At 45.4% G+C, this 111,375-nt stretch overlaps 6 protein-coding genes and 10 non-coding genes across 16 annotated transcripts; 7 read left to right on the top strand and 9 right to left on the bottom strand.

Annotated features, from left to right (window-relative positions):
- Positions 1–4,770: 4,770 nt before the first annotated feature.
- On the bottom strand, positions 4,771–32,066 carry mmp17b (matrix metallopeptidase 17b). The gene is made up of 13 exons (XM_088919110.1): positions 31,978–32,066; positions 23,895–24,151; positions 16,502–16,701; positions 15,861–15,993; positions 14,793–14,967; positions 14,343–14,451; positions 13,850–14,027; positions 11,854–12,030; positions 11,228–11,318; positions 9,304–9,386; positions 7,236–7,388; positions 6,412–6,615; positions 4,771–5,691 (listed from the first exon to the last, which is right to left on the bottom strand). Exons 1-13 carry the CDS (start codon positions 32,064–32,066, stop codon positions 5,393–5,395), a joined length of 2,148 nt encoding a protein of 715 aa, XP_088775236.1. The 3' UTR covers positions 4,771–5,392.
- Positions 28,308–28,380, top strand: trnak-uuu (transfer RNA lysine (anticodon UUU)). Its single transcript has one exon. It is a non-coding gene; the product is annotated as a tRNA-Lys (tRNA).
- On the top strand, positions 28,624–28,695 carry trnaa-cgc (transfer RNA alanine (anticodon CGC)). Its single transcript has one exon. It is a non-coding gene; the product is annotated as a tRNA-Ala (tRNA).
- Positions 29,148–29,221, top strand: trnat-agu (transfer RNA threonine (anticodon AGU)). Its single transcript has one exon. It is a non-coding gene; the product is annotated as a tRNA-Thr (tRNA).
- Positions 30,703–30,775, bottom strand: trnak-uuu (transfer RNA lysine (anticodon UUU)). Its single transcript has one exon. It is a non-coding gene; the product is annotated as a tRNA-Lys (tRNA).
- trnal-aag (transfer RNA leucine (anticodon AAG)) lies at positions 31,509–31,590 on the top strand. Its single transcript has one exon. It is a non-coding gene; the product is annotated as a tRNA-Leu (tRNA).
- Positions 31,805–31,892, bottom strand: trnay-gua (transfer RNA tyrosine (anticodon GUA)). The gene is given in 2 exon segments: positions 31,805–31,840; positions 31,856–31,892. It is a non-coding gene; the product is annotated as a tRNA-Tyr (tRNA).
- Positions 32,067–34,210: 2,144 nt separating the features above from the next.
- trnak-uuu (transfer RNA lysine (anticodon UUU)) lies at positions 34,211–34,283 on the bottom strand. Its single transcript has one exon. It is a non-coding gene; the product is annotated as a tRNA-Lys (tRNA).
- A 632-nt stretch (positions 34,284–34,915) lies between these two features.
- trnal-aag (transfer RNA leucine (anticodon AAG)) lies at positions 34,916–34,997 on the bottom strand. The gene has a single exon. It is a non-coding gene; the product is annotated as a tRNA-Leu (tRNA).
- Positions 34,998–36,713: 1,716 nt separating this feature from the next.
- Positions 36,714–36,786, bottom strand: trnak-uuu (transfer RNA lysine (anticodon UUU)). The gene has a single exon. It is a non-coding gene; the product is annotated as a tRNA-Lys (tRNA).
- A 642-nt stretch (positions 36,787–37,428) lies between these two features.
- trnal-aag (transfer RNA leucine (anticodon AAG)) lies at positions 37,429–37,510 on the bottom strand. Its single transcript has one exon. It is a non-coding gene; the product is annotated as a tRNA-Leu (tRNA).
- Positions 37,511–40,314: 2,804 nt separating this feature from the next.
- LOC148832018 (erythroblast NAD(P)(+)--arginine ADP-ribosyltransferase-like) lies at positions 40,315–53,817 on the top strand. Its single transcript, XM_088919628.1, has 6 exons — positions 40,315–40,421; positions 40,838–41,520; positions 42,556–42,679; positions 42,755–43,558; positions 43,869–43,990; positions 53,691–53,817. The coding sequence occupies exons 1-3, from the start codon at positions 40,341–40,343 to the stop codon at positions 42,647–42,649; spliced, it is 858 nt and encodes a 285-aa protein (XP_088775754.1). The 5' UTR covers positions 40,315–40,340; the 3' UTR covers positions 42,650–42,679; positions 42,755–43,558; positions 43,869–43,990; positions 53,691–53,817.
- Positions 53,818–54,624: 807 nt separating this feature from the next.
- On the top strand, positions 54,625–55,511 carry LOC148832017 (uncharacterized). Its single transcript, XM_088919629.1, has one exon. It carries the CDS (start codon positions 54,625–54,627, stop codon positions 55,201–55,203), a length of 579 nt encoding a protein of 192 aa, XP_088775755.1. The 3' UTR covers positions 55,204–55,511.
- Positions 55,512–56,200: 689 nt separating this feature from the next.
- LOC148832016 (ribosomal protein S6 kinase beta-2-like) lies at positions 56,201–71,922 on the bottom strand. The gene is made up of 15 exons (XM_088919627.1): positions 71,243–71,922; positions 71,007–71,044; positions 70,241–70,355; positions 68,971–69,039; positions 67,757–67,904; positions 67,354–67,411; positions 66,091–66,191; positions 64,980–65,070; positions 63,949–64,039; positions 63,741–63,848; positions 63,331–63,393; positions 62,317–62,394; positions 61,746–61,853; positions 59,743–59,855; positions 56,201–58,851 (listed from the first exon to the last, which is right to left on the bottom strand). The coding sequence occupies exons 1-15, from the start codon at positions 71,303–71,305 to the stop codon at positions 58,662–58,664; spliced, it is 1,434 nt and encodes a 477-aa protein (XP_088775753.1). The 5' UTR covers positions 71,306–71,922; the 3' UTR covers positions 56,201–58,661.
- Positions 71,923–73,871: 1,949 nt separating this feature from the next.
- On the bottom strand, positions 73,872–87,988 carry coro1b (coronin, actin binding protein, 1B). Its single transcript, XM_088919287.1, has 11 exons — positions 87,874–87,988; positions 86,310–86,512; positions 85,099–85,221; positions 84,319–84,448; positions 82,318–82,499; positions 81,335–81,454; positions 80,420–80,524; positions 79,630–79,775; positions 79,047–79,104; positions 77,872–78,258; positions 73,872–76,848 (listed from the first exon to the last, which is right to left on the bottom strand). The coding sequence occupies exons 2-11, from the start codon at positions 86,508–86,510 to the stop codon at positions 76,720–76,722; spliced, it is 1,581 nt and encodes a 526-aa protein (XP_088775413.1). The 5' UTR covers positions 86,511–86,512; positions 87,874–87,988; the 3' UTR covers positions 73,872–76,719.
- Positions 87,989–95,527: 7,539 nt separating this feature from the next.
- Positions 95,528–101,037, top strand: LOC148832014 (lectin-like). Its single transcript, XM_088919097.1, has 6 exons — positions 95,528–95,596; positions 95,832–95,904; positions 97,745–97,872; positions 98,659–98,799; positions 100,445–100,556; positions 100,671–101,037. Exons 2-6 carry the CDS (start codon positions 95,853–95,855, stop codon positions 100,742–100,744), a joined length of 507 nt encoding a protein of 168 aa, XP_088775223.1. The 5' UTR covers positions 95,528–95,596; positions 95,832–95,852; the 3' UTR covers positions 100,745–101,037.
- Positions 101,038–111,375: the final 10,338 nt, after the last annotated feature.

Genomic DNA, 111,375 nt, shown 5'->3' with positions numbered 1-111,375 from the left:
GTGGTATAGCCTTAAATGCCCCACCCCCCACTCCCTCGACTTTGCCATGCACCTAACAATACTAAGCCTCCCTGGCTGTGCTCCCACCACCCCAGATACTGAAGAACCGTGTGGTGCAGCTCTGACTTGAGTTATCTGTACTGACAGTTACTGCCAATAACCGGCTACCGATCCAGTCTGGTTATGTTCGGTCAGTTAGTGACCGGTTTATTACCTGTATTGTACCGTGTGTGTATATACATAATGTGTTTGTGTGTGTATATATATAAATATATACCAATTTACATGAAAACCATGTTTTTGAGCAGATCACTTGTAACCGAAATCTCTTTTCGGATGTTTTATAATGATTTCTCCTGTCATGTTTTTCTTTCGCGATTTTGTTTTTCAACTCCTTAGATTTCATTTCCTATGATTTTATATATGCGCGGACTCCCACGATTCTTAACATTTCTGTGTGTCTTTTTGTTGTCTAGGTGTTTTGAGTTAGCGCAACATCAAGATGAATATACAGATTCTTGCCATTTTAGGTGTCTTAATGTCTTTTTTTATTGTTTTTTTTGGACTGAATTAAAGCTAGAAATTTCATGATGTGATGTTGTGTGTTCACGGAGTTTCTGCTGGCACCTCCCTTCTTATTTCATCGGTGTTAACAAAGGGCTTCCCGTTTTGCAGACTGAAGCAGTTTCTGCTGTCAGGCAGAGCTGTTGAGCCCTGGTTCTGCAGAACTGCAGTCCAGCAATTCTGAAATCAGCAACTTTCTATGACTTGGAGCACAAATGTTTGTGAGTTTGATAGCTTTAATGCAGTAATTAGCTCAATTAAGTGAGAATAGGCCAACTATAGTCCATTAATTCGATGGTATTGGAATTTGCTTTCTCGTCTTCCTCTGCATAATTGGCCAGATTGTGCTAATTCAGTCGAGCCGTGCTCAGGGGACAGACACCCTTGCTTCATATGTACAAGCAAAATGGGTTCATGGGTCTTAAGAAGACCCATTTTGTGACTTCAGGGTCACAGTTTAGGGGGAACCCTAAAACCTGCTGGACTGCAGCTGTGCGGGACCAGGGCAGGACTGCTTTTCTAAGCAAGTAACACCCCTGCAGCTCAACATGTGGCACAGAACTGAGCAGGTGAGCTCAGCAGTGCAGGTGTGTATTTCTTGTGTTGTCACAAAGTAGCAGGACAGGAAAGGACATCAAGTGGTAAGTTCTTTTATGTTCTGTCACACCTCTGGTGAAAGAGTAACGAAAAGGCTTCACTAAACAGATAAAATTGTAACAACTTAAATTTTAAATACCGAACCACACAAAACATTAGTTGCGCTATATTCAAAAATATCTGTGTCACAGGCCTATTTTCTACACACCCAGGAACTGAATGCTAGCCCTGTAACCTGAGACACTATACAATACCTTGACAAGCCAACAAGGGATGTCACCTGCAACCTAAACAAATAACACATGATCTAGTGCTAAATGTCCCTTTAACCTGGATGCCCGAAAGTGAATGGGAATCTCTCTATTCTAAAAACAAAACGACTAGGAGAGAACGCCTTTAGCCTGGGGATTCAACAATAAAGGAAAACAGAATTTCCTTGCAACAAATAGGTCGCCAAACTCCCTATAACAAGGTTCAGATTACTTAGCTGGAATCTGATCTCCAAGACCAATAAGGGCAAGGTCCTATCCTATGCATAGGTGTAGAGGAAGTGAAGTATAATGGTGTCTTCTCTCAGTTTCACTCCCGTCTTTATCCTGTGTTGGAGACTTCAAATGATTTATCAAGAAGTTAATGAACTAGAGTAAAACAGGAAATCCCCTTTCATAATTTGTGTGTATCTGTTTCTCAGTCCACCTCCCACCCCTCAGATGAAACCCATTGTTTTTTCAATATTATAGCAATCCCCGGATTGTGACAATCTATTTTTATTTGCCCAAAGTTTTTCCAGAGCAACATTCCATTTACTTGAAAAGCTGTGTATCTGTAGTTCAGGTGAAGACAGCAGTGGCTCAGCAGAGAGTGGAACCCCCACCCTTCCAGTTATAACCCCCTGACCACTGCTCCACCATGCTGCCCTCTCTGGTTCATGCAGGAACTGATGTAGATGCTTATGCAGCAGGTTGATATTTCTACCATGGATCATATGTCTTATAGGGAAGCATGACAATTCCAGGACCATGTTGATCAGTCATCTGTCCAGCTAACCCATGAGCCTGTCCAGCCCACAGCTTGCTGTGTTACTGTAAGGAAGGCCCGATGCAGGGAATGCCAAGCCCTGCTTCAGCCTGTGAGGTCCTGACTAGTTGGAACCCTTGAAAAGAAGGTGAGTCTGACAAATGTGTGCGTGTATCCTGTCTTGCACCTGTTGCCTGCTGGGCTATGTTCTGGCTCCTCCACAACCCTGTACTGGATAAAGTGGTTAGATTATAGATGGATGAGCATGCAAACTCCACACAGAAAGGTCTACATCTCTGAATCCTGCCCAGGACATGAGTCATGAGCTGCTCTGTTCTTTGTTACATGTTCACAAGTACTAAAAGATTGAATACCCCTGGTATGCTTGGTTGTGTTCCATATATCCTTGTTTTAACCCACAATATGAATTCTCCCTTTAAGGTAATCCATATTACACTCTGTCATTCACTGCACTTTCACAGCCTGACGTGAAAAACAGGTAAGAATTCGAACAGACTTCACGAAAACATAAAAACAAACATGATTGTGATGAATCCCCTGTGTGCTTCTCCTGGGCTCTGGCTACATCAGTGTTTGCAGCTCCCCCTTCTCAAGTCCCTGACCTCCCAGGATTCTGCAGTGGTCTTCAGAAACACAGGACGGCCATTATGACATTTTGGGTGGTGGTGATCTGTCTGGTTTACTTTCTACTTTATGTAATGCTCTATCTAAAGAAAAATCAAAGAAAATTCTTACTTAAGCAAAAAGCAATGTGCAGTTCCTATCCCGGTAAAAAGTAGAGGACTGGCTGGGCCTGATCAGTACCACATTGGAGTGGCAGAAGCAGCAGTAGCTCTAGTACAACTGAGATGCCATGTTGTTCCTGGTCCGTACTTCTGATGAACACGAGGTTGCTGATGTCGGTTGTGCTGCTGGTCCAGTAGGTGGTGATCTACAGTCATCGTGAGAATTTCCATTCTGTAATGCCAGGGACAGTGTGCTATAAGCTGTGTATTCCTTTAGATGAGACATCAGACTGAGGTTATTTGGTCAGTAAAGATCCCACTGACAGTAGGTGTGTTAACTGCTGTGTCCTGGCTGAACTCCACTCTGACCACAAGGGGGAATAAACATAGAAATAGAAGAAAATAGGGCTTTTATTACAGCCAACGTTACTGTATTTTCACAGCTCTGTGAGGTACTCAAAAAGTTGCCTAAATTTATTTTTTCTTTTTGGGGTGGGGGCCAAATTTTAAGGCTGAAATATAAGAGTAATTGGCATTTTTGCAAAGGCAGCAAACTCAGTATAGTATGCTAAATGTGATTTTTAAAGTATTTACCTAATATACAACCATGTGAAGGTAACTTAATACACCTAACACAAAGTGAATGTTTTTTTAAATCTAATTTTACTTTAGCGCAGCATTTTCAGCATGTGCATAAATGCCCTGGAGAAAGTTAACATGCATACAGAAGCGCTTTTCGGAACATAAGAGTTGTTACAAACAAGAGGGATCATTAGGCCATGTCTATCTTGTTTGCTTTAACTTTGATTTCTTGTAGGAAGCTAAGGTACTGGCTTCATCAACATGGGTGGATAACTTGTTCTACGCCCCCACAGCCCTTTGTGTAAAGAAGCTCCTCCTGTTCTCAGTTTTAAATGCACTTACATGTAGTTTCCACTTGTGTCCTCTGGGATGTGTTTCACTGTTCATACTGAAGAAATCCAATGTGATGACTTTATCAGTCTTTTAGCATTGTAAATACTTTTATCAGGTCCTCTTGTAGTCTTCTCTCTTCAGGATTAACGAGATTCAGTTCCTTTTGTTAGTGAAGTTCATTCCCTTAAGACTAAAGAGATTCAGTTCCTTCTGCCTGTCAGTGTAGTTCATTCTCTCAGGATCCAGACTGTATCTGACAGCTCTTCTCTGGACCGATTCCAGAGCATTCATATTTTTTTTCATTAACACCGTTAACAGAATTGTGAACAATATTCTAAATCAGGTCCTCCTCGTGCGTTATACAATTTTAACATTCCTTAATTCTACTTGTTTAACTTGTGTCTTTTTTAAACATACAGTAGCTTCTTCAAGCTCAGTGTTTGGTATTTTGTGTCAGTAATGCCTATAGCACACTATACAATTACAATAAATGATACCAACAATGTGATGTGTGATGTGTTGTCCAGTTCCTGAGTCTTATCTACACCTTTATGAATTATCCTTTTCAGCTTCTTCAGCACTTACAAAGACTCCTATTTTGGTATTGCAATCGACTGGTTTACTATTTCTTTACATGCTTATGTTTAGTCTTTTTCCAGTCAGTAGGTAGCCCCCTGTCCTCAGAGGCAGGTGAAAGTTTGGTTAGCCACCTGTAAATAAGACACATTAACTGAGGAAAAGTCCATTTCTAAGCATCAAAGTGCCCCGAGGGGGAAGTCTTCACATCCAGTATAGGTCCAGGTCTTTTAGGCTTTTGTGGGTGAAGTTCCAGAAACCTGCTCTGCAGAGGTGGAATGAAGGTCTTGCTTGACTGTCTATGGAGAATTTAAATCATTAGGAAACCCTGAATCGGCTGTAACATTGCTTTATTTAACATCCCCTGGTTAGATTGTACCTGTGCCCTGATCTGTTAAAGACCTTGCTGAGAAAAGCTTTTACACATGTACAATATTTACAGCACAGCGACGTTCACAGCAAGGCAAACCATACAGCAAATGCTATAGTAACCATAACTTTTAAATTAAGGCTTCTTCAGGTTAAAACCAGAAACAGTGTACACAGGACTTTCCTTCTAGCCCTATTTGTTTCCTCTCTCTGTATTTGATTAAACTGGATTTTGGTTGCAGTGCAGTTTATTGAGATTTACGTAACAGTATTGGAACGTTTACTGCTCTGCCTCTTTCTCTGTTGGTGCCATGCAGTCCTACAACACCACAGAACCCTGCCTGTGTCTCTCAATATTACTTTTTTCATAATAGTACCATCCTCAAACGCACTCTTCCTGTCTCAGAATGACACAGCTCTCAAACAGTCTTCCAGTCTCAGAATGGCACACTCTTCCTGTCTCAGAAAATGCACAGACCCCCAGCATGGTCTTCCTGTCTCAGAATGGCACAATCCTCCAACATGGACTTCCTGTCTCAGAATGCCATAGACTTCCTATTTGGTCTTTGTGTCTCAGAAAGGTATGGTCTTCCAACATGGCCTTCCTGTCAGAGAGACACTAAGGCCAAAATCAACAGTCCCAGGGAAGACAGTCCCAGGTGGGCAGTCACAGTGCCTCCCCTGGACTTGCTAATGCAGGGGCAGCCAAGTGGCCGTAGGCACTCGCGATATTCCTGCCTTCCCCTGGGGGGCGCCAGAGAGGAGGGGCCTATAGAAGGCTGGGTCAGGGAAGGATCCGGACAGTCCAGCCAATCATACGCTGTTGACCTTGGGTAGCCAGGCTCAGGGTTGGAGCCTGGAGAGGGGAACCTCCAATAGAGGTGACCCTTGAACACGTAGGTGTTGCCTAAGAGAAAGGGAGAGACAGGGCTTAATGCAGACACACTGGATAGGCAGACTAGAGCACTTCAAAAGAAACACGTGCACAAAGATTTGAAATCACACCCAACAAATCTCCCTCAGCTCTCTTTAAGCCTCTTTCCCTAACTTCTCTTGGTCTTCCCTCCAAAAAATGTTTTGTCTTGTTCTTGTACAACAAAAGGACATGAAAAGTTGGAAACACGCGCTAATGTGCTTGTTTGAAAACTAGTAGCTTAGGGTCCAGCTTCTACAGTATGTCTGTGGTCCAGACCACCACCTCTCCTTGTGTAGAGAAGTGTCTCCTTTGGTCCATCTTAAGTACAATTCCTCCACTTTTTCCCTCACATCCTTATGACAATGAGGACAATGGAAACTAAGTAATCCATTTGATATGCATTTTCTATTTTGTGATAACCTGTGTAAATTATTCATTCTACATATATACCAATTTCTGTTTGTCCAAGAAAAACTTGATTAATAGAACAGTGCATCTTTTCCTGACGTCACAGTGGGTTCTGATTGGAGGAAACATTTCTCTTCCTGACGTCACAGTGGTCACTCATTGGAGGAGCAGTGCAGGTCTTGGACTGCACTTTGTTCCTTGTTGCTCTGTCTAATCCTTGTTGCTATGCCACCAGTTATGGGGGATCTGTTAGAAGTTCGCATACACCTCTGACCCCTGCCCTGCTCCCTCTCTGTCTCTCACCGTCTCCGTCCGTGGTAATTCCATCGACACCTCCCTCGATTAGCTCTTTCCAGGAGGGGTCTCCCATGGCTTCTTCCCACTCCCCCCACACCACCCTGCCAGCCTGGGGGTCCCACTGCAAATCTCCCTGCACGCTGAGCTCAGACAAGGGCCTGGGAAACCCTTCGATCAGAGAGAGGTCCTTAAACAGCCAGTATTGAGACCCTAGGAGAAAGAAACAGAGGGAATTATTACAGTACAGATTGGACACTCCAGTACATTAACACTGCACTGAGAGAGAGGGGTTAATACAGTACAGACACACTGACTGGACACTCCAGTACATCAACACTGCACTGAGAGAGAGGGGTTAATACAGTACAGACACACTGACTGGACACTCCAGTACATTAACACTGCACTGAGAGAGAGGGGTTAATACAGTACACACACACTGACTGGAAACTCCAGTACATCAACACTGCACTGAGAGAGAGGGGTTAATACAGTACAGACACACTGACTGGACACTCCAGTACATCAACACTGCACTGAGAGAGAGGGGTTAATACAGTCCAGACACACTGACTGGACACTCCAGTACATTAACACTGCACTGAGAGAGAGGGGTTAATACAGTCCAGACACACTGACTGGACACTCCAGTACATTAACACTGCACTGAGAGAGAGGGGTTAATACAGTACAGACATACTGACTGTATTACAGTCAAGTAAGACTGCACTGATGTTGATTGAAGCAACAACATATTAAAAATGACTTTTCCACAGCACAGCAGATGCAGTGACAAAGTGACATGGAGGGACCCTTGTCCTCAGCCTCACCCGCGATGAAGATGATGCTGTGGTCGCTGGCTCTCTCGAGCACGGCGCTCACCGACTCCAGTCCGGCCGGCAGCCCCCTCCAGAACCTCTGCAGCAGAACCGGCCGCAGAGAGAGCAGGTGCCCCCCCTGACTCACGCGCCAGAAATAGCGCCCTGAAGAGAGCACAGAAAAGTGGCAGATTTACTTTCCCGGCTCTCGGAGGAGAAATGCTCTTCAGATGTGACCCATTCTGTTTCTTCTTTCTGCTGTTTGGCGTTGTGATTTTCCTGAAGCACTTGAAAAGGATCAGCCCCACGGGATTTCATTTATGTTTTATCATCTACATGGTAGTGCACGGTTACAGATATCGCATTTCCCAAGGTTCAAAGGTGGCAATTTTTTTTTCTTCCCTTTAAAAGAAGCTAGAGTTCATTAGTTCGGACAATTCCTAATGAAGATGGAGAAAAGGCGTGATTCGAACGGTGAGCTTTATTGGGGTAACTCACCTGTCTGAGGTGAACAACAACATGCTAGTCAAAACTCCTGAAGGTAATGAGAGAGAGCCCATAGTGTGGTAGCAGAATCCTCAAGCTCTGAACACTGAAGATATGAAGGTTCGGCTGGCATATTGGGAACCAACAAGTTTGATGGTAGCGTTTCTAAATCGATTAGAGAAAGGATGTTTGCGTTTGCTCCAGAGGGTACCGATTGTACACCTGGGACAGTGAAGCAGAATCTCTAATGGAAGAAAACGGGGAATGTCCTTAAAATGGATTGGCCCAAGTGGATCGAATCTAAACCCCTTAACTTCACAGAAGCAGCACCCATGGGACTAAACACGGAGATCTGGATTCCTGGAGGAGCGGTGAGGAACGATGCTGCGATCCAAGATGTGGGAAATTTATACGAAGGTAAGCAGAAGTGACCGAGATTAAAGTCTGACCTCCTCCCCACCTTTTATTTAAAACACCATGAATGCTACTGCTATAGGAGAGTGGTGTCTGTTTTGCATCTGGTGGGGAGTCATTTTCATTAACGACTACTATGAATTCTTCATATTCCAAGGAGTACAGTAGTCTGTGTTGTATACCGGCTCTAAGCATTTGAACATGTAGTAATACCAAGCACGCATGATGCAGGAAGTTAATGTGGCATCACCAGTTTCTCCTCTCTTGAATGAAGTCCTCAGAACTACATCACTTTCTTTGTAATAACCCAACAACAGTGGGTGCAGCTTCATTAAGATAACCACACTGCACTAGGGAGCAGAAAGTGCATAAACAATACAAATGCATAATAGTATTTTGTCTTGTTCTTCTTCTTGATGCACAGTCCACAGTCTGCACAAGCTTGCAGGTGTAGGACTATGCAGTACCTATAAATTGGAAAACGCCACCGTCACAGAAGATTTTCAGGGGAATTTGCGGAAATCTAGTCTTCAGCATTGGATGCACTGATGTCAGATTCCCATTCCTGTCATCTGAATTTCCCTGATAGCGCATAATGTCCTTTTATTCACATTAAATAATCATTTGCTTATTCATAGGCTGAAGTTCAGTTTGTGACACATGCCAACATAATACAGAACTGTGGCGCATTACAGTTTGACACAGAGGGAGCTCCTACACACAACTGGATTGAGACTGGCTACTACCTGGATGGCAGACCTCCTGGGAAAGCTACGGCTGCTGCTGGAAGAGGTGTTAGTGGGACCAGTAGGGGGCGCTCACCCTGCGGTCTGTGTGGGTCCTAATGCCCCAGTATAGTGACAGGGACACTACACCGTAAAAAGGTGCCGTCCTTTGGATATAAAATCAAGGTCCTGATTCTCTGTGGTCATTAAAACAAAGAGTAAGGGTGTTACCCCGGTATCCTGGCCAAGTCTTCCACTGGCCTTTCCAATCATGGCCTCCTTATAATCCCCATCTATGAACTGGCTTCAGCACTCTGTTCTCTTCCCCACTGATAGTTAATGTGAGGTGAGCAGACTGGTGCATCATCCAGGTGGGGGCTACATTGGTGGAGGGGAGTCCACCAATGTAGCGTGGAGTCTTTACCTGTAAAGAGCTTTGAGTGGATTGCACCCACCTTTGAAGAAGAACGTTTCTCCACGGATGCTGGCTACGGCATCAAATTCAGAGGAGCAGCGATCCGGCAGAGGACCAGGGGGTCTTGAGAGAGAAGGAAAGGGTTAACTCTGCAGTACCGCACAGGCACACTCACCAGCTGGACTCAGACATGGGGGTGACATGTAGAGGCTCTGGGAATAAGGCACAGCCATTACACAGTAGGGAACAGAAATTTGGGCTGGGCAAGAGCTCCCTGCAGCTCCTCTAGAGGTCTTGATCACGACCTGAATAAGATCTGTGGGGAAAAGATACAGCGGAAGACGCATAGAATCCTGCTGGTCCACAGCCCCCTAGAGGCAGAGACTTGAAGTGCAGCTGTATTACAACATCAACAGTGAGGAGTTAGTATGGACCAACTAGTAGGGAATAAGGAGGCACTAGTAGGTAATAGGTAATAGGGAACAGGGACTAGTGCATGATAGTATGGCATAGTTCATAGAGATCATTTACCAGGGAATAGGTTATAACTAATAGAGAACAGGCAGCAAGGATAGAAAATAATGAAGAAGGACTTTTTTAGGGAGCAGGAGATATGGGTATAGTGAGTAAACTAGTCATCATTACAGATAATTCAAAAACACAAGGATTGCCTCGCACTGAGGGCACAGCCAAAGAATTTCACAAAGAATTAGATGCAATGCAAGAATACAAAAAGACCTGGCAGAAGACGGTTACGGTAGACAAGTGCAGAATACAAAAAAAAAACTTTTTAAAATGGACCATAGAGAAGAAGGGGTCTCTGATAAAGCAGAAGTCTGGAGTATCTGGGAGATCTCTAGCCTATGACTTGAAAAATTGTACTTGACATTGTTTTAGTGTTAATGTCAAATGCAGCACATTCATATAATAATGTAAAGGAACAAGTAATTTGGTTTATTCCGTGCTGAAAAAAAGAAGAAAACACAATGTTTCGGCCGTGGAGCCTTCTTCAGGTGTGTCATAGGTGTGGAATAAACCTATTACTTGTTCCTTTGCAGCCTACGCATGCTGACGCAGCTCCCCACCTAAAGTACAGTAAATATTATTATGTGTTCAATACAAATGTGTACATGTGTTGCTTACAATGGTCTTATACGAATAAGTCCGAAAATAGTCCAGACTAATGTTTTAGGCGGAAAACTGACTTTGATCAAACTGTGCATTTTAACCATATTCCATTATAATTAAGATAGCTGTATTACCATACATGTAACTAGATATAACAAAGCTTGAACTATAATTGCAAAATAGTAAATGCTGAGCTAGAAGAGGCTACATATGAGAAAAAAAACTCAGGTGTTTATGTTGACTCATCATTTACATCTTCAACATAATGTAGGGAAGCAGTTGAAAAAGATGTTTGATGAAAAAAAATGTCCTTGTATATGAGGATGTTTTGTTAATATTGTGTAGGGCACTAGTAAGGCCTCATTTAATATATTGTGTACAATTTTGTTAATCACTTAATAGGTTTTATATTACTGCTCTGGAATCTGTCCAGAGAGGCCATAGAAGTCAAACAGATACACTTCAGAAATTAATGCACAATATACTGGCAGTATGAAGTAACATAACTCTTTAGTCTTAAGGGAGTGTCCCACACTGACAAGCTGAAGGAACTTAATCTCTTTAGTTTTAAGGGACTGTCCTACACTGACTGGCTGAAGGAACTGAATCTCTTTAGTCTTGAACTGAGAAGTTTGCAAGAGAACCTGATCCAGTGTGGAACATATTTCCCAGCCATATTTCTGAAGCTGATACCCTGGCTTCTTTCAAGAAATTGGTGGATGAGATTTTTTGATCAGTAACTATGCCCTCTTCTCTTACATCAACGTTCTTGTGATCTTATGAGTGGTTTAGGGGAGGAGGGATTGAAAGTAGGGAATCATGGAAAAAAATGTCACCTGGCTGTGTGCCGATGGAGAGGTGGGCGGGTCAGGGCTGTTGGGATCACCAGACTGGGAGACTCTGAGCTCAGGAGATGCTCCCTCTTTCCTGAGGCACACAGAGAGCACATGGCATTACCAAGATGGAAGAAACATGGGTACTTTGTGTGCCATCACTGCACTCTCTGTAATGTCTTTCAGTCAGTTTCTGTGTATATAGATAGGGTGCGCAAAAAGAGGTTAAGAATGTGTGGTGTTAGCCTAGATGCAGGCAGATGACTGTCCCCTAGGGTGAATGTGCTTTCTATGACTGGAGCCACTCTATTCCAGCAGAGTGGAATACTAGGAAGGGCTCTGGTCTTCTGACAGCTATGTTGGGGGTTGGAATTCCAAGTGGGTTACTGTCCCTGTACCCCCAGAGTATCTAAGTGTGTTTTCCTCAATAAGATTCCCCAAGGTCTGAATGGCTACAAATGTAACCCACTTTGGATAAATGCAACAGCTAAATTAATAATAAAAATCTCTACTCCGTCTTTACAGACAGTATGTGTTCCCTATGTCCAGTGTGCACTGGTGGAATGTGTCCACTATGTCCAGAGTTCACTGCACTGTATATAATGTATTCATTATATGATTTAATTTACCATATAGCCTTAAGATTTCTCTTCTGTCCTCCGGGCTCAACTGATATTGCAGTGGGTCACCAACCGGGCCTTGGTAGTATGGCCGCATGATTGACCGGCGTACAGACGAATGGGAGAGCCCAAGAGCGTGGCCAAACTCATGCACCGCCACGGTGAACAGGTCAGTCCCCTGAGATTCTGGGGAAACAAACTGTAACTAAATGTTTTTCCTCTGCATTGCAATGTTTTGCACTGTGTGCAATACGCACAGTATGAGCTATCTAGAATCTATCTATCTAGCTATCTATGCGCGAGGTGTCAGTAGGTATACCACCACAAGCACCACAGTGTCACAGACACAAGTGCGGCATCGCTTTTTAATTTTGATAATCTGATGCCGGACTACACTATTCTGTAAAACTGCCAGGTGGTGCGGTGAATCCTTAAAGTACCGCATCCTTATGTGGTTGTCAGAAAAATCTGTACACAATGTTTATTGACCCATAAGTGCTTTCCTGCACTTATTATACTGTATATATACTAGTGACAAACAATTACAATGATTACATCGTTGAGGCAGGAGGTGGTTACCACATTGCCACCACAACTCCAAATGAGATATGTTATGATACGATACAACAATAATAGAATTATTGTTTTTTTAACTACGCCCTGCATATAGTATTGATATAATTAAACGTAATTGTGTGTAAATAGCAATTTGAAAAAAATATCATTTTATTTTTCATTTTAAAAATATGTTATTCATAGTGGCTTTAAAAGCATAACATATTAAAAAGCAAAAAACATACAAAACAGAAAGTCAGATTACAATAAATGTTTTGAGTAATGATTTTGAATGACCTTGTTGTGTATTGTGTTGTAATGAAGGTCTGCACTATATTTACAACAATATATTTAAATTGTTAATATTGCAACTTGCTGTAAATACCACTGTTGCAAAGGTATGCACCACCTGAAATAATGTTTTTATCATGAATAAAAAAATATATAATAGACATTTAATTATCACTTGCAAAACAGTGGTGAAAATAAGTGCATCTAGATGAAGGCAGCCTGCAAGAACTGTGGTAATAGTTGATGAATGGATAATTGTGGATATCACTTAATGGAATTCTTAACTTGGTAAAATTTTGTATGTGTATATAACTTATAAAATCTGTTATATTTTCAAAAAAATGAATATTAAACTAAGAAAAAAACTGATTAAATGAATCTACTGTTTCAATAACATCTAATGCAACACAGCTGCCACCTAACAATCCTTTGTTCTGCAGGTGCAGCACTGAAAGCGGTATGCTGGAGAGGATTGTGGATTACTGCAGGGTACTTTCTGCCTGTGTAAGTTTTGATCTGCCTTCTAGGTGGCAGCATCTGTAGCTTAGTCTTCTGCACTGTCTCATATTTCTCTGGTCTATCAGAGAGTGGCTTTCTGGACTTACCAGTATCAGAGTGTCTTGCATCATGCTACAGGATTATTGCAGTGTAGCCATGTATTACAGGGTTGGTGTATGTTTGTATTACACCTGTTTAGGAAGTATTGACTGATCTCTCCTGTGTTTCTCCTCAGACAGTATTGCACTGAGCTAGGCAGGAGAGTACCAGAATTGAACTGTACATTTTTTACTTCTGATGACGATGATGATGATGATGATGATGAAGAAGAAGAGAGGTCCCAGTTGGCCAAGTCAGGATGCAGCCACACAAAATAACAATGTAGAAAAAGCTGACCTCTTCCAAAAGGACCATAGAAAGAAAATAAAAGCATGCAAACAAAAACAAGATACTGACGACGACGATCATGAAAAAAGCAATAATTGATACCAAAAGACAACTGCATTTAACAGCAGCACAGAAGAGAAGCAGCAGCTGGCAGTGCAAAGGTCCTCTGTCACCTGGACAGGATATGAGGCACAGGATTATATCCTACAGAGGTGTACATTACTGTGCTGTGCTCCACCAGTCTCTGTTGCGGGGCAGTGCTGTTTGCTCGTACCTGAAGCTCTGAAGGTCCAGTCCTCCTGAGAGTCTAGGTGCACTGTCCCTGCCCTCTGGGGGTCAGAGGGGAAGAAGGCGTGGCCAACTGCTCCCCCTGGCCCATCAAATGGGAAGCTGTCTCCATGGGAACCCTGCAGGAAGTCCACCTGGAGCTCCGCCTCCCCAGTCACACCCACCTCATTAACAAAAAGCAAGACTATTGGTACTATATAATACTCGATTACATTGATGTTACTTCTACAGCATCAGAAACTACTACTGCTGGCACTGCTGCTACTGATTTCTTTGTGATACTGTCACAAAAACTACTTTTATTACTTTGTCTATTACTGCTACTGACTCTACCCCAAATACTACACATTCAAATCCATTGACAGTTTATATGTTAAATGATAAATTAAAAATAAGTCCAGATATCATCCATGATGTTTGGCAGATGTTTCATTAACACTAGCTGAAATAAATCATGAGTATAATATAATGAATCAAACCTCGTGGAACTCCAGTGGGGTTGGCTCAGCCCACACCCTCAGGGCATAGAACAGCAGAGAGCGAATCATCTCACGGGACAGGGAAGAGTGGGAAGGGTATGATCGCACCCTGAGAAAGACAGAGGTAAGTACAGACACACTGACTGGACACTCCAGTACATTAACACTGCACTGAGAGAGAGGGGTTAATACAGTACAGACACACTGACTGGACACTACAGGACATTAACACTGCACTGAGAGAGAGGGGTTAATACAGTACAGACACACTGACTGGACACTACAGTACATTAACACTGCACTGAGAGAGAGGGGTTAATACAGCACAGACACACTGACTGGACATTACAGTACCTTAACACTGCACTGAGAGAGAGGGGTTAATACAGTACAGACACACTGGACACTCCAGTACATTAACATTGCACTGAGAGAGAAAGCACACAGTACCTCCAGGAGATGTTCTTGTGTGACTTTGTCCATTCTGCAGTGTCTCTCCTCCGTCTTTGAGGGGGCTGTTGCGCATGTTGGGAGAAAGTGGAAGATTGAGGGGTTGGCTGGGGCTCCCCTTGGTCATCAGGGAGAGAACAGCGAGGGGTGCTCATCAGGGTTAATGTTTCTTCATCTGCGAGTCAGAGAGAGGGACAGGAGAACTGGAGAGATTGTGACAGATGTGTGGTGGGATCAGACTTATAGACAAAAGGATATAAAGACAGAGAATCAGCTACAGAGCCCCTTTACAAACATTGATTCTAAAATATGTTTATGTAAAATATTGTTCTGGAAAACATTTATCAAGCCCCCTCTGAGTTATGAACAGAGAAGACTATGAGGAGAGATAACTCATTTAAAATCCTCAATAGCATTGACAAAGTCAACTCAGCAGATTTCTTAGGTATCAAGAGAGAAACACAGACCAGAGGACACAGGTGCAAATAACATTGAAGTATATTTCTAACTTAGAAAAAGAGACACTTTTCACAAAGTGATGTGGGAGTATGGAACAAGCTTCCCAACCATAGAATTTGATCTGATGCTTTGGACTTTAACAAACTGCTGGATTAGACCAATTAACTACCAAACGGATGAGATGGGCCCAATGGACACCTCCCTTCTATAACCTGTCTTATGTACTTATTTTATAATGAATTGTGAAATGTGCTATTTTTGTGTTGCAAAGAATTTTGAGAGCATTGATTTTGAAGGCATTATACAAAATATAACTCTTCTTCTTCTCGTTTCATCGTTCTGGTGGATACAAAAACGATACTCTTCGAATGATACAGGTTTTCAGGAAGATGCTCTACATTCTTAAATTAATATTGAAAAGGCAAAAAGATACTGTGTGATCATTTCTAAAACACAGCACTTTTCACACGGCACTGTGTGAACAGACTCCTAACTGCATGGGGCAGCTCCAGGGCACTAGTACGCATGGTATCCTTGCACAATCAGGTTCCTGTAGGAACCACACGGCAGCAGTGCCTGATGGGGGCTGTAGTTTTGTTGCACTCCTACCTATAACCCCAGTCTCTGGAAGGCCTGCAAATCGCTGCATGGCTTTGACTGCTTGAGTGACAGCTTCCCAGGTCTGCAGGTGGCCAGTAGCAGGGTCCGGGGGCGGGAGGTATCCATAAAGCGTCAGCCAATCCTGTGCAAGGAAGGGCAGAGCCATCAGTCAATTAACACACAGGAGAGCAACCCTGAGAAAGCTGAGCAAATAGAGAGTGCACAGAGCCACACAGATGGCTGTTTCTGACCCATGACCTCCAGATTTAGTGGTGACTACGAGATCAGACAGGTTTAGTAAATCCCCTCAACCTGGAGTTAAAAAATGAACATTACGTTTTGTTAAAATGATGTTGCTACCTGATTTCCACAAGCCCTGATTGTTTCAGAGGTATGTAGGTTTACAATAAATTAAACCTTTGTTGCAATCTAAGTTTGAGTCTCTTCATTAATCTCTTAATTCACCAAAACGCCTTCACTGCCCCTTGCTGGGATGAACAGGTGCTCAGGAAATCTAAAACAGCTATTCACGATGGATTTCAGTGTGGTTAAATGGCCAGGGTGCTTATTCTGACTGATGGCGACACCCCTGGGTGTGTTGGGACAGTATGGGCGACAGGCTCCCTGCCTCCCTCTTCTCGGAGACTCACCACCAGCGCTGTGCCCTCGTCGGCCACAGGGGGCGTCGGCGGGGCAGTGGGGGCCGCCTCCGACAGGCACCGGGCAGCGCAGACAGACAGGCAGACGGACAGCAGGCTGTGCGGACGGAGCCCGGCCCACCCCCACACCTCTCTCCGGGCCTGTGTGCGGACCCCTGGCGCTCCAGCTGCCGACCGGCGATTCTTCATTCCTGCAGAGCGGATGTCCAGTCTCACGGCTTGGGAACGCGGGAGTTGTGCTGGCCCTCTGGTGCTCTGATCCTCATGGGATCCCTCGGAGCCCAGCAGTACAGGTGTAAGTCAGTGCCGATTGATTGATTGATTGGTTGATTGGTTGGTTGATTGATTGGCTGCTATAAGAAGGTGCACTGAAACAGGTACTGTTCACCATATGTTAGTTTCATATGTGATCCTTTTAACCAACCCATCTCTCTTCCCTTTTCATCTGCCATTAATACATTTCTTTCTCTCTTTTAATCTTTCAAGGTTAGCAGCCAAGCAAGAGGTCCTCAGTTAAAAATAGTAGTTTCATCTTCTTCTTCACTGTGGGATTGATTTGTTGACTCTGTGAAACAATGGACATGGAATAAAGAGAGAGGGGTTAATAGAGTACAGACACACTGAATTTCTTGCAGTGCAGCAGTGCAGTTTCTGCTTGTTTCTGCTGGCAGAAGATGTGAGTGGGGTAGTGTTGCTCGGCTTGTGCTGTGGTTTGGTTGACTCTGTTTTGTGCTTTGTTGTCAGTGTGGTTCAAGGACCGGCTGGCTGAGGGGGCTCTTCTCTGGACTCAGTGCCTTGTCGTTCAGAGAGCCAGTGTGTCAGTCTATAGATCTTTGTGTCAGTCAGAGAGCCAGTGTGTCAGTCTTTACAACAGTGGGCTAGTCAGAGTGCCGCAGCAGCTGTCTATATGTCAGTGGGTCAATGTGTATGCTGCAGTATGTGTTGTACCTTGATATGTGTGTTTTTATGGTGTGTGTGTTATTACAGTGTGTGTTGATTGCGTCCAGTATGTGTGGTACTGCAGTGTGTGTTGATTGAAGACAGTATGTGTTGATAATCATAATTAATAATAATAACAATAATAATAATAATAACAAGTAATTCTTTACACTTATATAGCGCTTTTCCAGACACTCCACTCAAAGCGCTCTACAGGTAATGGGGACTCCGCTCCACCACCACCAGTGTGCAGCCCCACCTGGATGATGCAACATCAGCCATAGTGCACCAGTACGCTCACCACACACCAGTTATCAGTGGAGAACAGAATAATGAAGCCAATTTGCAGATGGGGATTATGCAGAGGCCATGATTGGTAAAAGCCAATAGGAACATTTGGCCAGGACGCAGGGGTAACATTCATACTTTTTTTTAGCAACGCCCTGTGTGTTGATTTAAGACAGCGTGTGTGTTACTGCAGTATGTGTTGATTGAAGACAGTGTGTGTGTTACTATAGTGTGTATTGATGGAAGACAGTCTGTGTGTTACTGCTGTGTGTGTTGATTGAAGACTGTGTGTTTGTGTTACTGCAGTATGTCTTGATTGAAGACTATGTGTATTGTATTGTATTGTATTGTATCTGTTACTGTAGTGTGTATTGATTAAAGACTATGTGTGTTACTGTAGTGTGTTGACTGAAGACAGTGTGTTTCTGTTACTGCAGTGTGTATTGATTAAAGACTATGTGTGTTACTGTAGTGTGTTGATTGAAGACAGTGTGTTTCTGTTACTGCAGTCTGTATTGATTAAAGACTGTGTGTTACTGTAGTGTGTTGATTGAAGACATTGTGTGTCTGTTACTGCAATATGTGTTGATTGAAGACAGTGTGTGTGTTACTGTAGTGTGTGTTGATTGAAAACAGTTTTTATCTGTTACTGCAGTGTGTGTTGATTGAAGGCAGTGTGTGTGTCACTGCAGTGTATGTTGATTGAATACAGTGTGTGTGTGTTACTGTAGTGTGTATTGATGGAAGACAGTGTGTGTGTTACTGCAGTGTGTGCTGATTGAAGGCAGTGTGTGTGTCACTGCAGTGTGTGTTGATTGAAGACAGTGTGTGTGTGTTACTGTAGTGTGTGTTGATTGAAGACAGTGTGTGTGTTACTGTAGTGTGTATTGATGGAAGACAGTGTGTGTGTTACTGCAGTGTGTGCTGATTGAAGACTGTGTGGGTGTGTTACAGCAGTGTGTGTTGATTGAAGGCAGTGTGTGTGTGTTACTGCAGTATGTGTTGATTGAAGACAGTGTGTGTGTTACTGTAGTGTGTATTGATGGAAGGCAGTGTGTGTGTTACTGCAGTGTGTGTTGATTGAAGACTGTGTGGGTGTGTTACAGCAGTATGTGTTGATTGAAGACTGTGTGTGTGTTACTGTAGTGTGTATTGATGAAAGACAGTGTGTGTGTTACTGTAGTGTGTATTGATGGAAGGCAGTGTGTGTGTTACTGCAGTGTGTGTTGATTGAAGACAGTGCTCCTGCTGTTGATCTGACCCGCTGGAGGAAGGAATTCATTATCTCTGACCCTGTAATCACATTACAGCGCAGCCCCCTTCCCTGTCCCTCTCCTCTCGGACGCCTTCTTCTTTCACTCCTCTGTCATTCTCTCGCCTGTCTTTCTTCAACACCCTCCCCCTCCATGTGTCCCCAAAGCTGATCACCACAAGTAATTCAATTACTTTACAGTACATTTCCCACTTCTCTCTCTTCCTCTGTCCTCGCCCTGAAGTCACCGACTTCCCTAATTCCATTATGGCAGCCCCCCTCTCTCCCTCCATATGTCTCTGCTTCAAGAACTGACCCCAGCTAATTTTACTAATGCACTCTGCCCGCCCCCATCCTCTCTCACCCTCCCTGTCCCTCATGTCACCCCAGCAAATTTCATTATTCAAAAAGCGCAACGACTCCCTCCTCCCACTCTCCCTCTCCCCCACTCCTTGTGAGGTTTCAGTCCAAGTTCTGGCTATTTCATCTTTCAGGATGTCTTCCCATGTGTCCCAGCGGCAGTGGGAATGTTTGTCTCATATAGAATATTCTCAATGGAATTCAATGGAACAACTCAATTGAACTTCAGCTACATCTTGTCTGCCTCCCTGCTCTGTGCCCACCACACAAATCAAAGGCAGCCAAACCACAGCACAAATCCAGCAACACAATCTCACCCACCGGGGCATACACACACACACAAAAACTTGAATGCTTCAGGAGCCTAATAAGACAATACACACTAGACCAGGGTAAGAGACAGCAAAGAGAAACAGGCTCTGATGAAACACAGGCTTACTGACCACAGCCTGGACACAGAAACTGGACACAGAGAGACCTGACTGTTCAGAGAGGACAGGCTTACTGACCGCAGCCTGGCCATAGAAACTGGACACAGAAATACCTGACGGTCCAGCGACAGGAGAATTTTAATAATTTAGGACATACAAACTCCACACAGATAGCAACCTAGGTCCAGAACTGAACCCAGTAATAATTAAAGTGAATACTGTCAGGCAGAGGCAGATTAGTACAAATAAATTAATTATTAATTAACAAGACAATGACACTAAACAAAATGACAAACCCCCCAAAAATCATCTACATCTATTACACACATATAACCTACTAAAGTCACTCTATGTACAGAACAAGGAGCCTTAGACAGCTACAATCCACAGACCTAAACAAACAAGACTGCTAACTTTATCATCTAAATTCCTAAACAAGCAAACAGGACAAGTACACTGCACTCAAAATAGACAGCATATAGGCCAGCAATAAACCTCCCTTCCTATAACCTGGACACCCAAAACCAAATCAGAATCTACAGTATCTCACTGTTCCAAAATCACATCACTAGGAGATAAAACTCTTTAGCCCCAGGATTCCATAATAAAGAAACGGGAATGTCCTCAAATAAAGGATGGCCAGCTCTCTATAACAAGGTTCAGATTACTCCTGGTCTTAAAGACCGAGGAGAACGAGGTCCTCTCACCTGGCAGACCTCATCTCTCTTCCTCCTGCTGCAGTCTGGGAATCCTGTGCTTTCAGTGCTGTGGTTTTGTGGGTTGATTTGTAGTGATTTACAAAGCAGTTTAAGAACTGGAGAGGTAACTAGAAGATGCTATTTGATCCTCTGGGTTTAGCAGCCTGTAACCTCAGCAGCAACAGAATAAACTTGAACTGCATGATTTCAAATCTGATGATACCTCTCCAGCCAAATTATTATTATTATAACTTAAATCCTTCAAATTAGACATACTACTCTGTGACAGTGTGCACTTATTAATATTATTATTATTATTATTATTATTACAGCACCAGAGAAGGTTGTATTGACACCCTGGCATGAACACCAACATACAGCACAACTAAAGATCACCAACACACAACTCACCAATACACAACCTACTGAGCCCAGCACATGCAACCCACCTAAGGACAATCTACCTGTCACTAACAGACAACTCACTGATAGACAGTCCTGTGTACACTGACCCACAGTGACACACAAACCAGTCTATGCCTCTCTCCCCTGTTTCTCTTTCTAGCACAATCTGTCTGGACAGCATCTCTGTGTTCTTAAGTGGGAGAAAGAACAGTGATAGTACACATTGAGTGAGAGAGACAGATGATTGATTCAGTTACACAGTCTCTGGGAAAACAGGATTGTTAAATATTGTAATCTCTTACCTTGTCTCCTTCTTTTTGCCTCTGTCGTTAGCTCTTAGGAAACAACTGCTTCTGTGGCCCTCAATAGCAGATATGTGTCCACTTATCCCTCCCCCTGCCTCTCTACCCCACCTCTCTCTTACTCTGTCCCACAGTCAGCACTGTGTTAACTCTCTCTCTCACTCTCTGTCCCACATACAACACTGCATTCACTCTCTCTCAGTGCAGTGTTAATGTCCTGTAGTGTCCAGTCAGTGTGTCTGTACTGTGTTAACCCCTCTCTCTCAGTGCAGTGTTAATGTACTGGAGTGTCCAGTCAGTGTGTCTGTACTGTATTAACCCCTCTCTCTCAGTGCAGTGTTAATGTACTGGAGTGTCCAGTCAGTGTGTCTGTACTGTATTAACCCCTCTCTCTCAGTGCAGTGTAAAAACATTCACCAATTTCTTTCTCTTTATCTTTGTCTTTTTTCTTCCTCTCACTGTGTCTCTTCATACCTTTCCTGTCAGGCTTCCCCAGTCGTCTCTATATCAAACTGTGCTTCTCTCCCTCCTTTTCCCTGCTTCAATCATTCCTGCCTCTCCCTTCTTTTCTGTCTCCTGCCCCCTTCCTCCCTCTCTGCCCCTCGCTATGGGCCCCTCCCTCAGTTGGAGTGTGTGAGCATGCCTGCGCAGTGTCAATGTCAGTGAAGTGTGTCGACTGACAGGTGTTCATGCACTCAAATTGGGATCCCGCTGAAGTACACGGATGTTTGTTCATTCCTCAGGGAACAAAGTGCATAAAGAGGCATTACCAGCGATGTAAGCAAGGGAATCTGAACAGGATCACATAAGGAATAAAAGAAAGATTCCAAACTGATTCATCTAATCTAGCCTGTTTGGTTGGTGAAGGTTAATTGATCTGAGAATCACATCCCATCATTTTCTGACACAAAGACAGGATATATCAGCTCCAACAACATCACTGGATAACTTGTTCCCTGCTCCCACCAACCTTTGTGTAAAGAAGTGCCTCCTGATTGGAGGATCTTATCCAATTGTGTTTTGAAAGTAGCTAATACGGCTTCAACAACATGGCAGGGCAGCTTGTTCCACACCCCCACCACCCTTTTTGTAAAGACGTGCTTTTTGATCTCACTCTGTTTCACATGTTCTTCCCCACAGTTTCTGTTTTCAAAAGCACTGAAGTATTTCATCCTTGTTTACAATCCCAATCCTTAACCTTTTCTTTCAGTTTAAACTGCATTTTACGTCTGGATACACATGGATATTCGGGGTCTCCTGCTTTAGTTCTTTTACTAAGAATGGCTCTGTAGTATCTATGATATAATGATAATTTCACGTGCTTTAGAAATAACATATGATTTTGTGAATTAGCAACAGTAACAGAGTACTATGGCTCTGAAATAAACAGTAAACAAACTAAATCAGAACAGTCAGATAAATGTGGGGGAAAACACCTAAATCATAATGTGTCTTTTAAAATTCATTACTTCAAATTTAGATATTCTCACACAGCAATTACCATTTCCTCAGACAACACAAGGTCACAGCACATCTAAAATGTGAGTTGCTCTCACACTCTGAAACACACAAACCTCTTTTCTGTGTCACAGAGACACTGAGCCTCTGTCTCTCAAGCGACCACAATGGATCCAGCTTTAGAATAAAACAGAACGGATAATGGAGTTCATCTATCAAACCAGGCTATTGTTCTGACAAGGACTGACTCACAGACTTTACTGCCCTTTCAGAAGCACTCATTGTCACGTAGTCATGACTCAGAAAAAAATTCTCACCTACAAAACAGCTTGGGTTTAATAAGGAAGAGGAAACAGAGAATCCCACAGTAATAAACATACAGTAGGGCAGGAGTCACAGTGAGAGAGAGGAGATCACAGAGAATCCTTCAGCAATAAACACACAACAGGACAGGAGACACAGTGAGAGAGAGGAGATCACAGAGAATCCTTCAGCAATAAACACACAACAGGACAGGAGACACAGTGAGAGAGGAGATCACAGAGATTCCTTCAGTAATAAACACACAACAGGACAGGAGACACAGTGAGAGACAGGAGATAACAGAGAATCTGCCAATGATATACAGTTCAGTTTCTTTGTCATATGCACAAGTGCAATGAATGCTTATTTGCATGCATGAACCAATACAAAGATATTAAGGAAACACCAAAATCATAAACATAGAACAGCAGCAGCAACAACAATAACGTTAAATAACATCCAACTTAAATACAAGTCAGCACAAGCAGTGTGAAAAAAAGGAAAAAAAACATTGGTGGTGGGGTAGAGCTCAGTAATCTGACAGTTTGAAATTCTAACAAATTGTCTCTAAATCTGGAGGTATGTGCGTGTATGCTCCTATAATGCTTACCAGAGAGAAGGGGAGAGAAAAGTGAGAAACCAGGATGATTGGTATCCTTAGAGATACTTCCAGCCTTCCTGAGACAGCGAGCTGTAAAACAATAGAGGAGAGCTGTACTCCAATGATGGGCTGGGCTGATCCGATCACCACCCATTAAGCCTTTCAGTCAGACAACGAGCTGCTGAGAAACCACACTGTGATACCACACGTGAGCACACTCTCAATAGCGCACCTGTAAAATGTAGTTGAAGACAGACCACATTGTTTCACCTGCCTGAGGAAGTAAAGGAGCTGCTGTGCCTTCTTTATAGCTCCAGTTACATGCTGGGACCATGTTAAATCATTACTGATGAAGGTAACCAGGAACTTGAAGCAGCTAACCATCTTTACAGCCACCCCATTGATGTGAATAGGCGTGTGGTCCCCACCCTGCTTTCTAAAATTGACAACCAGCTCCTTGGTTTTGCTGGCGTTAAGAGAGAGGTTATTGTCACAGCACCACTCCGCCAGGTTCCTGAACTCATCCCTGTAGGACAACTCATCATTACTGGTGATTCGGCCAATGTCGTCATCTGCATATTTGTAGATGGAATTGGAGCTGTGTCTGGCCACACAATTGTGGGTAAACCATGAAAACAGCAGGGAGCTAATCACACAGCCCTGAGGAGCACTTACTGTATATTGATGGTCAGCATGGAAGAAAGCCTTCCATCGACTCTCAAAGTGTGTGGTCTTCCAGTCAGGAACTCCAGAATACAGCTGCAGAGAGAGGTACTGATGCCCAAATCAGTAAGCTTGCTGACTAGTCTGGATGGAACTATAGTCTTAAATGCAGAGCTGTAATCAATTAACAGATTTCTGACATATGTGTCCTTATTATCCAAATGAGCTAGGGCAGTGTGAAGAGCCAGGGAAATAGCATCGTCAGTGGACCTGTTATGCCAGTATGCAAACTGCAGGACGTCTAAGCACTCAGGTACCATTGTGTTAATGAGCCTCGTGACCAGCCTTTCAAAGCAGTTTATAGATGTGAGCAGATGTGACCGCTGCAGGTTTGTAATCATTAAAACGGGTCTCAGTATTTTTCTTTGGCACTGGTATAATGGTGGTTTTCTTATAACACACGGGAATGGAAGATTGGAAAAGTGAAAGATTAGAAATATCCATAGGATCGGAAACCATTCTGATTCTGGCAGGTATGGGAATTCTGCGATACGATTTGCTCTATTCCTGAATTGGATGAAGCAGTTACAAAAGGGATGAATGAAGGTTTGTCTAATCCCAGAGGATTTCTTGCAGTGCAGCTCTGTCTCTGCTGGTCCCAGCTGGCAGAAGATGTCAGTGGGGTAGTGTTGCTCAGCTTGTGCAGTGATTTGGTTGACGCTGATTTGAGCTCTTGTAGCTGTGCTGTCCTGAAGCTGGCTGGTATCAGTGTGGCTTCAGGACCTGCTGGAGAAGAGGGCTCTTTTCTGGCCTCAGTTCTTGACTCTGCAGGGTCTTATGGTGGTAGGTCACTGTTTCATAGGTCTAGTCAATACGTTTTTGCTCTCTTCTGTATATTAATTAGCAATTGTTATTGCTTAATTTGGCACAGCATGTGTTGTTAGATGTTTTTTGTTTTTCTAACCTTGGAGAAAGTTTTTACAGAACTCTGTGTGTGGGGCTCAATGGAGTGTTGTCCTGTTTGGACCCTGCACTTCACTGCCATAGGGGGCAATGGGTTGGATTACACTTTTGAGTATTCACAGCCAGAGTTTTGTGGAGGGGTGATATTGCAGAGTCTCTTTTTAATGGCATAGAAAACGCGTTCACTACCAAAACTCCCAGATGAACTGATTGCCAGTCCAAGTGTGGTCAGACACACTGACTGGACACTCCAGTACATTAACACTGCACTGAGAGAGAGGGGTTAATACAGTACAGACACACTGACTGGACACTCCAGTACATTAACACTGCACTGAGAGAGAGGGGTTAATACAGTACAGACACACTGACTGAACACTCCAGTACATTAACACTGCACTGAGAGAGAGGGGTTAATACAGTACAGACACACTGACTGGACCTTACAGAAAATTAATTTTACACTAAGAAGCACAGGGAGATAGAAACAGAGAAAGAGTGCATTTCCAGATGTAGGTACATCCTGTTGGAGGGGAGGAGGTCCGTCTGAGGGATGAAAATAGCACACTGTGCGCTGTGTGAGGCTGTATATCTTTTCTTTATTTTTAAACCAGGTAGCTGCGCCAATAATACGAGGTAATGTGGTTCCATTATGGTAACATTTCTCCTTTTGGACAACATATCTCCTTTTCACTGGAAACAATTCATGCTGGAAACAAAAAATTACCCTGAAGAAGCCATAGAAAGAGCTACACATTTCAAAGACTGTCTGTGGTACTGGTCGTGTTAATGTAGCACAAGAAATCATTGGACCTGCTCGGAATATTGCAGTAACAGTTACGAAAGCCATGAGCAGTGTAAATAAAACATATAACTGCGGTCAGGGTCAAGGTCGAAGGCAGAGGTCGCGGACAAAAAAAGACCCACTTTTGTGGGGGGGAGTGGGTGGGGTGGCGGGGAATGGCACTATGAATGCGTTTCACTGTCCGAAATGTGAAAGTGCCCAAATTCTCTGCGCAGGCGGAGGGTTTCCTAGGAAATACAAATCCGCTTTCAGACCTTTAAGGAACATAGAGAATCTGTTCTGATACAATGAGATAGTAATGACTTAGAGATGGGAAATTCCACTGGTCAGACACTTTGAAAGAGCACGCTTCAGAAAGCAGACGTTTTAGCATGTGTCATTGTGATGCACGGGTATCATCTGCTTCCGTACTAACTGTAAACATATTTTGCATTAAGTGGATGTTGCGTGCAAATGTTAAAATGTAAGCAAAACGGTCCTGGAATTTAAACTGTTTTCAAATACAAATCTTAGTACGGGCACTCAGAAGTGTACATGCAAATGAGAACATGTGGTAGATGCTATAACTGTAGTTTTAATTTTTCCTGCAAATATTATTTCAAACAATCATTGTATTCATTGGAAACAATCATAAAATCAACGCAAGACGTCTTCGAGCAGAATTATATGTGGATCTTGTATTTGCTGAGCACGTTTGGGATGTAATGCAGGGGTAGAGTCCTGTAGTCAGCCTCTGGCCTTTGCTGTACTCCTTCTTAAAAATAGTGATGCAGCATTGATTGCTCTATTGTAGAATTCATGAAAATGTCAAATAAATGTGGTACAGCTAGAAAAGTGAAGGACCGATTACTATGGAAATTAACAAACGGTATAAGAAACACAACCACCCAAATGGGACTGGAACCCTGGACCCTCAGATTAAAAGTCTCAGGCGCTACCAGCAGCTTCCTGGCGAGTCGAGTGTCTCTTCTTGTGGCAGAGCGCAGTCATACCTGACCCGTCTGGAACGACACCCGACAGACTTGACCCAGAAGCGACAGCACCACTCCCAGTAGGATGAGAGAGAAATACAGTGAGACACGGGGCTCCCTCAATTCAATCTCCTTCTCAATCAGGGCAGAGTCTGTATAGACACCCGGTCCTGTATAGACACCCGGTTTATTGTGTTCAACATGAAGACGGGTCTTAATAAAAGGACATTCTCCCATTTCACTTAATGAAAGCAGTCAGGATGGAATGATCCTACAAAAGAGTTTCGGGGTCAGTTCTTTTAGTGATATCTGCTAACCTCACCAGAGGTTCTTTTATTAATAATACAGGTTGAAAATCCTTTATCCGAAATTCCAAAATCCGAAAACCTCCAAAATCCGAAAGTTTTTTTTAATACTGACATGACACGACTTCATAGGAGGATACTGATAACTTGCCAAACTTTCCCGCTCGCAGTGATGTCATCGATGACGTACCCTCTCCCTCAAGTTTCTCCGACCTGATGTAGTTGTAATATCTTCAAGTTTGTAAGCAGTGATCATCATGTTTTGTTTTGTTGTACAGTAAGTACAAAACGTTATTATAACCTCCACGTATGTGTAACTTGACTAGCGTCATTACTTGCACATTACTTTAAAAATAAAATGCTGACTTTTTTCAGTTTTCATTTTATTTACCTGTAATCATATTCAATGCTTTGTTTTTATACCTTACATAAAACTTAATACCTGTTTAGTAAAAAATAAAATACAAATGACGTACGTGTACTGTAACCTTTTAATCAAAACATGACATCGTAGGTGGAGACTGATATCTTACCTTTCTGATGGTATTATGTTTAAAAAAGTATTTAAAATGTATATAAAACTACATTCAGGGTATATGTATAAGCTATATTATGAAATGTTAATGGATATCGTGTTTAGACTTGGGTCCCATCTTCAAGCTGTCCCATTTTATAGATGCAAATATAAAAATATTCCGAAATCTGAAAAAATCCGAAATCCGCAACACTTTCCGTCCCAGGAATTTCGGATAAGGGATTCTCAACCTGTAATGCACCTCTGGTATGTTACACAGAAAAAAAGTTGTCAAATAATAGGGCAACACAAGGTATAGACATTTTAACAGAAACTGGTCAAACATATCTCACACGTTTGGAGCCCCTTGACTCCCCGTGTCTCACTGTATTTCTCTCTCATCCTACTGGGAGTGGTGCTGTCGCTTCTCGGTAAAGTCTGTCAGGGGTCTTTCCAGACGGGTCAGGTATGACTGCGCTTTGCCACAAGAAGAGACACGTGACTCGCCAGCACGCTGCCGGTGGTCTGTGCCTTTCAGAGCCCGGATAGCTCAGTCGGTAGAGCATCAGACTTTTAATCTGAGGGTCCAGGGTTCAAGTCCCTGTTCGGGCGTGTGTTTTTCTTCAATCAACTTCATACATCCAAAATACTTCGTCTTTCGGCCTTTCTCTTTCTCGAGTTCTACCGTGTATATTTTCAACGTTCAATACGTTTCATGCTCTGTTGCATTTTCCTTCACACCCACCAGCGCTATTCAAGGCAGCAGAAGAGATGGCAAATAACAAAACAGCAGGCTGAAAACCTCAAACAACAAAATTCCTGTCTTTGGGGAATTTTTGGCAACTCACTTGAACAGGGGATGTAGCTCAGTGGTAGAGCGCATGCTTCGCATGTATGAGGTCCCGGGTTCAATCCCCGGCATCTCCAAGAGCCTTATATTGTCAAAATCATTGAAAACTTCTCTTGATCAAGAGGCCTTTGCTCGTTTCCATAAAGAGCCCGCTGTACACGGTAAAATTCAGACACTCTTAAAGTGTTACGATGTTTCCCTGCGCTTTTAAACGTACTTCCAATGCATTCGTATTATTTTAAATAATTTAAAGTCATCTGGAGAAAAGTAGGAAAAGATCGTCTTTCTTGTCACGGCTGTTGAAGAGTTGACCTGCTGACTCTCAGCCGGGTTTACTTGAAAACCCGTTCAGCGAGCGAGACTCCCTCTGGACTCCGCACTGAGCTGAGAGCTGCGCGAACTCCTCACTGTACTCCAAGAGCTTTCATGGAGATGATCTACGTGGAGCGCAGCGACAACACCACCGTGAACTGTTTCACTAGATGAAGGAAAAGCTAAAAAAGTAATTCTGTGGCACACGTGTTGCGTAGGCGCCGTGGCTTAGTTGGTTAAAGCGCCTGTCTAGTAAACAGGAGATCCTGGGTTCGAATCCCAGCGGTGCCTTTTCGTACAAGGAGCCACATTTATGAGAGAGAGCAGCAGAATGCCCTCAAAACGTCTATATCCAGAGGTGCCAGAGAAGCAGAGATGTCACGTTTTTTTTTACTCCCTGGCGGAAACGGGCTTCCATAACTTTTTTTCCTCTTGCAGGTTTGGCATGTTTTTTTTCGTGACGTGTAGAACATCAGTATTGTGTCGAACTGTTCAAATTGCGGCAAACTTTAAGCCGCTGTATTAAGGCTCCAGTCTCTTCGGGGTTGTAGGTTTGAATCCCACCGCTGCCAAGAGCTTTTGGCCTCTGCAATTTGAACAAACGACCCCCCGCGTCCATTTCACGACATGAAGCCCGCATATCACGATATGACATTCCCCGACAAAATGCTCCGCCCCCATGTCGCAACATGAATTGCCCTATATCACGATATGACAAAAACTGTCACGCCCATGTCGCGACATGAAGCCCGCATATAACGATATGACATACCCCGACAAAATGCTCCGCCCCCATGTCGCGATATGGAGTCCATATGTTGCAATAGGACATACCCTGACCCCATGTCGAGACACAAAGTCCATATATCGCGACACGTCCAATCTGGGTATATCATGTCCTGATATGAGACCTTTGTTGCGTCAGCGGTGCCAGGGGGGCATGGAAGCAAGGCGCCAGTCGTGATATACACCGCAGCAATATACATGCGATATACATGGGGTCCCTATCATGACATACTGCGGAGGTCTTGTCGCGATGGTATCCCACAGTTACGCGTGCCTTAGACAACTCAAAACAAGGAAAGGAAAACGTGCCTTAGAAAATAAAAACAATATATTTTACAATCACGGTGATTTTACACATATTACAACCACAGGTTTATGTCATAGATGGTTAACTTGTTGGCATGCGTCATGTCTTAGTATTATCCACATCTAAGGAGACTCATATGTTTATGGATATTGATTGTCTTTAAAATATTAAGGGTACGAGCTCAACTGTAACAGAGCGCTTGAACTCGGCAGACGGGGTCACTGGAGGTCAAAGTCACCGTGCATGGTCACGTGATCACCAGAAAAACAAGGCGCTATATCTCGGGAACGAAAGTAGTAAACGTAGCAAAGTGACATCGTCACACTTTAGGAGTGTCTGAATTTCACTGTGTGCAGCGGGCACTCTAAGGAAACGAGTAAAAGTTTCCACTGACTCAAGTGAAGTTTGCACTATGAGTTGGGCAGATATAAAACTCCCGGAGATGCCGGGATTGAACCCATTCATCAAGGAGGGAAGTGTCGTTGCTGGAGGCTTGCAGCTTCCGTGTATGTCATCTGCCATCTCTTGTTCTGCTTGGAGTCGTGCTGGTGAAGTGAAGAAAAATGCAACAGAGGATGAAAGGTATTTAATGTTGAAAATATAAATGGTACAACTCGAGAAACTAAAGGACAAAAGACCAAGTATTTTGGATGTTTGTAATTGACTGAAGAAAATCAGTCGCCCGAACAGGGACTTGAACCCTGGACCCTCAGATTAAAAGTCTGATGCTCTACCGACTGAGCTATCCGGGCCCGTATAGACACTCTCTACCGACAGCGTCCTGGTGAGTTAGGTGTCTCTTCTTGTGGCAAAGCGCAGTCATACCTGATCCGTCTGGAACAACCCCCGACAGACTTTAACCAGAAGCGCCAGCACCACTCCCAGTAGGATGAGAAATAGTGAGACATGGGGAGTCAAGGAGCTCCTTAAATTCATCCTCCTTCTCATTGAGGGCAGAGAAAAGTAAAGGTACTGCGCACATCTGCGGAAAATCATGTCGGAGTTCAGTGACAGCGACTTCAGAGACTGGACACTAGGCATTTTCAGGATATTTTTAAATTAGAGCTTCAAGCAAACCTAAATACGTTTGCAAAAAACATTTCAGAATCCCAGTGAAATCCAGCACGATTGCTGGATCCCAACAGATTCGGTTCAAATATAGCACAGATCTGCAATCTAAAATTAGAATACTGTTCGGGCAATGCACTGTTCACGCCACACCGGCCAAAGCATTTCTAAAACAGGAGATAGGCGTTTCGGAAGGAAATCAGCCCTCCTGTAAAAATAAAAGGACTTCAAGGACGCTATACGCAGAGCTCTGAACCCTGCCCCTCACAACGTCTATATCCAGAGATGCCAGAGAAGTAGAGATTTCACGAAGTCACAGGAACCATCGCAGGCAACGAAGGTGCACTCGCTTCCAGGAGAAATGACATTGAAGACGCCCGACATTCTCCGTGCCAGCACAGGAGCGCGCTTGCAGCAGGTAGCGTGGCCGAGCGGTCTAAGGCGCTGGATTAAGGCTCCAGTCTCTTCGGGGGCGTGGGTTCGAATCCCACCGCTGCCAAAAGCTTTTGCCCTCCCTGCAATTTGAACAGTTCGACGCAATCCCGCTATTCTTAAAGTCGCGAAAAAGAATATGCCACCGCTGCAAGAGGAAGAAAGTTGTGATGGCTGATGCAGTTCATTTCTCATCGGTGTCGTGCACGGTCAAGATTCGAATTACAATATGTTTTCCTCAACCCCGGCTGTTGTGATTGTCGTGAGCAAAAAAGATGCCATCCTTCGAGCCGGATTCGAACCAGCGACCTAAGGATTCCTCTGTTATCGCACTACAGTCCTCCGCTCTACCAACTGAGCTATCGAAGGGACGGAAGAGCTGTTCTTACGAGACTCTTGAGAGCTTCATCGTTTCTGCTGTCTGTAGGAGGGACCAACTTCACGGAGCTTTTACCTTGCCTTTAAATATTCAGCGGACTTGAGCATAACATACCAGAAGAACGTACTCGCACGTATGGCTTTCAGAGGCTGGAGTAAATGCATCGCCCCGAGGGTAATACCGAGTGAGGCGCCATGAGAATAAAACCAGCGAAGGTATTAAAATATTTAGTTCTGAAGATCTCGTGACTTCCCACAAGACTTAACACTGAATTGTTATAGTCGCATTCCAGTGCTAACAAATTCATCGTGCCTTTAACTGCAAGAATGGTCTGCTAATAAAAGCGTCAAATACAGACTTTGGTACTACTGTAGTAGTCGGTATTCTGTCATTTCAGTTTTTCACGTTGCTCCATGGCTCATTGAAAAGTTAATCACTTTATAGCTTTTCCTTCATATAGCGAAACAGTTCACGGTGGTGTTGTCGCTGCGCTCCACGTAGATCATCTCCACGAAAGCTCCTGTAACAGTACAGGACACGCAGAGAGGAGTTCGCGCAGCTCTCAGCTCAGTGCGGAGTCCAGAGGGAGTCTCGCTCGCTGAACGGGTTTTCAAGTAAACCCGGCTGAGAGTCAGCAGGTCAACTCTTCAACAGCCGTGACAAGAAAGACGATCTTTTCCTACAGACGACTTTAAATTATTGTAAATCATTTGATAGATAAAGCTAAATGCATAAGCGGTATCTTTAGAAGAGCAGAGAAACGTCGTAACACTTCAGGAGTGTCTGAATTTCACTGTGTACTGCGGACACCCTGAGGAAATGAGTAAAAGTTTCCACTGACTCAAGTGAAGTTTGCATTTCCATCTATCTTGAAAATAAAATCATTATTATAGCAACGCAGTAATGATAGTTTATATCCAGTAAGTGTAATCCTAATGATTCCCTAAATAAATCAAACCACTCCAAACTGGTTTGTGTTTATAAGATACACACTGTATTCATACAGTGGAATAGGAGAATGAGCTTTTAAATGAGTTTCTCATTTTATGTGGATTATAACGAGACTTGTGGTATGTAATGAATGAGCCATTTGGAGTCTCCTGTCATTATATTACTGAACACGGCTGATCAGGATACACTAACGGTACAAAAATTTCAACCTTCTGATATTTTCTACATAATGCGTTAACACCTGAGGGTAACATTTTAACTTGACCGGTAGTCTTGACTATTTCATGCACCAGGAGGTTTCTAATGCGCATTTGCTTCGCTCTGCTGTTTCTCTGCGGTACTGCAGCCTGTCTTTGAACTGATACGTAGAAGAGATACGAGGCTCAGCGACCGTCCTGAGCTCATCACTGCTGAGCAGATCCAGTAGCACGGAAACCACATTGTTTGTATTTTCCATTTGTCTAGTTAGGACCTTGAAACACTTGTTCTAAAATAGACGATATATCTGCTATATAGACTGAATGTTACATGGTGTTCTAAGGACTTTGTATTTTCAAGTGTACATTTGTATTGTGTATTGTGTGGCAAGCTTGTTCCATACACCTAGAATCCTTTAACAAGAAAGGTGCGCGAGTGCTCGGTGTTAAACGCACTTGTCGTAGTTTCTCCCTTGTGACCTCTGGTTCGTTTCCGATTGTGAAGAAGTCCTCTCGTTGACAACGCCGGTCTCCTGAGGATTTGGAACGATTTAATCCAAGTGCACCGCGATTCTGGCGGGACACGACTCCACATCATTCGAATGACTTCATTGTATCACGGTCTAGAAGAGCAACGCGCGCACTTGCTGAAGTGATATCCACAACCTCATGCATGTGTGAGAAAACTGTAGTAGTCGGTATTCTGTCATTTCAGTCTTTCACGTTGCTCCATGGCTCTTTGAAAAGTTAATCACTTTATAGCTTTTCCTTCATATAGCGAAACAGTTCACGGTGGTGTTGTCGCTGCGCTCCACGTAGATCATCTCCACGAAAGCTCCTGTAACAGTACAGGACACGCAGAGAGGAGTTCGCGCAGCTCTCAGCTCAGTGCGGAGTCCAGAGGGAGTCTCGCTCGCTGAACGGGTTTTCAAGTAAACCCGGCTGAGAGTCAGCAGGTCAACTCTTCAACAGCCTTGACAAGAAAGACGATCTTTTCCTACTTTTCTCCAGATGACTTTAAATTATTTAAAATTATTTAAAATTAAAATTATTTAAAAAAAGAATGCATTAGAAGTACGTTTAAAAGCGCAGCGAAACATCGTAACACTTCAAGAGTGAATTTTGTTTTGAATGTTTCCAATTGACAGAAGAAACTCAATCGCCCGAACAGGGACTTGAACCCTGGACCCTCAGATTAAAAGTCTGATGCTCTACCGACTGAGCTATCCGGGCTCTTGTAGCTGCAGACGACCGACAAAGTCCTGGCGAGTCAAGCGTCTCTTCTTGTGGCAAAGCGCAGTCATACCTGACCCGTCTGAAACAACCCCCGACAGACTTTACCCAGAAGCGACATCACCACTCCCAGTATGATGAGAAATACAGTGAGACACGGGGAGTCAAGGGGCTCCCTCAATTCATCCTCCTTCTCATTGTGGGCAGAGAAAAGTAAAGGCACTGTGCACATCATGCACTGGGAAATCATGTCGGAGTTTTGTGACAGCGACTTCAGAGACTAGACGCTAGGAATTTTCAGGATACTTTTAAATTATAGTTTCAAGCAAACCTGAATACTTTTGCAAGAAACATTTCAGAATCCCCGTGAAATCCAGTACGAGTACGGTTTACGTTCTCCCATTCCCGCTTTCCGACCCGTATTTAATTGCGATTTATTCTGACTGCGTATTAACTGATAAAATATAGACACATTCTCCCACGGGAGATCCCAAAAACGTATTACAGTTCTGGTCTTACACGTGCACCGAAAAGATGAGAAATGAATCGCATAAGAAATCACAGCTTTTTGTAACTTTAGGAACAGAAGGATTGTTTCCAACTGGTCAAATTGCAGGGAGTCGAAAAACTTTTGGCAGCGGTGGGATTCGAACCCACGCCCCCGAAGAGACTGGAGCCTTAATCCAGCGCCTTAGACCGCTCGGCCACGCTACCCGTCACAGCTCCTTCTTTTGCTGTCTCAGAGAATGACGGGTGTCGTCACCTCTTGTCGTTGGACGCCTGGAAGCTACTGCACCTTCGATTACTGAGATGTTTCCTCTGTCTTGGCGAAATCTCTACTTCTCTGGCACCTCTGGATATAGCTCTTCTGAGCGGCAGGCTTCAGAGCTCAGCGTATAGCGTCCTTGAAGTCATTTTATTTTTACAGGAGGAGGCTTTCTGAAACGTGTAGCGCCTCCTAAAATTAGAAACTTTTAAAGGGTGCTCACACCTGAAGAAGGCTCCACGGCTGAAACGTTGTGTTTTCTTTCTTTTTTCAGTATTGAATACACCTTTTACTTGTTCCTTTGCAGCCTACACATGCTGACGCGGCTCCCCACCTGAACTACTACAGCTTTTAAAGGGCTCGATCTGGCAACAAGGATGAGGTTAATTTAAAATTTGAATGACACAAACCCACATTCGGTTGAAGTGTATAGCTCCCATTTAAGTCTGCGGAATTTCACTCGAATAAATTCTGTGGGCTCTTGAAAAACTTTATCTTGAAAAACCTTGCCTTTAAGTATTCAGCGGACTTGAGCATAACATAGCAGAAGAACGTGCACGCACGTATGGCTTTTACAATCTCCCCGGGGGTAATATCGAGTGAGGCGCCATGAGGAAAAAAACTGCGAAGGTATTAAAATATTTAGTTCTGAAGATCTTGTTTGATCCTTCATGATGCTTTTAAACTTGTATGAAACCCACGAAATTAGTATTCTATTTTCGACGCCAAAAATTGGAAATTCGTGACTTCCCACAAGACTTAACACTGAACTGTTATAGTCGCATTCCAGTGTTAACCAATTCATCGTGCCTTTAACTGCAAGAATGGTCTGCTAATAAAAGCGTCAAATACAGACTTTGGTACTACTGTAGTAGTCGGTATTCTGTCAAATTCAGTTTTTCGCGTTGCTCCATGGCTCTTTGAAAAGTTAATCACTTTAGAGCTTTTCCTTCATATAGCGAAACAGTTCACGGTGGTGTTGTTAATGTACTCCACGTAGATCATCTCAACGAAAGTTCATGTAGCAGTGAGGAGTTCGCGCAGCTCTCAGCTCGGTGCGGAGTCCAGAGGGAGTCTCGCTCGCTGAAGGGGTTTCAAGTAAACCCGGCTGAGAGTCAGCAGGTCAACTCTTCAACAGCCGTGACAAGAAAGACGATCTTTTCCTACTTTTCTCCAGATGACTTTAAATTATTTAAAATAAAGCGAATGCGTTTTAAGTACGTTTAAAAACCGCAGCGAAACATCGTAACACTTCGAGAGTGTCTGAATTTCACCGTGTGCAGCGGGCTCTTTAAGGAAACGAGTTAAGTTTCAACTGACTCAAGCGTCGTTTGCAGTATGAGTTGGGCCGATATAAAACTCCTGGTGATTTCTGTGATTGAACCCGGGATCTCATTCATGCGAAGCATGTCCCCAACCAAGACAGAGGGAGAAGGAAATCGATCAAGCACGGAAGTGTTGTTGTTAGGGGATTTTAGCCTGCGGTTACAGTACGTCACCTGTCATCTCTTGTGCCGTCTGGAATAGCGCTGGTGGATGTGAAGAAAAATGCAACAGAGGTTGAAACGTATTTAACATTGAAAATATACATGGTACCGCTCGAGAAACTAAAGGACAAAAGACCAAGTATTTTGGATGTTTGCAATTAGCAGAGGAAAATTAACCGCCCGAACAGGGACTTGAACCCTGGACCCTCAGATTAAAAGTCTGATGCTCTACCGACTGAGCTATCCGGGCTCTGGAAGATGCAGATTCCCGACAATGTTCTGGGGAGTCAAGCGTCACGTCTTGTGGCAAAGCGCACTCATACCTGACCCGTCTGAAACAACCCCCGACAGACTTTACCCAGAAGCGACATCACCACTCCCAGTATGATGAGAAATACAGTGAGACACGGGGAGTCAAGGGGCTCCCTCAATTCATCCTCCTTCTCATTGTGGGCAGAGAAAAGTAAAGGCACTGTGCACATCATGCACTGGGAAATCATGTCGGAGTTTTGTGACAGCGACTTCAGAGACTAGACGCTAGGAATTTTCAGGATACTTTTAAATTATAGTTTCAAGCAAACCTGAATACTTTTGCAAGAAACATTTCAGAATCCCCGTGAAATCCAGTACGAGTATGATTTACGTTCTCCCACTCCCGCTTTCTGTGCCGTATTGCGATTTATTCTGACTGCGAATTAGCTGATGAAATTCTCCCAGGGGAGATCACAAAAACGTATTACAGTTCCGGTCTTAAAACGTGCACCGCAATGACGAGAAATGAATTGCAATCACAGCTTTCCGCCTCTTGCAATAGTGTCATGTTATTTTTCGTTACTTTTAGAATAGTAGGATTGTTTCCAACTGGTCAAATTGCAGGGAGTCGAAAATGGTTTGGCAGCGGTGGGATTCGAACCCACGCCCCCGAAGAGACTGGAGCCTTAATCCAGCGCCTTAGACCGCTCGGCCACGCTACCTGCTACTTTCATAGTTTTTGCTGTCTCACAGAATGACGGGTGTCGTCACCTCTTGTCGTTGGACGCGTGGAAGCTACTGCACCTTCGATTACTGAGATGTTTCCTCTCTCTTGGCGAAGTCTCTACTTCTCTGGCACCTCTGGATATAGTTCTTCTGAGCGGCAGGCTTCAGAGCTCTACGTATAGCATCCTTGAAGTCAGTCAAGTTATTTTTACAGGAGGAGGCTTTCTGAAAACGTGTAGCGCCTCCTAAAATTAGAAACTTTTGAAGAGTTCGATCTGGCGACAAGGATGAGGTCAATTTAAAATTTGAATGACAGAAATCCACACTTGGAGTCTGGGGGTAGAGGTGCAGAGTTCCCATTTCAGTCTGCTGTATTTAATTCAGAGACACTCTGTGGGATAGTGCCATGAGGGCAGAGCTCCACTTCCAGTGCCAGGAACACAACAGCTCCGAGTCTGTGTGTGACAGTGGGAGAGTGTGGAATTCACTTTGGCCTGATGTGCCTCTCATTGCACAAAGACTCTGTTCACCCAGGCAGGACTAATTTCCATCAACTTCAGATTTCCCTTTCAGCGTGAGTCTGTGTGGTAAGCAAAGGCTTGAACTCACAGAGCTGGTTATAATTGCAGTGCTCTTGTAACAGAGCGCACTATCTTCACCCTGCCCTTGTCCTGGTGAGGGTTCTGACACCTTCGTCCTGTGGAGTCCTGAGACTCATCCCTTTCGTCTTCTTCTGCAGGATCCCTGGTGTTGGAGAGCTGCAGCAGAACGGACTGGGATCAGACACCTACGAGCCAGGAGGACTCTTCGTGCCCTGAGCCAGACTGCAGCAGGTACTGTGTTTGCCATCCTGCTCCTGAAGCTCTGTGTCTGCCGTGTCGCTTCTGAGTTCAGGTTCTTTTCTCTCTCCCTGCTGCTCCTCACGCTGTTTCTGGCAGGTTTCCCCTTTCTGTGAAAATAAATGCAACAATAAAATCATGTAATAAATAAACTGGAGGACCTTGGAGATATGAAGAAAAGATATGGGATTAGAACCGCAGAAAATTCATTCTTAAGGAGCTTTAATGAAATCCTCACTCTTTGTTGTATGAAGTTGTCCAATATGATAAACGTGGTCAAACTATATGAGAAGCATTTTCTTGCCCATTGGTTAATTAAAGACCCCCTATTATTTATAAATATTACTTAAAACATTAATAGCTCCGATACAACTCGCTTACTGAATGCTCAGTCACATCAGCCACAGAGAGACCCGGTGATTTACAAAGTTAGTTTCAAAAATACACACTAGAAAATACAAAGACCTTATAACACCATGTAGTATACAATCTTTATAGCAGATGTATAGTCTATTTTAGAACAAGTGTTTCAAGGTCCTAACTAGACAAATGGAAGATACAAACAATGTGGTTTCCGTGCTACTGGATCTGCTTAGCAGTGATGAGTTCAGGACGGTCGCTGAGCCTCGTATCTCTTCTACGTACCAGTTCAAAGACAGGCTGCAGTACCGCAGAGAAACAGCAGAGGGAAGCAAATACGCATTATAAACCTCCTGGTGCATGAAATAGTTAGACAAGCTGTTAAGTTAAAATGTTACCCCGAGGTGTTAAAATATCATGCAGGAATATCTGAGGAATTTGAAATTTTTGTGCCCTTAGTGTATCCTGATCAGTCGTGTTCAGTAATATAATGACAGGAGACTCCAACTGGCTCATTCATTACATACCACAAGTCTCGTTATAATCCACATAAAATGAGAAACTCATTTAAAAGCTCATTCTCCTATTCCACTGTATGAATACAGTGTGTATCTTATAAACACAAACCAGTTTGGAGTGATTTGATTTATTTAGGGAATCATTAGGATTACATTTACTGGATATAAACTATCATTACTGCGTTGCTATAATAATGATTTTATTTTCAAGATGGAAACGAAAAGCACACGTTTAGGTAGGTCCCGTTTTCAGGTCACACAGTTAAAGAAACCCATTTAAGAACACTTTCAATGCACCAATCAAACCGGAACAGAGTTTAGATTGTATAAGGGAAAGTGGAACAATAATGGTTCACAGTAATTACTTCTTCATTTCTCTTTTTAGGGATCTATGAGAAAAAAAAAACCTTTCAGATGCCAGTAAATATATTTTGAACATGTGTCAACACATCCAGGAAAACATCACTTTATTCAACTGAATCTCTTCCTAGAATAGGAAAGTGAAGCACATATGTGTTTCACGTCAAAGTTGATTGAAGGCTCATCAGACCTTCAAGACAGAAATCCCTGCTTGGCCTAACCCACCAAGCCATGGGCACAAGGAGGGATAGACCCTGGAGGGACACCAGTCTGTCACAGGTCTCACACACAAAAAGTTTCCCAGGAGCCAGCTTAACCAACTAGTATGTTTTTCAACTGTGGGACAGTACTGGAGCACCCAGAGGAAACCCACACGAACACAGGGAGAGTATACAAACTCCACACATGTAGCACCCCAGTCATTGAGCCCAGGGTCTTTGCATTGCATAGCTGTGATGCTAACCAAGTGCCACCATGCCACCCAAGATATATATAAATGCAAATTGTTTTATGGTATGTATAAATCCCCTTAAAACAAATCGTGTATAGAAAATATGGTGGTTGTATAAAAATGTTATGTGGCAGTGTTTGTGCATATGTAAAGTACAAGAGGACGAGAGTTTCACCTGCAGATGTTTAACCCTTGGTCTATATTTCTCCAGCACTTTGTCATATTTCCATTCTGCTAGAGTGCTCACTATCGTGTGTGTGTAACAGACAGCACAGCAATATAGTGCTGATGTCCCAAGATGTGGGAGGATAGGACTCAATGGATGATTGTCTGCTTCATTGGGCTCGGTGCTATTACATCTGGAGAACCTACACAATCAGTGAGTTTATGTATTTATATATGTGTGCTAGTATCTCGCAGATACCTCCCAGCCATCCTCGAGCTGAAATCCGCCATGCAAATGGGCCAGCAGACTTCTCAGGAAGTGACATCACAGCAATGATCTCATCTTGTGAAACCTGTGCAGAACCTGTGACATTGTAAAATATAATAACAACTGATAAATTTCCTTTAAGCTATTGTCTCATTTATTCATTTGAATTCTGAGCTGAAAACTCTTTCAGTCTCGTAGTATGATAATTACGTACTCACTATTAAAAAAATAATTCAAAATAATAAATTGTCCGGGACAGGAAAGCTGGTGTTATCATGTAACGATGTAAAGTTCTGAAAAACATGATTGTTTTTCAATGTTTTGTAAGCTGTTTTTCTTAATTTGCTATTTTTATATCAAAGTTCCCCCACACAGTGAAACTGGATATGGCTGAGAACTCAGTAGACGATCAGTATCTGAGCTGTCAGAATGAGATGCTAAATGTGACGGTAAAAGGAGGACTTCTGGAAAAGGAGAAGAAGGAGAACAACCTATTTCGTGAAGCTTGGGATGTTGTCGAATGCACTGAACCTGTTCCTGGGGGAACACCTGAGCACTGCAGAGCGATTTTTGTCTACACCTCCAACTCCATTTACCTGGAATTCAATAAAGCCACAAGAAGCAGTGGGGGCAGCGTGCAGGAGTACATGAACACCTACCCATACAAGTCTCTTCACTTCCTGCTGACCGACGCTCTCCGCTTGCTGAGACAACAACTCACTGTCTGCTATAAGGTGTACAGAGGAAGTAGAGAGGACTTTGAGGCAGAAGTGAACTCAGAAATAAGATTCGGCCAGTTTTCATCCAGCTCTAAAGACGAAGCCTTTGCACACTTTTTTGGAGATACTACCTTCTTCGAAATCCAGACCTGCCATGGGGTGGACATTGAGAAGTTCTCCCAGTTTCCAGCTGAGGCCGAGGTGCTGATCCCTCCCTTTGAGAAGTTCAAGGTGAAGTCAGTGACAAAAACAGACAAAGGCAAGAAGAAGATTGTTCTACAGTCCCGCGGTACCTACAGTAATCACGCATGTTCATTCTTTCCAAGGCAAGTTCCAGGGGTTCTTCTCACACCCTATTTTAAAGTTGTAAGTAAACAACATATATGCTGGCATTAAAGGAGACTATAATGTGGTACAGTGAGCTATGAACTATAAATAAGTCCATTATTTCCACCAATGGCTGGATTATGGTTTTCCCCAAGTACCGTTACACTGCTACCACACCTATCCCACCGCTGCCCCCAATTGAAAATAATGAATTTCCCAATACTTTTCAATATGGCCCCCATTCACTCTTATACTTTTTGTGGAATGGGTGCAGTAAATGTGATATTTCTTATTTCTCCAGAGGGAGCACGTGCTGTATTAGTTAAGAGGCACACTTTCTCTTTCTCAGGCTGTGACAGGAGATCACGCTGATCAATCTGCGGTCACTATGCTTGTTTTTTTCTGTACAGCCAGACAGGTCTGTATACCTCTGTCTAGTTTCTATGCCCAAGCTGTAGGCACTGTGTCTGTGCTCTCTGGAAAGCCAAGTCTGCCTGTGTCACCCCACATCTGTGACCAGGCTATGGTCAATGACCCTGTCCTCTCTGGACACTCAGGTCTGTCTGTGTCCAGCTTTAATGGCCAAGCTGTGGTCAGTGAGCCTGTACTTTATCAGGCTCTATTTCATATGGGCTTCCTCCCACAATCCAAAAAAAAACAAGTAAGTTAATTGGCTTCTGTGTAGATTGGTGTGTGTGTCTGCACTGCAATGGACTGGTGTCTCCTCCAGGGTGTATCCTGTCTTTCACCTGTTAATTGCAAGGATAGACTCCTGCTCCTCCGTGACCCTTCCTTGGAAGAATCGGTTAGCAAATAGGTGGATGGATTATTTATATTTAAGAATTTCAAAGATTCGCAGCTTGTGCATTTTAAAGGTCATGCAGTTTTGTTCTCAGTGGCTGTACAGTATATCTAAAAGAAATGCTTTAATTGAAGAATGTACTGACTGTCGTGTCTAGTGATATGTGCATCTGTACATCTCTGTTCTCCTCACCCTCTCTCTGTCTGGCTGACTCTCTCCTCTTGTACTCCAGCTCCAGGTCCAACTCTGCCCCTCGCACCCTCTCCTCCTCTGTCCTGGCTCCTGTGCTCTCTGTGGCTCTGCTCCTGCAAGGCCTGTTGGGATAATGCCCAGGATACTGCTTGCTGCCCAGTGGGGTGAGTCTTTGTCAGCTCACAAGGTTCCTGAGTCTCCGTGAGCTGGAGATATATTGATCTTTCCTCTGTTCGCAGGTCAACATGAGAACTGACTACAGCTGCCGTTTGTTACCCTCCTTCACAAGAGAGAAATCATGAAGATGAATTAATTACTGAAAACTGTATTTATGCTTCATGTGACGTAGTAATAGATGGTGGACAATTAGAAATGCAGCACTGATTACTAAGCTGATTTGGGAGTAACAAATTAATGAGAATTAATTATTTTTGGTTAATGACTTTAAAGCTATTCAGGCTAAAAAGATTATATCTATACTGAGTAAGGAGAAGATGCTGTTATATTGTTTAGTGTGTGCAATTTTAAATCTTTCTAATCTTCACTTTAACTCTGTAAGCCCTTCTACTATAAACAGCTATTGACATAGTTATTTTTATGTTACTGCACCTTTTCAGTATGTCAGGAGTATTGAAACTCACTGTGACTGTAGCCTGTATTGTAACAGGACTGTTCTCCTGTACTGTGGTTGTATTCTCTATTGTAATGGGACTGTTCTACTGTACTGGGACTGTAGCTACTACTGTAACAGGACTGTTCTACTATAATGTGACAGTAATACATTGGAGGTTGTCAAGTGTTTGCTTATACAGTTTGGTAGTGTACAGTGCGCATTATTGTGCAGTCTATACAGTCTGTTTGTCAGTGTACAGTGTGTCACTATACAATGTCTGCAGAGTCAGTTGGCTGGCTGAAACAACAAGACTGGTCAGCTTTTAACACTTTCCCACATCTCTTTGTGTAAGACGTGCCTCCATGACCCATAAGCCATGGGAAGTCTCACTGCAACTGAAACAGAAACTGCAAACAAAACGATAAAACAGGTAACAGGTTCCACAAAAATGAGCATTGTGCAAGACTACAGAACTGATGTACATGAAAAAAGTGTCAAATTATAATTGGCAGCTCAATAGGAAGTGGACACATTGCAGAGGAAACCGCTACATGAATTTGAAACTTATCCTCCTTATTCCTGAATGCAATCCCGCAGATTAATGTATTGACATTGACGAAGGAAGTGCTAAACCATTCCACAGTGCTTTGCTCTCAAAGATTTCTTAACATGTTCAGTCCACTTGATTAATTGTAATTGTACATATTTGTTGGGTTGTCTAACTTTAGTTTACTCTTCAGGAAGTAGAACACGATTCAAATCAGGAGACTGACTTGGCCAGTTCAACAGTTTCCACTACTTCTTCCTGATGACCTTCTTGGATAAGTGTGCCGTATGTTTTGGGTCATTATCTTGCTGCAGGGTAAGATAAAAAAAAAGCTTCTGGAAAGAGATGAGTAAATGGTTGGAAAATAGAGAATTAGAAAAGTGCAGGTTGCTAAGGCATAAGATAAATGTCTTTTACGCTATCCCTATCAAGTAGGCATCACCTGATCAGGGGCGATTTGTTAGGTGAGGAGTGCTGTGACTCAGGAGCTCTTCCAGCTTTGCTGTGGCTGCTGGCCGGAGAGGGAGGAGCAGGGTGTCTGATGGTCCATTTGAGTTCTTTGCTACTTCTTTGCCTTTGCGTGCTGGCTTCCTTGGGTCTTGACGTTCAGTCCTCTTGGGCCGAACTTCAAGAACTTCAATCGTCCTGGGCCTTTCTTCACTGGACTAACCTCCTGTCCTCCTGGGCCTAACGTCCATCCTCAGACCTGACTTCCAAATTGTGGTTCTCGGCTTGCCCTGTTTATTAGCCTCAGACAAAGATCACTTGTCAGTCATGTCTACCAGGGTTCTGGTTGGCCAGTTCAAATCTGATATTTGCATATCTCTCCTTCAGGAATTTGTATTGCTTCTATTAAGAGAGACAAGATGTAATGGTCAATAATTGCGAAAACTCATAACTTCTTCTGAGTTTGATATTTCGATTTTTGAACTACTCATGTTTTGGAGTACTCATGGAGATTGTCTGCACTTTGTTTGGCTGATATTAAGATTTCTGAACTACTCATGTTTTGCCCATTCATTTGATACCAAACAAGCATAGCCCACTTCTTCCTGAAGTGATTACTATGGCTTGTATTGTATTTTAATAGAATATTTTGAGTTTACCCTTTTGTGAGGGAATGAAGTATGTGACGTGGCACCATATCCAGCACTTTGTGCTGTCTTATACAATAAAGAATGAAAGACACTATTTTGTCATGTCAAAATCCTGATATGCAATACAAGCAATGGCACGTGGTTGTACCTCATTTCGCCACTGAAGGGGTGACTTGGTTTTCCAAATTTTGGTCCTCATCCGATGTGATTTGGTTGAATAACCTATTGTTATAATCTAAATCCTTTTTGTAATGCTTGTTGCAATCAGAATTCTGACTGTTTTTTCTGTTTTACTATAAATAGCCCTTTGATAGAAGACCAAATAGTGGTATCTAAGGGCATTTGAACAGATATCCCTTGTTTCTTGAGGTTTATGTTTCTTTTGAGTATAACTATGTGATTTCTGCATGGTTATACTTCATTTCTTCATGTACTGTAATGTCAACATTGGTTGACATTGGTTAAATGGTAAAACATGGTGCTCATGGTACATAGGATATATATATATTAACAAGTTAAAGGTTTGCTGAAAGGAGAAGAAAGGAAACGCAATGTTTCGCCTGTGGAGCCTTCTTCGGGTGTGAGGTTTAAAATTCCTTAGCTTCTTTGATGTTGTTGTCAGAAAGGTTCATCTGTTGTTTGATGGAGAAAATGGTAGTAAGCATAGCTTCTGCGAAAATTGTTGTAGAAGTCTCTGAGTGTCAGAGTCAAAGGAAAAAGTGTTAAATCTCTGGCAAAATCCTGTAGGAATGATATTATAACGACTACATCGGTAAAATAATTGGAGGTGGTGAGAAAGCCTGGTCTTGGCACTGGGAAGAGACGGGATGCTGGTTTAGGGAGAGAAGGGGGCAAGCAGCCCAGGGAGGAGGAGAAGGAACGACGAAGAGATCTGGAAAAAGATTTAGAGGAAGGCATAGTGGGTCGCAGCAGAAGTAGGTTGAAGTAGTTCAAGTAGGGAGCTGCATCAGCATGCGTAGGCTGCAAAGGAACAAGTTAAAGGTTTATTCCCTGCAGGAAACACAATGTTTCGGCTGTGGAGCCTTCTTTGGGTGTGAGCATATATATGGACGATTTGAAGGTATGGTTGCAAGGAGTTTTGAAACTGAATCTTGACAAGAGTCCTTCCTTGTATTCATTGCTAGGTAGTGGCCCCAAATTTATGGCCTTGCCCCTGGTGGAGAGTCTCTTCTCTTGACTTGAGATCACCAGGCCTACTTTGTTCACTATGTGGTGATTGTCTCACACTAGGGGGTGCTGCAATCAAAGGTAACATACAATAATCCTTCTGCAGTTCCATAGCGAATGGCAATTAATTCAGCATATCATAACAACTCAGGGACAGCATGACGTTCCTTGATTTAAATTCTATACTTTTAACCATATATCCTATCATTTTGCAATTGCTTCTCCAGGTTGTCTAGTATATAGTTTTGTGCCAGCCCCTCCTTGTCAGTGTATGGGCTTGTGTATTGCAGTGTGGTGGAGCTATTTTTGAAACATTTTCATACAGTGGCCTGTGCTGTGCAGGGATTTGCAGATTAATCTGTCATTGCTTAACCACCTGGGCTGCTGCAGCAAACTGCACAGGATGTGGCTTCACAAACACATGGGACAGTGTCAATACTGCACCAACAAGCTCACAAACTGCACACCGCACTGACACACTCTTAGTCTGACAGCACCTTAACATTCTGTTAATTCTTATTGCTTTGGCAACAGTGTAATTCCTTGGTCATGCCAATAAAGCTGTTTGAATTTGAACTCGAATTTGAGTTTGAGTTTGAATTTGAATTTGGAGCTGAGAGACAGGTCAGTGTGCAGTGACAAGTGACAGATCACTACAGACATGAGACAGCCTCAGAGCAGCACTGCAAAAACGCCATATGTTAGTCAATGAAATCACAGCACAAGCTAAAAAACATTAAAACATCCACTGATATACCCACTCAAACTGGATTGCAGCCCATTGTGTGATCTCCTGTCACAGCCTGAGAAACAGACAGTGAGTCTGTCTCTCAATAATAATAATACAGTGTGTGATCTCCTGTTCCAGCCTGAGGAACAGATAGTGAGTCTGTCTCTCAATAATAATAATAATAATAATAATAATAATAATAATAATACAGTGTGTGATCTCCTGTTCCAGCCTGAGGAACAGACAGTGAGTCTATCTCTTAATAATAATACAGTGTGTGATCTCCTGTCCCAGCCTGAGGAACAGACAGTGAGCCTGTCTCTCAATAATAATGCAGTGTGTGATCTCCTGTCACAGCTTGATGAACAAAAAGTGAGCCTGTCTCTCAATAGTAATGCAGTGTGTGATCTCCTGTCCCAGCCTGAGGAACAGAAAGTGAGCCTGTCTCTCAATTATAATGCAGTGTGTGATCTCCTGTCCCAGCCTGAGGAACAGACAGTGAGCCTGTCTCTCAATAATAATGCAGTGTGTGATCTCCTGTCACAGTCTGAGAAAGAGACTATCTCATAATGTATTATGGAATGTGTATAAATGTTCAGTTATATACCTGTTCTGTAAATGCTGAATGTAAATTTTATCTGTTTTGACGACAACATAATTCATTGGTTATGCGAAAAATGCTCTTGAATTTGAATTTGAATTTGGCAGAAGAGAGAGAGAGGCAGCAGTTCTCAAGTTCACCACATCCTGTTATGTTATGAGTCTTCAGTCACACTAGTTACTCTTCAGTGTTTTTCTTTTTCTAATCTTTTGCACACTAAACTAAATTCTAATCTAAACAGTTGATTAGTTGAAAGAAAATACAGCTAATTCAGGAAGTTTCATTACTTTACTACTGGGATTGGGAAAATAAGAGCATGAACAAAAGACAAAAAAGGAAAAATGATTGTGATAAATTGTAATAAATTCAAAATGATCATTGCTCCGATTAATGAATTCAACACTCTCTCCTTCTCCCCCACCTGTTTCTCAATTCTTTTCATTCTAACATTTGAATTCTCTAGAACTACAATAAAAGTGTTGCCAAGGCTTGGGACATAAAATACAGTAAAAATAAAAATAAAATTCAGTTTTAAGCAAAAGCAAAACCAGACAAATACACACTACAGAGACAAATGCAAGAACAGCATATCCAAGTTTGGATATGAACCCCAGGGGTCTCTGCAGAGTCCTCATTTTGCATAACAGACAAATGTCTGGAGAGTGTCCAACAAATGGCGTGGAGGTGCCTGGTGTGTGATCCTAATGGTATTGCATCAGTGGACCTGAAAGTCTCTGACCTGTAAACTTTAAAGGTGTCAGACCCTTGGGCCTGTTGGTGTCGGACCAGTGGGCCTGGTGGTGTCTGATCAGTGGGCCTGGTGGTGTCTGATCAGTGGGCCTGTTGGTGTCGGACCTGTGGGCCTGGTGGTGTCTGATCAGCGGGCCTGTTGGTGTCGGACCAGTGAGCCTGGTGGTGTCTGATCAGTGGGCCTGGTGGTGTCTGATCAGTGGGCCTGTTGGTGTCGGACCTGTGGGCCTGTTGGTGTCGGACCTGTGGGCTTGGTGGTGTCTGATCAGTGGGCCTGGTGGTGTCTGATCAGTGGGCCTGTTGGTGTCGGACCTGTGGGCCTGGTAGTGTCTGATCAGCGGGCCTGTTGGTATCGGACCAGTGGGCCTGGTGGTGTCTGATCAGTGGGCCTGGTGGTGTCTGACCTGTGGGCCTGTTGGTGTCGGATCAGTGGACCTGGTGGTATCTGATCAGTGGGCCTGGCGGTGTCTGATCAGTGGATCTGGAAGGGTCTTACCTGTTGGCCTAGAGGTGTCTGAAGAGTGGAGTTCAAGAACTCTAACCTGTGGACTTTAAGGTGTCAGACCGCTGGGCCTGCTTGTGTTCACTCAGTGGGCCTGGAGATGTCCGATCAGTGGGCCAGTGTGTCAGACCTGGAGGTGCTGTGATCTGTGTAACCTGTGTAGATCTGTGGGCACTGAGCAATCTTGCCTGCAGGGCACCACTCCCTAGTTTCATCTGGCAGTGCTGTGCCCATGATGCCTGTGCCTGCACAGTGGGGCAGCTATGGCAGGTTTGAGTGAGAAAGAGGCAGCAGGAGTGAGGAGGGGCCCTCTATTTCAGTTCCCTCTCAGAAGCGCAGCTGTGTGCCTGCTGGCTGTCTGCCCAGTCCTCTGAGTGCAGTATGTCTCCTCCCCTCCTCTCTCCTCCCACTCGATCTGTCCAGACCTCTGAAGTCTGAAGTTGAGCCCATATCTGACTGTCTGTACCAGGAGTGTTTGTGTTTAGAGCCTTTCTCATCATTCTAAAGCTGTTATGTGTTTCAATACTGAGAATTAGAAATAAAGACTAGTTCACTCCCCTCTCATTAGATGAGAAGAATGTGAAAAGGTCATAAATGAGAAGAGGCCATTTGGTCCCTCTGGTCCATTTGGTAGTAAGTACTTTTAATTGATCTGACAAACTCATTCAGCCATTTCATGTTCCTGTTGCACACTCCCAGAACCCTTCGTGTAAAAAAGTGCCTTCTGTTACACATCTATGTAGTTTCCACTTGTGCTCTTTCACAGCCTTGTGTGCTCTGAGGCTCTCTGGGCTCTGTAATGAATTTTTCGGGGTGTGTCTGTCACTGTCCGTGTCTCTCAGTGTGTTGGAACACTCTGCATTGAACCTGATCAGAGGATGCTCCCCTGGAATATGAGTATTCATTTAAAACACCACCCTGCTGAAGTCAATTTCTCTCCCTTATCTGTTGATGACACGAAAACCACTTTTCCTCCCTCTCTCTCTCTCCTCCCCCCACTGCTCGCTCTCTCTCTCTCCCTTGCTCTCTCGTTCTCTTGCTACTTCACTCCCTCGCCCTTGACTCACAAAAGCAGCTTTCTGCCCTTGTCAGAAACAGACCCTTGTCTTCTGCGGCGTCACCGCGGCCCGTCTCCTGCTCGTTCTCTGACTCGCGGCCCGCGGGGTGAGTGCTCACTTCGTTCTCTTCTGTTGGGGGTAATTTCGGTGGGGCCTGGGGGGCTGACTCTGCAGTCGGGGTGCTGTTTGTCACCAGGAGTGGGTATGAGCTGCCGGGGTGTCAGTATCTCTCCATCTGTCTGGCTCTGAGCTTTCTTTTTGCTCTCCTTGCCCTGTCGCCATCTTTAATCTCTCAATCGCTCTTCTTCTGCTCCTCCCTTCCTCTATCTCTTCCCACTCTTCCCTCCCTATCTGATCCTCCCTGCTCTTTCCTGTCCATGCCCATAAACTCCTCCCTGCCCCTTGCAATCTGCCCTGTCCCTCCTGCTTCTCCCAGTCTGTCTCTCCTGCTCTACCCAGTCTGACTGTCTCTCCTGCTCCTCCCAGTCTGTCCCTCCTGTTCCTCCCAGTGTGTACTGTCCCTCCTGCTCCTCCCAGTGTGTACTGTCCCTCCTGCTCCTCCCAGTCTGTCCCTCCTGCTCCTCCCAGTGTGTACTGTCCCTCCTGCTCCTCCCGGTCTGACTGTCTCTCCTGCTCTTCCCAGTCTGCACTATCTCTCCTGCTCTTCCCAATCTGTCCCTCCTGCTCCTACTTGTCTGACTGTCCCTCCTGCTCCTCCCAGTCTGTCTCTCTCGCTATTCCTAGTCTTTCCCCCCTGCCCCTCCCTACTGTTTCCTGTCTGTTAGTGATCTCTAGTCAGTGAAAAGGTGATCACAAGGTGATTAGCTATCACTACTTAGTGAATCAGTGATCACTTGGCTGTGTATCAAGGATGATTAGTTAATAAATCAGCGATCACTAGGTAGTGAAGCAAACTAGACTGTGTATCAGTGCTCACTAGTCGTTGTATCAGGGGTCGCTGCACACTGAATAAGTGGTCACTAGTCAATATAGCAGTGATCACTAGTTACTGTATAAGTGATCACTACTCAGTGTATCAGTGATTACTATTCAATGTGTTTCAGAAATTACTAGTTAGTGTATCAGCACTCATTATTCAGTGAATTAGTAATCACTAGCCAGTGAAACAATCATCACTATACAGTGAATGGGGTAATAATAATAATTGGTTACACTTATACTTACACTTTTCTGGACACACTCCACTCAAAGTGCTTTACAGGTAATGAGGACTCCCCTTCACCAGTGTGTAGCCCCACATGGATGATGCGACAGCAGACATAGTGCACCAGAACACTCACTACACATCAGCTCTCAGTGGGGAGGGGAACAGAGTAATGAAGCCAGTTCAGAGATGGGGATTATGAGGAAGCCATCATTGGAATGGCCAATTGGAAATTTTGCCAGGACACTGGGGTTATACCCCTACTCTTTTTGAGAAAGACCCTGGGACCACAGAGAGTCAGCACATTGGTTTTAAGTCTCAGCCGAAGGATGGCACCTTTTTACAGTATAGTGTCCCCTCACTATACTGGCGCATTAGGACCTCAGGTCCTCAATTTTACATCTCATCCGAAGGACGGTGCCTGTTTACAGTACAGTGTCCCCATCAGTTCATGGGGCATCGGGACCCACACAGACCACAGGGTGAGACCCCCCTACTGGTCCCACTAACACCTCTTCCAGCAGCAACCTTAGTTTTTCCCAGGTGGTCTCCCATCCAGGAACTGACCAGGCTCATACCTACTGAGCTTCAGTGGGCTGCCCGTTTTGAGCTGCAGGGTGATACAGATGCTGGCTACAATCACTAATCTGCACGTCAGAATGTACATCAGCAGTTACTAGTCAGTGTATCACTTTGTATCAGTGATCACTATGATCACTAGTCAGTGTATCAGTGATTGCTATTCCGTGTGGATCAGATATTATCGGTCAGTGTATCAGCAATCAATTCTCAGTGCTTCAGGGATTCCTATTTTGTGAATATGTTAGAGTACCAAAGATGACTAGTCAGTGTTTATCAGAGATCACTAGTCAGTGCATAAGTGAACTCTAGTCAGTTTATTAACACTAATTAGGCAGTGAATCTGCAATCACTAGTCAGTGTATAAGCGATCTCTATTGAGTGTGATTTCTTCGTAAGCCCACATGAATACTAGATTCTTGATAATCTTTCCAACATGAAGAGGAAATCTATTCTTCTATCAAAAGAGGAAATTTAGCATTTTTGATAGAAGTTAATTAATCTGAGGATCTCGTTAAGCCATCACTTGAAAGAATCCAGGGTATCAGCTCGTTCAGCAACAAGACTGCAGAGCTCTGTGTAAAGAGGTGTCTCCGGTCTTGATCAGAGGATCTCACCCAGCCATTACTTAAAAGATACCGGCCTCAACAAAATTATTGGGTATCTTGTTCCATACTCCAACCACCCCTTGTGTAAAGATGTGCATCCCATTCTCTACTGAAATGCACTTCCACCCTGGTTCCTCAGGCGTCCTTTGCCTCGTGTTTTACATGGCTCGACTTTACTGCAATGTGGCGCCCACGGCTGTACAGGATACGCCAAACGAGGCCTTACTTGTGCATTCTAAAACTGTAACACAGCCAGAGCAAGCCTCGCGGTGACTCAGAACGAGACGCTTCTCTTCCACTCCCCCTCAGCAGAGCAGCGGGCGCACCACCCCAGCGCAGAAAGAGAAGTGAGAGAGAACGAAGCTCAGCATGATTTTTCCACCACGCTGCGAGAGCGCACACTTCCTGTCCTGCCTCAGCTCGGCTGCAGAGGCAAGCGGCCCACTTCCTGTCTCCAGCTGGAGATACGGGTGGGGAGGTGGGGAGAGACACAGTTGTGGTGGATATGAAGGACAGCCAGTGTAGCATGAACTGTGTATGCGCTCATCTGTCTTTTACATCAGACCGGTCTCAATCAAGAAGATGTCATTCTGCCCATCAGGCCCATCTGCTTACTTAATTGATCCCAGGAACTCATCTAGCTGTTACTTGAAAGAAGCCAGGGTATCAGCTTCAAATACGTGACGGGGCAGCTTGTTCCATACTCCCACCACCCTTTGTGTAAAGAAGCGCCTCTAGCTCTCAGATCAGTGTTGCCATTTTCTCCTTGCTGTGACACGCATGACTCATACTGACACATGCGTTTCAATTGTGACTTTTGGATGATATTTCTAAATCTGACAAGACGATACATTTTCTTGCATGTGCAACTGATCGCTAACAAAGATCTCCCTTCTTTAATGCACATTTTTGATGTCTGGTGAATTGTAATTGCTGTAGCTCAGGAAAAGCATGCATTGTCTTATTTAGACAATTTCTATTTAAAATTATTTCTGAAACTAGAGGCTTCACGCTTGTTCAGTAGCAAGTCTGAGTTTCACAAAATAAAAACATCTGAGCCGTGTCTAAGGAGCAGGGTGATTCTAAACTGCAGGAAGCTACACATGATCTGGGATCTGGGTGATTGCGTAGATTCTTCTATGTCCTCGACAGAAAGCAAACAGAAATCTCAGGTATAGAAAAACAAGTCTGGAACTGAAAATACTTAAGCTCTGCAATGCACTAGTGAAACCTAAATTAGAGTATTGTGCAGCATTTTGGTCACCAAACCACAAAAAAGGATGTTAGAGCCTTAGACAGAGTTCAGGGAAGAGGAGATTTTATCAAAGTATATAAGACCATAAGGAGTACAGACAGGACCACAACTTCATACTCAGTAACAAAATGGAATTCTAGTCACTAAAAAGGGAATATATTTAGGCCCAACCTGGGCTCTTTAAAGAAACTGCTGGCTGATATTTTTTATTTGCTAATTTCTATAATATATATTATATAATATAATATTTATGTGGGAACTCCAAATGGGCAAAATAACAAATATTGAATAGAGTAAGACAAGTTGTTTTTTACACTAAGATCTGAGGGTTTCTGAAACAAGTGTCGCTGTTTAGCAACTATCAAACCGCAAAACGAGCAAGATGGTCCGACTGATCGGACCTGACGTGACTGTTGACAGCCAATGTGAGATGAATCCAGAGTGTGTGACATGCCGATGATGTCAGGCTGTTGTTTCACCAGATCAGTGAGGATTGGCCGAGAGGCGACGCCACTGTGGCACAGAGGACAAGACAGAGAGAACAACCGCCAATCCGCAGTCACTAGCTCAGCCAGACTAAGCACACCACAAGGGGGCAGTGTCGGCCAGCGCAGGGGTGAGGCACACCCGGAACCCTTGCACGCAGGTACGAATTTGCTCAGTGACAGCTCTCTGTCTGCAGGGTGTTCCAGTCAGCCTCAGCAGCCACCTGAAAACTGACGTGCTTTGCTCACGTGGACAAAAGTGTCAAGACTTTCATTGCAAAGACGCACAGATAAATCTTACAAGTGGAGAGTGTTTTCCTTATTAGAGATCTGAAACTTAATGTATCCCAGCTGCTGCTGCTACTACATCCGATGACACAACTTCAGCTTTGATTAAGAGAACTACTTCTACAGCTCTGATAATCTTTTATGTTTCTACTACACTTAAAACTCCTATGGTAAATACTGTACTGTATCTGCATACTCTTCTAGAAATCAGTGTGTCGGTATTAAGCCCTCTCTCTCAGTGCAGTGTTAAAGTACTGGATTGTCCTGTCAGTGTGTTGTTAATCTCACCCTCCTCAGTGGTCTTCACTGCCTCGCTCTCACTGTTTTTTTGTCCTGTCCTGTCTTCAAGTTAAACTCTACCTACCTCATTGAATTGAGTTAATCACTGTGTTAAATATTTTGAGCCACACCCAGACACACTCTCTTTCACGACAGACTGATGGAAGAGCAGTTGATGTGTAATTTCTTGTCTGTAGGGTTATGTTTATATACTGTTGTGTCCAGTGACTTAGTGTTTACCATCTCCCTCACTCTGACAGGCCAGTCAGACGATCCTGGATCCCACCACCACCTGCGACACGTCTCGTCCAGCTTTCAAACCCGACTCCTGCACCAGCACTAAGGATCCGAGCCGGACGCCGAGATGAGTGACGCTAAGTCCGAGGATAGATCCAGCACCACCACCGTCCTACTGCTCTTCATCTTCTTGCTCCTCTTGGCCGTTCTGCTCGTCTTCTTCTACCGCCGGCTGAACCGAGCCACGGACGGGGCCTACGCCCTGAGCAAGCTCGGCGCGTGGCTGGGGGGCCGGGCGGAGAGGGTGATCTCAGGCCTGCGGGCCCTGGAGGGCCGCATGGGGCTCGGCCGAGGGGGGAGAGAGGGGGAGTTGGGGGACGAAGAGGCAGGAGAAGGGGGCGGCGAGAAAGAGGAGGAGGAGGAGGAGGAAGAGGAGGAGGACCGAGAGAAGGACGTCGAAGCCTGCGCCCCCAGGTTGCGAGTGAAGTCGGACAGCGAGGACTCGGAGGATGACTACTCCAGTATGGAAGGCTGCGACCTCAGGGACAGGGCCAAGCTGGCCGAGGAAGAGGAGGAGGAGAAAGAGAAGGAGAGGGAGGGGGAGAAGGGAGGGCTCCTGGTGGACCTGGGGCACTTTGCCGGCAGTGCCTCCTGGGCAGCAGACGAGTCACTTGTGCAGGGGAAGGATGACATGACTGCGCTGTAAGGGGGGGGGGGGGCAGTGGGATACATTTTGGGGGAGCAAGAGCGAGGACAGGGTGGGGAAAAAATACAGGCACCCCACCCTCCCCAAACCAGGCTCTGCACCCGACCGCATCTCGGGTGTCCCCAACTGCAGCTGAAGCACCGCCAGCGGTTCTTCAGATAATGCAGACCATGTTGTGTAGCGCTTTTTTTAAAAAAAACAACCAATCCGACTTGTAAAATACTTAAAACGGCAATGTACTTTTTTTAGCAGTTTTTTAATGTTGTGGAAAGTGCCTTTTCCGGTACAAATAAATCCTGTCTTTCATACACACGGCTTCAGTAAGTGACTGTGTGTATCGTCTCTCCTAGCGAGGGCCAATTTCTCCAGGTGCTGCAACTTATTCCCACACCCCGCCCTTCGGAGCGTACTTAGAGCTAACACTCCGCTAACACTTTACTAGAGGCTACCGGCAGGGCCGGATTTTGGTGTTCGGAGGCCCTAGGCACTTTCACTCTGAAACGTGCAAAAAGAGGGGTAAACGCCAACTGAATTACGTCGATCGACATGATGCAACTATTTTAATGCCAAACTATGTGATTGATGGAGCGAGTCGAGCGACCAGCACTTCGATACTTCTAGTTTCTAGAACAGCCGCTAGAGAGCGGGTGATTCTTGATTTGGAGCACCTAGAGTCATCGCAAGGATGTTGTTTCAGCTCGTTTTTCATTAGTCACTAGTGTTTCCCTCCTTCGCAGGCCCTAAAAATTTCGGAGGCCCCAGGCACTTTGGAAATCCGGAACGGACTACCGATTTCGATTCATAAAAGAGCACCACTGGAAAATCTCAAGCCAGGTTCTTAAAAAGCAGAAGGGATTCAGTCTTTCCCTAATTTTATTAGAAACATCTTTAACAATCGTGAACCGCAGTGGATTATAGTGATTTTCATTTCAAGGGAAGATCATCTACCAATTGAGTAATAGGAAATCTCGAAAAGAGGAAAAAAACAGAAAAAAAACGGAATTATCCATGAATTTATTTCATAAACGAAGATCATTATCTCCAATTTTTTATAACATGATAATACAATTTAATTCCCCCCCCCCCCCCCAAGGTTACAGCAGAAGATTACATTTTTAATGCAAAATTATAGAATAATAATAATAATAATAATAATAATAATAATTTTCCACACCTTTAGTTTATACTAAAAGAAAATAGTTTAATTTTCCCCAACCTAAGTTGGGGAATAAAACTTAGTTATATTCTGTAACAGATGATTTGAGAATTAAGTTTTAACTAGCAGACCTACCTGCCCTGATGTCCGATTTCAGAAAGCCTCAGGCCCACCACCACCGGGGCAGGCAGTGATGAGGGGGACGACCACCAAAATCAAAGAGTGGCACCGCAGTCCGAATAACACTGCTCGAAATTAACAGTCAAACTCGAGCTGGCGAGGCAACAGTGGAAGATCCTCCATTTCAACCGGTAAGACACTGTCCCCAAGTCTCAAGGTAAAGGCCACAGCGTAAATAAAGATTAATATATCAACACGTCATGTGTGTGCAAGCCCCCACAAACCCGACTGCAGCTTGTGGGGTCCCCACAAACCCGACTGCAGTTCAGGGTACGCCCCACCCTCCACAAACCCAGCTCAAGCTGAAACATTTCCCCACTAGAAGCAAACATCAGCATGCGAATAAAACCTGAAAATCATTAGCAGAAACCAAATCCGTCTCCACTCGGCCCGTGTCTGCCTCCCGATTCCGAGCTCTGCTGTCAGCTTGATCCCCGACCAAAGACCGAAAAGAAACGGCACTCTGCCGCACCGCACAACGCGTGTCAAACACTCCCAGCAGTGCAAATCCGATCGAACAATCACAACAAGGCTGGCAGCAGGAAACGTGAAACACTTCCAAAATGAGAATATTACGTGGTTAATAGCGGGTATGAGCACCCTGCTTAACACAGCATTGTGTGTGTCATTTTCAAGAGAGGAATCTGTAGGTTACGACTGCTGGTACTGACTCAAGTATGTTCAAGGCTAGCCCCACAAACCCATCAATATCTGTAAACATAATTGAGTATAACACTGACCACGGGATTTTAACCCATACACTCATCAACACCAGTGAACATGCTTGTGTATAACACTGGATATGGGAATCTAAAGCCCCCATACTTCCCATATACTCAAGCATTCATCAATCATGGGATTGTCAGAAACATAACCTACATGGCTGGTGAGGATAACCTGTACTTAAACCTAAACAAGTGACACTTGTGCTATTTCACAGGACCACAGTTACTGGCCACCAACAGCACTGCATGTTTCACACTGGTCTGAGCACATGAGGTAGAAGATCAGACTTCACAAACTGGGGAACCGCAAGGTCTTCCAGGTCTCCCTAAAATCAGCCACCCGAATCACAGCTTTGAGTCATTTAGGATGATGATCGGGTCAATATGGCCACTGCACTATTTCACTTAACACGCCTCTATCAGTAGCCAGAATGATTTCTGAACAACTGGGACAGTTCCAATGATTTCAGGGTGACCCACAAAACCAGCTGCACTGGGTCACCAGCAGCTGGGGTGGTCGCCCTCTCACCATCTGGAAGGGATGTGTTGTCCTATAGCTGCCACGCATGATGGGCCATTTTAACGGTGGCCATTCCTGGTTTTCAGGGCTCAGGGGAGAGTCTTCCACTAACAGGCTGAAGGACTTGAATCGCTCTAGTCCCGAACAGAGAAGAAGAAGAAGGCACCTGACACAAGTGTTCAAGATCTTCAAAGGCATCGAAAGTCACCCAAGCAAACTGCATCAGAAGCAGCTGTGAAATATGGACCAGAGGGCACAAGGAAGTGCATTTAGATCACAGAACAGGATGTGCTTCTTTACACAGAGGGTGGTGGGAGTGTGGAACAAGCTTTCCAGCCATTTCTGCTGAAGCTGATACACTGGCTTCTTATAAGAAACAGCTGGATGAGACCCTGAGAACAATTCTCTACTAACTGCCAAGAGGGCTAGAGGCGTCAAACAGCCTTCGATTGTGACCCGTCTTAGTTCTGACAAACTGCTGAGGGGAGTAGCTGATATGTGAAATAGATAAGTTATTTTCACTTTCTATGTCAACAGATATTAAGACATCAAACTTGTATTCAATGAGCATAAAGATTTTCTCTTCACAGGGAACCTCAGTATTTTTATTTATTTAGTGGGAGGAGGGAACAATCCTGTAATATTTAAAAAATAACGTTAGAGACTCTGGGACAGTTTCTTAGCGTTTGATGAATTTTGCAAATTTGGCAACATTTCCCATGAAATGCTCTTGAAATGAATCAAACCAAGTATCTCATGAAAGTGGAACTACATGGTTTTAAAGATTATTCTTTGCGATCCGCCCGAGAGACATGATTAACTCCCCAGGCAGCTGCCTGTAACATTCAGATATGCAGGACACACCAGCCAGCCACGCTCATCTTCCACTCCGCCCTCCCCTGGTCTTGTGACCCCCCTGTTTCTTGGTACGCCCTGGCGTCCTGATTGGCTGGGAGGCATTGATGTCACCGGGAGGGGGCGTGGTGTCCATTCTCTGCTCCACTTCTCCCTCTGCTTCCCCACCCGGGTTGGGTCTGAATGGCTCAGCCATGGAGAACTTGATCGGACTGGAGGAGGAAGAGTGAGACGCAATTATTAATACAGCGGGGAATGAACAATTCTGCTTTGTACATGGTGAACATCACTGACCACTGGGTGGTATTTGTACAAATGCACTGAAAAAGATCCACATAAGAACATAAACTTAACGATCTAAAAAAAAACACATCTATGCGTTTCTTGAAAGAAGCCGGGGTATCAGCTTCAACTCAATGGCTGGGCAGCTTGCTCCACACTCCCAGAGCTCTTTGTGTAAAGGAGTGCCTCCTGTCCCGACTGCAGGATCTCATTCGGTCCAAGTCCAACAGACTACGGAACAGCTTCTATCTCCAGGCAATAAGACTGCTAAATAGTTCAGGTGGGTAGCTGCGTCAGCATGCGTAGGCTGCAAAAGAACAAGTAATAGGTTTATTCCATGCTGAAAAAAAGAAGAAAGAGAACACAACGTTTCGGCCGTGGAGCCTTCTTCAGGTGTGGCTCCACGGCCGAAACGTTGTGTTCTCTTTCTTCTTTTTTTCAGCATGGAATAAACCTATTACTTGTTCCTTTGCAGACTGCTAAATAGCCAACCTGCAGCTCCTTTAGCAAATCACCTGTAATGGGTACATGGACACACAGTTTTCACTGTATTCAGCGTAACTGCACTACTTGTATATATTGCATACACCGTGGACACATAGCAGCTCGTATTGAGTTTTATTCAATTTCTAGTACATTTATTATTATGTAACCTTATTTTCGGAACCTCAATTTTGTGATTTTCGCGATTTTTGCGATTCTTGTGATTTTTGTGAGCTCGCAGAAAAGACATTTCATTGCCAGCAACTACTGCTGCACGCTGTATTGTTGTGCCTTTGAGAAATAAACTTTGATTTGATTTGATTTGAAAGCAGACGCACCTGATGGGTGTCCTGGGGCTGCTGTTGAGTCTCCGTGGTGAACGGGTTTTGGGTTCAAAGGAGAATCCCTCCTTCAGGCTTTCTAACACTGAAGGAGCAACATAGGTGAAGCCCTATAGGAGAGAGAGAGAGACACATCAGTGCTGCTACCACACTGTTATTATCACTGCTATTGCTGCCTTTTCGTATTTATACTGTAAACATCCCATCTTTGATCTCTTCTTTGCATCTGTATGCATTTTAGAGTGCTCTCAGAATGTATGTGATGTAGATCACGCCAGGAAGGCAGCTTAAACTGAATGTATGAGTGTCTGCATACAGACTCACTGACTTGACTGGACATTGCATTCCAGCTGCTCATCTCCAGTGAGAAACAGAAGACATAAACGGGTGCCCTCTAGTGTCTGTGAGGGGAGATGCAGCGCACTTGCTGACGGCTTGAAAGACAGATGTGTGTCTGTAGAACAGGGGCTGGCGACCTTCCAGAAGGGGCGTGACAAGAGTCAGCCCATGCCCTTGTTTTTATGGATTTGCACAACGCTGATACTTTTTTTAAATAATAGGCCGGCATACACTGAGTAATAGAAATTTAATATTAAAATATTATCTCAAAGAATAATGGATTATTTAATAAGCTAATTGCCCTTGCTTTCCCTTACTGAGGTCTCCGATCTCAGGCTTGTAGCTTGACACTTTAAGCAGCACACAAGCCCCTGAGTGTTCATGTGTGTAAACAACCTGTTGCAAATGCTGAGAGCAGGGCAAATGCCACTTTCTTCAAACATTCAAATTTCGCTGGCAGGGACTTATCCACGTCATCACAGCAATGCTGTGATCACTTCCAGTAGCCTCCAGCGTTTCACCAAAAATTCACTTCACCGATATCGAAGTCGTCAATTTTAACCAGAAAAGAAAACAATTGGGCTCTGACAGAGATCAATTGAGATCTGACAGAAAATATTGAAGCCAGTTCTCGTGCGTACCCTTCCAACTCGGCAACGCGGATTGTGCAATGTTCTGAAAGTTCACAAAGAGGTCGGAAATAGTGGAAAGTTGAGATGTCCATGTCCCAGGAAAAAAATGGCAAGTTTTGCAAGAAATATCTTCCACATTCAGAAATGACCCACAACAATTTGATCTGCACCCTGCAGACAGAGGCTGAGCTCATTCATACGTGTGGCGATGGTGACTAGAAGCAGTAGTTCTGCAGGCCCCTTTTTGATCTTGCACTTCAACATAGAGCACAAAAGGGCAGATTCTTTATGTTGAACAGATCCATACTCATCTCTCCAAAAGGGCTGAAATGAGCGAACATTTTAGCAACTGTCATCCTGTCCAAAATGTTCAACTTTACACTTAAATGTGAAAAATGTTATCAGAGGCACAGATTGAGAGCTTTTCTGTGAAAATAGGCTACCCCTGGTAAGAATAATATGGTTAATAAGCTAAGTGAATCATTTTTTCTGCATCAAAGAGCTTTTATAGGTAGCATGGTTTTTATAATTTTTTAACTAAACTTTCTTTGTGACTTATAAGATATTTATTGCATGTGCTGTTTCCACTGCATTAAAAATCACATGGTTGCCAATAATAGCACACGTGTTGTAGGTTGCAAACCCCTGCTGTAGACAGTGGTACACTGTCAATATCCATAACATTTTACTTGACAGTATAGACAAGGTTTACCAGTATTCTGCGTCACCCAGGCCAAATCCTTAATACAACACAGGACAGTATCACCGAAAATTTGAAAGGGGCACAGAAAGTCACAATACAGTATAATACAGAAGTGTGGAATAACAGTGCATGCTGGGAGCATGTGGGCGGGGCCGGGAGGGAAGGCGTGGTCACTGATTGGTCTGGGTCAATGGAGGGGTGTGGCAGGGGGAGATTTAATCCTCAAGAGGAGTTTGAGAGGCTCACTTGCAAGTAGGCAACCAACCAGGAATAAAAAAAGGTAACTTTGATTTAATTGGTAAAACTCAGTAACCCCCATGCCTCACCATGAATGCCTGCTCAGCACTCTCACTGAGGGTGGTGTCATCTGGGCTGTCCACTGGGGTCTGTCTGGTGAAGCGTGTGTCAAACTGACTGACATCCTCCTCCGACTGCTACTGAAGGAGACAAACCGAAAAACAGAGGGGTTAATACAGTGCAGACACACTGACTGGACACTCCAGTACATTAACACTGCACTGAGAGAGAGGGGTTAATACAGTACAGACACGCTGACTGGACACTCCAGTACATTAACACTGCACTGAGAGAGAGGGGTTAATACAGTACAGACACACTGACTGGACACTCCAGTACATTAACACTGCACTGAGAGAGAGGGGTTAATACAGTACAGACACGCTGACTGGACACTCCAGTACATTAACACTGCACTGAGAGAGAGGGGTTAATACAGTCCAGACACACTGACTGGACACTCCAGTACATTAACACTGCACTGAGAGAGAGGGGTTAATACAGTACAGACACGCTGACTGGACACTCCAGTACATTAACACTGCACTGAGAGAAATGAATAGACAGACACATGGACAAGCTCACAGGTGTACACAGTACCAGGCAGGGTTTGTATGGTGGCTCCACTTTCCTGTTCAGTAGGTCATCCCAGTTGATGTGTCGGAAGAAGGGGTGTTTCTGTAGGAAAGAGAACGGAACAAATGAAAACTGCATATCTCAGAAATCACCCCAGCACAGGCAGGAATGATTAAGAAGGTTAAAGGAAGATCTCAGAACACACAAGGTTCTGTAATGCAGAATCACATAACAAAGAAGGAGAAAATGTGCCTCTACAGTGATATTCAAACATAGTGACTTAAACTGTGCAGTATTCTCTATTACCAATAAATATCACTCATATTTTCATAAAAATTAACTACTAAATCCTCAAACAGACAAGTGCGCCTCCTCTTCTTTGTAACTTTTCTTTTGGTTTTAGAATTTGCCTCATTAGTGTGGACATTCTACAGATAGAAGAAAATATCAGATCTGATTAAATGAAAAATTTTGCAGCTCTCCAGAGCGTGCAGCATTCCGTACAGAGTGCCGTTTAACATATCCTTATATGCGCTTTTCTGCACGCTCCACTCAAGGTGCTTTACAGATATCCACCACCACCCACCAGTACATCGCCCCCACTTGGATGATGCAACATCAGCCATAGTGCGCCAGTACGCTCACCACACATCAGTGGGAAGGAGAGTAATGAAGCCAGTTCAGAGATGGGGATTATTAGGAGGCCATGATTGGTAAAGGCCGGGGGAAATCTGGCCAGGACACCAGGGTTACACCCCTACTCTTTTTGAGAAATGCCTTGGGAATTTCTGAATGACTGCGGAGACCTCAGGTTCTCGATCTTACATCTCATCCGAAGGACGGCGCCTGTTTACAGTACAGTGTCCCCATCAGTTCATGGGGCATCGGGACCCACACAGAGCACAAGGTGAGCGCCCCCTGCTGGCCCCACTAACACCTCTTCCAGCAGCAACCTTAGTTCTTCCCAGGAGGTCTCCCATCCAGGAACTGACCAGGCTCACACCTGCTGAGCTTCAGTGGGCTGCCAGTATAAGATACCTGTATATCCCCACAGTCTGCCTTACTGGACCCAAGCCTCTGAACGGGACTTTTTTTCAAAAGCTGGAGAGACCAAAAGAGAATGTAAGAGTTCAGAGCTCCACAAAAACGAGACTAATGAGTCAGTGATCTGTTGCACAGTTAGCACATGGTGATGGTTAACAGTCATTGCACATTAGCAGAGTCCAGTATTGAGTAAGTGTTGACTGCAGTGCAGTGTGACAGTTCATAGTCAGCAAGCAGGTCCCCAGCCTAGTGTGGGGTAAAGCAGTGTTCAGTCAAAGTCCAGCGTGGAGTAAAGCAGTGTTCAGTCAGTTGGTGTGCAGGTCCCCAGCTCAGTGTGGAGTAAAGCAGTGTTCAGTCACAGCCCGGTGTGGAGTAAAGCAGTGTTTAGTCACAGTAGGCTGCACCTTCTTCAGCAGGTCCCTGGCGTCCACAGTGAGGTAGGGGGGCAGGCTCAGTTTACACTTCAGAATCTTGTCGATGGTCTTCTTCCTGTTCTCCGCTGTGAAAGGGGGCTGCAGGACACAAGAGATGACAACAACCACAATGTTACAAGACCAGCAAAGTCACCACAGAGGCTTCACACAGCTGCACAAACCCCCACCCATGTCTCACCGAGCCCGTCAGCATGTCGTACATCAGAGCTCCCAGGCTCCACCAGTCCACCGCGCGGTTGTGTCCCGAGCGCATCAGGATCTCCGGAGCCCTGGAACACAGGCGTACAGGTGAGATACGGGCGCAGGAGGGAGAGACAATTGAAGCACAGAGCTGACAGATGTTAGATTGGGTGGATGCACCAATCAGGGTGACGAAATTAGTGGAGTACCACAGGGCTCTGTACTAGGACCACTACTTTTCTTAATTATATAAAAATTTGATTAACGGAGTACTGCTGTTGTCTGTACTTGGACAGCGGCTCTCCTTACTTTTATCTATATTGTGATTAGTGGATTTCTGCAGGGGTCCATATGTAAAGAAGAATCACTGTTCTTCTAAATTTATATCAATGGACAAGATTCTGAAAAAGTTAATAAACTTGTCAGATTTACAGATCATCCCAAATTAGGAAGAATACCAAAAGCTGTAGATGATGCACAGGAAATTCATAGCAAATCAGAAATACTTTGAGACTGTACAAACACCTGGCAGATGATTAAAAACATTATAAATACAACATGGGAAATGCTGAGCTAGAAGCAATGCTGAGCTAATTATTAAAATGTCTTGGGTGTCTGTCAACATCATTTATATCTCCTAGAAAGTGTGGAGAAACAGTAGAAAAGGAACATTCTAGGACAGATAGTTTCATATCTTGGGAATAAAGATTTATGAAGGCACAGATCAGGAGACATAAAAACATTCAAAGATGACTGTTATTAATAGACGTTATAGCATTCAGACCCGTGTTGTTTAACCCTGACTTCTGTCAAGAAATAGCTGGATGGGACTGCAGATCAATTAAACACGAACCACCAGATGGGTAGATGGTATGTTATGCGTCTTCTCTTTTGTGACCTGTCTTATGTTCTTATATTTAGGTAAGGGAACACAGAAAGGAAAGGAAACAAAGGCAAGGTACGTGAATAGCTAGACAGAAAAAACAATCAGAGTCCCTAAACTACATGTGGAGAGACAGAGAGACTCACATGTACTCTATGGTTCCACAGAAAGTGTGAGTGACGCTGCCTTCGTGGATCGACTCTTTACAGAGACCAAAATCTGTCAGCTTGATATGACCTGAGAGAGAAAGAGAGGTTAATACACACATTGACTGGACACTGCACTACAGAGCATTAACACTGCACTGAGAGAGGGGTTAATACAGTACAGACACACTGACTGGACACTACAGTACATTAACACTGCACTGAGAGAGAGGGGTTAATACAGTACAGACACACTGACTGGACACTCCAGTACATTAACACTGCACTGAGAGAGAGGGGTTAATACAGTACAGACACACTGACTGGACACTCCAGTACATTAACACTGCACTGAGAGAGAGGGGTTAATACAGTACAGACACACTGACTGGACACTCCAGTACATTAACACTGCACTGAGAGAGAGGGGTTAATACACTACAGACACACTGACTGGACACTCCAGTACATTAACACTGCACTGAGAGAGAGGGGTTAATACAGTACAGACACACTGACTGGACACTCCAGTACATTAACACTGCACTGAAAGAGAGGGGTTAATACAGTACAGACACACTGACTGGACACTCCAGTACATGAACACTGCACTGAGAGAGAGGGGTTAATACAGTACAGACACACTGACTGGACACTCCAGTACATTAACACTGCACTGAGAGAGAGGGGTTAATACACTACAGACACACTGACTGGACACTCCAGTACATTAACACTGCACTGAGAGAGAGGGGTTAATACACTACAGACACACTGACTGGACACTCCAGTACATTAACACTGCACTGAGAGAGAGGGGTTAATACAGTACAGACACACTGACTGGACACTACAGCACATTAACACTGCACTGAGAGAGAGGGGTTAATACAGTACAGACACACTGACTGGACACTCCAGTACATTAACACTGCACTGAGAGAGGGGTTAATACAGTACAGATACTGATTGGACACTCCAGCACATTAACACTGCACTGAGAGAGAGGGGTTAATACAGTACAGGCACACTGACTGGACACTACACTACATTAACACTTATGAGGAGGTTAATCCTGTACTGTATGTACTGTATGTGCTGCTGGCAGTACCGTGCTGGTTGAGCATGATGTTCTCAGGTTTGAGGTCTCTGTAGATGATGCCGTGAGAATGCAGGTGTCCTAGAGCCAGAGTGATCTCACCCAGGTAGAAGCTGAGGAGTCAGAGACAAACATTGCTTTACTACAAATTGACTGATGGACCTCAGACTGGCCCTATCACTATGTTTCTCAATCAGTGAAGTACACACCCAGCCAGCTAATGAACGAAACAGCTCGCTACCTGCCTAAGAGAAGAACAAGCTGAATCGGGAGAGCCCAGCTCAAGGTATCACTTGTAACAATCCTGGGACTGTGACAATTTCAAAATCAACTCACCGAGGCATTTTCATCATTCAGTTTTAAAGGCGTAAGGTTCTCTAAACAAATCAAATTACTAGTTATAATCAAATATAAAAAAACTGGATAAAACAGTATCCAGTTAAGGACTGGAGACCCCTGGGCTAAACAAATTAATAAGAAACTGACGCAATGTCTTAAAACTGGACACACTAACACACCACAGTATACCCTTCTCCAACATGAGTTTGATTACCAGCTCTCCATGATTTTTTTCGTGCTAGACAGATATCCATGGCAACACGCTCTAGATTTGTACAGTAATCTCTCCAATACTCCCAATATCGGCACACACCCCTCCTCTCTCAGTCTGCTCTTCACTGTTACCAAGAGAGGTATCCATGGCAACACGTTCTAGACTCATCCAGTAATCTCTCCAATACTCCCAATATCGACACACCCCCCCTCCTCTCTCAGTCTGCTCTTCACTGTTACTGCAAGAGGTATCCATGGCAACACACTCTAGACTCGTCCAGTAATCTCTCCAATACTCCCAATATCGACACACCCCCCCTCCTCTCTCAGTCTGCTCTTCACTGTTACCAAGAGGAGTGTGGTGAAGTCTCCATTGTCATTCTTGACATTTTTTAAGTCATCAGCTTCCAAGTGCATCATCATGAGATACCCTTTACCACCACCAATCAGAGGTCATCATTCAGTAATGTCAGTTTAGCACATGGAAATGCCAAAGGTTTATGTCACAACTTGTGTCTATGTCATACACAGCTCAGTACAGGGCCATTGGTCTGAGTGCAACAGTATATATATATATAAGGAACTATAGGTGAATTTACATTCAATTACATCTCCTAATCATTAACATTTCATATCTTGGTAACCCAGCGTTGGACAGGAGTCCACAGTAAGATCTTACTACACTAATAAATCAACACTGGAAGAGTGTGGAGGTGTTCTTACCAAGCAGTGTCCTCCATGAAGATCCCCTCTTTCTCCAGCTGCATGAACAGTTCTCCCCCTGAGAGAGAGACAGCGACAGCATGAACCCCCTGACACACACACACTCTCCCTCTGAGAGAGAGACAGTGTGAGCCCCCTGACACACACACACACACACTCTCCCCCTGAGAGACAGTGTGAACTCCCTGACACACACACACTCTCCCTCTGAGAGAGAGACAGTGTGAACCCCCTGACACACACACACTCTCCTCCTGAGAGAAAGACGGCAACAGCATGAACCCCCTGACACACACACACACACTCTCCCCCCTGAGAGAGAGAGAGAGAGAGACAGCATGAACCCCCTGACATACAGACTTGGGGCTGCTGTGCACCCCTCCTCCCACACACACCCCCTCACCGCTCAGACACTCCAGGATGAGGTACAGCTTGCCCCCCGTCTGGAAGGCGTAGTGCAGGTCCACAATGAAGGGGTGTCTGACTGACTCTAGGATGCTCCTCTCCGCCCGCGTGTGAGCTGTGTCCTTTGCGTTGCACACAATCTTGGCCTGGAGGAGACAGAGGGGTTAATACAGGATTAGGGTGATTAAGAGGGGTCAATACAGACACCAGACTAACACAGCCCTGAGAGAGCGAGAGGGGTTAATACAGACACCAGACTAACACAGCCCTGAGAGAGCGAGAGGGGTTAATCCAGACACCAGACTAACACAGCCCTGAGAGAGCGAGAGGGGTTAATCCAGACACCAGACAAACACAGCCCTGAGAGAGCGAGAGGGGTTAATACAGACACCAGACTAACACAGCCCTGAGAGAGCGAGAGGGGTTAATACAGACACCAGACTAACACAGCCCTGAGAGAGCGAGAGGGGTTAATCCAGACACCAGACTAACAGCCCTGAGAGAGCGAGAGGGGTTAATCCAGACACCAGACTAACACAGCCCTGAGAGAGCGAGAGGGGTTAATCCAGACACCAGACTAACACAGCCCTGAGAGAGCGAGAGGGGTTAATCCAGACACCAGACTAACACAGCCCTGAGAGAGCGAGAGGGGTTAATCCAGACACCAGACTAACACAGCCCTGAGAGAGCGAGAGGGGTTAATCCAGACACCAGACTAACACAGCCCTGAGAGAGCGAGAGGGGTTAATCCAGACACCAGACTAACACAGCCCTGAGAGAGCGAGAGGGGTTAATCCAGACACCAGACTAACAGCCCTGAGAGAGCGAGAGGGGTTAATCCAGACACCAGACTAACACAGCCCTGAGAGAGCGAGAGGGGTTAATCCAGACACCAGACTAACACAGCCCTGAGAGAGCGAGAGGGGTTAATCCAGACAACAGACTAACAGCCCTGAGAGAGCGAGAGGGGTTAATCCAGACACCAGACTAACACAGCCCTGAGAGAGCGAGAGGGGTTAATCCAGACACCAGACTAACACAGCCCTGAGAGAGCGAGAGGGGTTAATCCAGACACCAGACTAACACAGCCCTGAGAGAGCGAGAGGGGTTAATACAGGCACTCTGGACAGCAGCACAGAGGGAGTGTGAGGGTTTAATTCAGAATCTCAAAATCAGAGTGACAGAGAATGAGAGAGGAAAATAAATGGATACCTTTCTCAGAACCTTCATGGCAAATATCTTCCCGCTGTGAAGCCCCTGGACTTTTCGCACCTGGAACACCTGAGAGCCACACAGCAGAGAGCAGGTGTCAGTGTCTGTGCCCAGTGGGGGCAAGGATCAGATCCCACAGCACAGCACCGTGATCCGTTTCAGCTTTTTCCTGCTGCCAGATTCTGTCACAAGATGGTCTCACCTCACATCCTGGTGGACCAGAGGAGGGTGCTCTTCCCTCCAAACCACACTATTTTCTTACCAAGGCCCCAGTATGGTGACCAGAGACTAGCCCTACAGAGAAGAGTATCTATAACTGAGAACAGGAGACACTGCTTTACACAAAGGGTGGTGGGAGCATGGAACGTTCTGATATTCTGGCTTCTTCCAACAAACATGGATGAGATCCTGGGACCAATTTACTTCTAACTACCAAACAGGCTAGACGGGCTGAATGGCCTCCTCTCATTTCTGATCCGTCTTGTGTTTTCATGTAATTATTATACAAAAGGATATTACAATATTAACAAGGTCTTACACCCATCTTATAATTGCTTACAGTTATATAGATTTTGTCTGGACACTCCACTCAAAGCGCTAAACATGGGGACTCCCGTCCACCAGTGTGCAGCCCCACCTGGATGATGCGACGGCAGCCATAGTGCGCCAGTACACTCACCACACACCAGCTCTCAGTGGGGAGGAGAGCAAAGTAATGAAGCCAATTCATAGATGGGGATTATTAGGAGGCCATGAATGGTAAAGGCCAATGGGAAATTTGGCCAGGACGCCAGGGTTACAACCCTACTCTTTTCAAGAAACACCCTGGGATTTTTAATGACCACAGAGAGTCAGGACCTTGGTTTTATGTCTCATTCGAAGGACGGCGCCTGTTTACAGTATAGTATCCCCATCACTATACTGGGGCATTAGGACCCACATGGACCGCAGGGTGAGCACCCCCTGCTGGCCCCACTAACACCTCTTCCAGCAGCAACCTTAGTTTTTCCCAGGTGGTCTCCCATCCAGGTACTGACCAGGCTCATACCTACTGAGCTTCAGTGGGCTGCCAGTTGTGAGCTGCAGAGTGATATGGCTGCTGGTCTTCACAGTCTTCACAATACAGCACATTAACATCACACAGGACAACAGTAGGACCGAGCACAGTGAAGGGACACACACCCCTCGCCCTGCACAGCCATGGAGTTCATACCCTTCACTCACAGCACACACAGCTCGGCCTTCTCCCCCAGACAGGTGTCTCCCTCACCTTGCCATAACCCCCCTTGCCCAGCACTCGCAACAGCTCGAAGCAGTCGGCCCCCACTCTCTCCGTCCCCATGTTCACACTGAGAGGGGAGAGCTCCACCTCCTCACACTGAGTCCTGAGAGAGAGAAGGGGGTTAATACAGTACAGACACACTGACTGGACACTCCAGTACATTAACACTGCACTGAGACAGAGGGGTTAATACAGTACAGACACACTGACTTGAAACTCCAGTATATTAACACTGCACTGAGAGAGAGGGGTTAATACAGTACAGACACACTGACTGGACACTCCAGTACATTAACACTGCACTGAGACAGAGGGGTTAATACAGTACAGACACACTGACTTGACACTCCAGTACATTAACACTGCACTGAGAGAGAGGGGTTAATACAGTCCAGACACACTGACTGGACACTCCAGTACATTAACACTGCACTGAGAGAGAGGGGTTAATACAGTACAGACACACTGACTGGACACTCCAGTACATTAACACTGCACTGAGAGAGAGAGTGGTTAATACAGTACAGACACACTGAATGGACACTCCAGTACATTAACACTGCACTGAGAGAGAGAGGGGTTAATACAGTACAGACACACTGAATGGACACTACAGCACATTAACACTGCACTGAGAGAGAGAGATTATTAAGAAATAGATAAAGCCACGCACGAATTGGATTTCCAGAGAAACACAAATCTATACAATCAGGGAAGATAAACATTCGCACGGAGATGCAAAGACTGAACTCACAAGTCAGGCTCTGCCCCAGGAGGGTCGAACACCTCATCCTAAAGAGACAACAGAACAGGCATCGCGTTAACAGAAGAAGCCAGATGCACCCGACAACCGAGAGGGCTTCAGAGATCAGAAGGCTGAACGAAGTTGATTCGGTCGGTTATATGACTAAGCGGGGAGTGGCGTCGCGGCACTGTCCCGTCACCCTTCTGAAAGGGACCGACACGGGCGCCCCTTTCATCCCTACTCACCCCGGTGTCGTCGGGGTCGCTGACGTCCTCGTTCTCGAGGTCGATGTCGAAGACCCCGGCCATAGCCGCCGGCACTGGACAGGGGCAGAGACGGGAAGACACAGGGAAACACGGGAGTCACGGCCGCCCCTGCTCTGGCCAAGACTGCAGGGTTACGTTACAGGGAACAGATCGTGTGTAACAACACACTGCGCTACCAGATCACCCCTCCCGCTGCTGCCATGACTGCTTACCGACTGAGAACAAAACACCAGAAACAATAATAGCAGCAATGCTGACAGACAAGTCGTGTCGCCTTTCAGATAATAGCTCCTCGCTTTACTACGAGCAAAAAGTAAAAATGACAACGAAAAGTAAACTTCCGCTCCAGCGCTGCACTTGTGGGCAGCTCGGTTACATCGCCTGGCCCGTGATCGCTTAGGTTTCACCCTTGTCAGCGCTGGCTTGCCCACGAGTGTCAGCTCCACACCGGACACCCGTGTGAGTGGGAGCTCCACGGGCAGTCGGGGACTCACTGACCGGGCGGCCCGGTCCTCCTCCAGGACAGCCCGACTGACAAGAGACCAGAACTTCGTCAACCTAAGCGTCCAACCTGTCCTCCCTTTTTACTCTTCTCTATATTTCACTCCCGCAAAGCGCTCCGGCTACTTCGGGACTTTAACCCACTTGCGTCATCAACAGCGGCCGCAGGTCTCTGGCGCGCTACCGTAAAAGCACGAATACGAGGGACGTAATCATTTCTGCATTTTAGGACGTTACTGTTCAAACGCCATTCTTTCACAGACATGCACAGGCAGCCAGGTGCCACGCTAACTTCCCAAACTATTTTAAAGTTTTTAGTGTTGTGTCAGTGTGGTGCAGTGCGGATATGGTCTAGTGCCCCTCAAACACAAGGCAAGCTGGAGCAGCGTTTCCCGGTGTTGAGCGGTGCTTTTGCAAGCGAGTCAGGCGAGGGTAACCTGTATTTTGACTGTACACCAGCTTTAACATAAAGTACACGGAAAATATGACTTGGCGCTGCATGTGCCCGAAAGGGTAACGGTCATTGTGTCGCGGTGTGACGGACGTGGCGCAGGGCAGTGGCTTGGGAGCGGTTTTGTTTTTGATAATAATGGCCGGAGTGTTTTTCCTCTATTATGGTGTATTTTTCCTCTATTTTGCGTCTGGTTCCCTCTCCCTCTGCAGCTGTCCTCTCCTGTAGTGCAAACAGTACAGCAGATGTCGGTCAACAAGGCAGGAAGGAGAAGGGGGCAGGGCTCAGAGACCCCTTCTCAGCCGCTTACACTCCACCCCCCTTGAGGCATCAGCAGCTGCCGATCCACGATGTTTGCGCAGACACTCGTCGTTTTCCCTGGTCAGAAGTGACGCATCCGATGGCGTGTGGCTGCCAGACAGGCTGCTGGACCTGGCCTGGAACAGAGGGACCCAGAGGAGGGACAATGCACCTGCATACCTGATTAACTGCCCGCAATCACTTCATTAATGAGCCCCCACTCGTTAGGCCTCGCCCCCACGCTCACTGCACTGGCCGGGAAGAGGCCATACGAGCCGGGGGCAGGGGGCGCTGTCTCCTTGCCCTGCCCTGTACCTGCTGCGGAGAGCGGGGTGGGAGTCTGTGATGGGGAGTGTTGATTGGGACTGTCAGGTCAGACAGAGAAGCTGGAGTCAACAGGAGGGCTGCGGAGTATTTTTTTCTTTTTTGACAGTATGGAAGGAGGAGAGGCATCGGGATGTGGGACAGAGACGATCAGAGAGCGGGGCTGTTGAGGGTTATGCGGAGTCACAGAAAGAGAAGGGATTGCAGGCCTGTGAGGAACACTCCTCGAGTTGCCTCTTTCCTTCTGCTCCTCTGGTGGCTGGGGACGATCGGGATATTTCCGTGACCTTTTTTCTTAATTTCTTCATCTGTAGCTGTAGGAATAAAAAGGATAACCTTGTATCTGCTGCCTGGAATAGCGCTGGTGGCTCTGGGGCGTCCTGACAGCCAGCGCCAGGAGAGGGTCCGACCACTTGAAACTAGATGGCGTAGGCGGCTACAAGACCTGCACTGTGGTTATTGCCATAACAGCAGATCTAGGAAAGTTTTCATACCCTCTGCAATTTCACCTTTGAGGAATAGAAGTCTGCAATGCAAGACATTTATTTTCTCTGTAACTGAATTATTGTTTATCCTGACCTCTTTGTTGGTTGGTGGTATGCTGTGTTCAACTCATACCCAAAACAATTTCTCTTAAAGGAAGAGGATAAAGTCCAAATTAAATTACATTATTTGAAGGTGAAATCCTTTTGTCAGTCCATATTCACAATTTCTGTTATAACCACATAATGAAAGTGACATCACCCCTGACAGTCATACTACAGATGCTCCATTGATACAGCTGGTTTGTTACTTCGGAGAGTAGGAGCCTGGCTGCACCAATCACATGGCTCTCGCCTGGCTGCACCAATCACATGGCTCTCGCCTGGTTCACAGCTCCAATCATGTGACATGTCTGACAGTCCATGCTGTAGCGCTAGCCTTTTCCTTCAAAAGGAAGACATACTGTGGGATTAAGAATTCCTTGCATTTATGTAGCACTTTTTATCCGAATAGAACCCACAATGGAGAAAGAGGCCAAGGGCGGGCTGATTTAGAAAATCAACTTTATTAGTTTGTACCATTCATTATAATCACATTTTTATATATACAGTGAAATCCAGAAATGCCTGTGTTTATGGTCTGTGTAGTGCTTTTTCACAGAGGTAACCTAAACCTATGTTAGCCTGTGTTAGTCCTGTAACAGTCACTGAGTCACAGTCAGGGCTGACGGAAGAGGTATCGTCAGTCTCGGTCCCTGTGCTCTGCTAGTGTGGAGCCTTTTCAAGAACAATACTCAAGCCGCAGGGTCCAGCCCACACGCCTTGGCACCCTAAATTCCACCCCAACCACCAATCACAAGCCTCAGCTCACAGACTTCAGGGCAGTGTGACATCATCAGTAGGCTCTACCCCTCTCTACCCCTCCTCTCTGGGCAGTGTCTAATGGAGATAGTTTGACATCACCAATATGCTCCGCCTCCTCCCACTCTCTGAGCAGTGTCTTATGGAGACAGTGTGACATCATTAGTAGGCTCCACCCCCCACTCTCTGGGCAGTGTTTAATGGAGATAGTATGACATCATCAGTATTTACTGTGACATCAATAACAACGTGACAGCCGTATCTATAGCTTCGGCCACTTTCTGGTACATTACAAAAGTGATTTTTTTTTTCAGATTTCTCAGAACTCAAATGTTCAAACTAAACATGTTTATGGGTTGAATTTTCGCTTGAATAAAATATGCAATTGTATTTTATATTTATATTTTTCTTCGCAGTTTATGCACATTAAAGGTATTCTCTTTAAAGCAATGTGTACTGTATATAATCATGGTACATCTTTGGAAGGGGAAAAATATTTTTACAAGGCACTGTACTGGAGACAGTGTGACATCATCAATATCAACAGCTTCTGCCAATGTTTAGCAGTATGTATGGGACACAGTGGGACATCGTTATTTCATCAACTACCCAGAGAGTCTGAGGCTGTTGCCAATCTGCTTTGTTTTCCAGCTAAAAATTATGTCCATCCTGCTTCACAGAGAAGAGGACATTGCAGCAAAATAATTACAATAATTAACACCTCGGCTAAGGAAGTAAAAGCCTTCTAATTAATATGTAACCCGTTTTATTAGAAAGAAGAATTAAAAATGGAATGGTTCTTTTTATCTTATTATTTGCAAATTTAATTCTCCTGCCATATCACGGAAGAAGTCAAATGTCATTAGATTGTGACCTAATTGAAGTTAGTAACTAAGCAAACTCACAGTAAAGTCAGTTCACTAAAGCCTGGTGTGTGCAAGACTGTTCTGCCAGTGTTATTATAAAACTAATAACTTATCCATCTCACAGCAAAAGTCAATACAGAACAGCCTGTAGTGGCCCATATTGTTCTGTCAATGTCAGTGGAAGTCTGTTTAAAGTTTCAGTTAATCACTAATCCAGCTCACACACGACACAGGCAGTCCTATCCTGTACATCTTGGTGTGTCTCAAACTGCTCTGTCATTGTCAGTGGGAGTCTGATTTAATCCCAGTTAAAAACTAAATCAAGTTCACAGTAAAGTCAGCCCAGTGTGACCTGCAGTGTCTCAGACATCTCTTGTCAGTGTTAATGGGAGTCAGAACATAACCGATGTTGACAAATAAATCAAGTTCACAGTATAGTCAGCCCAGTCCAATAGAGCCTGCAGTGTCTCACTGTTCTGTCTTTGGGAGTCTAATTGTAACCTCAATTACAGTCAGTCTTGTACAGCCTTGAGTATCTCAGTATCTCTCTGTTGTTACTGTGAATGGAGTCTGATTAAAATCTCACTTAATAACTAATCAAAATCACAGTGCAGCTAGTCCAGTCCAGTACAGTTTGGAGTGTCTCACACTGCTTTGTGTGTCAGTGTCAGTAGGAGACCAGTTGTAATTCCAGTTATGACCTATTCCAGATCACAGTAAATTCAGTCCACTCCCCTCCAGGATGGTGTGGCTCATACCGTTGTCAGTGGGAATGTTATTATAATCTGAATTCATAATTAATCAAGATCACAGTACAGTCAGTCCTGCACAATGAAGATTTAAGTGGCTCAGACTTCTTTGTCAAGAACAAAATGCATTTAAAAAACACTATACTAACTACAATTATCCTAAAATATCCATTCATAACCTAATTATTTTAAAAAGATAATTGCATATATGTATGTATATAGAATATTCTATAAAAGCCTTTAGACAAGTTGCTACATCAATATATAGCTGCACGCAAATCCCCTAAAAGATCAAGACTAGAGTATGAGTTACATGATTAAATTGAAGCCCTCTTTTCACTCACAGTCTGTGATTGTACCCATCTATATGTCTCTCTGTGCAGTGTTAATGTACTGGAGTGTCCAGTCAATGTGTCTGTACTATATTAACCCCTCTCTCTCAGTGCAGTGTTAATGTACTGGAGTGTCCAGTCAGTGTGTCTGTACTGTATTAACCCCTCTCTCTCAGTGCAGTGTTAATGTACTGGAGTGTGCAGTCAGTGTGTCTGTACTGTATTAACCCCTCTCTCTCAGTGCAGTGTTAATGTACTGGAGTGTCCAGTCAGTGTGTCTGGACTGTATTAACCCCTCTCAGTGCAGTGTTAATGTACTGGAGTGTCCAGGCAGTGTGTCTGTACTGTATTAACCCCTCTCTCTCAGTGCAGTGTTCATGTACTGGAGTGTCCAGTCAGTGTGTCTGTACTGTATTAACCCCTCTCTCTCAGTGCAGTGTTAATGTACTGTAGTGTCCAGTTAGTGTGTCTGTACTGTATTAACCCCTCTCTCTCAGTGCAGTGTTAATGTACTGGAGTGTCTAGTCAATGTGTCTGTACTGTATTAACCCCTCTCTCTCAGTGTAGTGCTAATGTCCTGTTGTGTACAGTCAGACGTGCCCATCCTCAATACCGGCCAGCTGTTCCTCCAGTTGTGCTATCCGTTGTCCCTGAGAGAGAACAAGAGATCGAAGGGCACGAACCTCTGCCAGGATTTCATTAAGCCGCTCCTCCTCAGCCTGAAAGAGAGAGAGGTTAATGCAGGACAAACATATTGAGTGACTGAATGTGACAGTACATTAACACTGTACTGAGAGAGGTTAAGATAAGGTAAGATCAGATCACTGGTCATATACAATTTCTTTTCGCATACTCCAACTTGCTCTCCATTAGACACACAGACAGGAAGAAAAGCTTGGGGTCAGAGCGCAGAGTCAGCCATTTATACAACACCCCTGGAGCAGTTGGGGTTAAGGGCCTTTCTCAGGGGCCCAACGGAGTAGGATTCCTCTGCCGGCCTTCAAGCCACAGGCACAGATCCTTAGCCACAGACTCACCGCACCACCCCAGTTAATACAGTACAGACACGCTGACTGGACACTCCAGTACATTAACACTGCACTGAGAGAGAGCAGTTAATACAGTCCAGACACACTGACTGGACACTCCAGTACATTAACACTGCACTGAGAGAGAGGGGTTAATACAGTACAGACATACTGACTGGACACTCCAGTACATTAACACTGCACTGAGAGAGAGGGGTTAATACAGTACAGACACACTGACTGGACACTCCAGTACATTAACACTGCACTGAGAGAGAGGGGTTAATACAGTCCAGACTCACTGACTGGACACTACAGGACATGAACACTGCACTGAGAGAGAGGGGTTCATACAGACACACTGACTGACTGGACACTCCAGTACATTAACACTGCACTGAGAGAGAGGGGTTCATACAGACACACTGACTGGACACTCCAGTACATTAACACTGCACTGAGAGAGAGGGGTTCATACGGTATAGAGACACTGACTGGACACTCCAGTACATTAACACTGCACTGAGAGAGAGGGGTTAATACAGTACAGACACACTGACTGGACACTACAGCACATTAACACTGCACTGAGAGAGAGGGGTTAATACAGTACAGACACACTGACTGGACACTCCAGTACATTAACACTGCACTGAGAGAGAGGGGTTAATACAGTACAGACACACTGACTGCACTGATGAATGTTTCCCTCACCTCTTTTTCTGCAGTGTTGGGAGCAGCAACACGGCCAGTATCAGCTTCATCATCACCATCATTATCTTCATCATTCTGTCCCCGAGAAAGAGTTCTGGTTACTGTGGTAGCAGTAGCTTCTGCCCTCTGGGTGTCACCCCCCTCCATTGCCCTGGGGGTAACAGGGGGCGAGTCAGGGGGTGTGGAAGGGGAAGGCACCGCGGCGCCAGCTGTCAGGGGGGTCCTCTTGGGGGTGAACTTGAGGTCACGCTGCTTGGAGGGAGTGTAGCCTCCACTCAGAGAGACCAGAACAGGCGGAGCATCTCGGCCCGCAACCCACTCCTCAGCCAGCAGGGGGGGCTCCAGGCCCGCTGTGTCCGGATAGAGGTCTTGCTGAAAGAGGTCAGACTGAGAGAGAGAGACAGGGCGGGAGGGTCAGTCCTGAAGCACTGACTGCCCGGACAGCTACTCTCCCTTCCCCAAGCCACCCCTCCCCTTCTCTACTCTGTTGAGACTCTGGAGTATTCAAATTAATGGGGGAATGCAGTACACACTAGAGAAACAAATGCCAGATTCTGTGTAGATTCATCTTTCGTTAATAAATCCAATCCATAACAAAACCCTTACAAGTCCCTGTTCACTCCTTCTAAGTTTTCAAGCCTAAACTGCCATTAGGACTGCTGGTTGACTGCCGGCGTGTTAAAGCCCAGGAGTTGAGTAAACATATCTGTGTTATCTAAACACCCTAAAGTTCAGGATGCCAGTAACACAGCCCTCCCTGAACTGCAGGATCTTAGACCTTCAGATCATTCTGTCAGGGCATAGACAGACATGACGTCATCACAAAGTTGTGACATCCTCACAAAAGCTGTGACATCATCACTCATTCACACTGCCCCATCCTCTGCACTCGTCTACTGATATACTGACTACTGCAACTCCTGAGGAATGTCCAATTCTGCACAGGGCCAATCAGCTGAACCCTATTCTCCCTGAGGAAAACTGGGCACGCAGGCTTGACAGACCACTTGGGTACATACCGATCCCACTACAACCACCAAATGTGAGACTGCCAACCCCTGAGCCACAAACTGCAGCCTAAGCATCCACGTGTAATCTGGTGATATGCTGGCTCAGGGGTTGGCAGTCCCATACCAGGAAACAGCTCATTTCCCCGGGACAAGATCTGCACCTACCTTTCGAGGAACAGTCATGGAAATGGGCTCACACTTCCTCTCGTGCAGCTTGTAGAACCTGAGCAGACAGAGGGAGTGAAGTCAGTCCAGTTCAGAGAGTGCACCCCGCACTCTGGGGGGGTACCGTGAGTTCAAAGTAAGGAACTCTCCTGCCCCTCCCCATGCAGATCCAGATTCAGAGATCTGACAGCCCAAAGATTAACCAACACCGACAGCAGATTCCTCCCCCTCCTGACGAGCAGGGACCCCAAGAAGAGAACAGTAATGAGATAAGAAAAACATCAGAAAACAAGACAGGCCACAAACAAGAGGAGAGACCCTTGTGCCCATCTAGCCTGTTCAGTAGTCAGTAGTTAATTGATCCCCAGATCTCATCCAGCTGTTTCTTGAAAGAAACCAGAGTATTGGCCTCAACAACTTGGAAGAGTCCATTTACAACAGAGAACGGGAGGCACATCCTTTCCACAACGGGTTCTCTCTCCAGCCCCAGTCTGTAACAGCAGGGCACTTTATGGTCACCCAGCTGGGGCTGCACCCTGTGGTGTGCTCTAGTGTGAAAGGAAAGAGTCTGTCCCTCGGGTACCTGGCTATCTCACACTTGTTGACATCAACCCCTCTCTTGCACAGGAAGCCCATCCCCCTCTGGGGCTCCTTGCTGGTGAAGGTGTTCAGGAAGTGAACAAAGGGTGGCTCTGCTGTCACCTCGAAGTAGCGGATGCTGCAGTCTCCCTGCGGGTTGAGGAGAGGAGAGGCAGAGAGGGGTTAACTCAGCACCATCGGTCACAGTCCAAACACCGAGAGAAACAGTCTTGTATCTCATATTCCCACATGGGGAGATGCTGTCGGGGCAGCAGACTGCATGGAGATGGAGACAAGCTAAACAGCAACACAATTACTTACTTCATTTTTTTGTCCCATATGGGAAATGTTCTTTGCATCCAGGTAAAATGACATAACACAATGCATAATATATTTAACACATAAATCAGTTAACAAGTACAAAACATACTGTACATAAAATACAGTGCTGCGCTACAACACTAATTACATCACTGCTAAAGAAGAATAAGAGTAGTGGTCCTAGTACAGACCCCTGTGGTACTCCACTAATTAAATAACTGATATAATTAAGAAGAGCAGTGGTCCTGGGTACAGTTCCTTGCAGTACTACATTAATTTTCATTTTCTTACTATGTTAATAGGAAAAGACCAGGAATGTCTGTGATGTGTACATGTTAATAGATATTGCCTTGTTAACACTATTTTTCTGTGTGTTTCTTTTTTCAAATGGCATAAATTTTCTTTTAAATGAAAGGGCTCTGCAAGTGTAGCAGCCCTGCAAAGCACAGCCCTGAGTTTGAGAAAAGTCTCACCTTCCCGCAGAGGTAGACAATGTTGGTGTCAGGGTCATAGAAAGGCAACAGGACTCCATTGCTGCTGTCCATCTCCTGCATCACCATGGGCTCCTCCAGATCATTCTGTCAGGGCATACAGAGACATGACGTCATCATAGAGTTGTGACATCATCACTCATTCACAACTACACAGAGTGACAAGACATCACAGACTTGAATCACCACATACTAATCTTCATGCACTCACCAAACCATAAAGAGTTGTACAATACTGCACAATGTAAGCAATGTGTGACTATTGTGGTTGTAGTCTTGTATATGTAGTGTAATTTGTGTACACACAGTGTGTATGTTAAGGGTGCAGCAGTATATTTTGACCTTAGGGGTTCTGGGATATTTTTTCCATAAAAGTTAAGAAGGATTGTTAGTTTTTTTGCCTAATTTAAATGTCAATTTTCACTCTGTTGAAAACATTTCATAGCCATTAGTGAGAAAGATTCAGGTGTTTTCAGTTTTCAAATTCTTTATCTTAAAGAGTGATTATTATTTCAGATGCTAAGTAAATTAAGTAAATTAAAACAACACAAGCTGTTTCTGAGATTCAAAGAATGTGTACTGCTTAAAAAATCTGAAACACATTAAATTCCCACTGCAGGACCACGTTTTGTGGCCTAGTGAAATAAATCCAAAGAACCCATCTCAGAAATACAGGGCGGAGGAGACTCACCCTGCATAGGATGCCAATTAACTCTGCCAAAGGTACTCCACTAATTACATAACTGATCTAATTCAGAATAGCAGTGGTCCCAGTACAGACCCCAGTGGTACACCACTAATTACAGCATTAATCTAAGAAGATCTGTCCTCCCGCTGTCACCCTTCTCTCTACACAGTCCCACTCCCTCACTCCACCCTGTTCCCCACCCATCTTACCACATCCCACAGTGCCAGCTGTCTCTCACTCATCCGGCTGAAGCCAGTGGTGAAGATCTTTCCATCAGAAAGAAACACAGCTCTCATGGGTCTGGAGCCATCATGAGCCCTTTCCTTGACCTGAGAAAGAGAAAGGGGTTAATACAGTACAGTCACACTGACTGGACACTACAGTACATTAACACTGCACTGAGAGAGAGGGGTTAATACAGTACAGACACACTGACTGGACACTGCAGTACATTAACACTGCACTGAGAGAGAGGGGTTAATACAGTACAGACACACTGACTGGACCCTGCAGTACATTAACACTGCACTGAGAGATTGAGAGAGGGATTTGATACAGTAAGAGATAGCTCTGCGAGGATGATCCCATCTTGGCTCAACACTCAGGCTCTGCAGTAGGGCTTTGAGCCAAGATGGCCACCCATTTATGGAGAGAATGCAGAATAAGACAGCTGGTCTCGGTCTTCACACAGATGGAAGGAAAAGGAGCTGTCAGGACTGTCAGGATAAGCTCTCCATGGAATAAGCCACACCTCTGTGCTTATTACAATGCTTATAAGACCAGCTGGGAAGAAAGGGTTTCAGTCTATGTCTGGGCTCCAGAGTGGATGGACGGAGGGTGAGGGATCCAGAGGATGAGAGCTCATTTGCAATGGATTGGGTATCTTACAGGCCATGGGACTGTATAACAAAGACTGTACTGAGGGGTATCACAGGTGCAAGAAGGGCTGTGTAGTAGCTTAATAGCCAGTTTCAATGGAGTACAGCATGCTGCTGAGGAACAGGACTGGCCAGCTGAATCAGGGCTACTTAGGACCTGGAGAAGACATACTGACCTACTGGATACCTCAGGACTACAACACTGCTGACTATAAGCGAACTACATAGAGCAGACATTTCAATAGAGATCAAAAGAGAGACACAGACAAATCTAAACACTCTGTAGTGATATTAAGGTAAGCAGTTCTCCCTGCCTTGACCACAGATCCTCTGCGGGGGTCGATGACACGCAGAGCCTTGTCCTTGCAGGCAGTGCAGAGCAGACTGCCATCTCTATTCCAGGACACGCTGTAGATCATGTCAGGGTGAGAGTCCTCCAGCCTGTATAGCAACTCCCCACTGCCCACATCCCAGATACACAGCACATTGTCACAGCCTGGGGACAGAGAGAGGGGTTAATACAGACACACGGCACCCTGTCACAGCCTGGGGACAGAGAGAGGGGTTAATACCAACACACAGCACATCGTCACAGCCTGGGGACAGAGAGAGGGGTTAATACAGACACACGGCACCCTGTCACAGCCTGGGGACAGAGAGAGGGATTAATACAGACACACGGCACCCTGGCACAGCCTGGGGACAGAGAGAGGGGTTAATACAGACACACGGCACCCTGTCACAGCCTGGGGACAGAGAGAGGGGTTAATACCAACACACGGCACATTGTCACAGCCTGGGGACAGAGAGAGGGGTTAATACAGACACACGGCACACTGCCACAGCCTGGGGACAGAGAGAGGGATTAATACAGACACACGGCACCCTGTCACAGCCTGGGGACAGAGAGAGGGATTAATACAGACACACGGCATACTGCCACAGCCTGGGGCAGAGAGAGGGGTTAATACAGATACGCGGCACACTGTCACAGCCTGCGGACAGAGAGAGGGGTTAATACAGACACACGGCACCCTGTCACAGCCTGGGGACAGAGAGAGGGGTTAATACAGAGACACAGCACACTGCCACAGCCTGGGGACAGAGAGAGGGATTAATACAGACACACGGCACCCTGCCACAGCCTGGGGACAGAGAGAGGGGTTAAAACAGACACACGGCACCCTGTCACAGCCTGGGGACAGAGAGAGGGGTTAATACCAACACACGGCACATTGTCACAGCCTGGGGACAGAGAGAGGGGTTAATACAGACACACGGCACACTGCCACAGCCTGGGGACAGAGAGAGGGATTAATACAGACACACGGCACCCTGTCACAGCCTGGGGACAGAGAGAGGGGTTAATACAGACACACGGCATACTGCCACAGCCTGGGGCAGAGAGAGGGGTTAATACAGATACGCGGCACACTGTCACAGCCTGCGGACAGAGAGAGGGGTTAATACAGACACACGGCACCCTGTCACAGCCTGGGGACAGAGAAAGGGGTTAATACAGAGACACAGCACACTGCCACAGCCTGGGGACAGAGAGAGGGATTAATACAGACACACGGCACCCTGTCACAGCCTGGGGACAGAGAGAGGGGTTAATACAGACACACGGCATACTGCCACAGCCTGGGGCAGAGAGAGGGGTTAATACAGATACGCGGCACCCTGTCACAGCCTGGGGACAGAGAGGGGTTAATACAGACACACGGCACACTGTTACAGCCTGCGGACAGAGAGAGGGGTTAATACAGACACACGGCATACTGCCACAGCCTGGGGCAGAGAGAGGGGTTAATACAGATACGCGGCACCCTGTCACAGCCTGGGGACAGAGAGGGGTTAATACAGACACACGGCACACTGTCACAGCCTGCGGACAGAGAGAGGGGTTAATACAGACACACGGCACCCTGTCACAGCCTGCGGACAGAGAGAGAGGTTAATACAGACACACGGCACACTGTCACATCCTGGGGCAGAGAGAGAGGTTAATACAGACACATGGCACGCTGTCACAGCCTGGGGAAAGAGAGAGGGGTTAATACAGACACAAGGCACATTGTCACAGCCTGGGGAAAGAGAGAGGGGTTAATACAGACACAAGGCACATTGTCACAGCCTGGGGAAAGAGAGAGGGGTTAATACAGACACAAGGCACATTGTCACAGCCTGGGGAAAGAGAGAGGGGTTAATACAGACACAAGGCACATTGTCACAGCCTGGGGAAAGAGAGAGGGGTTAATACACGGATCAGATCAGAAAGTCACCTGATCTGTCAGTGAATGAGACAGACTTACCTGCACTCAGCAGCACATTCAGGGCAGTGGGGTGCCAGGCCAGGATACCCACTCTCTTGGAGTGACCCTCCAAAGACACGAGGGGCTCCGTCATTGGGGTCACCAGACCCTCATCTGGAATCTGCCACACCTGCGTCCACACAGCACAGTTACACACCGAACACAGTACTGCACACTCAATACCATTCCGTTAAGTACTGCACACTCAACATTTTCACACACTGAACACAATACTGCACACTCCACACTATTCTACACTGAATATAGTGCTGCACACTTAATACAGTCACACACAGTAACAAGACCTCATCCCTCTCTCCTCCTCGGCCCTCTCACCTCCCGTCCCCCTCTCCCTCTCACCTCCCGTCCCCCTCTCCCCCTCGCCTCCTCGGCCCCCTCTCCTCCCGTCCCCCTCTCCCCCTCGCCTCCTCGGCCCCCTCTCCTCCCGTCCCCCTCTCCCCCTCGCCTCCTCGGCCCCCTCTCGCCCTCGCCTCCTCGGCCCCCTCTCGCCCTCGCCTCCTCGGCCCCCTCTCCTCCCGTCCCCCTCTCGCCCTCGCCTCCTCGGCCCCCTCTCGCCCTCGCCTCCCCGGCCCCCTCTCGCCTCCCCGGCCCCCTCTCGCCTCCCGGCCCCCTCTCGCCTCCTCGGCCCCCTCTCGCCTCCTCGGCCCCCTCGCCTCCTGTCCCCCTCTCGCCTCCTGTCCCCCTCTCGCCTCCTCGGCCCCCTCGCCTCCTGGCCCCCTCGCCTCCTCGGCCCCCTCTCCTCCTTTTCCTCGCTCTCACCTTCACAGTGCAGTCCTCCCCAGAGCTGGCGATGATGTTGTCGTCATGGGGACACCACTGGATGTCGAGGACCGGGGCGGAGTGACCACACACCGAGGGGCAGGACATGTCCACACGCCCACACTGAGGGAGAGGAGAAGAGTCCAACAGACTTACACCCCAGGAACACAACACAGGTCACAAACAGGAGGAGGCCCTTCTGGGAAGAGCCTGACTCTCACAGAGAACAGAGACAAGCATCTATAGAGGAAGATATACAAAGAGTCTGGCCACAGAAACTGAGCACAGACAAACCTAGGGGGCTCATCCTGGACATAGACACCACACAAAGACAGACCTGGTTGTGCTCCCACTGCCAGCAGGTAGAAGCAGCGACAAATTAACCTATTCCCAGAATTTCTACACCTCCCACAATCTGAACAGAATCCAATCCTACTGATGGAGGGAAGAAGAATCTCAATAGAGCTGTAGCCCAGTGTGTGATCTCCTGTCACAGCCTGAGGAACAGACAGTGAGCCTGTCTCTCAATAATAATACAGTGTGTGATCTCCTGTCCCAGCCTGAGGAACAGTGAGCCTGTCTTTCAATAAAAATAATGCAGTGTGTGATCTCCTGTCACAGCCTGAGGAACAGACAGTGAGCCTGTCTTTCAATAAAAATAATGCAGTGTGTGATCTCCTGTCACAGCCTGAGGAACAGACAGTGAGCCTGTCTCTCAATAATAATAATACAGTGTGTGATCTCCTGTCCCAGCCTGAGGAACAGACAGTGAGCCTGTCTCTCAATAATAATGCAGTGTGTGATCTCCTGTCCCAGCCTGAGGAACAGACAGTGAGCCTGTCTCTCAATAATAATACAGTGTGTGATCTCCTGTCCCAGCCTGAGGAACAGTGAGCCTGTCTTTCAATAAAAATAATGCAGTGTGTGATCTCCTGTCCCAGCCTGAGGAACTGACAGTGAGCCTGTCTCTCAATAATAATACAATGTGTGATCTCCTGTCCCAGCCTGAGGAACTGACAGTGAGGCAGTCTCTTAATAATGTTTTATGTGATGTATGTGTACGCCCAATAAAATTCTTCTCTGTCAATGTTGGTAAATGTTGAATTTGCTTTGGCAACACTGTCACTCACTGGTCATGTCAATAAAGCTCTGGAATTTGAATCCGAGAGACAGGAAGAGACAAAGCCGGCCTGCCCAGCTCTCAGACAGACCTTGTGAAGTGGCAGGACGAGGAAGGCGCCGCCCCCACTGGCCTCGATGATGATGGCGAGGAATTTGGGATTGACTGCACAGAGCGGAGTGTCCCAGGTGACCCGTGACACACGGACATCATCAAAACACTGCTCCACTCGCCAGGCCTGCCCAAACACATGGCGGAACTTACTCTGCCTCACCACCCGCCTGAACGACATGGCTGCCAGAAAGAGAGATTAATACAGTACATTAACACTGCACTAAGAGAGAGGGGTTAATACAGTACAGACACACTGACTGGACACTCCAGTACATTAACACTGCACTGAGAGAGGGGTTAATACAGTACAGACACACTGACTGGACACTCCAGTACATTAACACTGCACTGAGAGAGAGGGGTTAATACAGTCCAGACACACTGACTGGACACTCCAGTACATTAACACTGCACTGAGAGAGAGGGGTTAATACAGTACAGACACACTGACTGGACACTACAGGACATTAACACTGCACTGAGAGAGAGGGGTTAATACAGTACAGACACACTGACTGGACACTCCAGTACATTAACACTGCACTGAGAGAGAGGGGTTAATACAGTACAGACACACTGACTGGACACTCCAGTACATTAACACTGCACTGAGAGAGAGGGGTTAATACAGTCCAGACACACTGACTGGACACTCCAGTACATTAACACTGCGCTGAGAGAGAGGGGTTAATACAGTACAGACACACTGACTGGACACTACAGGACATTAACACTGCACTGAGAGAGAGGGGTTAATACAGTACAGACACACTGGACACTCCAGTACATTAACACTGCACTGAGAGAGAGGGGTTAATACAGTACAGACACACTGACTGGACACTCCAGTACATTAACACTGCACTGAGAGGGACATACACTGAGTGTACAAAACATTAGGGACACCTGCTCTTTCCTTGAATATAGACTGTCCAGGTGAATCCAAGTGAAAGCTATGATCCTAACTGATTTCTCCTGTTAAATCCACTTCAATCAGTGCCGATGAAGAGGAGGAGACAGGTTAAAGAAGGCGGGAGTGCCTTTGTGAACTGACCGGCTCCAAAATAAGCAAATCATGATTTGAATGGGGATTTGAATTGGAAGCTAAGATTTGAATGAAAGAGTCCGAGAGAGAGGAAGAGACACAAATACAAGGGGGGACATGCCGAGCGCATTAGCGGGTGGAGACAGACAAGGGTGAGGCCGACAGGCGATTACAGGATTAAAAAAAAAAATACCACGTATCAACAGATACTGCGCGCAACAGGTAGAGTGCAGTACTGGGTAGCACACAGAGCCTGCTGGTTGGACAAGCAGAGATACTGTCCCCAGCAGACGGCCCCAACTTCTTCTCTCCCAGCCCGGACTAGCGAGAACCAGCCAGGATCTGAACAGCGGGTTCGGGGATCCCGGTCTGCGAATTTCTCCGAACTGGCAACTTCGGTTCCCCTAACGCGATTCCTCAAGTTCGCTAGAGGAACGAGACAGACATAGCTCCCCTTTAGAGACGTGAAAAGTAAGAACAACGAGAAGATAAATACCTTTGCAGGGAGATACGCGAAGCCGAGCCCTTGGGAAAGCAAGGAATGAATTAAAAAGCCAGCTGCTGAGTGCGGGAAATGCCAACAACAAGGATGCAGAACGGCTAGCAGGCGGGGGGAGGGGCTGTCGGAGCCACTTCCGATGGCCACTCCCTCTGCCCGGACTTCCGTGTCCTGTCAGGCGTGGACGCGAATTACCGTATAATGTGATATATAGACGCCCACGATTATTTCCCTTCAGTCTTCAGTTAACCCAATAGTAATGATAATAATAATGATGATGTTTCTTTATTAGCCCTGTACAATTTCTTGCATTAGGAATTCGTCTTTTCGCATACCCTAGCTTTTCTCCATGAGATACAGACACACAGACAAGGAGAGAAGCTTGGGGTCAGAGCGCAGGGTCAGCCATTGTACGGCACCCCTGGGGCAGTTGGGGTTAAGGGTGTTGCTCAGGGGCCCAACGAAGTAGGATTCCTCTGCTGGCTGTGGGATTTGACCCAACAACCTTCCAGGCATAGGCGCAGATCCTTAGCCACAGAGCCACCACTCCGCCCTTTATTCTTGAGTAGAGAATAAATCCTCTCGTTGTACTGATGACCTGAGAAGTCCCCATTTAATGTAACATGTATTTCCTGGAGCAATCTGAGTGAAGTATCCTTATTCAAAGGGTCAACGTCCCAGTCCAGTTTGGAAACCATGACCAATCCAATCATCCCTAATCACTACTCCACTCTAACAGAACTGCTGCCTGGATGGGTACTTCAGCCCTAGACCCTCATATGAAATGCCTGATGTCGTCCTGCTTGAGACACTCGGGCTCTGTAATAATGTCTTTATGAGGGTGATCAGATGTGCTCCAGAGGGCTGGCATACAGTATCTGCAGCGCCCTATTCCAGCTCAGCTCTGAACACAATTACTGGCCTAACTGGGGCCAATTTACCAGCTTCTCCAGTATTACAGTATACAGTATTACTAGCTTCTGGCAGCATCAGAAGGTAAGATATAACAGGCCTGGTCAGTCCTGGGATTACAGACAAATACAGGATTACTCCAATCAAATAAACCTCCAGTTTGCTGCAGCAGGTACTGCTGGTGGACCACTGGGTGGCGCTCCCCCCTCAAGAACAGAATTTCCACATCAATGCCCCAGTAGGGTGACTATGGGCACTGTGTTGTAGGAGGTACAGTCCTTCAGATGAGACATTAAACTGAAGTCCAACTTACTTCTTAATTAAAGATCTGTTAAAGGCTGTTCCTGAGGATATGGGTGTTAACCTTGGTGTCCTGGCTCAATATCATTCTGAGCTTGGACAGCCTGTTCTCACTAAAACCCCTCCTTAATCCGATTCATGAAGCGATCTGTCTCTTTCCTGTCTGATGTCCTGTGCAGCTAGGAAGCAGAGCTGTTGTTCAGTGGCTGCTGTGCTACTCAAACAGTGGTAAATTCCTTTGAGATGCTTTAAGAACATAAGACCAGTCACAAACCAGAGGAGGCTCTGCGGCCTGTCTAGCCTTTTTTCATATTTGGTAGCTAATTGATCTCATCCAGCTATTTTTGGAGATTAGCCATGGTATCAATTGACCAGCAGCCATATCACCCTGCAACTCACAACTGGCAGCCCCACTGAAGCTCAGCAGGTGTGAGCTTGGCCAGTACCTGGATTGGAGACTCCTGGCAAAAACTAAGGCTGCTGCTGGAAGAGGTGTTAGTGGGGCCAGCAGGAGGCGCTCATCCTGCAGTCTGTGGGTCCTAATGCCCCAGTATAGTGACGGGGACACTATACTATAAAAAGGCGCCATCCTTTGGATGAGATGTAAAACTGAGGTCCTGTCTCTCTCTGGTCATTAAAAATCCCAAGGTGTTTCTTGAAAAGAGCAGGGGTGTTACCCTGGTGTCCTGGCCAAATTTCCCTCTGGCTTTTACCAATCATGGCCTCCTAATAATTCCCATCTATTATTTGGCTTCATCACACTGTTCTCCTCCCCACTGATAGCTGGTGTGGGGAGACTCCCACAACCCTTTGTGTAAAGAAGTGTCTTCTGTTTTCATTTAAAATGCACTTACATGTAATTTCCACTGGTGTCCTCTGGTTCATGTTTCACTGCTGATTGTGAAGAAATTCACTGGGTTGATTTTGGTAGTGTCTTTGAGGATTTTGAAGACTAGAATATGGTTCCCTCACACTTTGTTCATTACTTTGTGAGGAAAAACAACAATTCATTATTATTTTAAAAGACTGTTCCTGCTGGTATTGCTTTTTGAACAACCCAGCATTAAAAAGGGACCACAGAATTGTTTTTGCTATAGTGAACAAAATTCCTTTGTTGGTGACAAATTCCTTTGCTGGTGACAGCATCCTACTGTAGGTGGAGGAATACGCTTCAGTGTGTAGGGATAAAGCTGTATGCCCTTTATTCCTTAATCTACTTACTGATATTTATTTTTTAATTTTTGGCTTGAATGATTAAGGAACACTGTTACACATATTACTTGTTTAGTTTTGTTTTCTGCTTTAAATACCTTAAATACTGTACAATATGAACATCATTTAATGTACAGAAAGTGTTTAGTTAAATAAACTGTAATGGCCAGTAATTAAGACAAAAACGTAATACTGTTGTCACTGTAACACTTTTGTGTTACACAAAATAAAGTGTGAAAATTATTGTGTGATTTATTTTGGGGGGATTCAGGAACGAATCAGGGGGAATTATATATTGTAACGCAACGGGGGCTCCGCGGGCGCCCTTGCCGCATCTGGTCGGCCCAAAGTATAGGTGGCTCGAACCCGGGACTTCCGCGTCTCTCTGCAGCGACCCAACCCCGTGAGCTAAAGAGAGATCTCCCTACAGCCCAGTAGCTGTAGTCCTGCTATCACAGGGAAGGGCGGTGACGTCACCTGCTCTGGTACGCCGGCTCTTACACAGTGTCTGTCGGCCGTAAGCGTTACACTCTCCCCCGCTTAAATCGCCGTCCCCGGCGAAGGGCTATCCCACCCCGCTTCTGACACCAATGTAACGCAACGGGGGCTCAGGCGGGCGCCCTTGCCGCATCAGGTCGGCCCCACACTGTCCGGGGCTCGAACCCGGGACTTCCGCGTCTCTCTGCAGCGACCCAACCCCGTGAGCTAAAGAGAGATCTCCCTACAGCCCAGTAGCTGTAGTCCTGCTATCACAGGGAAGGGCGGTGACGTCACCTGCTCTGGTACGCCGGCTCTTACACAGTGTCTGTCGGCCGTAAGCGTTACACTCTCCCCCGCTTAAATCGCCGTCCCCGGCGAAGGGCTATCCCATCCCACTTCTGACACCAATGTAACGCAACGGGGGCTCCGGCGGGCGCCCTTGCCGCATCTGGTCGGCCCCATCCCGACTGAGGCTCGAACCCGGGACTTCCGCGTCTCTCTGCAGCGACCTAGCCCCGTGAGCTAAAGAGAGATCTCCGTCCAGCCCAGTAGCTGTAGTCCTGCTATCATAGGGAAGGGCGGTGACGTCACCTGCTCTGGTACGCCGGCTCTTACACAGTACCTGACGGCCGTAAGCGTTACACTCTCCCCCGCTTAAATCGCCGTCCCCGGCGAAGGGCTATCCCATCCCACTTCTGACACCAATGTAACGCAACGGGGGCTCCGCGGGCGCCCTTGCCGCATCTGGTCGGCCCAAAGTATAGGTGGCTCGAACCCGGGACTTCCGCGTCTCTCTGCAGCGACCCAACCCCGTGAGCTAAAGAGAGATCTCCCTACAGCCCAGTAGCTGTAGTCCTGCTATCACAGGGAAGGGCGGTGACGTCACCTGCTCTGGTACGCCGGCTCTTACACAGTGTCTGTCGGCCGTAAGCGTTACAATATAATCTTTTAAAAAATAAAGTTTCAATTAATGATTTTTTTTATGAACAGTTTCATGGGACACATTACGTTTTTTAATTGATTTCTGTACAGGGAGAAGCAGCGAGTCTCTATGACCACAGGAGGACACCCTGCGTGTTGCAGAGGTTGCAGAGCACAGCTCTGCAGGTAGCAGACAGCACACCTCGCCCTCTCACACGCACACACTCTCAAAGTACCCCCAGGGCTTGCCCTCTCTGAGACCCAGAGCACAGCAGCTGGCAGGGGGCACCAGCAGAAACAAACCCGTAACGACACTGTGAGTATTACGCGATAGCAGGAAAGTCCTATCCCAGCAGCCTCCGGGGCAGAGGGGCTGCTTAATTACCATCCTGGAAAGTTACAGCCCCCCATCACTCTGCTCCCACAGAGCACTGCCAGGTGAGTATCCCCAACAGCCCCCCGCGCAGACAGTGTTCTGTCACCTCACCGTCACACGGTGGGAGGGCTTCATCAGGCCTGTTGTCCAGGGGCGGAAGGAGGCGAAGAGGCAGGGACTGTGCCGCTCAGCAGGTGACAGGATGTGACATCACCCCTGTCACTGGCGGTAGGTTCAAATCCCCGGTGAGACACTGTTTTCGGGCGGCCCTGTGGCAAAATGGATAGGGCACTGGATTTCGAGGCACTGACAGGAGTCCCATCCCACCAGAGCCACAGACAAGAGGCGGCCATTTGGCCAGTCTGTTTGGTAGTTAGTAGCTAACTTTGGTGAGAAAAGCCAACACATCGGCTTATGCCACATGACTGGGCAGCTTGTTCCAGACTCCCACCACCCTTTGTTTAAAGAAGCCCCTCCTATTCTCAGTTTTAAATGCACTTCCACGGTCTACAGCTGCATAGTCAAACAGACCCAGGGTCTCCCGGCTTTCAGTCATGCTGACTTGTGCAGAACTTAATTCTATTGATCGGTGGCTTAGTCGGAAGGGGATAACGTACTGTCCAGATCTGTGCTCCCTGGAGCTTTGCAGGCCTCCTGCGCAAAGACTGCAGGTCTGTGGCTGTCTGGGAGCAGGGTCGCAGAGCCCTTCATTAGCCCAAGCTGTCGGCAGTGAACCAGACTGGCCAGGACAGGAATCTACCAGTCTCTCCCACTTACTGGTCCAATCCTAACGCTGTCGCAGCCCAACGTCTCTTCCTGTACACAGACCGGGGCAGCGGCATTTCTAGCCTGAGCAAAAAAAAGATCATCTCTGCCTGCAAGGATGCAAAACTGCAATTTGCTAGCGCTGCAGCCTCCTCAGAGAAGAACTCGGCTGTCTGATTGAAGTGCAAATGCGCTGGCGAGAGTGAAACTGACTTGCAGCCTGCAGGAGAGAGCAGAGAAACGAGCTGGGGTTAAAAATAAAACACCTGCTGTAGGCAGGAAAAGTGCAGTCCATCTCTGCGGCCGTTCCTTCCGAACCCCGTGTCAGGGGTGACAAACGGCGCAGCTGGTACAGTAACCGCACAGGAAGAGGAAGCCGAGAGCGCGTGCGGGGGTGAGAGCTCACACCTCCGGCTGCACGGCGCGCTCGGCTCCGAGGGCGAGAGAGGGAGAGGGGGTCAGGGGGGCGGGGGTGGGGAGACCTTCATTCTGCACCGATGAAACAGCTCGGCCCGGCTGCTGCCTGGAGAGGAGAGAAACCTCTGAGGGAAACCTGTGCCCGGAGCAAACATCTGTCCAAAACAAATTAAAAACACTCGCCAAAGACAGGACTGAGTGGACAGCCTAACAGCATCTTCCCTGAGCTGTCAGCTTGCTCCTGGTAATCAGAATCCAGTAGATCACAGGCCCACAAAGGCACAGGAGCTGTGGGACCATTTAGGGATACCAGTTAACCCAGCTGTATGTGATTCCAGTAGATCACAGACACCAGCCTGTGTGTCTGTGAAGGGTGGGAAACTGGAAACTGGGGCACATGCAGGGAATACTAAGAGAGCATGGACACCCCACTCACATAATCAGTTTAATCTAAATAGCCCACGACAGTTTACAGCAAAAGCAAAAAAGACAGGTCGAAATTGGAGGAGTCTCTCATAGACTCAATCGCTTAGCTCTAGAGACATACAGTAGTGCTGCACACAAGATGCCTGGTGTTCATCAGTGTGGAGCCTGGTCTTCCTCAGTGAGGAGACTGTATCACCCCACTGTGTGGAGGCTGGTCTTCATCAGAGTGAACAGACTGTATCACCCCACTGTGTGGAGCCTGGTCTTCATCAGAGTGAACAGACTGTATCACCCCACTGTGTGGAGCCTGGTCTTCCTCAGTGAGGAGACTGTATCACCCCACTGTGTGGAGCCTGGTCTTCATCAGAGTGAACAGACTGTATCACCCCACTGTGTGGAGCCTGGTCTTAATCAGAGTGAACAGACTGTATCACCCCACTGTGTGGAATCTGGTCTTCATCAGAGTGAACAGACTGTATCACCCCACTGTGTGGAATCTGGTCTTCATCAGAGTGAACAGACTGTATCACCCCACTGTGTGGAGCCTGGTCTTCATCAGAGTGAACAGACTGTATCACCCCACTGTGTGGAGCCTGGTCTTCATCAGAGTGAACAGACTGTATCACCCCACTGTGTGGAGCCTGGTCTTCATCAGAGTGAACAGACTGTATCACCCCACTGTGTGGAGCCTGGTCATCATCAGAGTGAACAGACTGTATCACCCCACTGTGTGGAATCTGGTATTCATCAAAGTGAACAGACTGTATCACCCCACTGTGTGGAGCCTGGTCTTCATCAGAGTGAACAGACTGTATCACCCCACTGTGTGGAGCCTGGTCTTCATCAGAGTGAACAGACTGTATCACCGCACTGTGTGGAGCCTGGTCTTCATCAGAGTGAACAGACTGTATCACCCCACTGTGTGGAGCCTGGTCTTCATCAGAGTGAACAGACTGTATCACCCCACTGTGTGGAATCTGGTCTTCATCAGAGTGAACAGACTGTATCACCCCACTGTGTGGAGCCTGGTCTTCATCAGAGTGAACAGACTGTATCACCCCACTGTGTGGAGCCTGGTCTTCATCAGAGTGAACAGACTGTATCACCCCACTGTGTGGAGCCTGGTCTTCATCAGAGTGAACAGACTGTATCACCCCACTGTGTGGAGCCTGGTCTTCATCATACAATAAGTAAGGCATTATAGTACTCTAATCTTGATGAGATAATATTTAAGCTTTTAGCAACTAATGAAAACAAAAGTGCTTTTTAAAAAGTGTGAATGACAATTAGAGTTCTCTGAGACAACTAACTATAAATATGAATTTGTTGTTGAGCCTTTCGGCAAAAACTGCCATATCACGTGTCTTTGCACACATCACACACAGAAGAAACACAACACACTGAAATGTATCAGGTATCATAGTTTACAGTCAGTCAATGCATCCAGGACAATGGGCTCCCTTAATTCTGAGAGTAAAAGACAAACATTCTTCCCTAAAATAACGACTCTGATCCCAGAGTTCCATCACCTGCTGAAATCAGAACAGCTTCCAATCTGACTGGGAGAGGAAACTCAACAGCACTGCAGCTCAGTATGTGATTTCCTGCCACAGGCAGTCGGTGGTGGAGACAGTAAATTTGTGTTGTTGTAAATGTCTGCACTAATCTGTTGATCATGCAATTTAAAGTTGTTGAATCTGAATTTCGACTAACAGACAGGGACAGTGGAATGAGCGACAGTGAGAGGGGTAGACTAAGAAACAGACAGAAGAGGAAGAGGGGAGGTGGAGAGCAAAAGTTTTTTAGAAAACAGTGAAAGGGAAAGAGGCAGAGGGAGGAGGTGAGAAACCAGAGAGAGATAAGAAGCAGAGTGAGAAGGACAGAGAGACAGTCGTCCTCTCAGATTGAAAGGTAAGAAGGCCATTTCAGTTTGGGATTGTAGATACTGGTTTCAGATCTCTGGTTTCAGAGAAAGATGGTTTTGTTAACTTGTGCAAACAGGGAGGAGGGAGAGGGGAGAGACTGCAGCAGAGCTCCTTCACAGCACCCTCAAACACAAAAGGTCAAACTTCCAAAAAGATCTGTATATTATTGAAGGTCAGAAAAGTAATATATGTGTGTCTGTGTGTGTGTTTTGCTTTCCTAGGCAGACTACAAAGGAAGAGAAATGAAGGCTGTTCTTGTGCTGCTGGTCTGTGTGGCCACTGTCTGTGCACTGGGTGAGTTACTGACCGCATGATTGTGCTGAGTCTGTATAGGGGAGAAGAACAGAAAGGTGAGATAGGGAGGAGAAATTTGGGAAGAGAGAGACAGGAGAGAGACAGTACACATGACTATACACATGTACGCTCACAGAAATCCCCCATTGCGTTTTCAATGAAAGCTGGTTTAGGACATAACCCTGACTAGTAACTACAGAACATGAAATAACCAGAGAAGACATTTCTCTCACAAATTAGTGGCAGCATAGAGAGTGTGTATTCTATACGTTGTGTATAAACTTTGTGCTGTAGGCTATATGGTGTGCGTATGTGTTGTACACTGTGTATTGCAAAATTTGGTATATAAAATGTGTGTTGACAGGAAGTGTGTGTATTGTATACCGAGTATATAAAATGTGTGTTGTAGGATACACACTGTGTGTATTGTACAGTGTGTGTATAAGCTATGTGTTGTAGGGTACACACTGTGTATTGTACAGTGTGTTTAAACTGTGTTGTACGTTACACACTTTGTGTACTGTACAGTGTATATAAACTGTGTGTTGTAGGATACACACTTTGTGTACTGTACAGTGTGTGTATAAACTGTATAATGTAGGATACACACTGTGTGTGTGCAGTAGGCTATACAGTATGTATATGGAGGTGGTGAGTCTGAGAAACTGACACAAAATGTTCTATATTTGTGGGTCTAACCAACAATCCTCATTCATTCAACAAACAAAGTTCATAAAGTGCTCCCTACAGTCAGGAATGGCGCACAGTGAGGTCATATTTTCTTTGGTGCTGCCACAGATAAATCACAGCCTAACACACAAGAGACAAATGCAAGGTCTTGGTTCTACAAGAACAGGCCCACATTGCTGGAGTGCAGGCCTGTAGGACAGCAGAGCTCACTCACAGCCCTCCTGTGCCTCCACTTCCAAAGACAAACCTGATCTCCGGGGCCGTCCCACCTTCCAATCCCACAGTAGGATCAGAATTCCGACAGGTTGCTGGTTTCCCAGGTGACTCTAACAAGTCCTGGCCACCGTGGGCTGCCCAGCTTGCAGGCTCTCCAGAATTACTGGAGTCCCTCTCGTTCTGAATGGTCCTGTACTGGTTAAATGTTCAATGACAACATTATAATCCACATACTCTATAATCCATAGCTATATCACCCTGCAGCTCTCACCTGGCAGCCCACTGGAGCTCAGCAGGTGTGAGCCTGACCAGTACCTTAATGGGAGACCTCCTGGGAAAGCTAAGGCTACTGCTGGAAGAGGTGTTATTGGGGCCAGCAGGGAGAACTCGCACTGTGTTCTGTGTGGGTCCTAATGCCTAAAAGCACAGGCGACACTATACTGTAAAAAAGGTGCTGTCTTTCGGATGAGACGTAAAACCGAGGTCCTGACTCCCTCTGGTCATTAAAAATCCCAGGGTGTTTCTCGAAAAGAATAGGCGTGTTATCCTGGTGTCCTGGCCAAATTTCCCAGTGTCCTTTACCAATCATGGTCTCCTCATAATCCCCATCTATGAACTGTCTTCATCACTCTGCCCTTCTCCCCACTGATAGCTGGTGTGTAGTGAGCTTACTGGTGCACCATGGCCATATGACTATGGCTGTCGCATCATCCAGGTGGGGCTGCACATTGGTGGTGGTGGAGGGGAGACCCCATTACCTCTAGAGCGCTTTGAGTGGAGTGTCCAGAAAAGCGCTATATAAGTGTAATGTTTATTAGGATTATATAAATCTACTTTAAACCTGACACATAACAATGCGGCTCCTTGTATAAAGTGTATGTACTGTGCTTATGAAGTATGTGCAGTGTATTTAGAGTATGTGTTTTCCTACCAGATGTGTGGCAACACTGCTCAGCCCGCTTCCCCCAACCCTGCCCTATTCAGAAATATAAGGACTGGTACAGCGTGGGCTCACTGTGTGTGAAATACTACAACACTGCTCTCAACTACTCTGATGCCGAGGTGCCCGTCTGTGTTTCTCTGTGTATACGTCTCTCTCTGGGTATCGTGTCTGTCTGTGTACGTCTCCCTCTGCTCCTGTGCCAGTGTCCCTGCAGAGGTGATCAGTAAGGATGAGTGTTTCATTGTGTGTCTTTCTGTCTGTACTGTAAGTCAACAGTGCCCTGATCCTGTGAAGGAGCAGTGTCACAATGTCCATGTGTCACATATTAAACCACCCCCACAAGCAGGCAATCTAGCTGTCTGTCTTCCTCCATGAGTCATTCCCTGTGTGTCTGTCAGTACTCTCATAGAGTCATATAGTGTTCAGTCAGTGTATTAACTCCTCTCTCTCAGTGCAGTGTTAATGTACTGGAGTGTCCAGTCAGTGTGTCTGTACTGTATTAACCCCTCTCTCTCAGTGCAGTGTTAATGTACTGTAGTGTCCAGTCAGTGTGTCTGGACTGTATTAACCCCTCTCTCTCAGTGCAGTGTTAATGTACTGGAGTGTCCAGTCAGTGTGTCTGTACTGTATTAACCCCTCTCTCTCAGTGCAGTGTTAATGTACTGGAGTGTCCAGTCAGTGTGTCTGTACTGTATTAACCCCTCTCTCCCAGTGCAGTGTTAATGTACCGTAGTGTTCAGTCAGTGTGTCTGTACTGTATTAACCCCTCTCTCTCAGTGCAGTGTTAATGTACTGGAGTGTCCAGTCAGCGTGTCTGTACTGTATTAACCCCTCTCTCTCAGTGCAGTGTTAATGTACTGGAGTGTCCAGTCAGTGTGCCTGTAATTTAATAATTCCTCTCTCAGTTCGCCTGCAGAAAGGAAGTCCCAGGAGGTCACCTAGTGTCAGTTCACAGTAACCAGTCCAACACTGACCTTCTGTGCGTCGTCATGAAGTACAACAACACCAACCCTCGTATCTGGCTGGGAGCCTTTGAACTCTTCAGAGTGAGTTCCTGGAGACAACTGTGGCCGACCACCTGTGTGACTCTATGGTTCTGTCCGTCTGTCTGTGTGGGACTTTGTGGGACTCTATCACTCTGTTTTTCTGTGTAACATGTCTTTATCTCTGCCTCTTTGTATTAGATCACTCTACCTTTTCTCTAGTGATCCCCCTGTGAGGATATACTCTCACTCAGGGGCAAACCCTCAAGGCCAAGGGTGACTGTGTTCCACAAACCCAGAGCTGCCTGATAAGACCAGCATCTTATCCAGACTCCCTGTCGGGTCAAGCAGGTGCTGTCTCAGGAGATATGAGACTGTGTACCATCTAACCCGATCAGGACAAGCTGAATTGGATGTTTATGCTTTGCTTCCTTGTTCTGCGTGTCTTTGGGTCTCAAAGTGCTGTTTTGTCTTGAGATACTCTTCTTCCATCTGGGTCAGTGAAGGGCCACAGTCTTCCAGGAGCTGATATCAATGTAGTTTTATTATCGAATTTGCAACACTTCTTCTGGCCTCCGCTGGTGTGAATGCCTTGGCTAAGCTGGGCAAAGAGAGACTTCTTAGGGAATCTGGAGTCTGATGTCCAGATGACTCGACCAAGCCAATGGAGCTGATGGCAGATAAATATGGGTTCAATTCTTGCAGAGTCTTGGGAGAGAGCACTGATTTGGTGTGTGTGTCCCGTCTTTGCCACGTGAAGTCTTCCACACAGAATGCCTTTCGTAGTCTGTTTGGTGATACAACTGCATGTGGTCCATGTTTTAGAATCCTACAGTGGAGCAGGCGACTAATGGTGCTAAACACGTTTCCTCTGCTGAGCAGTCTTCAGGTGGCAGGGAGAGAGAGGGAAAGAATCGAAGGAGAACACAAGAATGATCCTGTGAGATTGGGCATGAAAAAATTGAAAGGCGATCCAAATGAATGGGAGTCTGGGAAACAAATTCGACACCGTAGAATTGTGAAAGGCTGAACCCTGAAAATGAATGGAGAGGTGAAAAGAAATAAGATGACCATTGAGAGATGGTAGAAGGTGTGATCTGAGTTTAAGGATAATTGCGGCTTCTGGTGTCTGTCTGGAATAAAAGTTCCTGCTGAAGGATTTAGAAATAAAGGTCAATGGGATCATGGATAGGAGGGGTGAAATGGAGCATTGCTGTATTGGAAAGATCTTTTCTCCTTGTTTTCAGAGAACACATCACATCAGAGTGATTTCTGCTCTTTCTTGGATGAGGCAAACTTTTAAATTTCTGGTGTGCCATGTTATGTACTGTAGTGTTCAGTCAGTGTGTCTGTACTGTATTAACCCCTCTCTCTCAGTGCAGTGTTAATGTCCTGTAGTGTCCAGTCAGTGTGTCTGGACTGTATTAACCCCTCTCTCTCAGTGCAGTGTTAATGTACTGGAGTGTCCAGTCAGTGTGTCTGTACTGTATTAACCCCTCTCTCTCAGTGCAGTGTTAATGTACTGGAGTGTCCAGTCAGTGTGTCTGGACTGTATTAACCCCTCTCTCTCAGTGCAGTGTTAATGTCCTGTAGTGTCCAGTCAGTGTGTCTGTACTGTATTAACCCCTCTCTCTCAGTGCAGTGTTAATGTACTGGAGTGTCCAGTCAGTGTGTCTGTACTGTATTAACCTCTCCCTTCCTCTTTCAGACTGGACTGTTTGTCTGGACCGATGGTACTGACTGGAATTACTGGAACTGGGTGCCTGGTCAGCCTGACAATACAGCCAATGCTGAGGACTGTGTGGAGATGAACTGGAAGAGTAAGTCAGTCAGTGTGTTAGTGTAAATCAGCTTGTTAGTCAGTCAGTGTGTCCGTCAATCCAATACTGTCATGAGGTCTAATCATGGTGTGTTTCTCCACTTTCTCCACTCAGACACAGGGAAGTGGAACGATGATCGCTGCTTTTACAAGAAGAACTACATCTGTGCCTTCAAGAACAGAGCATGAGAAAGTGAAAGGAGCCACCTGTACTGCTTTGCTGCTCTGCTTTCCACAAGAGACACAGGGTCTGGATACAGAGGGAGAGAGAGAGAGAGAGAATGAGGGAGAGGGACTGAGAGAGGAAGAGAGGGAGAGGCTGTGGACAGTGTTTCTTGTTCTGCTTTGCTTGTGCTCAATAGAGGCTCCACTGTCATCTCCTCTAGGAGAAACCCATCAGGTGCTCAGTGAGAGCAGCTTCCACTGCTACTGATTGTGAAGAAACTGCAAAAAAATAATAAAAAATACAACAAACCTCAAAACATTGTAACATTCTAGTTTTTCTTCTCTTTGTAGCCAGCAATTCCATTATTATATAGTCCCATAAATCCCTCTGTGATCAGTCTCAGTGTTAGCACATGCATGGTGACCTCACAGACACACAGAGACCTACACACAGGCATAGACTGACAAAGAGGAGCACAGTCAGACACTCACAAAATTACAGAGAGAAACACTCATATTCTGACAGAAAGTCTGAGTTACACTGATGTTGTTGCAGACTCTCTCATTACTTTATTATGGGCAATACCCATCCCACATGGCCCCAGTCAATCACGGTGTGCCACAGGGTTCAGTCTTGGGCCCATTGCTTTTTATTATTTATATGCGTTCAGTCAGATTATACTCAGACATGGTCTTCAGTTTCACTGTTATGCAGATGATAAAAAAGATTTACATTAAAACGTCTTCCCCCATCACCTATCTCTTGATTGTGTGACATCAAACTTTGGTTGACAACAAATTTCCTGATGTTAAATAGTGAGAAAACAGAAATTTTACTGGTGGGCAGCAAACGTGAGCTGGAAAAGGTTTCACAGTAATGGTGGATAGCTTCCCCATTTATCCATCAACCATAGTCAGGAATCTGGAAGTCACAGTTGATCAGCTCCTGTTGTTTGAGATTCATGTGGAAAATTTGATTAAGACATGTTTCTTTTACCTTAGAAATATTGCCAGCATTACAACATTACTATCAATGTCTGATGCTGAGTACTAATTCATTTATTTATAATATCAAGGCTTGATCTGTGGAACTCTTTGCCCTCTGGGCTCTCAAACAGTCTTCTTGGTAAGGTGCAATATGTTCAAAACTCTGCAGCTAGACTACTGACTCACACCAGACCCTGGCAGCATATCACTTTTACACTTAAGTCTCTACATTGGCTGCCTATAAAGTCACACATTCAATACGAGATCATGTTACTGACATTTGAGGCTCTAAACAATCTGGCTCCATCATACACCTCTGAACACCTCCATGTTTACACTCCCCCCGCAGGCTCTGGTCAGTTCAGGCTGGTCCTGTGCTCACTGTCCCCAGGACTAAATCAAGGATTTTAGGTGACAGTGCCTTTTCTGTTGCTGCTCCAGCGTTCTAGAATGACCTTCCTCAGACTCTACGAGAGACAACTTCTTTAACTTTCTTCAAATTCAAACTCAAAACTCATTTATTATTAATATACTGCATATATAATAATATTATTTAATTATTAAATATGTTTATAGATTATAAATACAATATATCAAGCATTTCATCTATGAATCTACTGCCTTTAATTATTATATTTAATACATAACTGCTGTTATTTATTATGAAGTCCAAAAATCTCCCTGGGTCATTTGCAACTGAAGGAACTGAGTCTCTTTAGTCTGAAGGGAGTGTCCCTCACTGACAGACTGAAGGAAATGAATCTTTGAAGTTTTAAGCAGGGAAGACTATAAGGGACCTGATACAACTCTTCCAGATCCTCAAAGGCTTTGACACATCCACTCACTGGAAATCTTCAGAATCAACTTTAGAATCACGATGAGTCAATCTACAGAATAAACAGTGAAGCACAAAGAGTGGAAACTACAACAAAGTGCATTTAAATCCAGCATGAGCCACATTTTTTTTTTATTCCTACAAAAAACTTGTGGGAGAAAAAGCCACCCAGGCATTTGGACAATACCCTGGTTCCTTTCAAGAAAAGGCAGAATGAGACTCTTGGATCAGTTATCTACTTACTACCCACAGGCAAGATGACTCGGTCTCCTCTTGTTTGTGACCTATCTTGTTTGTGACACAGGTCGTCTGTCTCACTTGGACACAGGGGGACAGGAAACTGTTGTTGCTGCAGAGCTGTGAGTGTCTCTCCCCTGTCTCTGCTGGCCTGTCTCTCTCCTGTCTGCACTGACCTCTGCTTCTCCTGTCTGTCTCCTGTTTGTACTGTCTGTTTCTCTCCTGTCTGGGATGACCTGTCTCTCTGGAAGCTGTGGACAGTCTATATTCTCTCAGGGCCTGTGACAGTCTGGTGTCCCTTAGTCACTATGATTGAGCACTGTTCATATGTACTGTATCAACAGACAATGTTGTAGTGCAGTTCTGATGCTGAGGTCATTCTTAAATATAAAACCCTTAGTTTAATAACTCATATGATATAAGTGACTTTTACATATTATTCTGAAATTATAGTATTTAATAGATCCACTCAGTTAATATTAACCCCTTATTATCTCTATGTTCAATGTGAATCTGAATATAAGATTAGAAAAAGAGAGTCTTCACGTTTCCTGAGGAGGGGCAAGTTGTTGAGGAGAGATTAGGAGCTGAAAATAGGTTTGTTCTGACAGAATACAGCCCAGTAATGTTTTAATTAAAACATTTGTGTGAAAATACTGTTAAAACATTTTATACCACCAACACCCTCCCTATCTCTCAGCCAGAGGTGTGTGTGCTGTGTGCAGAGTCCTGTTAGAATATGTGTGATTCCATTACATTGTGTGTAATGAATGTTGTTGGTAGAAAGTAATTAATAAAGTCATATTTACTAATTAAACCACCACTTTGCTGTTTTAGTTAGTTGTAACAAGCTTAGTTTCTTAGTTTCTCAATTGCTCCTGTAGTGAGTCTTGTGTTCAAAAGTGTTTACAACAGGGTCTAAGGTTCAGTCATGTGTGCTATTCTCCCAGAATATATACACAACTGACTGGGCGTTCAGACAGCCCTCCGAAACCATCTGATCCACAGCGTGTTAAAGCAAAAGGTGCACAAATGCTCTTAATATTCAAAACAACAAAACAGCAGGGTATCACTGGGCCTGAAGGGGGTATCCCACTCCTAACACCTGAACAGTGCTGGCGCTGTCCCCGAGAGAGACCCCAATACCCCACAATAAAAACGTGGAAAATAGAAGTCTTTATTGGGGCACAGCCAGGAGGTGCCTTCTTTCTCCTGTTAACACACAGAAATTATATATATGAATCTTAACAACAATATAAAACAGCACAAAGATTAGATTTGAAAGAAACATAGTTTACAAGGCTTATCCTTACTCAGAAAACCATAGGGAAATAAGGCAAGTAACTACTTATCAGAAACAAAGGAGATGACCATTTTGGAAACACAACCTTGAGGAATAGGGAAACGATCATTGCACAGTATCCTGTTTGCGATCCCCCTATTCCAGCTCCGGTTCCGGCTGAGAGGGAGCGCTCGGCTCTCGCTCCTCTCACCGGTTTGAGATTAAAAAAAAAAAAATCATTTTATCTACTTTTTATTTCTTTTTTTCTTGCTCTGCTGCCCTGGTTTCAAATGTCTTATTTTTATCCGCTTCACATTGCAATATACAAACGCGACTTGCACTGGCAATGTGACTGCTGCTTCTACTGCCGGCTGCTCCCTGATGAAACTGTTCAGCTGCGGACTTTTAACCACCTGCTACTGCACCGTCGCGGACTCATCGAACGTGGCTCTCAGGTACACCTCACTGCAACTGCTGCAACTGAAACGGAATTATTTCCTGGTAAAAGACGCATTTGATTATTGGAACAAGCCATAGGTTTATTCCAGGCTGAAAAGAGAAGGAAGAAAACACGTTTCGGCCGTGGAGCCTTCTTCAGGTGTGAGGAGGCCTCTCTGACCACTTAGCCATTCTCTTCAATGTGGAATTACCTGTTTCTCACACTCCCCCCTCACGCTCTGTCAATTCCCGCAACTGGCGATCAGTTGATCAGCCTAGGTTTGCAAATTCTGTTTGTGAGTGTGTGCATCAGTCTGCCCTGCGATGGAATTGGACAAGCTTCCCCCTTACTGCTGAGACATGGGGCTCCATTCATACACCCCCCAAAACATGTTCGGTTCATAATACTAATAGTAATTGCTTACTCTTATATAGTGCTTTTCTGGACACTCCACTCAAAGCACTTTACAGATAATGGGGACTCCCCTAAACCACCTCCAGTGTGCATCCCCCACCTGGATGATGCACCAATCTGCTCCCCATACACCAGCTCTCACTGGGGAGGAGAGCGGAGTGATGAAGCCAGTTCATAGAACTGGAGGAGGCCATGAGTGGTTTTCAAGAAATACCCTGAGATTTTTAATAACAACAGAGAGTCGGGACCCTTGGTTTTACATCTCATCCAAATGATGGCATCTGTTTATAGTAGAGTGTCACCGTCACTATACTGGGGCATTAGGACCCACACAGACCACAGGGTGAGCACCCCCTACCAGCCCCACTAACACCTCTTCCAGCAGCACCCTTAGTTCTTCCCAGGAGGTCTCCCACCCAGGTACTGACCAGGCACACACCTGCTGAGCTTCAGTGGGCTGCCGGTTGTGAGTTGCAGGGTGACATGGCTGCTGGCTGCAGTAAAGGTTGAATGAGGAAATTGCAAACTGCTCAGAGAAAATTCACATTCAGTGTCTTGATAGTTCATCTACCCATCACTTATCTCACCATCACTTTCACTACAGATGGAAAAACACTGTTTCAACACTCTTGTATCTTCATCAGTGTTGAGGAACCTGTGAAAAGAAATCGTCAGATCCTTTATATACCTACAGTATGATGTTGAAGCCGATACCCTGGAGTCTTTCCGGATGGGATACTCAGATCAATTAACTACTATCAAATGAACTAAGTGGGACACGCACTCCAATCCTTCACAATCTCTCCTTGTTCTTAATTTCGTCCATCACTGTCTCATACTGCTCACACACAACATGTCATGGAATTACACATCGGGGGCGTTGGTGGGGTCAAATAATTTCTAAAGCAATGCCTTCACACTAAAATTCACAAATTAAAACACAACTGTCTGTGTTGTACTCTGTTGGTCACGGCAGAAACTGTTTGTTACTTTATTTGTGTCTGTTTCTATTTAGATTCACATTAATGTGTCTGCGTAGCTTCCTGCTAAACCACGGCACTCTGACCACATTCACACCTCACACACCCTGACGAACAACTGCAACATACTGTAAAAACAAAAAAGCCCTGGTCGAACTCCTCAACACAATCGATTCTAGACCTAGATGTATGTAGAAGAAGGGTGAGATGGTGGCACAGTGGTTAGCATTGCAGTCTCAAGCACGGGCCTGCGTTCAACTCTGGCCTGGGTTGCTATCTGTGTGGAGTCTATTTCTCCCCCATGCTCATGTGAGCTTCCTCTGGGTGCTCTGGATTTCTCCCCCAGTCCAGAGACATGCTGGTGAGTAGGCCTGTGTGAAAGTGCATGTGTCTGTGTTTCTGCCCTGTGGTTGCCTGACACCCCAGACTGTATCCTGCCTTGTGCATGTGGGTTGGATAGGCTTTGGCTCCCCCATAAACTGGTTAAAAAGAAAGTGGATGGATATAAGCCTAATCTTGTGATTTTGAGCTGAATACCTGTAGTCTGTATTAATCTATATGAGACCCAAGCTGGGTTGGAACTACAGCAAACTCTTCTCCAAGAAAGTATCCAAATGCTGATTCTGTCCTGCTTTCGAGTTGGAAGTTACTTTTTGAGTTACTTCAAATGTTAACGCATTTGAAGTAAGAACGACAAAATACGACAACAAGCAAGCACGTTCTTCCTGAGGTTCCCTATGGAATTCATTTCTACCTGTTCTCTTATATATAGAAAAGACACAATAAAAACTCTCAGCATGTCTTTGCAAGACATCAAATAAAATAACGTGACCTCTTTCGGTATTGTGGGACAGGCCACTTTTGCACATAAATAAGAATCGGCAGCAGTTTCTAAGCTCGAGGGGGTTTCCTGGCTGTGTTCTAACGTTTTGGCACAATCTTCGAAAAGACAATCATTAAACAATCTGAATTTATCAGCTGACAAATAACTCATTTTAATAATCCCAACACAAAATAATAACAATTAGGCAGAAACAACCCTAAACCTCTAACTGCTCTTTATAAATCTTATCGCTTCACACTGCTCGCAACCTGAATCCTCCCCAGCCGGCACTATCTGCAGGAGACACCGTTTTCTTCTCGTTTCATCGTGAACCCATAAACAGCTGCTGCCCTCTAGAGGACACAAACGTACAGGACGACGTACACCACTTACCATAGCCTGAGCAATTCAGTTCTGTGCTGAATGAAAAACTGGACCGCAAGTTCAAATGTAGTCAAAGCTTATTACTGAAATATAGTATTGTAACGCTTACGGCCGACAGGTACTGTGTAAGTGCCGGCTTACCAGAGCAGGTGACGTCACCGCCCTTCCCTGTGATAGCAGGACTACAGCTAGTGGGCCGTAGAAAGATCTCTCTTTAGCTCACCGGGCTGGGTCCCTGCTGAGCGACGCGGGAGTCCCCGGTTCGAGCCCCCGACGGTCGGGGGCCGACCTAATGCGGCAAGGGCGCCCGCCTGAGCCCCCGTTACGTTACAGTATTAATATGTTTTTGTTTTTTTCTCACCCTGCTTGTGCTGACTTGTACTTAAATGGTATGTTATTTAGTGTTCTATTTAGTGTTTATATACAGTAGTATCGTTCTCTCATTTGCAACCTTAGTTAAGACCCATCGCTATTACGGTTGGTGTTTCCTTAATGTCTTTGTATTGGAGCATGCATGCGAACGAGCATTTCATTGCACGTGTGCATATGGCAAATAAACTGAACTGAGCTCATTATTCACTGCTGGGAAACATGTTGTAATATGCAACTAAAATTATATTCCAACCACAAATCAATAGTGCTAAATAACACATCCGAGAAGCAACACTGGTCTCACACCTGCGGACCGCGGCAATATTGGAAACATTTTTTAAAAAAATTTTCACGTAACAGAAGTGAACATATATCTGAATTCTTTAATAAACTGTCATTATCCGTGTGTTTGTATTTACAGGGGTCTTATTCGCAAACGTGAAGCGATGAGCTCACAGTGCTTTTATCTTCGTGTTTCAAGCCAGTCCTTGGTGTAGAATACAGCGTGAGGGCACACCTGCCCTCTGAAGACACAGGTATGGGCGCCTGTGTTAGATCCTCAGGTGAAGTCGAGTCTTCTGCAGTCTGCAATGTAATGACCCAGACATGTTTGCACGTCCTGCTCCATGAAGTTGGCCAACCGCCCGTCGAACACTACAAACGACGAAACTCACCACACTCGTTAGTGCTGCGTTTGTGCCGGTTTGTGTCGCTGTAAGTAGCGCTGGTGCTGCTTTCGTTTCCGAGATATAGCGCCTTTCGGGTAATCACGTGACTATTTACAAGGATGTTTACAGGTACCAACAACCTCGGTACGTGAACTCCTGATTGTGATTAAAACAATGGGGGCAATGTGTTTTCCGAGTCTGTCTGGTCGGGTGGGGTGGATGTTTCAATATATTTCATTATAGCGCGTTCTTTTCCTGGCTCTGACGTCACTCTGTGACGTACAAAACAGGAAAGTCACGACCACCAGATCTATCAGTTGTGATCTTTTGATCAGTTGACCCCACACTTTTCCTTTACGCGAATAAACAGACTTACATTTAGGAGGGAGTTACTGTGTTAGTTTATTGGGTTAGGTGTTTTCTTTTAATTTTTAACCATGTTCTCGAAAATGTATTGCTTGTGTACTCCTTTCATTGGTGAAGAGACACCAGTTTCCAAATGACCGCTGGTACAACACGAGAGCCCATATACACATTTTTAGGTATTAGTTTCCAGATCGATATAATTTAACAATAAAAAACAAAATTGAAAGCACGAGCATCATAATAGATCATACACTTTACATTTCTATTCATTTTTGAAGTACAAAGCAGAAGGTGTTGCCTTAAATATACAATTAAATTGTTCAAATACCATGTATTCATTACAGAAAGCAGCGGAGACAGTTATATTGCAAATAAAAATGTATTTATTTCGAAGAGTACGGGACATTGTGAATCAATAAAGACGTTAAAAAACCAAGCCGATGTAGTTATTTTGCAAATAAGTAAAGCATTTTAAAAATAGATTCTCATTGACGGTAAACAAGCCGATCCACCTGGCGCTGCTAGCTCTCAGCTCTCAGACCCGCGATTGGCTAAACCCCCGAACAGTTCGGGCCGTGATTGGGTGAAGAGTGAGAATCGACACTCTGATTGGGTAAAGCGCCACAGCGGAAGTTCTGTGTGTACCGTGTGTGCTGTATGAGCACGCTTGATATACAGTAACACATCCATTGGTTTCCAATTACTGATCAATCTAAGAGAAGTCGCACTGAGGTCAAAACTGAATAGCAGACAAAGAATGTGGTGGCATCCACAGCGCGTTCACGACTCCGATAGCATGTCACGATAGGAGTGCGCGCATCACGATCACATCGCGATACCCATTGCGACTGGCGCATCACTGTCCATATATCGCAATATGACATACCCCTACAAAACGCCTCCACCCCCATGTCGTGACACGGAGCCCACATATCGCGATATGACAGAGCCCCCCCCCCCACCCCCGCGCCCATGTCGCGACATGAAGCCCGTATATCGCGATATGAAATACCTCGACAAAAATGCCCAGCCCCCATGTCGCGACATGAAACCCTTATATCGCGATATGAATTACCTCGACAAAAATGCCCTGCCCCCATGTCGTGACATAAAACCCCAATATCGCGATATGAAATACCCCGACAAAATGCCCCGCCCCCATGTCGCGACATGAAGCCCGTATATCGCGATATGAAATACCCCGACAAAATGCCTCGCCCCAATGTCGCCACATGGAGTCCATATGTTGCTAAACGTCGAATCTAGGTATATCATGTTCTGATATGAGACCTTTTTTGCGACAGCAGTGCCATGGTGGCATGGAAGCAAGGCGCCAGTCGCGATATATACTGCCGAGATATACATGTGTTATACACTAGGTCCCTGTCATGACATGCTGCGGAGGTCTTGTCGCGATGGTATCCCACAGTTACGCGTTTGGCAAGAGCGTGTCACGGTAGGGAAAGAACAAAAACGTGCCTTAGAAAAAAACATAGATCTTACAATCACGGAGATTTTACATACATCACAACCACAAGTTTATGTCATAGATGCTTCATGCTTCAGATGCTTATGGCATGCTTCATGTCTTAGTATTCACATCTAAGTAGGCTCATATGTTTATGGATATTGATTGTCTTTAAAATGTAAAGGGTACAGGCTAAACTTTAACAGGGCACTTGAACAGTGAACAGACAAGGTCACTGGAGGTCAAAGTCACCGTGCATAATCACGTGATCACTGGAAAAACAAGGTGCTACATCTCGGGAACGAAAGCAGTACAAACGTTACTTTCAACGGCCCAAAACCGCCACAAACGCAGCACTAACGAATAAGACCGCTTTGGTTTCCCTACGACATTGTAGGGGGCCTGCGTGACGTCACGACCCCCGAAAAACCAAGGCTCTATATCCCGGAAACGAAAGCAGCACAAACGCTACTTTCAAGGGCACAAACCGGCACAAACATAGCACTAACGAATGAGGTTGGTTTCATCGTTTGTGCTGTCTGTAGGGGGGGGGCAACTTCACGGAGCTTTTACCTTGCCTTTAAATATTCAGCGGATATTTAATATTTAAATATTAAACACATCTGAATAGTTATCTGTAAAATGCACACTCGCATGTATCCGTCAATATGATCTTAGTTATTCATGCATTCCAAAATTTGTTTACAGGAGAAATTTTAGAACCTCTTCGTGCTGAACTCTTACAGGTCGAGCAGGTATTGTGCTGCTACAAGCAAACGCGTGCACTGCCGCTTGCGTTCCAGAAACACATTCGGGAAGCCAGACTGTACTCCTTAAAACCCAGGATACCTGTAGCATCTCATGTGTCCTATTTGTTTCGGGACTGGTCTGGTTATCTACAGGCGGCTTTTTGAAAAACGTAGATATATGCTTTTGTTTTGCCATGTTGGCTAATAAACCAAAAACCTAGCGCTAGATAGCTCTAAGAGGGTCTGACGACAACGATAGCCAATTAGGCTACGGCCACGCATGCACGGCCCCACTACATTTACATAATTGTCATATTGGTCACAAAAGATACAGCGAGCCAATAGCAAATCGCATACGATGAAAAAACAAACACGTAACATTAAAAAGGAAATCATGAAACGCAAACAAGGGGAAACAAATCTAAAATTAATTTGGACTGATTGGGTAGGCCTAGGATCAATCAGGGTGGCTACGCCCCTGGTGTCCAGTCAGATTTAACACTCTGGTGCAGTTACATTTGAGACTGTGAAGATGGAAAACAGACAAATCTATCAGAGATAAATATCTGCAGTACGTGTCTTGTTTTTTTCACTCTGTCATTCTACTGAAACTGTAGAAGTGTATATGTAATTGTTTGTACGGATTTCTGT

This window comes from Atractosteus spatula, chromosome 6, assembly GCF_055471065.1.
Source record: "Atractosteus spatula isolate fAtrSpa1 chromosome 6, fAtrSpa1.hap1, whole genome shotgun sequence".
Taxonomy (NCBI): Eukaryota; Metazoa; Chordata; class Actinopteri; order Semionotiformes; family Lepisosteidae; genus Atractosteus; species Atractosteus spatula.
Note: the sequence above shows the minus strand (reverse complement) of the source record. Positions and strands in the feature narration are given on the sequence as shown.

Excerpts from the sequence above, each read along its gene's own strand:
- LOC148832018 (XM_088919628.1), top strand. The coding sequence starts at position 40,341 with ATGTGGGAGGATAGGACTCAATGGATGATTGTCTGCTTCATTGGGCTC. Across the intron at positions 40,422-40,837 it reads CTGGAGAACCTACACAATCA|TTCCCCCACACAGTGAAACT; the intron begins GTGAGTTTATGT and ends TTTATATCAAAG. Across the intron at positions 41,521-42,555 it reads GCATGTTCATTCTTTCCAAG|CTCCAGGTCCAACTCTGCCC; the intron begins GCAAGTTCCAGG and ends CTTGTACTCCAG.
- LOC148832014 (XM_088919097.1), top strand. The coding sequence starts at position 95,853 with ATGAAGGCTGTTCTTGTGCTGCTGGTCTGTGTGGCCACTGTCTGTGCA. Across the intron at positions 95,905-97,744 it reads GGCCACTGTCTGTGCACTGG|ATGTGTGGCAACACTGCTCA; the intron begins GTGAGTTACTGA and ends TTTTCCTACCAG. Across the intron at positions 98,800-100,444 it reads GAGCCTTTGAACTCTTCAGA|ACTGGACTGTTTGTCTGGAC; the intron begins GTGAGTTCCTGG and ends TTCCTCTTTCAG.
- mmp17b (XM_088919110.1), bottom strand. The coding sequence starts at position 32,066 with ATGCATTTACTCCAGCCTCTGAAAGCCATACGTGCGAGTACGTTCTTC. Across the intron at positions 15,994-16,501 it reads ACGAGGGCACAGCGCTGGTG|GATTGGCTGACGCTTTATGG; the intron begins GTGAGTCTCCGA and ends TTCCTTGCACAG. Across the intron at positions 14,452-14,792 it reads CACAAGAACATCTCCTGGAG|GGTGCGATCATACCCTTCCC; the intron begins GTACTGTGTGCT and ends TGTCTTTCTCAG.
- LOC148832016 (XM_088919627.1), bottom strand. The coding sequence starts at position 71,305 with ATGGCCGGGGTCTTCGACATCGACCTCGAGAACGAGGACGTCAGCGAC. Across the intron at positions 66,192-67,353 it reads TTCATGGAGGACACTGCTTG|CTTCTACCTGGGTGAGATCA; the intron begins GTAAGAACACCT and ends CTGACTCCTCAG. Across the intron at positions 63,849-63,948 it reads ACGACATGCTGACGGGCTCG|CCCCCTTTCACAGCGGAGAA; the intron begins GTGAGACATGGG and ends TGTGTCCTGCAG.
- coro1b (XM_088919287.1), bottom strand. The coding sequence starts at position 86,510 with ATGTCGTTCAGGCGGGTGGTGAGGCAGAGTAAGTTCCGCCATGTGTTT. Across the intron at positions 81,455-82,317 it reads GCAGAGGATCTGTGGTCAAG|GTCAAGGAAAGGGCTCATGA; the intron begins GCAGGGAGAACT and ends TCTCTTTCTCAG. Across the intron at positions 79,776-80,419 it reads TTGTCTACCTCTGCGGGAAG|GGAGACTGCAGCATCCGCTA; the intron begins GTGAGACTTTTC and ends CTCAACCCGCAG.
- LOC148832017 (XM_088919629.1), top strand. The coding sequence starts at position 54,625 with ATGAGTGACGCTAAGTCCGAGGATAGATCCAGCACCACCACCGTCCTA.